At 44.3% G+C, this 125,321-nt stretch overlaps 1 protein-coding gene across 1 annotated transcript; it reads left to right on the top strand.

Annotated features, from left to right (window-relative positions):
- The first annotated feature begins 682 nt into the window (after positions 1–682).
- On the top strand, positions 683–121,425 carry HPSE2 (heparanase 2 (inactive)). Its single transcript, XM_082224989.1, has 12 exons — positions 683–1,537; positions 2,439–2,596; positions 18,212–18,373; positions 79,968–80,141; positions 80,968–81,139; positions 97,308–97,355; positions 103,458–103,551; positions 105,709–105,815; positions 110,123–110,237; positions 116,708–116,853; positions 119,060–119,206; positions 120,270–121,425. The coding sequence occupies exons 1-12, from the start codon at positions 933–935 to the stop codon at positions 120,433–120,435; spliced, it is 2,094 nt and encodes a 697-aa protein (XP_082081115.1). The 5' UTR covers positions 683–932; the 3' UTR covers positions 120,436–121,425.
- Positions 121,426–125,321: the final 3,896 nt, after the last annotated feature.

Consider the following 125,321-nt stretch of genomic DNA (forward strand, 5'->3'; position numbering starts at 1 on the left):
TAGTTTGAGAGAGAGAGGGGAGAGAAAGACCCTTCAGTCAAAGAGGGGTTTCAGATGGATTAATAAATGGCCCCGTGACACCCCTTCTCTCTTAGCCCCCCACCCCGCAAATGCAAAAAACTCGGATTCAAAGGGAAGCGCCTCCCGCCTGCCCTCTGGCTCATCCCTAAGCACACGGTTTGAGAACCTGTCTCTCTCCCTCCCACAGTCCCTCGCCCATTAGCCCCGGCCAGCATGTCTAGCGGTAAGGAGCAGATGGAGTTGGAGTCCTACAACATGTGGAGGGTCACAGGATCCCCGGTCCGTTGCGGGGTGGGTGGGGGAGATTCCCTTGGCCGGGATAAGGCCCCTCCACCGAAAACGTAGCAGAAGGGAGCGAGATCTCTTCTCCCGTCGGGGAGATGCCGCGTTACCCATAGAGGAAAACCAGCCTCCCGGGAACGACTCACCCGCGCTGCGTCCGGACTCGGATTCTTTCCCCTTTTCCCCTCCCGGGAGCGCCGGGACTTCCTCCTTTCGTTCTCTCCAGTCTCAGCACCGAAGGCAGAGGCTGACAGTGGGGTGGAGATGGGCACCCATGCTCCCCTCCAGCCCCCAGATTTTTGACTGTCCAGAGCCAAAGGCCGGCGGAAAAGATTGTGTGAACGGAGAGACAGACTCCTGCTCACCTACCCATCTCTCGGGCTACTCTTGCGCGAGGTTTCCGCGTCGGGGCTGGGGAGAGACGAGGCAACGACGGTCAGGGGGTTCCCGTTATTCGCCTCCGGTTGGGGCTGCTCTTGCCAAGCCACCTTTTTGTAGCGAGACTGTTAGCAACGGCGGCGGCGACGGGAGGCCTCCTACCCGGCAGTTGGAGAGAAGGAAGCCCGGTGCGCGCGCGGAGGGGGGGGAGGCCAATCCCCTCCCCATCTCCCCCTTCCCCCTCCCTCCGGATGCGCGCAGGCCCCCTCCGGGAGCCGGCCTGGCCCCTCGGGGAACCCGTGCCGAGAGGGTTAACCCCGGAGCGACTCCCCTTTACCTTTGCGAGAGCGAAAATGTCCGCAGGCGGCGGCTCTTCCAGGGGCGGCGCTGGCGAACAAGGCGTCTTGGCACCGGCCCCGGGGAAGGCTGGTCAGGGGCGTGAGCTCCCCTCTCCCACCAGCACCAAAACATTGGGGGGCAGGGGGAAAAAGGCAGCTTCGCCCCCACGCTTTGCACTCCGGACAATTAGCCGCCCGCGACTGGCTGTGCCCGGCGCGGGACTTAATTCGGGGAGCCCCCCTCGGCCTCGGCCCAGCATGCCCTGCCCCAGCGCTGGCCCTCCCGGCTTCCTGGCCCTCTTGGCCCCTGGACTAGCGCTGCTGGCTCACCTCTCGCTCCCCTCGCAGGCCGGGGTGAGGCGCCTTCCCGCCGGGACTGGCCCGCAGGGCGCCCCGGGCCGGACGCTCATCCTCCTGGACGTGAGCGCCAGGAGCCCCCTCCGCGTCACCAGCCAGAACTTCCTCTCGCTGCAGCTGGATCCCTCCATCCTCCACGACGGCTGGCTGGACTTCCTCAGGTAAGGAGGGGCGGCAGCGGCTCCCCAGCCTTCCCCACCCCACGGGCTCGCTCCCCTCCTGCCAGCCCGCCTCGGCGCCCCCTCCGCCCTGCCGCGCGCTACCCCAGCGCGCCCTTTGCGCTCCGCGCGTCCCCCCTCCACGGCCTCGCCGAGCCGCGGCTGGGACGCGAGGAGGAGGCCGGGCCATGGTTCCTATTAAGATGCACATGTTTGCAATGGAGAAAGCATCTCGGAAAGGCTGGCTGGAGGGGGGGGAGAGAAATGCTGCCGCTTGCCTTAGCCCCACCGCCCGCGCCCGGTTCTGGAGCGGGTTTCAGCCCCGAGAGGGCGAATCTGAAGCTGATGACCGTCGATGTCCCAGGGGGCGGTCACTCCAGGGCTTCTTGGGTCAGGAGAACCGCTCCCCTACGCGATTAAGGGGGCCCTGATGGGAGAGAGTCCGAGGGAATCCCCCCAGAGCCCGCGGCGATGCCCAAGACGGGGCAGGCTTGCCCTCCAGCCGGTCCGCGAGGAAAGAGAGAGGGGCGTCCCAGGGTCGCGTCGCTGCCCGTCGGGAGAGCGCAAGCTCCAGGTCTCCTTTCTCAGCCGCATCTCTCCCGGCTGCCTCCGGAGGGCTGGAGAAGATGCCCCCGTCGTCCCTCTGGTCGGTCTTCCGTGGGGCGAAGGGTGGCTTTCCGGGCCCTTGGCGACGGCAGCCGGTGCGGGAGCGCAGCCCTCTTTTGCTTCTCCGGGCAGCCTCCTCTTTCTCTTCCGGGCCTTTGACGGCCTGACGGGCTAGCGGCGCCCTCGGTGTGCACCGGGGGAGGCGCGATGGCGGTGCTCCGAGCGCGGCTTGCCTCTCTGGTCGGGCCCTGGGCTGCGCAGGATCCGTCCTCTCTCACGCAGTTCCTTGTCCGCGCAGCTCCCGGCGTCTGGTGACCCTGGCCCGTGGTCTGGCGCCCGCCTTCCTCCGCTTCGCCGGCAAGAGGACCGACTTCTTGCAGTTCCAGAACGTGAAGAACCCGGCCAAGAGCCGAGGCGGACCCGGACCCGACTACTACCTCAAGAACTACGAGGACGGTGAGGCTGCGGAAGCGCAGGCAGGGGCCAAGCAGGGGAGAGGGCTGCGGCGGGGAAAGAGGGGCGAGGCGGCGATCCCGCTATTCCCTGGACGGGACGGACATGGGGGGGGGTGCGATCCTAGAAACGGAGGAAGGATACTCACTCTGCAGACCCCGGCAAACCCTTCCATTATCAGTGATTGGGCGATGGGGAGGAGAGGCAGGCTCTTAGTATGGGGCAAATGAGGCTTATCACTTCGAGCTAGTGATAAGGATAAGGAGATGGCCCTTAGTGAACTGGGGCCAAAGTAAGTTCTCTGCTTATTTGGGTCTTTTTGCTGCCAGCAATGGCTGAGCCCATGCAGGTGACTTTAAAACAACTCACACATTTACACCTGACTTGTGATTAAAAGCCCTCCTGTGCTGCTTGGCAGGATGGTAAAGATGCCTAAGGCTCCCAAGCAGGGTGGCAGCAAGGGTCAGATAATTTCGTCCCTGGTATCTTGTGCAAGAAGCAGTTGAGGTGGTGATGGGCTGCTACCCCAGACCCAAGCAATACCTTCCTTGCAGATGTGCACCTGCTTCTGTGCCAGCATGTTTGGAGTGTGGCTCCAGAGAGTGTTGAGGACCTCAAGGCATATATGCTGGGATGGTTGCATGACACAGCCTGGCGTTTGTGATGGTGCATTGGGAAGGCTTGTGCCAGACAGACATCATTAACCCTTTTGCTCTGTGTGTATTTTGCAAGAGAGCTAAAAGTGGTTGCTAAACTGTGTCCACAGGTTGTATTTAACTAAGCTTTACTCATAATAGACTCCTTGAAATTGATGGACATCAATTAACACATGACTAACGTAGGTGTGTTAATTTTAATGGGTCTACTCTGTGTAAAGGTTAGTTGAATGTCACCCTATAGGTCCATGTGTGAGAAGAGCAATTTGGTATTCAACTGGTGGTTCAGGACCCACATTAGGTTGCATCCTGATTTATGGTAAATACATAGTTTTTTTGGGTGTGTGTTTTTTAAGGGTCACCAAATTCATGTTTGGGTAAAAGATGGGCTGAGGGTCTGAAAAATTTGAAGACTAGGGGGAAAGGCAGAGGAGAAGATTCCACCTGTAGCTTTGCTGAATCAGACCAGACACCCATCTAATCCCCACACTCTCCACAGCAGTAGTTGCAAGGCAGGGAGGAGAAAACCACCCCCTCTTGTTTACCTGGTAATTGGAGATACATTGCCTATAAAGAGGAACGTTTGGTTTTTAATCTAGCATGGCCAATGAAATAATCTTTACCCATGAACTGGCTTAATTCACTTTTAACAGTGGGCTCCTACCTATATTTACCCAGAAGTTCCACTTGGTTCCGTGGTGCTTACTCTCAGATAAGCGGGTCTAGGACTGCAGCCTAAAGTGGTTGCTATCAATTATGCTATCAATTATGCCATTTGCCTGTCCTCTGCTTACTGCCAGTTGTTACACCAGGCACAACTGGTGGGCAAAACTAAAAGCAAAATACATGGAAGTACAAATTACACTTTGTGAGTGTGTGATTTAGGCAGAAATCCAGAATATGCAAATATCAAGATAAAAAATGGAAAGTAATAATCTAAACAAAAACCTCATGGTTACCGCGCAACAAAGGTTGGTCATACAAAGTGAAGACATGGTGTCTCAAAATCTACCAGAATCCACAACCCTCCAAAATTTACCCCTCGGACATGGTGGGGCAAACTCTCCACAGGGATTTCTTTATATTTAGACCATTTCAAAATTAATTGTATATTTAACTTTTCTTCTACTGTGGGATTGTGGCTGGATCAATCTTTGACAAAACACTTTGGGTTTAAGAGATTTAACATACAAAGAAGTAAACAGTGCATCTTTCCCCAGGAACACAGGCAATTTCAATGGATTAGTCAGCTTGTTGAGAGAGACATAGAATAGTGTAGGACACAGTAACCCAAGGAAACAAGGGTAGATGGAGATGCTTCCTTGCCTGATCCTTCCCTGCCATCCATGGTATAGTTGGTGCTGTGATTTGTGCACTGATCTCTCCCACCTTTATCCTCTGGCTGAGATTACGATATTCCCTCATCCTTCATTTTTATCTTGGAGATTGCAGGGTACTTTACTTTGGAGGCACCCGCGCAAAGGGGTAGAGGGCACAAAAATATTGGGGAGAGTGTGGAAGGGGCAAAGTGCATTTTGGGATGGGGAGAGCTTTGTCCCACATGCTATATTTCTTAAAGAAAAAATATGGTATATTTCATATACATTCAGGTTGTCATCAACGTCTTTTCTCTGACGTGAGTCCGTTGATTTTGATGGAGTTTAGTTTTCCTGTAAGCGTGCTTGGGGACTGCAGCCTTATTTTAATTTCTAGTGTATGATCCAGTTACAATTTGTATGTAAAAAGTGCATTTTCTTCAAGCAGCTGTTGGACTCTACCAATGAGGTGGTGCGAGGCTAAGTTGCTTGTTTCCCCTCCCTGGTGATACCTATAGTACTTAAAGGCAGAAAATCTGAACTGCGCACGTATCCCACCTTTAAAGGACATTATTTCCCCCTCCCCCAAAGAGTCCTGGGAACTTTAGTTTATCCTACACAGAACAACACTTCCCAGCATCTTTAACAAACTACAGTTCCCAGGATTCTTTGTGGGAGATAATGTGCTTTAAATGTATGATGAATATGCACCCTTTGGTTTTTAACGCCTGGTGGTTTTCAAGAACCTGCAACCAGTCTGGGCAAATGGAATGCATGCCAGCATTTCTGGTGAAGCTGAGTATTTCCGGTGAAGATGAGCAACACAGTAAGGGGCAGGCTTGGGCCGGTCTGATGCTAGAAAGGCCTGGCTCCATGTTACAAGACTCTGCTCTTTCTCTTAGCAGGAGCCTGCCCATACCACTCCTTTGACACTTCTTGCCACTTCTTGAACTCAATAATTCAAGATGTGTGTGTGTGTGTGTGTGTGTGTGTGTGTGTGAGAGAGAGAGAGAGAGAGAGAGATCCTCTGCCACCACTACCAACTTAGAAGTGGTATATGAATACCAAGGGCTATGCATTAGATCAGTAATTCTTACAGAAACCATATACAGCAGACACACAACTACAGCAGGTCCTGCTCATTTTGTTAGCTGAACTGAATTTATAACTGGATCAGAAATGAAGGAGAACATTCACACAACACCTCTAGACACCTCCTTTTACAGCACACATTTTCTCTCCTTTACTTACTCAGCTCAGGGTGCTTCTGCTCCACTTCCTGACAATTTGGGAAAAATATCAGTTTCTACTTCTTTCTCCCTGTTTCAGGGGTGAACCTTGGGAGTGAGGAAAGACACAGGGCATTTTCTTAACAGTAGTAAACTTCTTGCTCAATACTTTAGTATCTACTTAGAGTCAAGACTTCATGTCTGTAGCTGAAATAAATGCTGGTAAACACATAGGGCTGAAAAGGTTTTCCATGAATGCCCAGTTTTCTCAGTTAACCTTTGGCTTGTTAGAAGCAGCTTTTCTAGCAAAGTATATTTGCTTATTATCATTTAACCATTGATCTTACTCTCAAATTTTCCACCCCATTTGTAAACTGAGCTAAAGTCCCATAATGTTTGTAAAGTTTGACTTGCTGCCACAAAAAAGACTACACTGGAGTAGTGCCACAATGGTAACATAAGGTCTGTCCTCACACATTTTTCTAGTGCTGCAATCCTGTAAATACTTAATTTAGGAACAAGCCCCAAGAAGAACACAGTTGTACAGGATTGGACTGCAAAGTCCAAGTGGTTGAGTTTATTATTTCACAAGCCTAAATCGTAATATGAACATTATGTCCCTTTTCTAAATACTGATTTCAACTTAACTTCTTCCTTCTAAGCAATATATGTAGAATGGCCATTTTTCTTGGGATTTATTATTTTCAGCAGGGCTGAAAGCTGCAATGACTAATTGCTAATTAAGCAATTAAATCAGAACACTCCCCATCAAAGGGAATTCCTGGCAGCTGAAGACTTTGATGTAAACCATCCATGTGCCCTTCTTGACTTAGGAATGTCGCAATGATCACCCTAACAATAAATTAATAGTGTGTAATATTTGGATAGGAGTATTATCTTGAAATACACTCAAAAGTCCATCTGCCTGTAATATTTATTTACATACATTGCTCTGGGAATTAACTTTCTTATTTTTGAAAAACAGTAATTTGTTTTAATATTTCTATTCATCAAAGTTTTTAAGCCTTTCTTCTTGCCTAGGCAGATGACCTGGTTGAAGCCTCTGCAACTTCCCATATGTTTTGGGCTCCATTTTCCTCACCGCTAGCCAGAAGATCCAGTGATAAGGGATTATGCCAGCTGCAATTCAGAATATCTGAAAGGCACCAGGCTGAGGAAGGCTGGTCTAGACTTCTGTTGCATAAGTACTGAGATTTGGTGTGTGGACATTTTGGCTCACACTCTTCATTGCTGTGATACACTGGCTTGCACTGTACAAGATGACATGCTAACTCTGGATTAATTAGTGAAGGGTAAATATAGTCTCTGGGTGTGCACTCACAGTTTATTTAAAATTGGAGGTATCTAGGGGATGTATTGACATATTCAGGTTATAACTACTCAGTTTAAAGCCACAATCCTGTGCAAACTTAGGAAATGTAAGAAGCTACCTTAGTTTACACCAGACCATTAGTCCACCTAGCTGGTAATTTCTGGTCCCCAACCTTTTTTGAGCTCTGGGGCACATTTGCAAAATCTAAGCAACTATTGCAGACACTGCAAAATGACTTTCACAGAAGAACTGCAGATGCTTAGAACACACCCAACCCTGACCAAAAACCCGGCATAACACCTACATGCTCCAAAACAAAGAAGACCAAAAAAAAGCAGCAAAGCCCCACAAACACTGACAACAAAAAGGCAAAAAACCAACCAACCCAACTCTCAATTAAAAAACTACACAAATTAGAACCTTGGAGAGGCAGGGAAACCTTAGTGCATGCCCAAGTGAGTGTCTGAGGATGCCACAGTGCCCACAAGCACTGTATAGGGGACCCCAGACCCACAACGATTAGCAGTGGCTCTGCATCATTTCAGGCAGGAATCTGTCCCAGCCCTATTTGGAGATGCTGGGGAATTTAACTCTTTTCCTTTCCCACTGAGCTATAGCCTCTTCCTTACATGGGAATAAGCTTCATTCAGTAACAGTGGTATTTACTTACAAGTAAACATCTACAGAAGGGATGAGACCCCTGTTTTAGCCCCACATTGGGCAAAAAGATTCCTGTATTTCAGGAAGTTAGACAAGGTGACCCTTGTGGTCTCTTTCAACTCTGTGATTCTACTTTATAATGTGACCATGAGACATCCAGAAAGTATAAAACAATGCAGCTACATAAGAACATGAATCATTCCCAAAATATAATACTGATTGTCCCTGAATCTTCCTGCCACATTTGCCATTCTCCCCTGCAACTCCAGTGTGGCCTGTCACACCCTTTGAGAACCACTGCCTTAAAGAAACAACATAATCCACACTTGTCGATTCTCAGTATAAACCAAAAAATGCATCACTAGAACTTAATTTAGAGATGCAACTGTATATCATTTTAAGTTCATAGACTTTTAGGATGAGTTTCCTTTTAACAGAGACTATGCAAGAGTTGGTTTGTGAACTGCACCTTCTGTATTAAGGTGATAACCTCTGGTCTGGAGAAAAACAAATGAGGAATCAGACTTTAAATTCCAAAGGAAAGTAACAAGATCCACGTGCGTGCACACACACCCCTTTCAGCCTTTCTTTGGCTGCATGACCCAGGAGGCTGTTAGCTGAAGATTTTCCATAAGTCATTACTGAGGAAGCCAATTAATCCCAGACAGACCTCAGCGGGTAGGTCGGCAACAGAGAGGATGTCTCATAGAGATCTTGTCTGCCTGGACAAGAGGCTTCCAGCCCCAGTTCCTTTCTTTCCTCCTATGGCTTCTTTTTGATGGAGATACCTCGGTCAGAAGGGGTGATACAAACCTGAGATTCTCTTTGCAGGCACGGAAAAAGTGCCCCCCCCCCGCATCCTGCTTCACCTATACGTACTTCTGCCTGCTCCCTCTTTCCTTCCCACCCAAACTTGCTTTGTTGAGGCCACTGCAGTTTAAAAGCTAAAGGAGAAACTGCTCATTGGTAGCATAAAACCTCTCTGACCAAGAGCTGTGGTTGGTTCACACTAAACATTTGCAGAAATAAGTGTTCGCTCAGCCCAAAGGTCAATATTTCAACAAGTTGTGGTAGGGAACTTACACTTATTAAATGTCTTCGCCCAGGTTTCTTTGCTGTTGAGTGACTGCGGCCTTTTGTTTCTTCCATTTTTCCCTCCTGGCAATAAAGTTGAAATGTAGCAGCCCTTCAAAATGAAGTTTCTCATAGAAGTTGTAACCACAGGTCTTAACTTTTCATCACTTAAATGTGGAACAGAACCATTGCAAATGGGGGAAGGAGGGAGGGGACACATGTGGTGTGTATCAGAGATCAGTGTAAATCAGAAAGGTGTGGTGAGGGGGATTTCCTGCCCACAGGCCCAGTGTTCTTACTGGCTCCCCTGCACAGGCTCTTGGAATTGCAGACAGGACCTTCTTCCCACAGAGTGTTACAGAGAACCATTCTTTTTTGTGGGCGAGGGGAGGCAAAGATCCTTGCAACACCCTCAAGACAAATTGGCTGGCCATGGCATGGATGCATGTGACGAGGAGATCCGTATTTGCAACAACATCTGACCTGACGTACAGACTGTGTTCTGCAAACATGGGTCTGTTGCTGGCTGCTCTGGAAATGCCTTCTGCTTCCCTTCAGATAATAGTGGAAATGTATGAAGGGGAAATGCACACCTTCCCTTCTGTACAATGCTTTGCATTGTCCTGGCCACTATTGCAATTACTTCTGCACCTTCAGATCAATCATTGTTAAACCATGTCAAGTACCACATTTTTCTTGAGTAGGAATAGTTTTGTTGGCTTGCTTTCTTGGAGCACTGCCTGCCATTATGGAACTACGGTAACTTTTGTTTCCCAATTTTCAGACAACAGGTGTAAAAATAACAAAAAGCCTCGTGGCTCAATGTAGATGAACAAATGTCACGTTTAAGGTGCCAGAAGGCTCTTAGGGCTCTTCTAGATGAACTGTTTATTGAGCATTCATTCCAATCTGCTTGTGTGGAGGTTATATGATGCTGTGCCAAGGGATTGCACATGACGTGTGATGCTAATTATTTCCCCCCAAGAGTTAAATGATAACTAATCAGAGGCAGCTACAGGAGAGCTATGAGATTCAGGTGAGGGTCAGATGCCTTGTCAATCCCAGCAGGTATATAAGAGGAGACTGCCCAAGCCACAGAATGCATGTGCAGAGTGCTGGAGATCCAGAATGCATGTGCAGACTGCTGGAGATCCAGACACAGGAAAAGGAATGTCCAGCTTTTGTGGCAATTTATAATCTTGTCTTTTCCCCCAAACAACCATCTCTTGCCCATTCTGCTAGTTCCTGAGGCTTGTTTGGTGGCAACATGGAGGAGAGACTTCTCAGTGGTGGTGCCCTGGTTTGGAACATCCTCCCTGCAGAGATATGACTGCCACTGATGCTGATCTTTTGGCGCCAGCTAAAGACTTGGCTGTTTGCCCAGGCCTTCATTGGAGTTAAATGTCAGACTGATGGTTGTGATTATTCTGATTATGATTTATTGGCCTGGGCAGGCCGTGTCGGTCTTTAATATACCTGCTGGGATTGACAAGGCATCTGACCCTCACCTGAATCTCATAGCTCTCCTGTAGCTGCCTCTGATTAGTTATCATTTAACTCTTGGGGGCAAATAATTAGCATCACACCTCACGTGCATGGAAGTTGCCGAACCTGTTAACCAACTAGAAGGATTACTGTTAATAGCATCAGTGATATCGCTAGATAGTTTTAATGAACTGCAAAAGCATTTTTAGTTTGCTTTCTGTTGCCTAATAACTTTTCTTTATTAGTGCCACTTGGTTTTGTACGATTCCTTGCAAATGAAGGAAAACAACTTTTCTGCTTGTATATGTTTATAATATAATTTTGGTTACTGAGGACAAACAAGAATGTACAAAAACAAGATTGGGTGCAGGCCTGGCCAGGACAAAGGTGTCCTGACTGTGACAAAGGTGACCTGTGTGCTAGCTTGCTTGATTAACAGCTGTTGGGAACTTCAAGGTCCCTTCTCTCCCTTCTTATAGTCTTTGTACTGGACCTGGAGACTCCAATAGAGAGCATTCCATGTCAAGAAGGAGGGCAAGTGGGCACTCTATCAAATGACAGGACAGGAGTTACACGGAGCAGGGTCTTTTCACTGGTGGTGCCCATTGTATGCCTCGCTCTTCCCAGACCTGCTCTCTTTTGGCCTGTATTTTGGAGCTTTATAATTTAGGAAGCCTTTGGAAGAAGTGGTTGACAAGTCTTATCAGTTGCTGACGTATGAGCGGATTTTATTTGCTGCTATTCTGTGCTTCTGGTGCACCAGGGTTTACACCAGTGTAATAGAGTTGGCCAGGATGCCAGAAGGGATACAATTTATGAGCTTTCTCCATTATCTGCACAGCAGGGGTTGTTCAGTCAATAGTGCAAAGGCTGAGCTGAAGCATTCCCTGTTTGGGGTCGCTGTTTGGTAGTACCCAATTGGTTAGCTGTCAGATTCTAGAGCTCCCTATTGGTGGCTCTTAAGTAATTCACAAAATACAGAGTCCATTCATAAAACACAGTGTTCATTCATAAAGCAATAACTTAAATCTCCATTGCTACATATTGGGTGTATATTTCAGCAGTTGAACGTACAAGTTTATGGCCATGCTGTAGTGTAGTGCTTATGCGACTGTGAATAAAAGGTGGCTGGGGTCATTTTCTCGGGGTTTGGGGGGGGAAGAGGTGACAAAACTGATTTCCAATAAGTGCCCCCCATTTATTTCCATTACAAGTCCTTGAGTCTGTACTCTGAATGGTGACACCAGGGACCTAGAAGGTGCTGGGCTTGTCAGTCCAACCCCTGCACAGCCTCATCAGTGCTGACAATTAGAGCAATTGAGCCAAATTGGGCCCCGCGGGCCACTCCTAAGGGGGCCCCTGCAACTGGGCAATCTAGATGGATTTTATTTATATCTATAATATTTTGCAGACTTTGGCTGTGAACTGGGGCCCTACAAAAAAAAAAGATTCAAGTTGTGCCCCACTGCTTCAAATTGGGCCCCACTGGCTAGCCCTGAGTCTAATAGTTGCTGGGCATGTGTTGCCCTGCCCTTGTATGAAGTCTTGGGTTTACAATTTTGGGGGAGGGGAGACTGCACTGGGGAGCAGGAGGGCTGGTGAGGCCCCCTTGATTTAGAGACCCCAGGCTTCAGCCTACTTAGCCTATACATAAATCCGGCACGGATAGGTACCTAGTTTGTCTAGCTTTTGCTGGACAGTTCTTACATTAGTGAACTTGTGCTACCTTCAGAAATTGAATAGTGCAACTAACTAGGCAAAAAAGAACGGAGCAAAGACACAATAAATTGTAGTGTAAAAGGAAGGTCAAGTGCTGCCTTTCCCATCAACTGCTTGTGACAATTCTTGGTTTTGCAATAAGCAAACCGTGTCTACTTTGGTTTCTGATATGTTGGTTATTTTTAGTTTAGCTTAAGTTGCCCTATTATAATATCAGAAGAAATGGCTGAACTAAGAAATCATTAAAGAATGAAGAAGCCCAACATTGTATGTGCTTTAAAGGCAGTTTAGTGGTGAGTATAGTAGAGAGATTATAGTTTTAGGACCAAGATAAATTTGACTTAGTCTGGTCCAAAAAAACTTCTTGTCATTGCATGATTAATTCAACTTTCTGAGCCTTTGAGTCTGCTCAGGAACAGACACATTTACCAGAACAAATACATCCTCCCTGCCCCCATGGCTCCACCCAATTAACAGCTTTTCATTATGGTAGTTAGCATAAATCCCCTTGGGGTAAAATACTCACCTTATCTGATTTTATGCCAAGGCCCAGACACCCTAGTCACCGAATACTTCTAAAAACTTGGCCAGAGAGCTGAGAGAAATCACAGAAGCCATTTTAATGACCATGACCTTTTTAACTAGCTATTTTCAAAGCTTTACAGCTTTCCATTTACTGGCTCTCTTGTCTGATGACCAAGAGACAGTGGGTTTGATCCCTACAGGATGTCTCACTCTCCAGTGTCGCCCTGCCTCACTTATTTCCATACGTGTTGGGGTTGGTTTGTTTTTTGTCAAACAGAAGGTACAATTAAAGTTTCTTTTAAAATTCATTTGGGATTAGTCTGAAAAGTTTAAACAAAGCCCCCCTCAATGTAATTTTTGGGTAATGGCTATGTGGTGGGCATTCTAGCTCTTGGGAAATATTCACTCAGGTCTTTAGGCATCCCAAAGGAATGCAGGGCTCCACCCACAGAAGAAAGCCCTTTCTGTGGACTCACACGCTCTCTCTGCCTCATACATACCAGTTTACCATACATACCATACATACTCTGTCCCTTGATACCAGTTTAGAGAAGGCTGATGGATGGGGTGTGAGATGTACTAATCTCTGCTGGAATTTCTCCTCCCACTGCAGAGGGGATCTCCCTCTGGGAAATTATTTGGGATGCTTTGAACCCAGAGTGCAGAGGGCACTCTTCTGCCATGGCTGGAATGGGACAGAATTTCCAAACTCCCCTGGTCTGTGCCTTATTGTGAAGGCGGGAGCTTTCTAACCTACCCTGGGCTGATATGCCGAGGTAACATAGAGTGGCTGGAGCATGCTGCCTACAGAAGGCCTCCTTGTGCCTCTGCACTATGGTGTGAGGAGTCCTTTACTTTGCTTTTCGAGTCCTCTGGATTTTGTGTCCTGCAGTCAGCCGCAGCTCACCCACCTGCCACACGGGTGTGCTCCCTTCATACTGCATCCATCTGTGAGTCTGCTGTATCAAGGACTGCACACAGGATGGTTGCACATAGTCATGATTCAACATTCACAGCAAGGACCTGGTGATCCATAGCTGTATTGCAACCAAGACCAAGAGTTCTAGGCAGAGCTCAACCCACCAACCCAACCCCCATCTTTCATATGATATCTTGGGCTAATTCTTTGTCAGTATTTGCACACTTAGGTAGGAGCAAGTCCCACTGACAATAGTGAGACTTATTCCCAAGTAAACATGCACACATTTGGGCTAAAGGGCAAACCAGCCAAGAGTCTGGTTTCCTGGAAGAACAGTTAGGTAGTTTTAACTCGTTAAAATGATGGGATGAGAGTAGACAAAGTGGGTGGGATTTTTGTGTCCTTTTCCTTATCCAGCTTCATATTCTGTTCCCCCCTATATTTCTTGTTCCTAATTCCTTCCTTCTACCATCTCAGCTGGCTTTTAACCTCCTTGGGAGGAATTGTGATCTATAAATCCAATAAATAAAAATAATATTTTTCCCCCTCTTTTGGCAGTCATAATTATAATTGCTCAGAATGGGGGGTGGGGTAAGGGGGGTGGAGAAGCCCCAACAATAATGAACTGGGATATCAAATGTTGGGAAATCAGGAAAGTTAACTTATTGGATTAAAGACAGGAAAAAACCTAGGAGGAGTTGGCAGGATGGATAATTTTGATAATAAAAAAACTATTGTAGGAACAATACAGTTTTACAGCATATTGGTGTTTATTTATGGATATGGAAAATTTCAGTAACATAAGCAGATTGTTGTATTCAGGCTATTGATTAACTATTAAGTTAAATAATTAAGAAATTTATATTATTTGGAATTTGTGAACGTTGTATTTATATGGTTGAATAATTGAATTTTAAGTAAGTACTGTAAGTGAAATTGCTCCTGAAGGGGTGTGGTGACAGCATCAGCATTGCTTGATTTGCTTGATGCCACCACAATATATTGGGTAGTGGCACCTACAGAGGTCTCTGTAGGCTGGTTCCAGCCCATGGGCCACTGGTTCCTATCCCTGGCTTAAACAAACCACAGATCCTTGAATTCAAACATCATGGAAGATTGGGGTCAGTTTAAAACCAGAAGTGGATGTTTCCTGTTTCCTTCTCTGATGCATGAAAAGGTAAGGGGCACCAGCCTGAGACTTGTTGCAGCTCATTCACATAACAGGAAACTCTGGCTTCCCATAGTGTCTGAGCCAGCATGGTGTAGTGGTTAAGAGCGGTGGACTCGTAATCTGGTGAACCAGGATCGCCTCCCCCCTCCTCCACATGCAGCTGTTGGGTGACCTTGGGCTAGTCACACTTTTCTGAAGTCTCTCAGCCTCACTCACCTCACAGAGTGTTTGTTGTGGGGGAGGAAGGGAAAGCAGAAGAGTTTAGATTCGATATCCTGCTTTATCACTACCCGAAGGAGTCTCAAAGTGGCTAACATTCTCCAAAGGAGATTGTTGGCCACTTTGAGATTCCTTAAGGGGAGTGAAAGGCAGGATATCAAGTCCAAACTCTTCTTCTGAACTTGGCTACCAAATGAGCTGAGTTGAGATTTGAACCAAGGATTTCCTGGCTCCCTGGTTATATGCTTAGTTACTGCAGCATTCCAACTGTCTTCCCTGAAATGGGTCCACCATTAGAATTGAATATAACTTTTATTTTAAAAGAAAGCATAGACTGGACTCAATTAAGTTAGGCACACCTTTCCCAACCTTGGGTCCCCAGATATTGTTGGACTACAACTCTCATCATTCTTAGCTAGCAGGGCAAGTGGTGAGGGATGGTGGAATTAGTAGTTCAACAACATCTGGGGACCCAAGGTTGAGAAAGACTGGGTTAGACAGTGCTCATGAGTCCTAATTTTGTGAAACGGGGATGATAATCAGCCTATCTTACAGATTTTCTACTGGGCATGCTGAAGGTAAATAAGGAACAGGCACAGCCTCTTGAAATGGAACAAGAAATGGTGCCCTCTATAAGTCAATGAGCAGAGTACCAAAAGCAAGACAAGTTATTTTGGCACCTGAGGCAGAAATTCTTATAGGTGTCTCTTCCCATCCCTGGTAGTAATGTGTTATCTGTCTATCTATCTATCTAATCTCTCTCTCATCTATCTCAATTTGGTGGCCTTTCATGACACCCATAATCAGATACTTGAAGTGGACACTTCAGACTGACTCAGCTACACGCTTATCTTGCATGATTTATAGATACAGCGGTATCTCCGGTTACGAACTTAATTCATTCTGGAGGTCCATTTGTAACCTGAAACCGTTCTTAACATGAGGTGTGCTTTCGCTAATGGCGTCTTCCACTGCCACTGTGCCACTGGTGTGTGACTTCCGCTCGCATCCCTGGGCAAAGTTTGCAACCAGGAGCATCTACTTCTGGGTTAGTGGAGCTCATAACCCGAAGCATTTGTAAGGAGGACTGTACGTAACATGAGGTTCCGTTGTACACTAGAATATGTGTGCTGTTCTATATGCCCATGTCATATCTGTTTATTTACATGAAACTTAAAGGATCAAATGATACTGGGTGAGGCAAGGAGGAAGGGAGAAAAATATCTCAGCTAGTTGCCTAGCAACTAGACCACATGATTTTTGTTCCCTCTCTTCTCTTAACTTCATGAGCAGATGAATAAGGAGTGTGTGTGTAAAAGTGGTGTCCTTCATGCATAATGGGAAGTGTGCTGGTTTTGGGTTCATGCACGCAGAATGAGGGCTGGCATAAAACATAATTTTAATCTGCAGAGTCAATCAACAAGTTTGTACAGCTGTTTCAGGGCCACCTCTATTTCAGCAGCCTGATGTCACCTTATGAAGGCATACCCAGAAATTATCAATTTTTAAGAAAGGGCTGACCATGGTGCACCAAATAAGGGAATGTTTTTAAATCGCCATCTATCACTGCAGGGAGGAGGTCCTCTCACTCACTTACTGGTGGTGGGTAGCCCCCTGCCTGCCATTGAATTCTCTTCCTGAGCAGGCTATCTAGTAGCATTGAGAGAGGTTCATCAGCAATTATTCCGGGAAGAATGTAAAAATATGGCTGTTGGCGAAACCTTAGCTGCTCATAGAAACCTTGCCTTCAGATAGCCTCCAGTCTGTGACTTTTGTTCTGAGCATGGGACTGAGACAGCACTGATTGGCATTTGGTCATAAATTCTTGCAGCTTGACAGGCACTCTTTTATTCCATTAATTTGTGGTCTTTTACAAGCATTGATCATGAAGTGCTGGTGACATGATGACTATAGAACCTAATGGGAAGTTGTGAGACCACTCTTGAGTGATTCCACTTAGTCCTGCAAGGTCTCTGAAATGCTGATAGGAAGCTGCTCATCTATTCACTGATACCTTTCCTGTGATGTCCTGCAGGGGTCATCCTGTTCTATTTCCCAGTTATAAGTCAAGACAGGTAGCCATATTTACCGTATTTTTCACTCTATAACATGCACCCGACCATAACACGCACATAGTTTTTAGAGGAGGAAAATCCGTAGGCATGTCACCCGTAGGCATTCCCTCCATAACACGCACAGACATTTCCCCTTACTTTTTAGGAGGAAAAAAGTGAGTGTTATGGTGCAAAAAATACGGTATCTGCTGCAACAGAAGCAACAGAATCCTGTGGCACTCTGCAGCCTAAGAAATTATCATGGCCTAAGCTTTCAGGTAACTAGGGCCCACTTCCTCACTTGGTCGATACACACAGAGAGACACACACAGACCTGAACAGAGGGGGAAATATTTTAATACTAGAACCAAAATGCAAAAGGTATCAATAGGTCTTTTACATTTCTAGGCAGAATCAAATGTATACACGCTAACAACAAAGTGACCCATTTCATTTACAACAGTGCATCTCATGTTAACAGGCTTTTCATTATTATGCCGATGAAACACCTAAATGCCCCATCTCATCTGAGCCCAAATTCGCTAATAAACTCTAGTTCAGTAGTTTTATGCTGCAGGCAGCCTTATTCTTCAGTTGTATCTGAAGTGCCTTGGCAAATCTCTCTCTCTCTCTCTCTCTCTCTCTCTCTCTCTCTCTCACACACACACACACACACACTGCCCTTCATCAAAATATCTCAAGGCGATTGAAATACTCTCCCACCAGTTTCTGTATTTTAAAATGTCAGATTTCTAGCCATTTATACTCTTACATAACTCTTACATTACTCTGGTTTTTGTTTAGCAGCAGCAGCAGCAGCAGCAGCAGCAAGACTCTGTTGGTTGGCTATAGCATGAATCCCACTGGGAGATGTGTACATGACTAAGCCCCTGTTGGTATGACTGATGTTGTGAGATTCTGCCATGGTGCAAAAACATGAGGTTGTCAATGGCCATGTGCTGTTGTGTTTGGCTTGGTGACTCAGAACTTGTGCAGGCTTGGTCCAAGCAAAACTTCTCATTAAAAAGAAGGCATGAATGGTGAATGAAAATGCTGGCCGTCAGGGGTCTGAAGCTTATAGAGACATGAGATGCTGAGGAAGATTGACTGGAAGGAAGCACAGACCTGCAAGGGTCAGGTGGGAATGCATTGCCCATCAGGCAAGTTTGTCTGGTTTCAACTTAAAGAATAGAGACTTTTGCTAAGGACTGAAAGCTGTGAGTTTTTTTGTTGAGCCTTTTGTTCTTTTATACCACAGACATCATTCGCAGTGATATTGCCTTGGATAAACAGAAAGGCTGCAAGATTGCCCAGCACCCAGACATCATGTTGGAGCTACAGAGGGAAAAGGCAGCTCAGATGCACCTGGTTCTCCTCAAGGAGCAGTTTTCTAACACTTACACCAATCTCACGCTAACAGGTAAGGTTGCAAGGCCATCATGAGCCAAGGATCTGCCCTCATTGCTGAGACTCTGGTAGGACAAATTGCTGCTTGTTTCATGGTGAGAAGAGAAAGCAGGTGGCTCCTGAGCCATGGCAGCTCACAGTCGGCAGGAAATGTTACACAAATTAAAATGTAATCTAGAGTGTGTCTCCTCACTTTGCTGGCAACTTGGATGTTGCCAGTTTCATAATGCAAGAGAAAGCGACAATCTGACCGTGTTACACATAAACCAAAATCTGTGCCCAATAAGATAGAAGTCAGAGAAGGGGAATAAATACTAGGAAAACCCACATTGTGTTCATTCTTCTATTTGATGGTCTCACGTAACAGCAATAATGGGTTGGGTTGCTTAACAGCTTCTTGGGACACAGACAGACTCCTGGATTTGATTTAAGCAGCAAGAAGAGGTGATCTGTGGCTTTGAGCAGCGTTTTAATGCAGCCAGAACAACAAGAAAAATGATTAGCACATGCCCTTTAAAATGAAGTGAAAAATAGCTGTTCCATGAGTATTTATTTATTTAAAAATATGTGCATATAGCCTACCCTTTATCAGAACTGATACCAGGGCAGCAGGGTATGACATTAAACAACTGAATTTATACATAAACAATAGATAAGCCCATTAAAAATACATACACATGGGGCAACTATGAAAGGGCAGAATAGGCTAAAACAACCATTCCCTTACAAACATTTAAAATTCCTGTGTGAACAGGTAAGTTTTAATATGGTGGAAAAATGATATCAATGTCTGTGCCAGTTGGGTATGTAATGGGAGGACATTCCACAAATGGGGCACCACCAAGGAGAGGCTTGCCTTCAGGTATTTGGGTCCCAAACCATTTAGGGTTTTAAAGGTTGGCACCAACAAATTGAATTGGACTTGGTAGTGAGTAGAAAGATATATCATTGTTAATCTGGCAGCACCTCTTTATATGTCATATTCCTGACTCATCTTAGGTTTCTGCCTCAATTAAATATCTCTTATTACACATCCTAGGCATAAACCAGGGGCAGTCATCTTCTCTGGAAGGGCCACTCTATTCTTCAGATAGTGATCTGGGGACCACAAAGGTATTTGACTCAGATTTGACCTTTCCACATTCAACGCCAAAGCGAGACATATCATTCAGAGAACAAACTATCATATTCTCTGTATGAACAAAAAACTAAAGGCAAGCTTTTTACCGCACACACATTGATTAAAATATGATCGAGTTACCAGTAGGGATGGAAGAGAAATCTTAATGAGAAGCTACCTAATTTGTACTTCCCTAAATAATACTTGAACTTATGAACCAACTGTCCACTGGAATTTTTGCTTTGCCAAATTTTGCATTGAAATTCTCCATTTGCATAATGTGTATTAAAATATGCACATTAGGGGGAGGTATGTCTAAAAATGCATATGTCAGTGAAAATGTGAGCTTCTCATATGCACAGTTTTGTGTGTAATTTTGTGTAACAGACATAGTTTTGCAACCAGTTTTCTCTAATATGCTGCATTTTTATGTGTTAGAGAAAATTGGTTGCAAAACTATGTCTGCTATGCAAAATTACACACAAAACTGTGCATATGAGAAGCTCACATTAACATGTTGATATTTTTTTGTGAGAACATTTTTTTTAAAAAAACTGCAAGCTGATATGTAAATGCCAAGAGGTGAACTTGAGACTGGAAAAACGAGAGACCAAAATTGACAGTTTTGCCCATCTCTAGGTGCCAGTAGCTAGCTACGTTGTCGGGTGCAGCCAGCCTTCAGATGAGCATTTGGCCACCTGTTAAGTAAGCTCCCCTTTATTTAAAAAAATAAAAATCTGATGGGGGGGCTGCAGTTTTTTTGAGAGATGTAGCCCTGGGATGCTGTTCTTCAAGAGGCAACAGCTACTACTGCCTTCCTCTAAGATGCACTTGGTTGAGATGAGCGTTAGCAGGCCTAGCAGAAATTGTCTGACGACTTTCACCCTGGGCCTCTGCCCTAACAAGCAACACAAGTCTTTTTGTAGCTCTTTAGCACTCCTCAAAATAGCCGTGCAAGGATTTCAAGCTTCTTCCCCTCTCCCTGCCCTCACTTGCTTTAGTAGGAGGGATGCAGCAATTACTAAATTTGGTGTCCTTGAAACCAAAGCAGCACATGCACTTTGTGTGAACCCAGTAAATATTAAAGAGCAAATATAAAAGAGATAATGGTCCAGATGGAGCCGAGTGGCTGTTTCTATTACGGGTGTTGTTTGAATTATCCATGAAATGGGTCCTGGAATGACTGACAGGCTGTGAGGTAGTGGGGAGAGCTGCAGGGCACTCATAAATGTCTTGCCTGGCTAGTGGGAGGACAGGAGAGAAGGATCTAGTTCTCCCACCTCTGGCCAGTGGGTGGCAGCGGAAAGCCCCACCAAGAAGTGCCCAGGTTTTCACCAGAAACGAGGCCCAGGTTTAAAAAGAATCCCTAGTTCCCAAGGTTTTTGGATGGATGCTGAGTTTGTGTGACATGAACATCTATGTCAGCCTTTTGAACATGACAGCGCCACACGCTTTTGGGGGAGAAAACAGGAGGCATCCAGGGCTGGAGGCTTTCCCAGTCTCTTGAGAAGACACCTAGCTGTGACAGATCCCCAGACTTGTGCCTGCATGATGTTTGGGCAGGATCCCTTCAAGCCATTTATCATTTTGTGTAACATAAGCCCCTCAGCTGTTTATTCCCACTTGAGCTCTTGGAATCTCCCCTGACAACTTGCTTACTCTCCAGTAAACAAACTTCCCCCAGAAGGGAGGGTCTTCCCCTCCTGTGCTAGTCTGCACGGCAGTTTCAAAGAGGCCTAGGGCATTGCTTGCATTTTTGCCTGGGACCTAGCGCCCAAGGGGGCAGCCGGTTATTGCAGTCTCTTGGCCTTTTAAAGTGTGTTTATGTTGGGAGGGTAGAAGATTTCGGCTCCAGGTGCCTCTGTGAGGCAAAACGCCTTTCAAGTGGCAGGGCTGCGCGCAGCCTCCTTGGGTGAAATCGATGTAGCCTGATAATTGTTAGGAGGTTTAATCTCTCATTTCATAAATGTAACTTAGCTCTGTGTTCTTAGTAGGTAGAACATAATATTTACATATAACTAGACAGAGCCATGTAAATATTTCTCTTTCCTATGATGGATTCTATCATTTTGGTTGTGTGTATGGGATGGGATGAGATGACTGGCTGAGGGGGCAATTGCACCTGCTTCTTCATGATCAGAGGACAAATACTTGCAGGAGAAAAATGCATCAGGCAGGGGTTTTCTGGGGTGGAGTGAGGTGTAGGGAGTAAACTGTCCAAGTGTCAAGGGGCCCCTCCAGCATGGTGTGTTCTTCTTCACACAAAAATATTGCCTAATTGGTGGGTTTATTCTGCTTTAGTACCGTATGTTCTGTGATTTCCCCTCAATTATTATTGCTGTCCAGAGCGACTATAGTGCGACAAAAGTGGGACAAAAATAAACCAGAACACTTGTGGTATAAAAAGTTACTGGATTTCGACAGGAAATTACAGGATAGCCACTGACCAGGAGCGAACCGGTGTCACCTCTCCAAAACATTTGCAGGTGCAAACAGTATTGAAAGTGGGTCCACATGTGGCCACCCCAATAGCATCATGATCACAAATAATCATGAACGCACAATAAAAAGGATGCCTGGAGGAGCCCCAGGTCATTCACGGGATCACTACTTTCTTTATCAAGCCTTGTTTTGCCACCAGATGAACGTAGACTACACAGCTGCCTCTGAGCATGAAGCTCAACCTCTTGCACAAATGGCATCTTCCTGCTATTCCAGGGAAAATAACAAGCTATGGTAGTTAAAATGTGTTTTATTATCCTTTCCCACTACCCTGCCTTGCCATATGGCTAAACAGAAGAGCAAAGATAAGAGGTAAATATCTGTTAAATGGCTGTGTTCGTACCTATGCTAAAGGCTTTGGATCAGTTTCTGACAGAAAATCAGCCTTCAGTGTGCAGCCTTTATTTGACTGTTCCAGCCCTATGGCTTGATCACCTTTCAGCATACGACAGACTGCTTTTCCCACACTCCATTTTCCTTATCATACACCAACAGCGAGAATGATATGGCCATGAAATAGAGTAATTTAGATTCTCATCTTGCTGTGTGGCCCAGTGTAATGTGTTTTGAACCTGCCACAGGCCTAGGAATAATTGTGGGCCATGTGAATTGGCCCTCACTTCTCTCCCAAGTTAAGTGTCCCAGTGCTGGTCCTCTGCCAATTTCTGAAACCTGGCTGTTTGGACAGTGTCCTATTTGGAATGCAGCAGAGCCAGTTTTGCTTGTGAGTGAGTGTCTGAGAAAGTCATTCGGGGATGAAAACATCACCTCAGCTGGGACCTAGCAGAGGCCATTGGTCTCTTTGATTGGTGGAAGCTGTGGTGTTTTTTCCCCCATCTTCCTCCGCGTTCACACTTATATTTATTTTCAATGCTTATATCCCCCACTTCAAACAAATTTTCAAGTGCACTAGTAACATATTTCAAGTTTATCAAATACTGTAAATTGAGTATGAGACTTGCCGCCACCAATGGCAGAACCATGTGTGCTTACCCTACAGTTGTGGCCAAGGGTGAGGAAGTGCAGGTGGAACAATGAAATATAGAACAATGACTCAATGTAGCACCCCAGGGCAGGGAAATTTCCTTCTACTTCAAGGGTGTGGAAGCTTTTTCAGCCTGAGGGCCGCATTCCTTTCATAGATAAACTTCTGGGGGCCACCTGCCCTTGGTGTGTGAGGCAAAGGAGGCATGCAACAGTTAGAGGTTGTGCTAAAATGTACATCCTTTCTGTGGCTGGCTGTGGAAAGATTAGCATTGACCCTGCTTTTGCTTTCCATAGGGGGTGTTGCAATCACTTCCAGAACTATATTAATTGGGACTGCAAAGTTTCATCTGTAGATTAGTTACTGATTAATTGTGAATTAATTGGTGGTGGGGAATCTTGTGCCAGTTTTGGTTAAGTTTTGTTCATTTTTTAGGCTATTTTATTTCTGGTATGTTACCATAATAGGGAATGTACAAGAAAATATTAAAGGTGCCTGTTCTAACAAAGGATGGTAACATTTGCTTTTTATACTATGAGTTATGTCAACATACATCACTATGTCAGAGAATCAACAAATAAGTGACATGCCTATTTATTTAGATTTAATCAATTAATGGATTAGTCAGCAAAAGCATATGAATAAGCAGCTCAGAATTGTTTTGTGGCCCCAGCATTTATCATGCTTGAAGGGACAAATTACTTCTTGGGGCCTAGACTGTGGATATGAAACACTCCCCCAGCACGTGACTCTTGGCCCCATGTGTGCAGACATCCGGCTCTGTGCCTGGATTGGAAGCCTCATGCTGATTTAACTAATCACTTCCTTGAGAAGGGCAAAATGAGCATTTCTCTGCCCGTCTTGAAGGCAAGAGCCTAGGAGACCCTGCAGGGCTTCTGTTGGGGCTGCCCCGAGGAGGAATTTACTGCCAGAAAGGACATGACCTGACTGCAGGCTCATTAATGGCAGCCAGATGTGGTGCTGCTGCTGCTACCTAACCCAACATCCTGCAACTAGGAGTGCCTGCTGTGGTGAGTGCAAACACGGCTGACCTGTCAGGCCTCAGGCTGGCCATGTACTCTGCAAAGCCCTTGCCTAACACTAAGCATGGGAGAAGAATTCAATGTGCATTTAAAGCCAGATTTATCAAAACATAGCCATCCTTGAAAATCTGTGCTTGACTAAAAGTTGTGATGCAGTTCTCCAACTAACCAACTAAGTATTGCTTACAGAAATGCATATATTAGACAAAAATGTCCATGAAAATGAATATATAAGTGAAAATAATATACCAAAATGCATTGTACTGGGAGAAGTTGCTTGCATAAATTAGTCAAAATTGTGTACAAAAATGTGTTCGCTAGGAGAAATTTTGCACAAAAGTGCTGAAGAATTCTCATGTGGATTTTTTAAAAGGAAATTTTCAAATTGCTGCAGAAATGTGGAGAACTGAATTTAAGACTGAAAAAATGAGAAACTGAAGGAACCAACCGAGATCTTTCTATTACTACGTAACACTTGCTGTCACTGCAAATATCTCATAGTCTTACGGCTTTCCCTGTGAGAAAAAGCTTTTATATGGAATTATCCTCCATGCATGCAGTGTGGCCCAGCTCTTAAGTGCTGCTTTTCCATGGTTCATACTGGGAAGAGGATGGGTGGGGAGCCAACACAAAGGACGTTATTTCTGTTCTACAGTGGAACCTCGGGTTGCAGACGTAATCCGTGACGGAGGCACGTCTGAAACCCAAAGCGTTCGCATCCTGAAGCGCCAGTGTGATTTGGGGCTTCTGCGCATGTGTGAGCCGCGAAACCTGGAAGTAACCCGTTCCGGTACTTCCGGTTTTCCCACAGTCCGCAACCTGAAAACATGTAACCTGAAGCAGCTGTAACATGAGGTATGACTGTATCTTCATTTACTGCAGCAGACTCTAGTGCCACTGTCTGTAAACATAGTCACGTTGACTAACAGACAGAGAGCTTGCCCCTGCTTATGTAAGTATATTTTCACCAAATGTCTTGCAAACATCAGCATAGTTGCACATGCCAACCATGCCTAGCTCTGCTGAAGGGGAAAATAATATTGAAATGTCAAATGGAAATAAATCCAGTTTTGCCAAAGCTTCCATTCACGAGAGACCAGATTTTAATTAGTGCCTTCCAACTTCCTTTAGAAAGTTATTTGACTTCAATTAGCTGAACTGGCACATTGTTAGGGAGCAGGACAGACTGGATAGCTGAGCTTTGCGACAGGCATAGCAGTGGCCTAAATTTTTCCAGTGTTCAGTAAAGCACTGTGCAATCTCTGTAGAAGCACTTCAATTATTTTAAAAAGGCACCTTCAGCCATCTAACTTTAAAATGGGCCGAGATGAATAGAAATAATAGCCAGTGAGATATTCACATTCCTAATTTCTTATGTATCAGGGAACATCCCCTAGGTTAGAGGGTATACGGAGATTCTGTCCTGACATCAGATTGACTTATATGTATACAGTGGTACCTCGGGTTACATACGCTTCAGGTTACATACGCTTCAGGTTACAGACTCCGCTAATCCAGAAATAGTGCTTCAGGTTAAGAACTTTGCTTCAGGATGAGAACAGAAATCGTGCTCCAGCAGCGTGGCAGCAGCAGGAGGCCCGATTAACTAAAGTGGTGCTTCAGGTTAAGAACAGTTTCAGGTTAAGTACAGACCTCTGGAACGAATTAAGTACTTAACCCGAGGTACCACTGTACATCTTATACACTGTAAAATATTCTGTCTGCTCCACTTTGAAGAAGCTAATGATTGGCAGCATGAATCTAAAACCTGCCCTAGTATATCCCTTTCTCTAATCAATCTTTGATAGAGATACATCCACTTAGATGTGACTTACACATGTACATATATCACTTTATCATTAATGCTCAGTGACGCTGGGGGATGTGTGACCAGTCAGCATTGAAAAGTATTGTGTTTGAGTTGACAATCAGGCAATATTATCCTCTTTGCAACTATTAGTCTGGAATGGCTCATTCACTGATGCAAATCATTAGCTGTATGTGCAAAGTGATAGGAGTGATAGCTTTTGTTTATTACACTGTGCATAGTACTGGACATATCTAAACAAAAAATAAATCATTTTGTTCAGTTAAAAATGGCTAAACACTCCATCTATCAATTTCCCTCTTATATTGGAATGACGCAGAACCAACATGTTCACAGGTCATGGTTGTTGTCTTCATCAATTTCATGTGAACAAGTCACAGGTATAGTGCCTCACAGGAACAACACTGAAAAAAGAATGTTCAAGCATATTTTGAAACCTCCACGGGTTCTCCCTCCTTTTCCGCTGACTGGTGTGCGCATGTACTCTCTTCCTTCGTCTCTGGTCCCTTTGCTTCCCATCTCTTTACCTCTCTTATCATTGGCTTATATTTACTGATGTCATAGCAGGGCATTTCAGGAACAACTGCCAGAGCCCCTCTATCTGCTGTTGGATCCTGCAGAGTTCATAGTGGTGTGGGTGAATTGTATTTTATATTGTCATGATCTGCCTTGGACTTATTTAATGGAAGGTGGCATATAAAATGTTTTTTTTTTTTAATATGAAGAAGAACTCTATTGCAGGCAACTTTTATTAAACTATACAGGTAGGACATCCAGATTCCAATGGCCAAGAATTCTGGTGGAGAAAGATCTATTTTTGGTCTCAGATAAAAATTCTGGCCAACCTTACAGGGCCATTAAAAGTGTCATTGAGATTATGCATGGAACCTTATTTGAACCTTCTTTAAGCATTACATAACTGGTACCACTGTCACCTGTCCTTTTCCTTTGACATTTGTCTTTAAGACATTTATCATCATTTGCCTGTCTGAATAAAGTATTCCTTTCCAACAGAGCTGCTGGGTCCAGATTCCAAAAGAGTTTTCTTAGATGAAAACAAGTAGCCCAAATGTATAAGAGATTCTGGATTAGACTCCAGCTATGATAATTATCTCCTGCCAACCTAGCAGTTTGAAAGCACATCAGAGTGCAAGTAGATAAATAGGTACTGCTCTGGCGGGAAGGTAAACGGCGTTTCCGTGCACTGCTCTGGTTTGCCAGAAGCGGCTTAGTCATGCTGGCCACATGACCTGGAAGCTGTACGCCGGCTCCCTCGGCCAATAAAGAGAGATGAGCGCCGCAACCCCAGAGTCGGCCACGACTGGACCTAATGGTCAGGGGTCCCTTTACCTTTACCTTTATGATAATTATCTTACTATCTCAATTTAAACTGAATCAATTTACTGATATACAGTGGTACCTAGGGTTAAGTACTTAATTCATTCTGGAGGTCTGTTCTTAACCTGACATTGTTCTTAACCTGAAGCACCACTTTAGCTAATGGGGCCTCCCGCTGCTGCCACACCGCCAGAGCACAATTTCTGTTCTCATCCTGAAGCAAAGTTCTTAACCTGAGGTACTATTTCTGGGTTAGCGGAGTCTGTAACCTGAAGCGTATGTAACCTGAGGTACCACTGTACTTGGAATGTATTTTTCTTGAAGTTTTTTTTCTTTTCATGTAGGCTACTTATATTTGCATTTTAAAGTGTTTATTTTAGGCAGACAATGATTTAACCACCACTACCCTCATGTTCCTTGAGCTGAAAAACAAAGGGTATGATCACATGTTTTAATTATTGTCTGTAAGCAGTCCTGATTGACTCATGTTAGTAAAGTGGGTTGTACTCGTAAATAAACACACAAATAAAACAAAACTCTATGCTGGACGTGGGAGTCTGGATCTAGGCATATACCAGCTCTAATTTCTTCATGGTATTTGCAATGGCTGAAGGCATCTTTGCATACCCCATCCTGATTCTGCTCAACAACACAACACCCCCATATTAGTGCATATGAAATGGTTTTATTTTGCATTATGAAAATGCTCAAGATTTGCAGAACCTCCAGGAAATACAAGATGTGCCAGATCTGTTGGGCAGGTACTCCCCTTTTTGCTTAGCCCTAGTAGGAATGCTTACTCAGAATATACCCCACTGAGATCAGTAGACCATATTTCCTAGACAGCATGTCTGAAAAACCTTGTAGTTAAAACTTTACCCTCAAAGGGCTATCACCCACAGAGCTCTCTTAGCCAATTTTAAGGTAGGATTTTGTTCAAGGGGTGAGATAGTTAACTGCTATACAACAGCTCTGTGCAACGGTATATGTAAGCTGCTGGAGTTCCTGTGAGGAAGGAGAGTGGGAAGGAATGCTGTGGTCATGGTGCTGATGGGGTCATTGCTCATTCTTTCATCCGGGTCTTGAGGGACATGTTTCTGATGACAGATCAATTCTTCATTGTCGAGATTCCTGCACAGTTTAGAAGGAAAAGCAAAGGAAGAAGGAACAGTGGGTGAGTTTGCATCTGGATTATCATTCAAGTGGCCACAGGGGTTACTATAACTGGTGGGGGCGCTACCTGCTGCTAGGAATACAGTCTGACTCCAGTGCTTTGCTTGACTCCAAACCACTTCCCCATCTGTCTAGCCATTCCTTGTCTACAGCGCCTCTTGCTCTCCAGTTTTGGCCAGTTCCAAATGAGATCCTGACTTAGTGGCTGCTAAGGGCTACAGCCCATTTTATTTTATTTATGTTCCCCCACCCCTTTCTTCTCTGATGAACTCAAGATGGCATAGGATTTGCAGGCGGTTGTGATCCAGAAGCTCTGGTTGCACAGTGAATTTAAAAAAAATAGACAACCATATGTAATTATAGCCTTGACATTTTTTGGAAATTCATCTTTTAGCAAGGACAAGACTCATAGTCCTGATGGTCTAACCTCCTATTGCATGTGCACCTATTAGTGTGCATTATTGTTCCAGTAATGTGCTGAGGAGCACATGGGCTTTGCAATTATGGAAGCTTAAGTAGGTCACACTAATTGGGACAGATCAATGTGACTTTTTATAGACTAGAGCTGTGGTTGGTATTTGGCATACTCAACTTCTGATTGATCTCTATGGTAGGGACAAATTAATAATATATATTGTTGTGATCTTGTAAGTAACATTTGCATGAATTCTGGATGCTACTACCACTGCTTTCATGATAGCACTGCATGAAATGCTTTTTCCTACCAATGAACTACAGGCTGTGACTGGCAAATCACACTGGACAGAAGAGTAGTTGAGTAACATTTAGGGAGAAATGGGCTTGAGAGGTAGGTCACCTTTGCTCCTTCCAGCACAGCTGGGTCATCACGCCAGGAACTGCAGCTATTGAATTACCCAGAAGAAATAGAACGGGTGAGGAGACTCCTTTTCGGAGTGAAATGCAAACCCATTGGCAAGGAAGCAAAAGGAGCAGCTTTGAAGGGAGAAGTTAAAGCAGATTCCAACAATCCTCCATTAAGTAATTAGGGGGCACGGGGGATGGATCCGTCTGAGATGCTCAGTTACCCCTTTCCTTCCTTCTGCTGGGCACTCCCTAAACCGGATCACCTGGGGAAGCTCCTTTAAGGAGCTCCAGATGGGCTGTGTGTGTGTGTGTGTAAAACGCTGCCTCCAGCTGTGGCCAATCACTCCTAGCCAGCCAATCTGCCTTTCTGCTGAAGCCCGCGGCAGCCACACTGCCCATTCGTCACGCTTCTCCGATTGCAGCGCTCTGGATAGCTTCTCCGGGCCTTGTCTGGCTCTTCCTCTCTTGTTTTATCATCCACCCCCTCCATGAGCTAATGTAGTAACATCTCTTCATTGGCTATAAATTCAGGGAAGAGCCATAGATAAAATATGGCTCTGCACAGGAAGATGGGGAAACATCTGGTTTTTAGCCCTTAGATTCAGTCTTCACTTGTCTCCTATGACAATGTCACTGTTTGTGCACGTGTGAAAAAGAGAGCTGATACATCTGAGCCAGCCCAACTGGATAATTTGGAAGAAACAAATGGCGGGTGGGGGAGCAGAGTAAAATGTTTTCATTTGGATATGCAAAGAAGCACGTTGAATCCAAAACTTTTCCTAACAAGGGAACTGTACAAGCTGCCTCCATGGCTAGTTTGAGAGGCTGGGTGGTCCAGGCCTCTTCATTCTCCTTGAAGGGCTGCTGGATCTCTGAACATTCAGTGAGGAAACAGCTGATTAGATGCCTCAAAAGCAGCAATGACGCGAGAGCCCTGGGAGAATTCTAGAAGAACATCAATAGTTTATTTAATGGTGGACTCTTCAGGCAGTGTTCCACTGTGTTTCAGTGTGACAATGAGGCACTGGGTTTAAAAAGAATGAGGGTGTATGTGAGAGAGAGTGATTAGCTTAATGAGCAGAGAGTGGCCGAGTAGGTATCCAGAAAACTATTGAGCTTCCACAGTTTTTCCGATTGGAAGGAGGTGAATCCTTGTGGAAATTCTATGTTTTTTCAGATTCACCTCTTTCTGATTTGAGCCCTAATACCATGAATCCAAATTTGGCTGCATTTTGTGCTATATCTGCTTGCCTGATAATTTGGGGAGTGGAAGGAGGAAAAGAGTTTTTCCGCTGGGTGAACTGTTCTTATTGTGTCTAAAGGGCTAAGTAGTACAGATGCTCAGTCTGCATATTCTTTGTTATTCAAAACAAGTGTCAAAGTTCTTTGGCCTTAAATAGCAAAGGCAGAAGCAAGAGACCTTTCTAAGTCTGTTTTAAAACAAAATTCACATATGGGTTGGAACAAGAACTCACCCTTTCCAGATGTTTGGTAGTTGGTGTGCTTTTTTTTTTTTACTGACAAGGAAATCAACAAATTGCCTTCAGTCATTCTTTAGACTCCACCCAGGTCTAGATTCTGCCCAGGCCATATTTTAGCACCTCCTAGAAAGAATACTGCCTCCTCCCTCTATAAGCTATAGGTAATGAAAGAACCCTATCAGCGTTTTCCTGCAGGATCATAACCAGTTGCCAAGGGAAGGCAGCTTCCAATACCAGGCCTTACTCTGTTTTATGTATATGGAGATAAGTGGAAAATGAAAAGTTGGAGAGAAGCAAAAGCAATTGGGGTGATCAATGAAGCACAAAAGACCCATATCTGATCCACCTTTTATGGCAGTAACATGCCAGATCAGACTGGGTTTCTGCAACTCGCCTTGGAATGTATTGTTGGAATATACTACAAGGAAGTGTCTTCCCAAAAAAGGCAGCAAGTTGAAATTCACCAACCTGTCACCCTTGATTTGGCACCCCTGCAGCCTTGTGTTGCCTTCCCAAAGGCAGGTAGGGAGGCGGACAGCTTTGGGAAGGAGGCATGAAGGCTCTGGCAGAATCCTGGAGCCCTCCTACTTCCTTCTTAGATCTGGGAAAGCGTTAACTAGGTTTTGGAGAAGATGAAGGAGCACTCCAGGACCCTTGCTCGCACAGCCCTAAATCCACCCTTGCAGATTCATGCTGCCCAGGACTTAACAAATCTATCTGCTTTCCTCTTGACAGTCATAGAAACTGTAGGGACTTGAGTACACTTGCTCTTGAATCCTAGTGAACAGAATATCAATGTATATTCGGTGGCTTCTATTGTTATAGCTGTCTACCTGTTCCTATCAGAAATTATCAGTTGATGAGAGTTATCTGAATTATCCAAGGAGGCTCAACTCTTCATAGCAAAGCTCTTCTGGATTAAGAAATCTCTTCCTTTGCCAACTGAAGCACGATCTGCCTTTATCTGTTGTCTCCAGATACTCTGAGATATTCCAAATATTTAAATAGCCCAAGACCATCTGCTGAGTACAGCGGCCCATAAGGCTGTAGCACATGTCAAAATGCTCTTAAGAGCCACTGTGCTAATAAGAAGGCTGGATAATCTTGATCCCTAAGTATACATGCATGGCCGCTTGCCTCACTTTTTACCTCTGTTGGTCAATTTGCTTGCTCTGCTGGGGGGCAGGGTAGGAGAAAGAAAGGAAAGATTTGGCTGTGTAGGGGTTAGATTAAATATTGTGGCCTTCAGTGTTCTGACACCTTACCTAACAAAGATCGAGTTGTGGGATGAACCCCCCTCCAACCTAACTGCAACCTGGCTTGCATTCAAGGATTGCTGAGCAAAGACTGCAGCTGACATCATGAGCACATTTTACTTCCTTTTAAGAGCTTCTTTCTCCAATTGTCAGCCATTGTAGATGGAATTGCTCGATGATTTAATTGCATGATCACATCTAGGAGTGTTTGGTCTTGGTGTCCAACAGTTCATTTATGTTTGTCCCAACTCTGAATTCCCAGCCCTAGAAGTATTGCAGAGAAAAGAGTCTCCATTTGATGGAATGCCATGGACACAAACTTTAGAAAACGAGCCTCCTGAGCCATCTTGAAGGTGTCTGGCACCAGGACAAGTCATTAGTCAATCCTGAAATAATCATCAAGCAGAGGAACAGCTTATTTTATATACTGTTTCTTAGAGTTAAACACTTCCCCATATTCCAGCACTGATTGGAGCCTTGAATTCTTTCCAAGTGTTCAACCTGTAAAGATATTTGAGAACCCCGGGACCTAGTAGTAGCTTTCCAAAAAATGATAGATTTCACTTGAATTTTCACAAATGGAAAACCACAACTCCCCCATAGCTGCAAAGAAGCAGCTGTCACACCAGGTACACTGTATGAGAAAACACTTTTTGAAAGCTTCAGGGATTTCCTATTATCTGGAAGTCTGTAGTGCTCTTAAAAATTGTGAAGAAAATGTTCTCCCCCCCTCCTTTTACAGGCACATTTGCCTGGGATAATCAGCTGCACCTGTTTGGAAGCTGCTCTTCATGTTTCCCCCCTCATTTACAAGTTGCACGTGTTTTTGTTAATTTTTCCCAGTAACTCGAAAGTGTCAACAAGCTTACATTGCAATTCTGGAGCAAGCTGGACATTGTTTTGCTCATGCCATCGTGTTGTGAAACATTGTTGGATAAGGCTGAAGTCGTCTGCAGAGAATACAGATTTCTGGGAGGTTTTCTCCCAGCCCTACCCGAGTCCAGGGTCCAGGAGGCAATGGGGTTAAATTCTATTGCAGTGGAGTTAACTGCTCTGTATTTAAAATGATGGTAATAGGATAATCTTCATCTGCTTTTATTGGCCAATTCACTGCCAAAAAAAATGTGAGAGTTGCTCTCTACTGGAAAATGGTTCCTATTTATAGGAGAAGAAGCTTGTGATGTCCTAGGCTCAGTATGTTCCATTCTCCCAGATCCTGTTTCTGATCTGGGTTTAATAGTGTGTGACATGGCCAGATAGGAACCGTATGGTGCAAGGCCCTGGCTTGGCCTGGGGCCTGTGTGTTTAATTCACCCCTACTGCCTAGTGTGGGAGCAAGGGGAGTTTGGCTGTGCATCTTCTCAAATGTTTCTGTCATATCACCTCTGCTTTTCCAAGGCAGGCTTAATAGTGGGCCTTTTGCACATGTTGGGAGGTTTCTACCCCCTTCCTGTTGGTATAGGCCCCCACAGTCCTGGAAACACAGCTTCTAGGGAGTTTCTCTGATCCCATCTGTGGTTGGATTAAAAGATAATCTGTAAACTCAAACCTGTACCAAAGGTTCTCCAAGTTGACCTTGTATCCGGAACTGTTGCCATCCATGTAAGGAGTTTGCCTATTCTGCTGTGTCTTTGGCCTCAGGCAGTTCCCCAGCCTACATTCTTTTCCCTTCTCCTTGGCCTCTCAGAATTTTTTTCTTTTAATTTTATGGCTGTTGCCTATCTGGGGACCACACAGCCCGCATTGTCCAGCTTTGGTACACAGCCAAATAGTTGACTGGCAGCAAGTTCGCTACACTACATCTGGTGGTTTCCCAGCAATGGAATCTTCTCCCAGGGCTGCTTCATATATTACTTTTATCAACACAGATGCTATTCCCAGTCTAGGGCAGGTTTCAGGCAGCATGAATGCTCTGCCCACTAGCTGGCCCTTCCTAGTCTCAGAAAGGAAATGTACATTTCATTTCCCTTGTCAGTTTGCCCAAGCACACACTGTTCTTAGAGAAGGAGCAGGGCCTCTTACAGGCCCTTGGATGCAAGGCTGCAGAAAAGACAGTCCTTTCGGTGAACAGGGCCAGCCCTACCTTTAAGCAGAGTGAGGCAACTGCCTTGGGTGGCAGATGCTCAGGGGCAGCAATAGCAGCTCCTGGTTGTTCCAAGCCCCAGCCATTCCCCTCTGTGGTTACATGGCCTCTCCTGCCTCCCCAAATCTGTTCTAGTGCCTCAGGTGTGGTGGAGCATGCTATCCCATCACCAGGGTTGAAGTAAGATTCAACTGCCAGTCTAGTCATACTCTGTACGTGAAATTGGGAGGGGATCCAATCTTGTAATTTACCTCAGGCCACATAATATCTTGGGCCAGTCCTGACTGTGGGCTCACTATGGCTCTAACAGCCTCAGCACAGTTTCACCATTTTTTGAGGGGAGGCACTTACAAGAAAGCTAGTGACGATACCCACAAAGTGGCTTTGTCCAGAAATGTGAGATCCATCAGTAGTGAGGGCTGTGGGGTTCGTAATTTCTCTAGCTGTTAGGACTCTTCTCCACCCCTGCTTCATTTCCAAATCCTAGCAGTAGGAGTTGGAGTCAAATGCACAAGAGAACTGGGAAGGTGTATGTTGTGCCACTAAGTCCAAGTCCTGACCAAGGCAAGGCAAGGTGCCCTCAAACCAAAGCATCCCAAATACAGCCTGTGCTTTCCCCAAAAACATATATGCAGGGCCAGCAATTCTGCAACTTGTTCATCTGACAAATTGTTGTCAGGAATTATAAGTTTTTCGGAGGCTTATTCTCTATCTTTTATTGTTCAAACCTACAAAGCTCAGTCATTTTTTATGAGGACATAGAAAAGTTTGGAGTAAATGGAGTTGTCCCTAGTCTCCCTTTGATGAAATCCCAGTGTAGGAAACGCCCCCCCCTTAAGTATGGAGAGCAGTATATTTCCCTATACCAGTGTTTCCCAACCTTTTTTGGGCTAAGGCACACTTGTTTGATGAAAAAAATCTTGAGGCACACCACCATTACAGCCCCGTGACATCAGCGCGCAGCGTCACGCCGGGAGGGACGCACGAAAGTGTAAGTTTCAATTTTTTTCCCTCCCCCTTGCCGGGGAACCTCCAAGCTTTGGGGGTGGGGGGGGGAGGAGGCAGCAAAGCGAGGGACTGAGGGACTCCTCCAACGACAAGGGTTGGGGAAGAAGAGAAAGGGCTATTCCGCTCCAGTCACGGGAGGGGAATATGTACTGGCCCAACTGGTGTGCAGTCTTCGGAAAGCGGGGTGCGGGAAGGAAGCCTAGGCTCGGGGTCCACCGACCTCGGCGGAGAAAGGCAACAACCGGAGCCGATGACGAGCCGGCACGTGCGTGCAGCGGCTGGCCTCGAGCTCGGGAAGCTGCGCACGGCGATGTTGACACGGGGCGCGTGAGAGCTTGGGGGCGGGGGGGTGGGAGAGAGAGAGAAAGAGTTGGCAGCACCAGGCGCTGTTACTTATTGCGCTGCGGACGCTGCCAGCAACTGCAGTGGTTGTGCGGCGGCCGCCGCCGCAGAACGTCCTCGTCAGTCAGCTGAGCTGCCTGGCGGCGTAGGGAGCCGAGGGGCGGGGCTTCCTTTCTGAAGGAGCTGAGGGTGGGGGTCCTCCGGCGCCTTCGGTGAAACGGCGCCGGCCCAGAGCGCTTCTAGGAGGCTGCCTTTGTGCGCGACGTAAAGCCCTCTTTCCCTCCCTCCAGCCCCGTGTCACCTGTGGAAAAGGGGGCTGGATCCAGTGACGCAACTCGGAAAACTGTTAGCGAAGCCAGAGCAGGAAAGTGAGTGGGAGGCGGCGGCGCCGCTTTAACCCACGTTTCCTTTTTGAAAGAGAAACTTAAGTCAGTGTTTCCCAACCTTTTTTGGACTCGCCTGCCTCCCTCCAGGCAACATCTCGCGGCACACCAGGCAACATCTCGCGGCACACTAGTGTGCCGCGGAACACCGGTTGGGAAACACTGCCCTATACTATGAATACATGAATTGAACTGCCTCTATAAACATGAGCATCAATGTATTCTCAACACGAAAACCCCAGCACTTCATACATTACAACATATATACATGGTTTGCTACATGGAGATGAATCTCTGTGTAGGAAATTGTAACATATGAAGCAGCCTTCAGCATATGGCAAAAATGGCACAACTCCAAAGATATCCATTTCTGCTTCCATATTCCTTCCTCCAGAATAACCCTCTCTCCTTGTAGACTTAACCATTTACTTTCCATGTAAATTTTGGAAACAGTTTGAGGAGATTGGTGTTGATGCAAAGATGTTGAGCAGGAGAAATTTTGCCTGTTCAAGTGTTTCTTTATTTTCCCCACATCTTTCCTGCTAAGGCAAAGCTGCCTTCTCTACCCCACTGAAGAGTCAGCTCTACTCTGCAGGAAGTCCAGGGCACTCTTCTTGCCCCTGCTATTTGCTCAGATATGCAACTCTAATGCCCTTATCACCTATCTGAAAAGGATTAACTTCTTTCCTTGCACATTGAAAGCACATTTGTCTTTGTTCTTAGTGCAGGTCTCTGTGAAACTCTCGTGAAATTCAAGGTCAAAGAAAAGCACCTGCACTTTGCACTGCAACCTCTGCTCTCTTTGTTTAATTATTCTATGTCTGTCCCAGGATTGATGCCACTGTCCTGGGCAGATCATGAATGCCTTTATCATGTTTATCATGTTTTTCATCTAGCTCTCCTTACTGCATTAATGTTTTATAAATTCTTCTGCATTCCAAATGTCTCACATTCTCATGCCTCCCTATTCTATTCTTTTCTGATATCTCTCTCTCTCTCTCTCTCTCTCTCTCTCTCTCTCTCTCTCTCTCTCAATATAGACAGCAGCAGCACTAAGACCGTAGAATTTGAAGAAAGCATGATCTAGGATCTTAGACATTTTCCAAACATTACACTTCATGGAAATATTTTTTTCTGTGAGAAGCAGAAATGAAACAGCTGTCTCCTGCTCCTGCTGGGCTTGTTCCTGTGGAGGCTCCCTCTGAATTTATGCTGCAATCCTGTTGGGCAAGGGACCAGTGGCCACCTTCATGGTTGTAAGACTATGTGCCAAGCCCTGGTGTTTACATGCTTAAGTGAGATCTGGGTGGGCTTGATCAATACAGCCATTGAGCTAAAGAGGCAGCCACCACATTCAGACCCTTCATTCCAAAGCTCACAACTGACAGATCTCAGACTAAAATGCACTCTAAGTGTCATTTGTAAAACCAACAAATCTCAAACCCAGAAGCCTTAAGTCTGATTGTGGGGAGAAGTCTCTTCTTTTGACTTGGAAAATGCCTCCATGTTAACACCAGCTCTAACTTTGAAGCGTTCTTGCTTCTGCTTTATTGTACGCCAAGGGCCTTGACCCTTTCTTCATTGCTTCTCTGTAAGCCTTATAGGCTAGTGAGTACAAGATGAGATACTTAGGCAACAGCTAAAATTAATGAACAGGTCTATTTATATGAATGTCCATCAGAACCCTCTGTTTCCATTCTCTTACAAGTTCATTTCTAAACTTGCCCAGCAAATGTCATCCTGTAACTGTCCTCCTGCAACTGCTAACCTTTCATGAGTATTTTGTTTTTTATTTTATCACCCCAGTTATGGAAAATTGTGATTCCTTTTTTCTCCAGTGCAGAGTCTCAGGGCCCCTAGTATTGGTACTCCTGCTTCTATATTTTTTGCATGGTTTGGCCATTATTCTCAATGCCATAGTTCTTCATTAACCACCCAACATAAAGCTGGGACCAAATTACTCTGTAACTTTTTTATGAGGCATCCAAAAACTATATTTCTGAAGAAAGAAGACTGAACGCAATCTTACCAGCACATCTGGAAGCTTTGATCCTAGCTACAGCGTAAAGCTGGTTGCATCACAGATCTGAAAGCTTTGCTGCCTGTGCAGATACTTTCTGTAGTGACACAGTGTGATGATAACCTTAGTATATCCATGACATGACATAATATGTCATCAGAAACTGAGGAGCCAAAGAAACCCACCAGATTCTAATAAGTTTCTCTCTGGAACTGTGGCATTTGGAATTTCAAATGGATTCAGGAAGGATGGGTAAGAGAGCATTGAGGGCAAAATTTCAGAAGATACCTGGATAGAAAACCAGTGACTCCCATAATGTTTCCAGAGAAAACTGGGGGGATTCTATCGACTTCAAGACTGTCTCTTTTGGCATTGCCCCCAAATATACAAACCTATCTTTACATCAATAGGGACTAGAAAATTTCATTTAAAAAGCAATCAAAAGAAAGTGATTTCCAACACCAAATTCGGCATTCCTGTGGCACTGTAATTTGTTAATGAGTTCATGCTGAGCTAGTTGTGTAACCGCCAACTGCTGTTTCCTGTTCACATTTTGACCTGAGCAAACATGCCTACATGCTAAATTGAGCCAAATGGAATTTTGGTGATTTGTCACAACCATAATTTTGCAGGTGGGTTTCACTGCAAAAAAGGGGGGGGGCAATCTAACAGCTTAGCACATGTCGGGTAGCCACATTCATCTGGCAGATACATGCACCTATAGCATTCCCACTTCATTTCCCAAAATCTTATGGAAAATAGGTTTATCTGTATACATGTATTAGAACTTGTACCATGGGGAATAGTAAAGTAGGACATAAGACTAGATTATGTCCAAGGTCAAATGAAATCTACAACTATGCTAACTTTAGCTCCCATAGTTAGTAACTACAGCCCACTTTAAAGAGGTGCCTTGTGAATCATTTGCATTCTTAGGGCAGATGTGGCTGGTAAGTTGCATGTTAAATTGAACACCAGCTTAGCAGTAATCAACAGGGCAGTTCATAATTAATGTAGCACCTTGCAGTTCCCAGCAGGGCTTTTTTCAGGTAGGCGCCATTGCCATTCTAAGAGAACAAGGGAGAAGTTCATGGTGAGCTTTGGCACCTCTTTTTCTAGAAAAATAGCACTAGTTCCCAGCATCTTCCTTCTCAACAGATAGTTGTATAATGTTGTGTAGAAAACATAAGGCTACCATAATAGCAAAAAAATGTTATGCATAAATATCTGTCTGTTTGAAATCTTACTCTTGGTTAAAAAAACTATTTCAGACATCCAATTAATATCAAGAGCATGAATTTTGTTTTGGCTGTTTTTGCATAAAGAAAGAGGCATGTGCAAAATTGGACTGGGAGCAAAACTGCAGTATCTGTCTTTCCTGAAGGGTCTTGTTTGTCTTGGAGTCTACACAAAGTTGGAGTATGCTCTGTCATGGTGCCAAACAATTTGGCAAAGACTATTAACAGAGTTTCATTCAGTATGGATTCTTCCAATGTCCGGTGTTGTATGTCCTATCCCTGTATGCTCTCACAGACACGCACACACACATGTTGCATTCCTGATATATGCACCACTTATCTCTTGGACTTATGATAGTTTTGTGGCTTGTATAATTATATAGGGCCATGTGTATGTGGTTGGCTCACCTACTCCAAAGGCCCCGTGGTAACAATTAATAACGGAAGGGCGAACACAGTAAAACATAAATCTTCTCTTAACTACTAAGAACATTTAACCTTTTATTGAAAAAGAAGAAAAAAAACCAGAAAGCCAAACCTTGGCCTGTCATTTCCATAAGTGTGTGGCTAGGGAAGGATAATAATTCCCAATTCGATAGTTAGCAGTGATTTATTTAGGCCTAAAAAGAATACAAGAGCTGCTACACTGTGTTTAGGCTATATTTCCACACATCTCAATGGAGGGGGGGTAGAGAAAGAAAAGAAAAAAGAAAAGAAAAGAAAAGAAAAGAAAAGAAAAGAAAAGAAAGAAGAGGAGCTTGTAGGTTAAAAGCCAGAACTAGCTGGGACTCCACTTACAGATCTTGTATCTCTGTACAGACCAACTTACTGAATTTCATTTTCCTCTTTTCCTTCCCCCTTGTCTTTCTGGAAAAAAGATTGTGGCTCTGAGCACTGTAGTGTGGAGTGTTTCTTCTTCATGTAAGGAAATTCTGCAGGCTGTACCACACATTGTCAGCAATGGAAGAAGGGGAAGCCATGGGCCAAACAGTGCAGGAGATCTATGGTCAAATGTCTGATCTTCTTTTCCCCTTAAAAGCAACATCATAGATCTGAATCTGACTACTACCCCACTCCAGTGTAATAAGAAGCACTGGAGAAAAATGCAGCAATTAGCAGATGTGTGTATATGATGTGAGGTTTATGTCAGATAAGTAAATAGCACAGGTACTGGGACTATTTGGCAGCCTGGAATCTTACTCTTTTTTTGGATAAAGAGGGGCAGCTAGATCATCAGATCAATGGCACCAAATGCAGAGGTGCTGGAACTGACCTAGACCAGGCCCGAGACAGAGCCCAAGTCTGATGGATTGGGGCATTTGAGCCAGGAAATCCCTGACTTGGGCTCTTTGGATTCTGTCCTCTTAAAGCTTGTACCCTCTGACAAATTAACACATACACCAAGGACTCACAATGCCAGGTTATCCCCTCAGCATAGACTACAAGCCTGGAAGGAGTTGTCAGAGAGAAAGAGGAGGGCTAGGCTCCAAGCCAGATGTTTTAAAATATTCCAATCCTCAAGCAAGGTGCTGAGCCTAGGAAGGGTGATCTGGCTGTGGAGTCACAAAAAGCTTCAGTACAGTCCTTCCCCCCCAAACAATCCTCGGAACTGTAGCTTTCCTCTCACAGAGCTACCATTTTCAGCATCCTTAACAAATGACAGTCCCCAGGATTCTTTGCTTTAAAGTTTTTGCTTTAGAGTCATGTGCTTTAAATTTGTGCCGAATATGCTTTAAATGTAAAGTGTAGATCTTGGTCACTTGGAGCTTTCCATGGTGCTGCAGCCACTGACCCACCTTGCTGCCTTGCCCCATTGTATCCTGTAGGCCTCTTGTCCAGCTCTGGACAGCACAGTAGGGGTTAGGGCTGAATGTGTTGTCTGCCACAATCACTGCTCTGATCTAATTTGGACCCTCTGCCAGAGCCAACTTTCAAGTCGAAACCAGTATGTCATGAGATCCAGTCATGGATCTTCAATATAACATACAGATTGGCTTTCCTTGAGCAGGAAACATTTTCTTTCTCTAGTTTTCTCCATCTCTAACCCTATAACTGGTCAGCCGTTCTCCAGGAGCAGGAAAAAGCTTTCATGCCAATGGCCATAGGTATATACACCACACCTTGTTTTCCTCCAGCAGTTGCAGTAATTTGTCAGTCTTGTCTAGACTGCCACTGCCTTAGGCTATTTGTCAGGAAATTCCCACTTGTGGTGTATGTATGAATGAGGAGGGGTAATGCATTTAGCGCATAGAGGCCACAGAGGCCAGACTTCTGATGGTCACATAAGTAAGGTTTGTTGCAGGACATGGGAATTCTTTATCAGGAATGAGGAACCTGTGACCTTCCAGATGTTGCTAGACTGCAACTCCCACCATCCCACGCCACTGATTGAGCTGGCTGGGGCCGATGGGAATTGGATTACAACAACATCTCAGAGGGCCACAGGTTCCGTACCACTTTTTCTACATGTGTGATGTGGTGCAATGTATTAAATTTCCTTTCCAGCTTCCTTAAGAAAAGACAAAGTAGGAAAGGGAGAGCTGGCTGTACATTATGCTCAGAATGTGAAAAGTTACATAGGATACATAGGAGCAAGCATCTTCACCACACTGCCTGACAACAGCTCTCCAGGGTTTCAGGCAGGGGTCTCTCTGTACTTGGAGATGTACATCTCTGTACTTGGAGATGGCAGGGATTGAACCTGGGACCTTCTGAATGGGAGGCAGATGCTCTAACGCAAAGCCTTCCCTCACACTGCCACATCAAGTATGTTGCCTGTTGACAATTCTGCAGGTGGAAATAGGCAGAGAAAGCAAAATGTAATCATGCACAAACACACAAGGAACAAGGGATGGCTCTTCTTCCATTGTTCCTCTCCTAGCATCTAAATTTCTCTAGGAGTTGGGGGTAGGGAAATTAACAGCTGTGCGAAGATATAAAAGGGGAGAAAAAGGGCGGGGGGGGGGGAGAGAATGGCTGCCAGTGGCTCTTGTGTTAACCTACAATCTGCTCCCCACTCCCTCTGGGGAGCTTTCAGAACTCTCAACATACTCTTTGTGGTGAGTGTAATGTGTAGCCAGTCTCTGAGCTCAGTTTTGAACTGAAGTCTTTTCTTCAGACTTCAGTTCTGAATTCTAAAACTCCCAATAGGTGAAACAGTCTCCTTTCTGTGAATTACTTGAATGGCCCCAACTGCTGGTGGAGACACATCTTGAAGTAATATGCATCTCTTGATGACACCTCCTCAGCACTTAGTAAATCTGACCTCCCCTTTCATCTGTCATTACACCGGAGCACATGGCTCAGCAAGCGGTTAACACATTGCCTCCAAACTTTACATTTCTGAGAGAGGAACATGTGCTCCTTGAAAGTGACTGGTGGTATTAAGTGTTTAAACCCATTTCCTGTTACCTTAAGGTCAGGAGGTCAGACAACAGGAAGTCTTCTTCTACTTCCATCCTGCCAGGCTGCCATTCCACTGCCTTGCAGAAGTCTCTGTGCTACTGGCACTATCTTGTTTGGAAGTAAGCCTTCATTCATCTTTGCATATTACAATCACTGCATTAGAATGTGTTTTGGAAAGAAGTTCTCAGATTTCCTTCTACTTAATAGAACAGACATTTCCATTATGCATTTAATTATCCAAATGTTTTAATACATATTAGCCAAAAGAATAGATTTTCTGCATGTTTAGAGAAACAGTTTAATTAATTTCTGGATTCAAAGAACAGCTTTCAGAGGACTTGCTGAAGCTGGAAATTTAACGATGAAACGAATTTCCTACTATAGATTTTACTTAGAATCCTAGTGGAATTATTTGTCGACCATTTTCCCTGACCATTTTTAGCTTCTCCAGGTCCTCATTTAAACCAGACTAGTAATTTGGTCCTTAATTTGGCACCTGTAGCTCATTGAAAGTTGTGGGCTGCATTTGGAAGCTTTATTGCTGGGTAACACAATATGCTTTTAGGATCTAAATAGCACCATTAACAGAAAATTGGCTTCTGCTCAGAGTAAAAGTATTTATTAGATTTATTTGCTTAATGTTTATTGGAAAAACGGTTGCCCAACAGCCACAGGGAATGCATTTCCTCTGAGGTCCCAAGACAGGGTTTGGAAATTCTTCCTTACTATTTCCAGGAAGAGTTGAAGGGGTTGGTTAAGAGTAGTTCTCTTCAGGGTTTGAGTGGACATAGCCCAAGGAGATAGCTGTGGGGAGTATGAGTATATTTTGTGGAGGATTCTGCCTCTCTGGACCTCGTGAGACATTTGTGGTGTATATGTGTACCTGCTGCTGACCCAGATCATCCCATTCTTATGCCTCCTCAGTAATGCTTAGTAAAAGAGAGCTGACTACCAGTGTTCCAGCTGCGATGGTTTCTTCTTCCCCTAAGTGCCACCACAAAGCTACTCAGGAACTGTCTTGCTCTTTAGTTTTCAAAAAAATTCCCCTCCCCCTCATAGCTTGTCTTGACTGTTTTCTTATATTGCTTTCATGCTTATTGTTTTAATATTTTCATGCAATCTTTTTAAATATTTGTCTAGCAAGTGGTATGTAATTAACATGCGTACATTGTTGTTGTTTAGTCGTTTAGTCGTGTCCGACTCTTCGTGACCCCATGGACCAGAGCACGCCAGGCACTTCTGTCCTCCACTGCCTCCCGCAGTTTGATCAAACTCATGCTAGTAGCTTCAAGAACACCATCCAACCATCTCATTCTCTGTCGTCCTCTTCTCCTTGTGCCCTCCATCTTTCCCAACATCAGGGTCTTTTCCAGGGAGTCCTCTCTTCTCATGAGGTGGCCAAAGTATTGGAGCCTCAGCTTCACGATCTGTCCTTCCAGTGAGCACTCAGGGCTGATTTCCTTCAGAATGGATAGGTTTGATCTTCTTGCAGTCCATGGGACTCTCAAGAGTCTCCTCCAGCACCATAATTCAAAAGCATCAATTCTTCGGCGATCAGCCTTCTTTATGGTCCAGCTCTCACTTCCATACATCACTACTGGGAAAACCATGGCTTTTACTATACGGACCTTTGTTGGCAAGGTGATGTCTCTGCTTTTTAAGATGTTGTCTAGGTTTGCCATCGCCTTTCTCCCAAGGAGCAGGCGTCTTTTAATTTCGTAACTGCTGTCACCATCTGCAGTGATCATGGAGCCCAAGAAAGTAAAATCTCTCACTGCCTCCATTTCTTCCCCATCTATTTGCCAGGAGGTGATGGGCCCAGTGGCCATGATCTTCGTTTTTTTGATGTTGAGCTTCAGACCATATTTTGCGCTCTCCTCTTTCACCCTCATTAAAAGGTTCTTTAATTCCTCTTCACTTTCTGCCATCAAGGTTGTGTCATCTGCATATCTGAGGTTGTTGATATTTCTTCCGGCAATCTTAATTCCGGCTTGGGATTCATCCAGCCCAGCCTTTCGCATGATGAATTCTGCATATAAGTTAAATAAGCAGGGAGACAATATACAGCCTTGCTGTACTCCTTTCCCAATTTGGAACCAATCAGTTGTTCCATATCCAGTTCTAACTGTAGCTTCTTGTCCCACATAGAGATTTCTCAGGAGACAGATGAGGTGATCAGGCACTCCCATTTCTTTAAGAACTTGCCATAGTTTGCTGTGGTCAACACAGTCAAAGGCTTTTGCATAGTCAATGAAGCAGAAGTAGATGTCTTTCTGGAACTCTCTGGCTTTCTCCATAATCCAGCGCATGTTTGCAATTTGGTCTCTGGTTCCTCTGCCTCTTCTAAATCCAGCTTGCACTTCTGGGAGTTCTCGGTCCACATACTGCTTGAGCCTTCCTTGTAGAATTTTAAGCATAACCTTGCTAGCATGTGAAATGAGTGAAATTGTGCGGTAGTTGGAGCATTCTTTGGCACTGCCTTTCTTTGGGATTGGAATGTAGACTGATCTTCTCCAATCCTCTGGCCACTGCTGAGTTTTCCAAACTTGCTGGCATATTGAGTGTAGCACCTTAACAGCATCATCTTTTAAAATTTTAAACAGTTCAGCTGGAATACCATCACTTCCACTGGCCTTGTTATTTGCAGTGCTTTCTAAGGCCCATTTGACTTCACTCTCCAGGATGTCTGGCTCAAGGTCAGCAACCACACTACCTGGGGTGTACGAGACATCCATATCTTTCTGGTATAATTCCTCTGTGTATTCTTGCCACCTCTTCTTGATGTCTTCTGCTTCAGTTAGATCTTTACCACTTTTGTCCTTTATTATGGTAATCTTTGTACGAAATGTTCCTTTCATATTTCCGATTTTCTTGAACAGATCTCTGGTTCTTCCCATTCTGTTGCTTTCCTCTATTTCTTTGCATTGCTCGTTTAAGAAGGCCTTCTTGTCTCTCCTTGCTGTTCTTTGGAAATCTGCATTCAATTTCCTGTATCTTTCACTATCTCCCTCGCATTTTGCTTGCCTTCTCTCCTCCGCTATTTGTAAGGCCTCGTTGGACAGCCACTTTGCTTTCTTGCATTTCTTTTTCATTGGGATGGTTTTAGTTGCTGCCTCCTGTATAATGTTGCGAGCCTCCATCCATAGTTCTTCAGGCACTCTGTCCAGCAAATCTAAATCCTTAAACCTGTTCCTCACTTCCACTGTGTATTCATAAGGGATTTGGTTTAGATTGTATCTTACCTGTCCAGTGGTTTTTCCTACTTTCTTCAGTTTAAGCTTGAATTTTGCTATAAGGAGCTGATGATCTGAGCCACAGTCAGCTCCAGGTCTTGTTTTTGCTGACTGTATAGAGCTTCTCCATCTTTGGCTGCAGAGAATATAATCAATCTGATTTCGATGTTGCCCATCTGGGGATGTCCATGTGTAGAGTCGTCTCTTGTGTTGTTGGAAAAGCGTGTTTGTGATGACCAGCTTGTTCTCTTGACAGAACTCTATTAGCCTTTGCCCTGCTTCGTTTTGATCTCCAAGGCCAAACTTGCCAGTTGTTCCTTTTATCTCTTGATTCCCTACTTTAGCATTCCAATCCCCTATAATGAGCAGAACATCCTTCTTTGGTGTCACTTCGATAAGGTTTTGTAAGTCTTCATAGAACTGGTCAATTTCAGTTTCTTCAGCACCAGTAGTTGGTGCATAAACGTGGATTACTGTGATGTTAAAAGGTCTGCCTTGGATTCGTATCGAGATCATTCTATCATTTTTGAGACTGCATCCCAGTACAGCTTTCGCCACTCTTTTGTTGACTATGAGGGCCACTCCATTTCTCTTACGGGTTTCTTGCCCACAGTAGTAGATATGGTAGTCATCCGAACTGAATTCGCCCATTCCCGTCCATTTTAGCTCACTGATGCCCAGGATGTCAATATTTATTCTTGCCATCTCATTTTTGACCACATCCAACTTACCCAGGTTCATGGTTCTTACATTCCAGGTTCCTATGCAATATTTTTCTTTACAGCATTGGACTTTCCTTTCGCTAATGCGTACATTAATAAATAAATAAAAATTGTACCAGTCCTTGCTACAATTTATTGGCTAAGCTCTAGCTTGCAGGGGTTAGGAAGGCACTGCATGGGATGACATTCCAGCAACCCAGTTTATTGGGTTTTGGTCTGAGCAATCCCAGTTTTACTCTAAGCAGTAGCCAATTTGCTGCTAATGGTGGTATTCAGATCCTAAAAGCATATTGTGTTACAGAGCAATAAAGGCAGCCTACTACTGTCAGAGAGCTAGAGGTGCCAGAACTTATGCAGCCACACCTTCACATTTATGAAGACTATAGCACTAGTCTTCACCCCTACATATGTCCATTGTGCTCTGTCATATTGTGCAATCCCCTTATGTAGCCAAAATAGCACCATCAGTGCAGAAGATGCAGGCATCAGCAGGTTTGCGGAACCCTAAGGTTTGCAGAAAAATGTTTGTGTGTGCGTGCATGCACACCCACCCACACCCTTCTGAAATAACTCTTAAGGGGAAGGACCCCAAAACAGTCCAATGAGAACTGAGCATACTAAGTAGGTACAGAATATTGTTGTTCAGGGGAGGAATGGAATGGAATGGAGTGGCTGGAACTTTGAGCAGTCCACACTTCATTAGCTTCTTGCAGGTTCCAATATTTTGTCTTGGCAAAGTGAGAGTGCTTTCCAGTTAATTATTTTAGTGTTTTTTTGTGATAAGCAGTTGCATTAGAGTGTCACAGGCCTCTACAGGATTTTGTTTGTACTGTGATTACGTGAAGCAACACAAAGCTCCCAGCCTCCATGCCTACACTCTTTTTGCAAATCTTGGATATTAAAATAAATATTTGGAGTGAATGCACATGAGAGTGTAAAGCAGCTGCAAAGCTGTTCCTTTGTTCTTCCCTAATGTTAGCTTATCACTTTATGAACCTTCCTTCCTAATTTCATTTAATTTCTTCTAAAAATATATATTTAGGGGCTGTGATCTGAATCTTTCCTGCACTGAATGGAGGCAGGTTAATTTTTTTAAAAGGAGATAAAATGCAGGATGTCTATTTGTTACATTTATATACTGTGTGTCTGCCAAGACACCCAAAGTGGTTTACAATTTAAAATATATTTAGATTCAAGAAGTTCAATACATAGTGGAAAATGAAGGGGACCTCACTTCCAGATATATCTCTTCCACTGCACACTTAGGACTAGTTTGATAATAAGCAGTGAATTCAGGAGGACCACCCTTGATTTGACCAAAACCTTTTAGCAAATTTATCGAGTCCAAAATACAGCAAAAGTTGCCTTTGTCACCAGTATGATTCTGCATGACTTTACTGCAATTCCTTCTATGCTAGATGACTGTACATTCATAGAATTGTGCATGGAACCTCAAGAGAGATTGCTATATTTAGCCATTTATGGGAGTACTGTATACATGACACACACACAATTCTGGGGAAGATGGGCTTTCTGCCCAAGTGGCCAAATGTGATTGGGAAAGGCTCAAGTTCCCTACAAATGACAGTGGGTTGGAAAGAAGACAAAGAAAGACGCTCTATCTTTTATTGAGCTGGCAAAGTACTAGGGATGCTTTATCAAAGACTTAAGTGCTGTGATATCCCCTATCACTAATGCATGAAAAAAGGATTCACATGACAGGTTCTTTGGGGCTGAAAAGTGCCAGATGGGATTTGGAGCCATTAAGCAAATACTGTCCCAAGTTCAAGTGCTTGCAAACTCTGATTTTGATAAACCTCTTGTGGCGAGGACGTATAATTCAGATGCAAGCTTCGAACCTATTCTTCTGCCTCAAGTGGTAGTTGGCTGCAGACATCCTTATCTAAGCAATAACCAGCTGTCTTGAGAGTGTAGCCTTGCCTTGCAATTATACAAGAACGTACGTTTGGGCTGTTAAAGACCATGGAACTTTACTTGCCCAGTAAGAATCTGAGAGTTTGTTTGGACTGTTTCTCTGTTTGTTGTGACTAATCCTTCCGAAAAATGTGTGAATTTGCCCACCAGTAGAGATGGGATAAAAATTCGCTTTTAAAGGTGAACCTACCTAGCAGATTTGCACTTTCTGAAAAAAATACATGAACCAAAACAGCCATCCTTTGACATGTGCACTTCTCCAAATTTTGCAATGCAGTCAAATAATGTGTACAGAAATGTGTAAACTGGAGGGAAAGTGTGCATAAAGATAGATATATTTGTGAAAATAACATACAGGAGTGTATTGCATGGGAGTAGGCAGGATTTTTGTTGGGGGTTATGCCTTTTGATGGGGGGGCACAGAACCTCAGTTAGCTATGTATTTATATTTATTTTTGTTAATTTAGGAGAACAGCTGCCCCTCCCTGCCCCCCCATGGCTATGCCCATGGTGTATTATATTAGGGAAACCGCTCTGCAAAAAGGTGTATATTAGGGGAAACTGCATGCAAATATGTGTATATTAGGAGAAAAACATACTGAAATGCTGATGAATTTTCATGAGAACTTTAAAAAAAAAAACCCCAAAAAACCAAGCAAAGTGATGTGGAACTGTGCAGGCCTAAATTTAAGATTGGAAAAATGAGAAAATTACCGGTAAGAGAAAATCCTGCAGTGAAGGCGTGTGGTGAAGTAAGGGAGGATTCAATTCCCCTCACTTGAAATACTTTTTCTTTATATATATATATATAAAAACAGAATCTCTCATCCACATCCCCTGGTTTATAACTGTACAGGTGTCCTGGCCCTCCACAGCCAAGGAAGGCACACTTCTGATAGCTAACTCCTTATTGACAGGAGGAACACTTGCAGCAGCTTCCAGAGTGCTCCAGATACACATGCACACATTCTTCTGAGCCTCTAGGCAGCTGTACATAGGTCTAGGCTGTATGGAGCAGTTGGAGCAACAGGGAGACCCTGAACCTCTGCCAGCTTATATACTCTCCCATGACGGAGTGTGCACCTATAATCTGAGACTTCTCCTGCATGTTGTTTAATTATCATTTGGAAATTTTATGGTAGTCAACACCATACATGATTGGGGATGTGTTTAATAATGTTATTATTCATTTTTATTTGCTGCCCTTTATATCCCTGAAGCTCAGGTCTGGTAGCAGTTTTCTAGCAAGGCTTAAATATAAGATAGTTGCATAGATATAGCAACACTTTCAGTTGTAATGATTTGAAGACACCAGGATGGTGCAGATGGTCACTAATAGGCCTCTACTGTGCTCATAAATAATTGTCATCATCTTTCCATCATGTATAGAAGTGGAAGATTCAAGTATTAGAACAAGAATCACACGTCTTGTCTTGACACTTTTTCAGACATGCACACTATGACTTTAAAAAGTCATTGAAAAGAGCCAAGAAATATAGGACAGCAATCTGATAACGGAATGGTGAGCAGGATCTACCTTCTTTTAGAGAGGATGGTGGTAGCTCTGGCCTATAAATAAGCTTGCCCTCTGTATTGCACCAGATTGTTTAGGTGAAATGGAAGCAGATTTTAATGCATTTTTTGTCACCATACATATGTGGGTCACAGATTTGACAGACCTCTGTAGAACTGAGTGTATGCAAGAGAGAGGGCATGCCCATGTTTCCTGAGATGAGAAAGAAGCTCAGAAATCTCTGTTAAAATATATTTAGCCATGTTAAGTCTTGTAAGAGACACCCCTTTCACCCATCACATCTTCTTGCTACTAGTATGCAGTCCATCTGCCCTGAACATACTGCATGCTTGTTTAGCTCATTGACCTGTTGGTAGGCTTTCTGGCTCTGGTGACTGCATGCTGGGCACTGCGCCAAGAGGTAGGCAGCTTCATTTTGCAAGTGAAGTTACCTGCTTACACGAGGTCATTTGTGCTAGAGCAAATGTGACTAACCAGTCCGTTTGGCCATGTGGCACCTGAAAACAAAGGGACCAAAACAATGTGCCTGTCTGTGCTGCCTGCAACCATTAGATTGTTTCCCTGCAGAACCTTTAATTCCTGACCCTAAGCTGCCTGCACTTAATGCGATTTCTAACTATTAGTTCTCGAAAATGCAGCTTTCCCACACTGTTCCTTATAGCAGAAAGGAAGAAATTGCATTACCAGAAGGAGGAATGTAACTGATAGACCTTTGCAAGAGAGCTATCCATTTACCATCTGAGCGGATTCAACAAGGCAACTCTCAAATCCAAATATGATGCCAAGGCCTAGGAGAAGAATCTCATGTTCCTCACACTCACAGACTGTTCTGGCACTTCTAGTCTGTGCAGTATTACTTCTCTTGCTGTGTTCTTTTAAGTGCAGCATAAAAACACACCAATTTTTCTCATATGCACATGGGATGGAGGAGAGAAGAGGGTCTCCTCTTGGGCTTTTCTCAGATCTTTCCCCTCTGTAACTGTTTACAGGTCCATGCACAAGATTGTCTGTTTTAATGTTTTAACATTCTAGTTTTAAGGGCTCTCTGTGTCCAATTATACAGTAGCATATCTCTGGAATATTAACACATTAAAAGCAATATACTTCCAGCAAGGAAATCTGATCTTAATTGGCCCCGGAATATTGTATTTTCCAAACTGAACTGTGAACCGTTCAGTGTGGAGTTTCCCCCCCTCAAGACTAAGGAAAACATTAGATTCTCTGTGAATAAACTGCTCAGAGGAACAAGGATTTGACTCTTGGCATTTACCTGTCAATCTTCCATTTTCCAGCCTTTTACCCAGAAATGAGCACAGGAACTAATTGACTCCTGTCCCTTTCTGTCTCCTTTTCCCCTCCTATTTAACATGGTGACTCAAGTTAAAGCAAAGATAAAATTCCTGGGGAAGCTGGCATTAATCAAAGCTTGGGTTAAATTAAATTAAAGGCTTTTTATTGAACTCAGCAGTATTAGTTATTAAAACCAGAAGGCCCTTCCCAGCCAATGTAAAAAAAGCAAACAATGACTCACACTGTGGCACAGAGTTTATTGGGGAATTAAAAGGCTCGTTTTCTCTTATTCTGCTGAACGAGACTTCAGACAGTTCCATGTAAACAACAGCAGAGATGGAAAACCTGGCAGCCAATTTCCCTCCGGCGCCCTTTCACCATTCCTGGGCAGTGGGATTGGCACTGGTGGAGAGGGCAAGGTGGCGGAGATAAGCTAGTTTTGGTAGTCTTCTTTCTCTGCCTGAAGTTATTATTGCTATGGTAGTTCAGGAAACTATTTTGTTGAACAAGCAAAGTTTGAGGAGGGATTGTTTTTCTCTTGTGGTTTCAAAGCCATTAGGACTGCTCTCTCCCTCATGTTTTCCCAGGCCGCCTCTGCAGGCAGGTGAATGAAAAGCTTTAGTTTTGTTTCCAGTGAAAGACAGGGTTCTCACCATTTATCATGAACCTTATACATTAGACCAGAGTAAACCTGAGAGAATTAAAGTGTATTGGATAGCCCTGCTGGTGGTCCCAGAAGTTTGGGTAGCTTGACCCCAGGCTACAAACTCAGGGTGTAACTATAGCTAGCAAAAAAAGAAAGAAAATAACCAGCTCATTTCTGATTACAGGCAGAATTTAGAGCTGGTCTAACAGAAAAAGGTGGAAACCTGGTTGTACTTGAGTAAAACAATTAATTGGGCTGCCAAAGACCCCTGCAGAACACCAAGCATATGTCTCCTTATGAATTGGGGGTACAGTTTTGAGGATCAAATCAGCCACTCACCTGCTACTTCATAGCATTAATTTCCAGCACTGGCAGGTGTATTGCATTTTATTCCCAGGGCAGAACTTGTACGTAAAGAGGCAACTCAGGATTTTCAACTCTGAGTTTGTCTGAGAACACTTTAATTCTGGGTTTGGTGGAGTGCAGGCGAGAACATCAGCAGGTGAGAAATGCCTGTGAATTCTACCCTCTGGCTCACCCAAGACTTTTTAAACTGACTTTTCCTCAACTGAACTCAGACTGGAAGTTTCCAAGCACAATTCAAAGTGCTGTTTTGAACTAAACGGCTTGGTAGCTGGGGATCTAGAGGACTCTCTTCTCCCATATGAATCTGCTTCAACATTAAGATCCTTCTCAGAGGCCTTCTGTAGGTCCCCCTGCCCCTGGAATTAGGGCAGATGATGACTGGAGAAATAAGGCCTTTTCAGTTGTGGTGCCCCATCTCAGAACTTTCTACTGAGAGAGATTTGCCCGGTGCTATCTGATATTTTTCAACTGGGACACTTTTTTGTCTATACTTTTTGATTTCTCTGTTTTGTCATGATCTCCTATCCCCTCCCTTCATGTGGTGTTTTAGATCATTTTTGTTTTGTTTTAATGAAGCTTAAGTTGAGGACACTTTGAGGGTTAGCATTTCCCCCTGCTTTGACTTGTCCCTGAGATGCACTTCTTGCCTGGTCTCCTTTTGTATTCTTAATCCTTTTCCTTTCTCCCTCTTCCCTGCTGCTCCCACTCCACTTGGCCTGCTAGTCTTCTCCTGTACTTGAGCCTGGAAAAGGAAGAGCCATTGAAATAATAAGATATAGCACATGATTTATCTCTCTTTGCAATTCTTTCCAGACCATGTGCTGGATTTGCAAGCACTGATAGCCATTAATTGTTTTCCTGGGTTTTGCCAGATGGTGAAAGGGTGCAGAATGAACGGATGCCATTTTCACAATTCCTATCTGATGGGCTCTTCAAATTGGGAGAGCAGCATGTCTATTAGGACGGTGGATTGTCTGTACAGGAGAGTACAGCAGCTGTAGGAGTTGCTCCTCTGGCTACTGTTAGCACTTTCTGTTCTGCATGCGGTCTTTGGGCTCCCCTCAGGCTTGCAGCCTGTGCTGCTGGTTTTGTGATCAAACACTTTTGCCACACTGTATGGCCTTCCCTTTGATTTGCCTGTCAAACAACTGGAGTGCACTTTTGAACTAGCAATGGGGACCCATGCCTTTCTTGCAACAACAAGCAATCAATTTCCTGTGAGTTTTCAACCCTTGTGGCAGTTTCATTTCTCTCTTTCCCACCTGTTGACTTGTAAACACACCCATCACTCAGTCCTGAGTCGTTCTGGTGTTTCCAGGAAAGCAAACATTTAACGAAATGGCAAAGGCATGGAATATATCCAGTGCTCTGTTGCACCAAAGGCATTGAAGGCCTGGAACACAGTTTTAGTTTGAAGAGAAAGGCCGTCATAGTTCAGTTCTACACTGAACATTGCAGAGAACTGCCAAAATTGCCTACAACTTGCCAATCAACCAATAAAATAAAAATAAAATTTAAAAATGGAATGTTATTCTTAGTAGTAACATAACACTGCCCTGGATCCAAAGGTAAGTCTAACCTTTTAAAAATATTTGAGAGGATATTCAAGTAGATGTTGCATACAAGAAGTTTCAAAAAGCTTTTCATAAATCTCCTTGCTAAAAACTCCTGAGTTATCCATAGGATAAAAGGGAGACATCCTTTTATGGATTACTTTTATGGTAAATGGCTAAAGAACAGGGAAATAGAGTAGGAAGAAATGAACAGTACTCACAATGGCCAGATATAAACAGTGGGTTCTCCCAAGGATTGGCACTGAGACCAGTGCTTTTTAACTTAAGTTTAAGTTTTGGAGTGGTCATACTGCTTGATTTCTCAATGCTTATGTAACTTCCTTATGAAATCCTGTAACTTTTCATAACACAAATGTTCTGAGGGGTTCTGTTTTTGTTGCATTATAGCCCCTACAGACAGTAGCAGCAGTGGGCAAGCATTGCAGAACAACTCATAAAGCAGAATAAATATACAACTGATGTGTTGTATTGTGTCAAGAACATTGTGCAGAACATACCCACAATAAAACACTAGGCTGGAGGGGCTCATATGTGTTGAAGGAGTCTGACCTAGTGGTGACTGACCAAGAAAGAGTTATTGTGGTCATGGTGGACAGTTCAAAGAAAATGTCAGCCCAGTGTGAGGCAGCTGTGAAAAAGGCAAGATCTATGTTGGGGATCGTTGGGAAGGCAATAGAAAATAAAATTTTCAATATTGAAATGTCTTTATAGTTCCATATAGTTTTGGTCAATGCATCTCAAAAAGGATGCTGTAGAACCTGAAAAGTTTCAGAAAAGGCCAATCAAAATTATCAGGGGGGATGTGTAACTCTCCTATAAGAAAAAACACAGTTAGGGCATTTTAGTTCAGGAAAAGTAAGCAGGGGCATGAAAGAGTTGGCGTGGAGAAAGTGGATAGAGAGAAGTTTTTCCCCCTGTTCTCTCATAATGCTAGAACCCAGCATCATCCAATGAAGCTGAGTGGTGGAAGAATAAGGACATACAATAGGAAAGACATCTTCATAGAGTGCATAGTTAAACAATGGCAATCATTACCATAAAATGCAGCGATGGCCACCAACTTAGGCAAACTGGTGCAATTCACATCCCATGGAAGTCAATGACAAAGGTCCTATTCATTTTAGTGGACCTGGAATCTACTTACAAACCTGGTCAAAAATTGTATCATGCTGCAAGAAGCATCTGTAGAAAAAGAAGTAACTGTAGTCAAGCATGCACTGTTTTATCTGACATAGCGGGAGAAAAGAAAAATTTGTAGGGTCACTAGTCATTCTGACTGAGGGGATGGTAATCTATCCCTGAACTATGAAGATAAAATGTTTTTATTTTATTTATTTAAAATAAAATATTTGTATACAATCTCACATTTAAATGATACCAAGGTGGTATACAATAAGTAAGAAAACCACCACAATAAAAACAACAAAGTTATAAAATCGAGTAAAAGCAACATACAGAAATTAAAGTAGCCAGTAGAATAAGAAACAGGAAGATAAAATATACAAAGAGGATTGGAAAATATTTATAGATTATATAAGAAACCAGTATACATAGATGAAAAGTTTAGCAGGTTTTGTGTAAAGTTCATCTGCTTAAACTAAAACAAGAGGTTAAGAGAGGTAACAAGATGGGTTTGGAAATCTCAGAAGATCCAGATAGGAAGGCTAACAAAAAGAACCCTGAAAAGAGAGGAAAGGAAGTCCATTCACATTTTCTTCTTTGGTTTTTACACACACACACACACACACACACCAAAGTTTTTTTAAACGTTAAAATGTATACTTTTTTCTTTAGTCTTGTATATGTTTAAATATGTAATAAGTTCAAATAAATAACAGAATGCAATAAAAATGATTGTCAAACCAAAGTAATAACAATAACAATAATATGCAGTAGCCAGGAATTGTTGAATTGGTGTGTGAGGGCCCGGGAAGTGACTCTCTATATATAGTGGAACCTTGGTTGTCAGATGCATTGGAAGTCAAATGTTTCAACTTTTGAACACCGACAACCTGGAGTGAATGCTTCCGTTTTCGACTTTCGAGGCACATTTCTCCATTTTTTCAATGGATTTTGCCGACCAGCAGTTGCACCTCAGTTGTCGAAAGTTTCGGAAGTCAAATAGTTTTCCGGAACAGATTACATTCAACAACCGAGGTTCCACTGTATCAGTTTTTTAACCCTCTTTTCCACCATGGCCATCCTATCTGATGTCACAGTTCCATCTGAGACTATTTCTAATGCTTCAGAGTCATACTTTTATAGCACTCTTGCCACTTTGCACTTAAACATTTCAATTCACATTTCACAAGACCATTTTCACAAGACACTCTCTTCTATGGCTGTTGGTGCCATTTGTGAATGTAAGTACTAAATGTAACAGTGGATAAGAACTACAATCAAGCTTGAGCCCCAAAGTGAGCAAGGTAGCAATAAACCTGTAGATATATGTGGATCTGCTCCCTTAATATTGGAGTAGAAAACAGAATGTAGTGAGTCAACAGATAGAATGTGGTGCCTATATAACTTATTCTTACAGAATGAGGAGATAGTCATAATGTGTCAGAAGGATCAGAGCATTTTTTAATATCTAAATACAGCACCAGACATGAGTTGGTTAACCATCTGGGAAGCATTAAAAATGATACGGGTTTTTGTCAGATGTTTTTTGGTTGCACAGAGGTTCAAAACTAGGATGTCAACTTTCTCCATTTTTCCATTTTATCAACAGGAGCCTTTTAACCATTGCTATTGGAGACAACATTAATACTGAACAGACAAAAGTGGGCAGGGGTGACTTTAAAAAACTAAATCTGCTGATGATATTACTTTATTTGAGAAATAGAAATATTATATCCCATTAGACTTGCTAGTACAGGTCAATAGTATTAAAATGTATACTAAATTGAACAGCTTTTTAGGTTAGTATTTAACTAGTTAATGGAAACCACAGGAAAGGGCGAGTGCTTTTGTATTCAGGGTCTGCTTTCCTGAAGGCATCTTGTTTTGCCACTGGCCTTTAGCCTGATCCAATAGGCTCTTATTATATTTTAGTCATAATCAGAATATACTCATGGAAATTCATGGACAAGTTATTCATGACTAACCTCTATCCATTGATTTCAATGGTTCTAATCTATCATGAAGTTTGATAAAACCCATAGATTACTTATGTTTTTGTATATTATTAAGAAACATTCATTTCTAGTAGTAACTCAAAACGTATACAAAGTATAATTACTACAGATGACTCTTGGATCTGATTATGGCAACACACACCTTGATTAGTATTGTGTATGAACATGGGGGGAAGGTTTTAAATATAAAATCTAGTACTGATAACACTTTACTCTGTTCAGATTATGCAGATTATATACACTAAGGGTACCACATCTGATGGAGATGGAGATGACTGTGAGCTAATCTTGCTCATATTTTATGGAACTATCAAAAGATTTTTTTACCATATTGGAAACCAGGCTTAGAACATGTTATTTATTTTAAGCATTTCTTATCCTAGCCTTCAATCCAAGAATCCCCAGAGCATTTTGCAGTAAAAACCTGAAAACTATAACCAAAAAAGTTAACACGGCTTAGGAAAATTGAAAGAGTTTCATCAGGTGTGTCCAAAAGATAGCAGAATAGATGTCAGGTGAATTTCCATAAGGAGGGAATTCCAAAGCTGGGGTAGACCCTATCTCCCCACTCAGCAGTTATCAGAAGACCATTGAAACTAGTCTTAATACATGGGTAGACTTGTGGGAGAGAACACAATCTTCATGTTACCTGGTTTCTGCTCATTCAAGGTTACTAGAGTAACAATCAGATATTACATACTATTAAACTTGCTTCCAGTGTCATTTGGATATGTAAAACACATATTGTTTTGGATGATTGGAGAAAACTGTACAGTTTTTTACATTAGGCAGAATGTTAGTCATTTGGATATGAGGAGTAAGGGAACAACATAGTTCTACCATTTACAGTAGAGTGTGGGTGAGAGATCCATGATCAGAAGAAATATTCCTAATTTTTTTAACTGGCAACATATGAAATAATATGCAACCATAACTATAGTCATCTGATGATTATGGAGTTAAATATGTTATTATGGGGTTGAACAAGACTCCATCCTTAAACTTTTCTATGTGGTTCCTTTCCAATTCTGTCCTATGCTATTCCAGCAATAAACAACCTGTTTTGTTAGACTGTAAATAAAGTGAGTAGAAGTTTTATTTTTATACAGAAAAGGTGTTCCTATATAAAAGTAGTAGTAAGAAATCCAAGCAAGCTTATTGGGAAGTTGAAGAGTTTGATCCAGAGAATGAGAATTTGGCAGCAATATGTTGAAAGATTAGGCCACTGTTTTAATGATCAGGACAAACGGAAGCCAGTCTTCTTCTGTAAAACACGCTCCCTCTTGAGAAGTTTGTTGCAATCTCAGACGCCAGAAGACAAAATCTGGCAGATCTGCAGAAGATTGTAACAGAACATTATACCCCACAGTCTAACATTACTGCAGAATGTTTTAAATTCCATTATGGGATAAGAAGGGAAGGGAAGTATATATCTGAATATGTGGCGAATATGTGGCTGAACTCAAAAAGTTAGCTGCACGCTGCTCACTTGGCAATGTCCTGGAGGATATGTTGAGAGAGGGGTTTGTTTGTGGAGTGAACAACGATAAAATTCAAAGGCAGTTTGCTGGCAAAAGGAAACCTGACTTGGTCCAAATTGGCAACAGCGGTGAGGAACTTAAAGGATTTACACCTACATTCTAAAAAACCCCAGATGGAATACATGAACAGCGTACAAACCTCACAATAGCTGTAACCCCTTCTAGACAAAACAGCTTTGTCATGCTTATCCATGGTCTGGTAACCTCAAAATTAGACTACTGTAATGAGGTGTGCATGGGGCTGCCTTTGAAGATTATCCAAAATAGGAAGTTCATTCAGAATATAACTGCAAGATTGCTAATGGGGATTGGACACTGGGAATGTATCCCTTCAGTTTACTTTGATCATTGCCAGAAGCTCTTCTCAGGTTGCCCCACTGAATGAGGTTGTGGTAGATGGTGACTAGGTGACTAGGATGAGGGCCTTCTTGGTGGCAGGACCCCATCTATGGAATGGTCTCCTCAGAGAGGCTTGCCTGAAATCACGATATATACAATGTCCATAGCATTCCCCTGATCCACCAAGCTTTGTAACTCTATAAAAAAAGAAAGAAACCAGAAATGAGATTTGTCTGGCATGACTTGTTTTTGAGAAACCAATGCTAGCTCTTAGTAATCACATCACCCTTTTCTAAGTGCTCGCAGACCAACTGTGGAACTATCTTTTCTAAGACCTTTCCTGGTATCAATGTCCAGCTCACCAGTCAGTAGTTACCTGAGTCTTCTTTTTACTCCTTTTTGAGGATGGAGACAACATTTGCCCGCCTCCAGTCCACAGGGACTTCACCTATTCTCCAATAATTCTCAAAGATTATAGACAGCGATTAGATCTGCAAGATTAGTACCCTCTGATGCAGCTCACCAGGCCCTGGAGATTTGAATTCATTTAAAGTAGCTAGGTGTTTCCTTGCCACCTATTTTCCTATCTTGGGCTTCAGCTCCCTCCTTGTATCATTTTTTCTGTTATCACCAGTTTGGCATTGTTTTCCTTTTGGAAGAAAAACAGAGGCAAAGTAGGTGTTGAGTGGTTCCACTTTCTCTCTGCCACCCAATAGCATTTCTCCATCTTCTCCATGCATATGATTTATTACTTGCTTGTTTCTCTTCTTCCTTCAAACATAGCTGAAGAAACCTTTATTATTATAGTGCAGTAACACTAAAACATTGGCTGTCCCTGTTTTGGAAATGGTAACAAGAAGAGGCACTGGGACAAGTGAAAATAAGCAGCATTCCAAATATCAAAGTTGTTAACTCAGATCCTCAGAGCTCCTGGTGCGTCTTAATCCCATAAAGAAGCAATCATTTCCTATATGTTTTATCATGAGGTAGGATCAGTGTTGCTTATTGAACAATAAGGTGGAATGTCCCTTTGGATATGAGCCATTAAGTATAAATAAAAAGTGCCGTGATCTGTAGCTTGAAGAAGAGAGCCTCACATTAAAGAATTCCATCAATTTATGTATTGGAAACTTTTCACTATTGTAACAAACTGTGAAATGTGCTGGGCTATGGTAAGCACAAACGATATTAATAGATGTGAATTGGGAGAGCAGAGCCAGTTGTTTCTGATAATCATCACCTGATCCTGATCTCTGTGGTGGATGGGTAGAGGAAAGGGAGGGCTGCCTTTGTCACTAGATGGGTGATGCTATAAAGGCCAAATATACAGTATATAAATTTTCTTTCTTCACTTACGAAATATTGGTGTGTATTTGTGTGTATGTAAGTGTGTTTGGGATTATATTATGTTCAGACTTTCCAAAGCTGGAGCAGGACTTAAAGCCAATAGCACAACTGAAGCAGATGCTTTTCTTTCTGAGAATGGGGAAAAAATCCAGTCCATGGAAAAGTAGCATATTCCAGGAAAATAACCTCTTGCAGGGGATGGCACTGCAGGGAGCCTGGCTTCTGCCTTTCAAAGAAAATGCAAATAAAAAAAAGGAATCAGAAGTGGTCAGGCAGCTGGGGAAGGTGGCAACTGGCCAATGAGGTCTCAATATTTACTTCTTTCCTTAATGTTTTCCTTTCTGTTGTTCTGTTTTTAGCACCCCATCATGAATTCAAAATGTTAGCTCGGGTGCCTGTGTCGGGTGCCTAAGACTCTCTGCCACCTTTATTAGGCCAACTTCATCCACTCCAGTCCAGAAATAAACTGAGACTCCCTGATTATTTAGTCTGTAGACTGTTCACTGTTTTTACTACACCTCAGCAAAAGTCTTGATGAACCAATGCAGATTGATATACTTGACTTACATTTGCATTCCAAACCACTGCCCCCAGAGTTGAGGTTTGTGTTGCTTTCATGAGGGTGGCAGCAGCAACAGGGTGGTACTTATTTGCAGAATATTTCTGGATCCCAGATTGTTCCTCTTTAGAGTGCAGACTGTCAGTTGCCCTAACAGCTGTATAACAACATGAAATAATACATGTAGCCTTCTAGCCTACAAGTACAACAGCTTGTGGAGAAGAGGGCTGTTGATTTAGCAACTGGGCTGCCCACCCAGTACCTATTCAAAATGAAATACAGTATGTTGTGTTCCTTTCTAGGCTTTCCTGCTAAAAACAATTTTTTTAGACTCGTCTGGGTTCAGCAAAAACATGTTGTTTTTCTCTTCCTGAGATGTTACCATTGCCAATTCAACCTGCTCCACACTGGCTCTCCATTAGATAATAGCACTATTTAGCTTTGCCTTTGGATGTACATATAAATGATGCCATGGACATTTGAAATTTTTCTCCAGTGAAGGAGCTGAAGGCCTTTTCTCCCTCCCTTTTCTTAGTGATTATTGTTTTAGAAATTATGTTCTTAGTGCTTATGCTTTGAGAATGACCAAGGCCTGTGTGGAGAGCTTGAAGTTGAAATGGTGTTAGAAAAGGATAAAAGCATATTCCCCAACTTCCTGTTACATATGATCCCATCCACAAGGCCAGAATGATCAAAAATAAAAGTTGCCTAGAGAGCTTTTCTCCATTTGCACCAGGTGTGCTGAATCACTTCCTTTTGTACCCAGGAAGCCCAAGGGCAAAATGTGTACATTATCTCAGCAAGCACATGCTTTTAACCCCATGTCAACTAAGATAATGGTAATGCTGTAATTGGATCTATGGACAGATAGGTGTTCTTAATTCACCTTGTCCTGTGCCCACTGATTCTCCACTACATATCCCCCTAAACAATTCTACCCTAGTTGGCTTTCATCCAGTTTTGAAGCCTGGCTGTGGGAAAATGATTAAACTTTCCTGGAATGTCTTCTTTGCAGGAGGATAAGCACCCTATTTACTTCACCCAGTTTTGCCTGTAAATGCTCATGTTAGCACACTAGCCTTCTTAGAGCATACTTACCTTGGTTCCTTGCCCTAGTTCCTTACTGGCCTGTTAGCTGCTACTCTGTTTCTTTGCTTCATGAAGTACCCTTTTTGCAAACCATTAGCCTAAATTAGCCACCATGTTCTCTAACACAGTGTGGACACCTGCAGCCCACTGTATCTCTCTAACTTTATTCTCTCACATTGTATTCTTCCTAACTTTGGTTGTATCCTTTGCCTTGGTATTTTAAAACATCTGTCCTGGCCCAGATCTGCGTCTGGACCCTGCTTGGAATTGTTAGCCACAGGCTGGGAATCATCCTTTCAGTAATAGCATCATGAGAGGAAGAAGTATTTAAGCATTTCTATTAATTATGAGGCACAAATTGCTATGCCAATGTTTGCTGAACATTCCCTGATTATACAGGCAATTGGTTAATTGATATTAATAGTCACATGCTTGTGTTAATTACTGTAGTAATATTTAATGTCCATATTATCCAAACATTTCAAATCTCCAGACATTATGAGAGCACTTTTTTCTTGAATTGTGTGTGCTGGACTTGGCAGAAGATTAGCAACAAAGTAGGCCCATTGGCATGTGCTTCATCCTTGTGGTCTAGGAGAACTGATCGTACTCACATAAAATTCTCTCTCACACAACTGCTGTCTGTAACAATGCTGAGGCCTCCATCTTGAGTATTCATGGGACTGAAATCCAATACGCATCAGTGTTCTTTGTGCAAAAGCTTTTAAAAATGCTTTCCTAAATTAAACAAAAGCAGAAGGGAGAAGAGGCATACAAAGAACAGCAGAGAGCTCTTTCTGCTAAGATTGGCAGTGAAATGGTGTCCATGAAGCACAAACTCTTAATGGATGGAATCCTTGCTGCTTTGATAAGTTGAGGCGAGTGGAGGGACCAAGGCAAGGTTTTCATGCCAGCATAATTATATAAAGCGAACATAAGAGCCTGTGGTGAGTAAGATGGACTTTATGATGTCAGCTCTCCGCTAATGAGTTCCCTCCATTTTGTGGGACAGAGTGTCTTTTTGAAAACATTTGCTCTCTAACCAGCACAAAGATAATCCTGTGAAAATATGTTCTGAAGATCCCATTAAAAGGGAATGTGTGACCTGCCTTCCACAGTCAACTGCCCAGACTTATCCTGTGTTATTGTTTCCAAATGGGGACACTTAGTATTCTTATTTTTCTGAACCAGCCAGGCTAAGAGTGAATAATAGCCCCATGCAAGTAAAGAAAAACAACTTCAGTTGTTCAACAACATGGGTTCATCAAGGAGTATAAAATCTTTTTACAGCCTTGGCAAATAATGAAAAACCCCTGTGAGCTATTTTACCAGCCTCATGCCAAACACCCAGAACATCTTGAGCCGTTACAGATAGGCTTTCTGGAGGTTTTCTCTTGATCTTGGCTTTTTCTATAGGCGGGGGGAGGGGAATGAGCTGATCCCTCTGGCACCCGCAGAACAGCATTTCTACTGGGTCTCACCCTGTGTGAGGATATTGCATGCTGTGCTATGAGGGCCATAGAGTATTATTTTACACACACGCACTCCACCCTTTTAAGATGCCTCCAGAACCTGAGTAAGACAACAGTTCATGGTGCTGTTGATTTGGGTATTTCATGTCCAAATACTGGTCAAAGCCTTTCCAGACTATGATATTGCTGCTAATTTCACCATCTGCCAAATATTACTGCTTGAGGGCTTGGCACTTTCAAGAGTAGTGTTCTTTCTGATGATAAAACTAGCTTGGACAGCTCTGGTTGCTTTGTATAATATTTGTATAACACTGAGTCCTGACCTGCTGGCACAAACAGTCTCCTTCTGGCCCATTGTGTCAGTCACAAGCTGGATAATTTAGTCGTCATAGAGCGTATGTACCAATTTATTAAAATCTGTATATTTTGCCTTTTGGCTGCATTATGTATATGCTTGCAGCCCTATAAGCAGCACCTCTTCCAGCAGGGGGTAACAGAGCACTGACTGCAGAGGAGCAGCTGGAATACTAGCTATGGGCTGTGGGTAATCAGAAGAAAAGCTGCAACTATCTTCCAGAATGTAAACACCCTTATAGCTTAATGGACCTATTTACATTGAAGGAGACCAGGAAACGAAATTTGTTATGTTGTTCCAAATAAGCCTGTGCAGATGGTAAGCAGAACCAGACGAGCCAGTGATCTTGAGTGCAATGGATTTTCCTTTGGAAAGTGCTTGATTTTATCAGGTTGTTTACTAAACTGTCACAACAAGGCATGAAACCAAGGAACCCTTGTACATGCCGATACTGGCAATGTGTTCCTGAGAGTGGGCAGTGATGGAAACATGCCTTAGTTGGCTTCCCACTCTGAATTAAATGAGTTAAAGTGAGTCAGGTTTTTCTCATACCTCTTGAGAATGTCCTGGCACATTTGGGTAGGTGTGTGCATGGTGGGAATCAGTCTTGACCAAAACAAATGGCTTCGCTGGATACCTGCTGCATGTCTTCTACAGGCAAGTCAGGTGGGATTTTCCTATTGTCTCTAGGAAAAATAGTGCCTTATTTTATTTTATTTTGCCCAGGGCGTACTGTAAGGGAGCAACGTCTGTCCCAGGTTGGGAGGGGAGCTCTTGCTCAGGAAACTGGGAAGTTTACTACAGCAGAATTGAAAGCAGTTAAGTTGCACTCTTGTCTCCCAACTGGGAGCTAAGAACCATTGCAAAATATTCCATCCACCCCCAATCCCGTAGGCTCTGCGTGTAGATTTACAATTAAATTGGTTCTGGTTAGCAAACGAGAACAGGACAGTTAAATTGAATTTTCAGAAGAATGTTGTGAATCCTATGTGAAAAAAATAATCTCCCTCCTTGCTTTTCCTGCTCATCTTATTGCTGCAGTTCACTCTTATCCATCTCTCTCGCTAAGAATCCTTTCTACTGGTGAAGGCACTGGTTCACATGAATGAACCTTTCCTCTTCTGTCTTACTCTTCCCTCTTGCTCATTAAAACATTAGAAGAACAGTGCTGAATAAACCCTAGGACCCATCTAGTCTCACAGAGGCCAATGAGATAGATGCTCATAGGAAGCCCATACACAAGGCATATCACTCTCCCTCTTATGATTCTCAGCAACTGGTATTTATAGGCATACTCATATCCATGAGAATGATTACCAACCTTGCAATCCTAAGGTTCCCAGATGTTGCACTTTTGAGATCTTGCTCTGGAGACGAGTGTGGTCTGAATGTTAGATGCCTTGAGGATGCATCCTCTTTGAAGCATTCCAAGAAACCTCCCTAGTTCTGTTTTGTGTTGGAGGCTGGTTTAAAGCTTTTGGTGGCAGCAGGAGAAGAGAACTAGGACTTCTTGCTTGATGGCCTTTGGAATGGGTATCACTTAGTTGTTTATGGCTCTTGCTATGCAGTGAAATGCTGCAAGTTACAGGAACTGACCCCAAACCCTCCCATTGCTTAGCGCATGGGGAATGATCTGATGAAATATAAATTTTAAGCATGTCAACTACTAATCCCTTCTTCTCCAAAGTGTCAGGTTATAGAGCTGCAAGCATATACATAATGCAGCCAAAAGGGGGTTCTGGATCATGGGCTCTACTGGTCAAAACGGGAGCCTCAGTGATAGCCCTCTCCTGCCGGAAACAAAGCAGGACTGTTAGAAGAAAACACATGTGGCAAAAAGGAGAGTTAGACCCTGGTGAGCCACCCCCTTATCCGCTTGTGATTAGCCAAGCGGATAGTCAGTCAATCAGGATTTTTTTAGAATTAAAAAATGATATTTTATTCTTCACTTTTCACTTCCCTCTGTGGCCCCCTTGGAATATTTTATTTATGTTATTTTCACCTTTGGCCCCCTTGGAATATTTTGCTGCCGCCCCCCGAACCATATGGTTGGGAAACACGTATAAAAGTCTTTAAAAGGCTGTCAGCACTTGACTTCCAGTGGCTCTCCCTCTCCCGCAGGAGAGCTGTTGGCAACATTTAAAGGGCCTGTAGCCTATTCTGCAGTCACATGCTCCAGCATGGTGGTGGAGCAAAAGCAGCTGCAGCTGCTTTCTCAGAAAACACTTGCTGATTGGATCGGTCCAATATTTAGCATCAAATCTATGTAATTTATTTTCTTTAGAATTGCTGAGTGCCATGCATATATGCTTGTTGACCAGTGTTGATTGGTTGATGCTTTATTCATTTTATTTATTATTTTATTAAATTTTAAATCCCACTCTACCTCCCAGAGGACCCCCAAATTTGGTGATGCAGTTCTTCAACCAACCAACCAACCAACCAACCAACCAACCAACCAACCAACCAACACTTTACAAAATGCATATAATTTAGGGCAGGCTTCCTCAACCTCGGCCCTCCAAATGTTTTTGGCCTACAATTCCCATGATCCCTAGCTAGCAGGACCAGTGGTCAGGGATGATGGGAATTGTAGTCTCAAAACATCTGGAGGGCTGAGTTTGAGGAAGCCTGATTTAGGGGAAATGCATTACATGAATATTTTAGAGAGAGAGAGAGAGAGTACACACACATGCATATGCACTAGTTTGGAAGACAGCAACATAATTTCTACCAGTGCTCCTCTTTCTAACCTGAGATTTTCTTTTTTTTATATAAAATATTTATTAAAGTTTCACAAATTATACAGACAAACACAACAATACAAACAAACACAAACAAAAAAAGAACAAGTATAATTTCAAACCCTTATTTTCTTATAACTTACTTCTCCGACCTCCTCATACCTCCCCTTTCTGCATTCCAATTTCAAATTTTAATTCAGCAAATCCTCACCCTTAAATTTATCTAGTTTTTAACCTTTCTTTTCTTTTAACTTAATCCTTACAACTGTAATCCACTTAATTTCTAAACCAGCATCATTCTAACATTCATTAATTTTGCAGTGTTTCTTAAGATAGTTCTTAAATTTCTTCCAATCTTCTTCCGCCGTCTCTTTTCCCTGGTCTCGGATTCTGCCGGTCATTTCTACCAGTCCCATATAGTCGATCACCTTCATCTGCCATTCTTCCAAGGTGTGTAGATCTTGTGTCTTCCAATACTTTGCGATGAGTATTCTTGCAGCTGTTGTAGCATACATAAAGAATGTTCTGTCTTTCTTTGACACCAATTGGCCAGCCATGCCCAGGAGAAAGGCCTGTGGTTTCTTAAGAAAGGTATATTTAAATACCTTTTTCATTTCATTATATATCATTTCCCAGAAAGTCTTGATCTTTGGGCACGTCCACCAAAGGTGAAAGAAGGTACCTTCAATCTCTTTACATTTCCAACATTTATTATCAGGCAAGTGGTAGATTTTTGCAAGCTTGACTGGGGTCATGTACCACCTATAAATCATTTTCATAATATTTTCTTTTAAGGCATTACATGCCGTAAATTTCATACCGGTGGTCCACAACTGTTCCCAGTCAGCAAACATAATGTTATGACCAATATCTTGTGCCCACTTAATCATAGCTGATTTGACTGTTTCATCCTGCGTATTCCATTTTAACAGCAAGTTATACATCTTTGACAAATTCTTAGTTTTGGATTCCAGCAACTCTGTTTCTAGTTTTGACTTTTCCACCTGGAAGCCAATTTTCCTGTCCAATCTAACCAGAGATTTTCAGTGCAAATTAGATATTTTTTTAAAAAAAGAATTTTTATTATGTGCATTGCCTCTTTTTTCAGGTTGTAGAGTCTTTTCTACAGATCAATTAAATTTGCTGTGAGACATTAGTGTGTAGTAAAGAAAGGGGAAGAGGGGTGGGATAGTAAAATTTATATTCGTTTACTTAGTTTATGTGGAGGTTTTGTGTCTACGTCACTTGGGTAAGTCCTCTTTCTATTCATTTATTATTTTTCCTGGGCAGTGAGATAAATTAGATATCTCAACATTAATGATAAGACCTGATTTCCTACAGAATCACACCTACAACAGGATTACAATTCTATTGGGAAATTCATGGTAGCAGGTTTTGTTACACATCAAAGCAAGTTCTGTATCTTGTGGGCAATTAATTAAGCAAATAGGACTTTTCTGGCCAAGTACAGAACTATCAGAAAAAAACTTGATAGCTTCCATTAGAATGGGAAGATTCAAGGACAATAACTATACAGGGTTCTTTTGATATACAGGGGAGTCGAACCAGACACCTTAATGCTACTGTACACACCACAAGCTCTCACCTTTTTTCATGCCTGTCTCTTCAAACACTGCCCATGTGCTCTGCATTTAAGGAGCCTAGAAGTCCCTGCCCCCCTGCCTCTATTACATGCCATGTGTGGATTAGATGGATGGTTTGGGGAGTTATTTAGTTAGAAACTGCTGTTCAGTTTTGGAATATTTGTTTGACTAAGGCGATGTTCATATTTGTATTACTTGATTTTAAAATGTGGCTTTAAGGAATACTGTAGTAGATAAAGCTCAAGATGTGTTCAGTTAAACCTGAAAATGCTTTACTCCAGGATGTTGACCTTTTGCTCCCCTCTCCGCCAAGGGCTGTCTCTCCTTGCAAGTTGCTCTGGCAGGAATCAAATTCCTTTGGGGGCTTTAGTAGCAGCTCGTTCTTTCATCTAATCAGGTTTAAACTCTGACAAGATATTTGTACAATCCCTGTCTCAAAGGGCAGGCCAATGACACCATTAACCTAATCCTCCCCTCTTGTTTTCCACTTTAATGGTACTCATAAGCTCGAAACAGGGAAAATATTTGGGCAGTAATATTTGTACAAAAGACAACAGTAATAGGAATGGCATGTTGATAGAATCTGTGCTGCATTTCTGTTGGAGTTGGGGAAGCCATCTCATTCCTCTTCCTGTCTATTGAGAATTGCTTTGAATGTGTTTGCCACCTCTCTGGAGGACAGGCACCATGGCCCATCACTTATCATCCACTGTCTAACATAGAGGCTAAACTTTAGAAAGTGTTGCTGGGTCGTCCTGTTTGAAAATAGGCCAGGAAGGGGAAAAGACAAATGGAAAGGTATCCGAGTATAACGTATATTGTAGGAACTGGGTTAGGCAAGGATGCCCACTATTGCATTGACTATTGCTATAGCTTTTAGTATATTGGGTACCTCTTGACCATCTGTGGGCTGATGCCAACAATGTAGTACTTGAGAAATAAGGGTTTTCTGGGCACACTGTATGCACACAAAACACAAGGATTAGAGTGGGATGCTGAACCAACTCATCACTGTAATATTGTGGCTAGGGAACTGAATTGCAAAATCTGGAGAAGTGCAAATTTCAAAGGGTGTCTGTGTTTCAGTCCATACACTGTATAGGATAATGTGGATTAGGTAAATTCTCATTTAAATGTGAACTGAATACAAATTCACCACCACCACCAGTGCCTTGTTCTAGACTTCAGATACAGCCGATATCCTACTCTACTGCAGTTATACTAAATCATATGGCTGTTGGATAATGTCAACAGAGTTGCATTGAGCTGTAATATTATAGAATATAGTCCAATAATGTTTTGTTGATATTTGGGAATAACAGTCCAAAACAGGACAAAAACTGGAGGACGCATCTGACCCAGCCTCTGGGGTTTGCTTTTATGACCATTTAAGTTCAATCAGATCTGATAAGAATTATACAATCACTGGGTGGAATCGTTAGGGGGGTAGATAGTATAGATTTGTGTCATTTCCCAAGTTATAAGATCTTTGGTGCTGGTGATCAGGTGCATAACACAAGTCTTCAGGGGCTGCTTTCATGTAGCCAGAGGCTATGACTTCAGCTCTAGGTGGGCATTTTCCTGCCATGACTGGGTTTATTCAAATGCTGCCTTGGATGTATGTGCAAAGCAACATTTCTTCTTTAACTTCCTTCTTTAAAGGCTAAGTCAGCATTTGGAGCATGGTTTTAATTAGGGATTTCAGATCGAAACATTTCCGGTTTCATGTGTGTGTGTGTGTGTGTGTGTGTGTGTGTTTTCCTTAGGACAGTTTTCAGTTAAAATGTTTTAGAGTTTTGAAAAATACCAGATGCCCAACTCTCAGTGTGCAAAAGAAATGTAAAAAATCCACCAGTCCCTCTTGGTTCTTGGGCAGATCCACGTGTGTGATGTTGGCAGAACCACAAGAGTTGGGGGTGACAGAAAGGAGGACAACAGTTGGGATCAGGCAAGCCACAATAAGGTTTGTTTGTAATGGCATTCAGCTGCAGAGCAAGGCTACAGAGAAAAGAAAAGCACCCCAAACTATCCAGGTACAAGCTAGAATGTATTCTCATGTTGTTTTCTCAATATCAAGAATTTAAGGTGCAATTACTACGAATCCCAATAGGTACCGCTTACCAGCGGGAAGGTAAACGGCGTTCCGTGTGCGGCTCTGGCTCGCCAGAGCAGCGTTGTCACGCTGGCCACGTGACCCGGAAGTGTCTGCGGACAGCGCTGGCCCCCGGCCAATAGATGTGAGATGGGCGCACAAACCCCAGAGTCTGTCAAGACTGGCCCGTTCGGGCAGGGGTACCTTTACCTTTACCTTTACTACTAGACCACATCCAACAGGATCTCAAGCAAAGCTTCTTTGTGCAGTTCTACAGGGCTTCTCAATGCTGGAAGGATGCAGATAGCCATATTATCCAGAACACATAGATGGTACTTCAATTCAAATGTAATAAAATGTCCTGGAAACAGAGGTGGTTAAAAACTAAAAACTAACTCAGTTTGCAAATCACTTTCATACATTGTTGCAGCATGCAATAGTAAATGACCACAGACTTAACCTGCAGTGATCCTCTTTGCCAGTGATACCATTACCATCTGCCAAGCCTCCTCTAGCAGGAAGGGGAGAACACTTTCAGTGTCAGGATGGATGGAGTTAGGGCTGCTACCCAGCACCTGGGATCCTATCCAGTACTACTGCATGCCACTGCCACCATGCAGTAGCACCAGTCACCCATACAGGTGGCAATGGCGGCCTCTGCCAGCACTTTTGAATGGAACTGATTTGTCATATTGGTTTATATAGAGCCCAGATTGGGTCTACAGTTGGATCCCAAAGATGGAACCTAGCCATTGTGGGTAGGTATGAAAGCAGAGGCCAGCATAAAACCTGTGCACTCCCCTAGCAACTGATCCCAAACAAAACACCCAGCTAGACCAGTGCCTTTTTATTTATTGATTGATAATTTGGCAACTCTGCCTGCAGCTTAGAATAATCATTCTGAAGGTGGTGAGTGGCTAAAATGATGGTGGGTGTGTTGCTGTGACTGGTCTGTGTGGAGGGAAAGGTTTTCTCAAACAGTCTACATGTTCATGTGCGTGGACCAAGTGGAGGCCGAGTCCTGTGGAAATAATACATCCATTAGATTCTTGTGGTGTCTGGAAATGCAGCTGAAAGACTAGCAGCCTCTTGCCCCCACTTGAAAAAGTGCACTGCTATGCAAGGACCAAGGAGCAGCCTTTGTTCCAGGGATAATTTTGTGGGCTCTGCCCCTTTTGCGCCTGTGTGGGCTCTTCCTGAGAGAGCTCTGTCGGGCCTTTCAGTAGTGATCTGCTCATTCAGTAATTGTTTTCCCAGTGGGCTGCAGGACTGAAGGGGAAATGGCTGATTGGATGTGCTAATTTATTGTGGCTGGTAAGCATTTTATTATGATTAAGCAAACACGCTGAAAATGTGCTCAGCATTTGTATGATTGGTATCATTCCGAAGGCATTTCGTATTTTCGCCACAGGCTGCGAGTTACAGGTCCTTCTTCAGCCATGCTATTGAAGCAGCTGTCTTCCGCAGTGAATGAGCTAGGATGGGGGATCTGCAGCATTTCCACTCAATTCCGATTTCAGGGTTTGCATATGGGGGGTGCAAATTCCTCTCAACGGGTAGAATCATCATGTAAACCAGAGAGATCAAATGTTTCTGAGACAGGGAAACAGCTTTGCTCACCTTATCTAAATGGTATATTTGGGATTTTGATTCTTGTGCCTTCGGGTCATAAGGGAAGAGTTAATGCAAATAACTTTCGCTGCTACTGCACATCCCATTGTCAACATGTAGTTTTCTCAGTGATAGTGATTCTTTGGATTGTATGCTACATTAGTGCTAATCAGAGTAGAAATTAATGGGGTTTTCCCCCCAGTCGGTCTACTTTGTATGAGTAGCATGCAACCCTTAAAATTTAGACACAGGAATCTTTTTTATATAGTTTGACATTTAGCTCATTGAAGAAGGTATTTATCACCCACTGTTTCCAGACTTTACCAGTATCCCACATTTCCCAGGACATTTCCCCATCACCTTCATTGCCACAAAAGACAATGTTTTCTTTTAGGAGGGGAAGTTGGTCTATTGCCCAAGAGCACCAAATCCATTTTCATCACACAGCCGTATTTTTTGCTCTATAAGACTCACTTTTTCCCTCCTAAAAAGTAAGGGGAAATGTGTGTGCGTCTTATGGAGCGAATGCAGGCTGTGTGGCTATCCCAGAAGCCAGAACAGCAAGAGGGATTGCTGCTTTCGCTGCGCAGTGATCCCTCTTGCTGTTCTGGCTTCTGAGATTCAGAATATTTTTTTTCTTGTTTTCCTCCTCCAAAAACCAGGTGCGTCTTGTGGTCTGGTGCGTCTTATAGAGCGAAAAATACGGTAGATTTGTCATTATGTGATTGAATCATACCCACAAAATAGTCACATTTTGCTCAGGACCTAGTATACTTGGACAGTGCTGCCATGCTGCTTCCTTTTCTCCACAAGTGAGCTGCAACTACCTGCCAGATCTCATTTGAGAATGCTATGTGTGAGGAGTCTTCCTTCCTCTGGAGCCCAGCACAGCAGGACCATAATATTGAGTGCCTCTAGGAATGCCAAAATACATGTAAGCTAAATATAGCAGACTACTTACATTAGTGACATGCATTCTGCTTCTCCGCTTGCCCTTTCTTGCCTTTATTTGGCAGAGTACTGCTCACATGACACATGCAATATTGGGAACCTTGTCAGGATTTATTAATATTCTTGCTACAGCCAAGCAGAATTCTTCGTATTGTGTCTCAGTGACTTCCTTTGTGATGCTAGTTACCATCCAACAACTCAATAACTGTTCAGAGATAAGTCCCCATTTTTGTTCCTGGAATATCTAATAGCTTTTCTTGGAGGCTTGGAGTGGAGTGATCTAGCTTTAGCCTTTTAGTTTGGCACAGGGATTTAGGCTGAATGGTTGAACTGTGGCAAAGCACAGCTATTCATTTGTGTTCTCAGCACTGCATTTTGCTTCTCTGCCCCTGATCATATTTACTGTAGCAATAGCCTTCTGATGAGCATGAAACTAACAGTTTGACGACAGACCCTGACTAGATGTGGGCAATGGGGGTCACAGGCAAGAAAATTGCAAGAGTGAAACATTTTGATAAAAATTGCTATCCTATGTATCCACAGGAACATATCCACTTCTCCCATTGATGAACTGATATCAATGAAGCCTGCAGTTCCTTGTAAAAATACCGTAATTCACATAATGCCTGTCTGGAAGCAGGTATGCTTTTCCCACCCAGAACCTCTCATGACCACAGGAATCCAGCAAACATCGTGCTTGTTGAGTATCTCCTACCAATTGGCTGTGTACGTCACTAAAATTGTCCAGAGCAGAGTCCTGCTTTCTCTGTGGCATAATTAACAACTATGGATGAATGGTGCACAGGCTGGGAAGAAGGCTGCATAGACCCTGATCTCTCACTATTTGCAAACTCTATTCTGCAAACTTTATTCTGACTATCAGCCTCCAGTGTTCCAGTGTACCTTGGGGGTTCGCTTTTGTCTGTGAGGACTTCTCCTTTCAGGTGTCCCCTCTGCTTCTCTATCTCTGCATGCCTTGACTGATTATAAATCTGGAGCCTTTTCAGAAAGCAGCCACTTCTTGCCTACTTGGGAATGCTTTTAAACCATTCCAGAAACCATGTTTGTTGATAGATCAGGGTGCTCAGAGAAGAGCGGCTGATCTAAGCTGTATGAGAGCCGGCATAAACTCCAGCACGGCAGTACCAGCTGTCACTGCTTAGAAACACATAATAGATTCTGCTGCTTTTCAGACAGCAGATCTTACAGCCACATAAACCAGTCATTCTGTCATCAAAAGCCCTGGCAGCAGAGAAGTGTTCTCTCTGCAACTGCATTCCTGGGGCAGTTACAAGTGCGGAGCCAGAGGGAGGCAAGCTTTGCAATGTATTATTTCCTGAACTGGCCTCAGTAGCAGGAGGGAAAGAAAGGGGTAATTACAAGAGCTGTGGACTGCATCCCTCTGTCAGTTGTTTCATGGCCTGTCGTGGCTGGCATTCAGTTAAGATATTGGATGCCCAAAGCAGAATCAGAAGCTAAGTTGTCAAAGTTCAAATAGAGTTCTGGTTCATGGCAAGATCAGCATTGGGGTGCTGGCACAAAGTGAGTACCATGGTGTTATGGCAGATAGTCCATTTTTTCAGTAGGCCTTTCCTATTATACCCTTATATATAGGAGTAGTTAATAACATTGAGAGTTGAGATCAAGCAACTGGAATTGCAGGTGGTAGGATGTGAGCAGTTAGTATATTGCCTTGGAGCACTTCCAGCCACTATTTTCAGCTGGTTTGGAGCTCTTGTGCAACAAACCTGCTTCCTCCAAAGTCATCTTTATTGGACTTCCAAGCCACCTCCTGTTCCTGTAGCCCACTTCAGAGCTGATGTCACCCTCTTGGCTCCTTCCTGGTGATTCAGAGAATTGCCATTGTTAATGTTAAATTCTGTGGCAACGGCATAATTCTTAAAGCCGAGGAAAACAAATGGAAAAAGGGAAATTATCGTATTTAGTGTCTCAGTCAATAGCGTCAACAATGTGCTTCAGAACTGCTTTTTTAACATTTAATTTAATAACACCCCTGGAAAATGTTCTCTTTCCAGAAGTTCCCAGATGCAAGTTAACCCTGGCAGAGTCGCAAGGCAGGCAGGAGTGTGTCACTGCCATCTGTGTGGAGCATGCTGACTGCATCTTCAGGGCATATAGCTTTTGGGATGAAGCCCAACAGTATTAGCTGCATTGGCATGGATAGCAGTAGGTAGCTCACCACACTAAGAGTCAGAGAGTGTTAAAATTATGGCAATAGATTATTGCCCATCTTTGAAGAAAATGCATAAATAGGTTCTAGTCTCATGCACACAGACAGGCAGCTAGGACTATGTCACAATTCCATGCTTCCACTTGGCAGCAGTTCTCCAGGGTCTCAGACAGAGGACTTTTTCCCAGCTTTGCTGCAGGAAATGCTGAACATGGACCTTCTGCATGCACAGTCACAGTTCTTTGGCCTTTCATCCAAGATACTTGTTGCAACCCTGATTTAAAGCAATGTTTCTAGCCCTTGCGGTTTCAGAGAAAAACATGATCACATCATGTACTCTAAGCAACATTCGCCAAGGGTCAAGAATGAATGAATAGATGCAACATCTTGAGTAGCAGGTGGCTACTACTGGAGGTGATGCACATTTTGAAGAAAATGTCTAAGAATGACACAGATTCTGTTTGTGTTCTCTATTGAGAAAAGCTACATGCTTATTTATTTTGCAGTCCATTTATAGTGTAACACCAAGTTTCCTAGCAGCAACCCCTTCAAATAGTAGTGGGATGGTTGAGGAGGAAACAAAATGCCTGCTCCCCAACATAATGCACATTGCCTCCATCCCACCAGCCCACCACATTTCCTAACAGAAGGTTTGGAGAAAACCATTGGGCTGCTTAAAAGAACAGAACAAATATGTATGTAACAGGAGAAAAGAGGGTTGGGAGAGCAAACACAACAACCCCAAGTGGGCGTACAATTCAAGGTAAGTCTCTAAGTCACAACATAGGAGGGGATGGAGGCCTGTGGCTTGAGTGATCCCCAGGCTAGTGACAGGTTTCTTTGTCTAGCATCAGATTGTTGGTTGGTTCGGTAACATTGGGTTGTATTCAACATAGTGCTAAGCAAATTGTTCCATAAGTGCAAGGATTTCTACTTAAACAGCGGAATGCTCCTCCCATCTCTCCTGCATGCTTCCCCCAAATCTGTTCTGGGTTTCCCCACAACCCTCTGGTATGTGTGAGGGGAGGAAAGGGTGTGGGGAGTCCCATTGTGCTAGCACTAATCTTTATGCAAGTACAATTATTTTGTTGAATACTGCTCATTATGTCTAGCTCTTCTGGATTTGCACTTGAGGTTTCCAAGCCCCTCATGGCTTGACAAGCAAAGCTCTTCTGGAGCTGTTTTCTTACCAGGAGCAGGTGACTGTACAGGAGGGGCAGTTTTCCTTAGCATGCTAAAGCTTTAGCTGTTATTAAACATCAAAGGTACAAGAGGCTTTCAGGAAAAATCTCTTAAGTGAACACCATTATCTCTTTGCACTGGAGAGAAATATGTTTTTTGTCCCTGTTTTCAGCGCCTGGCATTTCTGTTATGGCTTTCATTAGATTGTTCTTGGGTTTTATTTTTGTTTGCATTCACTTTTATAGATCTGATGGCATACTGGCACGTGAACGCAATGTGTGGGCAGCTGGCTGGCTGGCTACATAAATTAAATTACAGTGTATTAAGTCTCGTTGTTCTTTTACAATGTGAATTATCTTCTGCACTCAAACCAAATGAATTGTTTCTGGCTTGGAAGAATAAATAGTATTTTTTTAGAGTTGACAATCTTCTTCTTCTTAACTGTCCCTTTCCCTGTGCACTTAAAAACAACCTGACAAGCAGGAATTATCACTATATTTTCATCCCACAAATGCTTCCTTTTGCATGGCAGACTGCTCTTAACAACATGCTGGAGTAGGACCAGATACAAAAGGGAAAGGGGCTTTTGCACATTTAATAGTTGTGTAGAAAGGGGAATTTGAGCAGATGCACCTAGCATTTGAAAATTTCCTCTGGAATTCCATCTTCTCCACAACTCTTAAAAGTACAGGAGCCCTGAGCAGTTTTGAATCAGGCTGCTCTATGCATGAGCTGTAAAAAGGTTGGTGGCTTTATGAGGATGAGTGGGAAACCCTAGAAATGGGCAGGTATCTTCGTCCAGGTCTTCCCATTCTATAAGTGTGTGAAATCTCATGACGCATCACTCATGTCTTTAACAAGTGGCAACAAGTGGCTTCTCTCTTAAATTTCCATGGACAACATGTTTCTTCAGTTGAAAGACTGGAAAAAAACAGTGTCTTGAACTTTTGCAAAATAGCCCCATCCTGAGCGAGATGGAAAAAAACAATTTAGCAGTTTAATTTAAGCCCTGGTAATTGAGAACATAGTGTTTCCTCTATTTCTGCTGGTACTTTGCCCGCTTTTCTGCATTCATTATGGTATATCAAAAATAGTAGTCATGAGTAAAATCCATATCCTGGAGCAAGATGCAAGCTCTAAGCAACCAACAACGGCCATTAGGGTTGCTGGGCCCAGGTCCTGGCATCCTGTTTCCTATCACTGCATGACATGGACAGGAGAAGCCCTCTGGCAGGTGCAATATTTTTTCTCTTTTATGCAGTGCTGCTTTTAATACTACTGGGCTGCAAGCTGTGCCTGAAACCTAACAAACAGAAACTGGGGTTTGATATTAACAGGGTTGCCAACTGTTGAACCAGCTTTTAAGAGCAGCTTGCTATGCAGGAACTGGCAGGAGAGAAACATTATCAGTGGCTCATTTCTGCAGGTCAAGTTGGTGTAAAGAGTGCCCAAACAAGCAATAATGTTTTCTTTTGATCAGTTGACAGCTCAAGGTATAAAGTTGCTGAGTATTCCCTGAAGACCGTAGCTGTACCTTCTAAATGTTTTGAAGCCCTAAGACAAGGTGCAGCTACTGAAGACCTGGCAAACATCCAGGCCCAAACCCCAGAGACAGAAGAAAAAAGAGGGGCAGCTCTGTCAGACTCTCTGTGAGCAACTGTTTTCTAGCAAGCGCTGGTCCCTGCCTTCAGGAAAGAAATTCATTACATTCAAGGGCAAAGAATGGCCCTGCAGCTTGCACTGAGCCAGATAAATTTGTTGTATTACATCAGCAGCAGCACAGGAAAGGAGGAGTGGGAGGAGGTGAGCAGCTCTCTGTGCTGGAAACTCGCGGCTTCTCTCTGCATCTCCCTCCTGCTTTCCTTCACTACTTCTTACTTAAGAAACACAATAGTGATCGCCATGGCAACACATGCTCCCCTGGCACCTGCACACTCACAGGTGGGATCCTCTGAGCCCTGAACGTGGTTCCTGGCCCCAAGCAGGTGGGGCTTGGCCCATCAGAGATGTAGTTGCTGCTAGGATGTTTAGCACTCTGGGTGACATCTGGGTCCCACCTTTCTTGTCTCAAAAACATTGCCTCATCCTTACGCCTGCTGCTGCCAGTGGGTGCCAGCTTCCCAGAACGCGGCTGGTCTATCTGACGTAGCTATGGACCTCCGTTCCAAGGACAAAGGGCAGGATGCAGGATTCCGAGAGGAAGGAGGCTGTTCTGTGTGGGAAGTGCTGGGCTCATCTGCCAGTACCTGTTACTCCAAGGACTCTGACATTTACCAGACTTCCCTGCAGGGAAACAACACCTGATTCCACTTAAAGCTTGCAGCATCTCTCCTCCCTACTCCCACACCTCACCACAGAAAACATGGAGCTCTCCGAGAACAATAATGTAATTGGCTGGGAAAAATCTCCTCAGGATTTTCCATCAAAACCTGGAGCTGGCTCAGACAGCGCTAACACACAAACACATGCACGCTGAAGGCCCCAAGATACTCGTGAAAGCACGGGTTCCCCTAGAAAATGCGTGACCCGGACAGAATGGAGCCCAATGTAACAGGGAGTGACTGAGACCTGAGAGACAGCAGATTCCCCCAGGGGAGTGACCCAGCCTTTGGCCCCATAAAGAACAAACAGCCAGCCGTATGGGCCTATTTAGCATCCCTGATCTTTCACCTCAGAGATTCCCACCTCCTTGCCTGCTGTGCGCAGGCCTCATTTACAGCATGCAAGGACATCTTGGAGCTGTTTCTAATGCTAATTCCCTCCTCCCCTCCCTCCAGAGGTGCACATTTAAGTTCTGTTCTTCAGCTATCTGCAAATGTCACCCAAGAATGGTTTATATGCACATCTACTTCCTTGCTCGAATAAATAGTTTGGAGGGGGAAGGAGAATTACTGGTGTAGATTGGCTGAATGAAGGCCTCTTCCATATTCGTTTATGTTCCAGTGGCTCTTGCACTGAAATTATGTCTAGTAGGCCCTTGTCTGCCATCACGAGACCATAGGCGAGTCACCGTCTTTTAGCCTGAGCTCTTCACCAGTAACATGGGAATGATAGTGACTTATCCCCTAGAATTGTTATGAGAAGAAACAAGTAAATGATTGTTAACATGCTTTGGAAGTTGAACCATAGAGCAAAGCTCCCAAGAGGTGCAACAGTGCCTTGCTTCCTGTAGGCCTGCCTGCAGCTTGGAGCCCATTCCTGATAGTAAAAGCCATCCAATTCCGAGGCCGAAAGCTATTTCTTTCCCCCAATTGCTTTTTAGTTTAATACAAAACTATTCCTTTTTAACTGTTCTCCTTCTTCAAGAAGATAGTCCAGGCTGTAAAAATGAATAATAAGGTATAACTGCTCTTCGGAGACCTGTCTGTAAAAAAACGATTCTCAGAAGCGGCTGCAGATGTATAACCTCATTAAACTGGGTCAGAGCTTCCAAGGAAAGCAGACTGCACAGAAAGGAGCCACTTGGAGATGTCTGGTGTCATTCTGTAAACCACAAGCCACCTTGGAGACAGCCTCCAGGAAGCCACAGAAAGCGATAAAGGGCTTTCTCACACAGCCAAATCCCCACACACGTCTAATATCCAGTATGATACTCCGTGTAACTAGACAAGTTTGGGCATGTTAGTGAGATGGGGGTAATCTGAATGCTGGGGGGGGGGAGGAGTGATATCCTCACAATAGGAGAACTAACCTGGGAAAGGATGGAGTGGATCCTCTTTTGCTACTGGGTAATAAAATAAAATTTAAAAATAAATATAAATAAATAACAGCTGCTGGCCATTGATAGCACACTGTAGCCTTCCCCAACCTGGGGTCTTCCAGATATTTTAGATGAGAGGTCTCATCATCCCTGACCATTGGCCAGTTAGGCTGGGACTGAAGGGAATGGGGTTTCCAAAACATCTGGAGGGAATCAGGTTGGGGAAGACTGGCATAATGAACCCATCATCTGGACCATTTTGTTACCACCCTTTTCTGAGTTCCCTAGGACAAAGAACTTCAGCAACTCTGGACCTTGGAGTTCTTTGCACTTGAGTTTCAGGCTGGTTTTGTTTCTTCCCAGCCAGGTCTCTAGACAAACTCTATAATTTTGCTGACTGTTCTGGCCTCCACCTCATCTTTGCATTGAACGCACTGCGCCGGAACCCCAACAATTCCTGGAACAGCTCCAATGCCCTCAGCTTGCTCAAGTACAGTGCCAGCAAGAAGTACAACATCTCCTGGGAGTTGGGCAATGGTGAGTGAGGTTTGGAGAGGGGGATTTGGAGAAGGAGGTGGATGGGGAGGAGGTTGGAGAGAAAATAAGCACTGGGGTTACCTTCTAGGTTAGGAAGAATTCTTAAGAACAGCCCAATGGATCAGCCCAATGGCCCATCTAGTCTAGCATCCTGCTCTCACAGTGGCCAACCAGATGCCTGTGGGAGGCCTGCAAGCTGGAAATGAAGGCAACAGCAGTGTGCCCACTTGCTATTCCCAGCAACAAGTATTCAGCGCCATAATGTCTCCAACAGTGGAGATAGAACATAGCCATCATAGCTAGTAGTTGTTGAATGGCAGAACACTGCTGCTGGGGGTGCTCACTGCAGTTGATAGCCATAGGAATCTGCGGGCAAAAAAGAGATTGATATCTTGATGGTACAGGGAAGGAAGGCGCTTGTGTGAGAAAGAAGATTTGAAAGTTCTCAGTAAAAACAGGGGACAAATAGTGCAATCCTATAAATGTCTCTCCAGGAGTCCAACTGTGTTGAATATCACTTATTCTGAGGTAAGTGTGCTTATGCTTGCAATGTAATGAGCTATATAGAGTCATCTTCACCAGTCCTTTCTGCATAGGGTCTCCATGCAGAGAGAGGGGAGAGGCGGCAGGGAGGTCAACACCATGTAGGTGCATCAGTGAGATCACTGGGTTTTCTCTGCCAATGTACCCACACAGTGCCAACCTCCCCTCCCTCTTTCCTGGTAAGTGGCAGTGACTCCACCTTCTCACTCATGGCTTCTACTGGGCACCATCTTCAGAGCAGTCGGGTCAGAGTTGATGAATGCTTGTTTCTGTTTGCTTCCAGAACCAAATAACTACCGCACCCTGACAGGGCGAGCAGTAAATGGTACTCAGTTGGGCAAAGACTACATGCAGCTGAAGGGCCTGTTGCAGCTGATCCGCACCTACTCCAGAGCCAGCCTGTATGGGCCCAACATTGGGAGGCCTAGGAAGAACGTTGTGGCCCTTCTGGATGGGTGAGTGATTTGATTCATGGGCAACAATGCAGGGACCTATGAAATCTTTCTCATACCAGAGACATCAAACCCATCTCTCGGGTTTAATCACTGCACAGCAATGAAAAGCTCTTCAGAGGTGGCTTCTTTGCCCATGATGGTGCAGTAATAGAAAAATCCATGCTTACCCCAGGCATACATCTATGGAAGGCACAGTAGCTGCTCTTGTCTCATATGAAGCAGTGTACTAGCTAAAGTGACTGTATGTGCCCTTGATTTCTAGCTGTATGGTGTCCAGAGTGCCAGGGTGCTAGGCAGACCAGGTTCTGGCATTTGAAGGTCCCTGGAGTATTCCATGATGTTTTAGACTTAAGTTGGTAAAATTGTCAGGACAATCAAAGCAAAGTGTCCATGCCTCATTGTTGACCCTCCTATAAGATCTCCTTTGCCACTTCCCTTCCCTATGTTCCAGTACTATTTCACCACTTTCCTGCCAAATTCTTAAGGCATTGGCAGAAGTTTTCATTGGCTGTCCCTTTCAAGCACCCAAACCTTTCCTTATTAACAGTTGCTATATAGACTCTTATTCCATCTAAAGAGGAAGAAGCCTTGAACAACCATGACTTGTAAGAGAAAGAGGACATTGCACAGATTGGCCATTGCTTCTGCACCAGCCTTTGATACAAAACTGGGACAACTGGCAAACACCCCAGAAACAATCTTAATAAACCTCAGAGCTTAGCACACAGCAACATGGTGAAAACTGACCAAGTAAAATGCAAACAAAGAAGACTCAGGTGTGCAAATATCATATCCCTGTCACTGGAGCCCCAGGTAACCTCAATGGCTAGAAGCACTTTTTATCAGCTGTGTCTGGTGACACAGCTACAATCATTTCTGGACCAGCAGAGCTTGATCACATTAGTTCAGCTTCAATATTGGATTACTGCAATGCACTCTTTGTGGGGCTTCCCTTTCTACAGAAGCTACAGTTAGTGCAGAATGCTGCAGCACAGTTGCTGAGAGGAGTGATACCCTGTCAATATATAACACCTCTGCTCAGATATCTGCACAGGTTGCCCATTTGCTATTGGTCCAAGTTCAAGACGTTACCATTAGTATATAATAGTATATCATTAGTATATTGTTAATATATAAAACCATTAGCAGCTCGGGACCAGTTTACTTAAGGGTCTGCCTTACCCCATATATGCCCTTTTGACCAGTTTGATCTGCAGAACTAGCACTGTTGCAGATGCCACATAAGACTCATTCCACACAAGTCAGCATACATTTTGGAACCCTAACCCTAACCCTGTCTATTGACACCAGGCAGACATCTTTGCTGTACTATTTTCTGCTTTTGTTTTAAACATTTTTGTTTAGGCAGGCCTAAAGTGACACGTGCTTGATTTCATTTTAGCTACTGTTGATTTAAATCATTTTTAAAATATTATTAAATACCTGGCTTAAATTGTTTTTATTGATAATATATATAATGCTATATTTTCTGCCTCTGCTAAGAGGTTTTTTTAAAAAATAATAATAATCAAGCAGTATATAAATTTTGTTAAATACGTAAAAATAGAAAGGGGGCATATGTGGAGTTACAGCAAAATAATGTAACATTGGCAGCATTAGCTGTAACGCTGAGGAAGAAAGCATGCTGCCACATCTTCTAGGTAGTAAAGCTGATGAACAAATTGGAAACATTTCTGGGCAACCTACAAAGATGGCAAATAGGCTAGAAGGCAAATCCCACGAGGAAAGGCCAAAAGAACTAGGTTTATTTAGCTTTAAAGACATGTATGTGGTGAGAGTATGGTGAAAATTTTAAAATTGGTTAATGTGTGATCCTATCCACGCTTACTCTGAGGCAGGGGTAAAGGAGAAATTTGTTGCAGTTTTCATTTAAGAGTGAATTTGTCAAATTTGCACTTTCTGAAACAACATGCAAACAGAAACATAACACTCATCTGAATTTTTTGATGCAAGTTCTCCAACTAAATAATGCATATATTAGGGTAAAGAGTGCATAAACATGAAATTATTAGCAAAAACAATGTACAGAAATGCATTACAGTGGGGAAGATTGCAAAATGTGTGCATTAGTCAAAACTGAATATCAAAATGTATTTATTAGGAGAAATTTGCACTAAGATGCTGATGAATTTTCATGAGAAGTTTTTTAAAAAAATAATTCACAATTTCCTGCAAGATGTGGAGAACTGAATTTAAGGTTGAAAAAATGAAAATTGATTATATGGACACTCTCCATATAAGGCACATGTTCTGCCACTGAGCTATGGCCATTCTACACAGTGGCTGTTTTCTCTGGATCTGGCATAATTTATGCATTCACTCATTTATTATAGAAAATATGGGTGATGCCACTGCTGAATTGTGGCACTCTAGTATTTTCCCTGTTGCCCTTTCATCACTTTTAAGACTTGGTGTTGATTTCTCTAACTTTGTGGGGAATTGTGCCACTGTCCTCTCTACTGTGGAGCAGGAAAGTACTATTTAGTCATATGGCTTGCCCTTTCCCTCAGAGTGTTATCACATCTAATTGCTCTTTCCAGGGAACTATAGGCAATTATAGCTCTGTGAGAGGATTAGTGGTCTCCTAATGGTTCTCAGCTTATATGCAGAATTCATCATGCGAAAGGCTGGGCTGGATGAATCCCAAGCCGGAATTAAGATTGCCGGAAGAAATATCAACAACCTCAGATATGCAGATGACACAACCTTGATGGCAGAAAGTGAAGAGGAATTAAAGAACCTTTTAATGAGGGTGAAAGAGGAGAGCGCAAAATATGGTCTGAAGCTCAACATCAAAAAAACGAAGATCATGGCCACTGGGCCCATCAACTCCTGGCAAATAGATGGGGAAGAAATGGAGGCAGTGAGAGATTTTACTTTCTTGGGCTCCATGATCAGTGCAGATGGTGACAGCAGTCACGAAATTAAAAGACGCCTGCTCCTTGGGAGAAAGGCGATGGCAAACCTAGACAACATCTTAAAAAGCAGAGACATCACCTTGCCAACAAAGGTCCGTATAGTAAAAGCCATGGTTTTCCCAGTAGTGATGTATGGAAGTGAGAGCTGGACCATAAAGAAGGCTGATCGCCGAAGAATTGATGCTTTTGAATTATGGTGCTGGAGGAGACTCTTGAGAGTCCCATGGACTGCAAGAAGATCAAACCTCTCCATTCTGAAGGAAATCAGCCCTGAGTGCTCACTGGAAGTACAGATCGTGAAGCTGAGGCTCCAATACTTTGGCCACCTCATGAGAAGAGAGGACTCCCTGGAAAAGACCCTGATGTTGGGAAAGATGGAGGGCACAAGGAGAAGGGGACGACAGAGAATGAGATGGTTGGATGGTGTTCTTGAAGCTACTAGCATGAGTTTGATCAAACTGCGGGAGGCAGTGGAGGACAGAAGTGCCTGGCGTGCTCTGGTCCATGGGGTCACGAAGAGTCGGACACGACTAAACGACTAAACAACAACAACAATGGTTCTCAGCACCTATCGGGGGATGATTAGCTGCTTGTGCTTAAAATAGTGCCCCTTCAGAGTTTGTGCGACCCCACAAACCTCTGTGTGTGACAGAGCTCCTCAGACATGTCTGCTCTAGTCACTTGTAGAGTCCGACAGTGGCTGTCTGCGGAAGCGCTTCCAGCAAAGAAGTTCCTTAACGGAAACGCGTCTCCTGGACTCACGACGTGACAGCTTCCGGCGAAGCATAGGTCTCCCTGCAGTTGCTTCTGACACCTCCCCGCTATTTTCGCTCAAAGTGTCTCTCACCCCTTTCTCTCCCCTGCTGCTTCCTGCCTGGGCTGCTGCGTCTCTCTCAGCATTACTGAGATCCTCCTCCAGAGACCCCGCGCTCCCCCTGCTGGTCCCTGCTTTGGCTGTTGACTTTCTCCCAGTCTCTGGGAGCCCTACCACTTCCCTTTCCTCCGATGTCAGTTCCCTGACATCCACCTCCCCTCCAGGGCCCCCCTCTCCCCCGCCCCTACTCTCTCCTCTGGGCGGTGAGGAGCTGAAACCCCTAAAAGAATCCTCTTCATCTTCCGACGTCTCGAACATTTCCCTCCATCGGTCTTCGTTCCGACTCGCTGAATCCTCCTCCACCTCGGAATCGGCGAACCCCTCCAACTCTTCTTCTTCGTCGGTGGTGGCGAAGTATTCCCTCCGGAACCTCGCCACTGGCTGGGGTTTCCGAGGGAATCTCTGATGAAAAGTTTCAATCAAAACCTCGTCATCTACATCCTCTGCCCTGACCCAGGTGTTTTCCGACTCCGGCTCCCCTTCCCACATTACCAAATACTCTACTTGCTCTCCCCTCCACCTGGAATCGAGAATCTCCGCTACATGGTAGCTGTGTTCTTTTTCCTCCATAGCTGGTCCCCTATTGACCCTCCCCTCTCTGTCCCCTATATACGGTGACAGCAATGATCTGTGGAACACTGGGTGCAACTTCATGTGGTTAGGTAACCGGAGTCTGAAAGCCACTGGGTTGACCTGTTGCGTGACTTCAAATGGGCCCAGCCTTTTGGGTCTTAACTTCTTACAACCTCCTTTAAATGGTAACCCTTGGGTGGACAACCACACCTGGTCCCCCACCCTAATGCTTTCTCCTTCCCTTCTGGTTTTGTCTGCCTGCCTCTTATATTCCTCCTTCGCCCTGTTTAAATTAAGTTGGAGCTGGCGATGGATCGCTTCCATTTCTTCAACGAACTGTTCTGCGGCTGGAACGCTCCAGTTCTTCCCCTCCCCCCCTGGGAAGGCTCGGGGATGACACCCGTGATTGGCCAAAAAAGGGCTCATTCCCGTGGACACGTTCTCCGCATTGTTATAGGCAAATTCTGCCAACGCCAGCTTCTCCACCCAATCATTCTCTCTGTCATTCACATAACACCTCAAATATTGCTGGAGGACACCATTAGCTCTTTCCGCCTGCCCGTTGGTTTCTGGATGGCGGGCAGTGGAAAAATTCACCTCTACATGCAATAAGCTCATGAGCTTCCTCCAGAACCTGGAAGTAAATTGTTTCCCTCGGTCCGAAACCACCCTCAAGGGGGCACCATGCAATCTAAACACATTTTCCACAAACAATTTAGCGGTTTCTTCTGCTGTGACCGCATGTGAGCAGGCTATAAAGTGGGCCATCTTGGTTAACAGGTCTACCACAACCATAATGGCTGTCTTCCCTTTGGACCTGGGCAGATCAGTCATAAAATCTATTGCCACTGCCTCCCATGGTCTTTCCGGCGTGGGTAGTGGTTCTAATAAACCTGCCGGTGCCCGCCTCTCCCCCTTGGCTCGTTGACATCGGTCACACCCTCTCACATACTCCCGCACATCTTCCCTGACCTTGGGCCACCAGAATTCCCTGGTAACCAGCCACATGGTTTTGTGTTGCCCAAAACGCCCTGCTGTGGGGCTATCGTGCAGTTGCTTGAGTACCTTTTCCCTCAATTCTCCTTCAGGTACGTATAACGCTCCCTTGTAGTACAACGCCCCGTTTCTCTCCTCAAAACCCCCGGGTTTGTCTCCCTCCCTCCTGAGACCCCTGAGTTTGTCCTGGGCATATTCATCCTGCACCGTTCCCTCTATCAGTTCCCTTAGCCCCACCAATGCCGCCCCACACACCCAGCGATCCTCGGGAATGACATGGGTCTCTTCGGGTGCACCCTCTCCCTCCAAATATTCAGGTTTGCGTGAGAGAGCGTCCGCCCTAACGTTCTCCGGGCCTGGTACGTAACAAATCTCAAAGTTAAATTTGGAGAACTCCTGGGCCCATCTCAACTGCCGTTGGTTGAGCACTCGCGCAGTTCTCCAATACTCTAGATTCTTATGGTCCGTGCGCACTTGCACCTTCTGTTGTGCACCAATTAGTAGGTGCCTCCATCTCCGGAAGGCCTCATAAATCGCAAGAAGTTCCCGGTCGTACACCGTGTAGTTTCTCTCAGATTTGTTCAGCTTTCGCGAAAAGAAGGCACACGGTCGCCACTCGGACCCCTCCTTCCCCGGCTGCAGAAGAAGCACCGCCCCTATGGCTCTGTCAGAAGCGTCTGTTTCGACCCTCAGCTTTTTTTGTAAATCCACATGTAGAAGTTGTTCGTCAGAGGCGAAGGCCTTTTTCAGTTCCTCAAACGCTCGCTCCGCCTCCCCCGTCCAAACAAACTTCTTTTTGCTGCTGAGACAGTCCGTGATGGGCGCCGTCAGGTGAGCGAAGTTTCGGATGAACTTACGATAAAAGTTTCCAAACCCTAGGAACCTCTGCACATCCTTCTTAGTCTTGGGTGTTTTCCATTCCAGCACCGCTTGAACCTTGCCGGGGTCCATGGCCAACCCCTTGTCTGACAAGCGGTACCCCAGGAATTCCACCTCCTTGGTATGAAACTGACACTTCTCCAGTTTCACCCACAGTCTGTTGGCTTGCAGCCTGCTCAACACTTCTCTGACGTCTCTCACATGTTGCTCCTCATTCTCCGAATACACCAACACGTCATCTAAGAAGGCCACGCAATTCTTGTAGAGCAAAGGCCCCAGTACATGGTTCATAAAGGCTTGAAAACACGCGGAGCCTGCTTGTAATCCAAAAGGCATAACGAGATATTCAAATGCCCCCAAAGGGGTGAACATGGTGGTCTTCCATTCATCCCCTTTCCTTATACGTATCAGGTTGTACGCCCCCCTTAGGTCCAGCTTTGTAAAAATCTTTCCTTTTCGCACCCTGGTCAAAATATCATCAATCCTGGGCATAGGAAAAGCCACCGGCTCTGTCACTGCATTTAGGGCCCGAAAGTCACATACCAGCCTCGGCTTGTCCGTGTTCTTTTTATCCACAAAAACACTGGGCTACCCCCCGCTGCCTTGGACTCTCTGATGAAGCCTCTCTTCAGGTTCTTGTCAATGAACGCTCGCAACTCCTGCATCTCCCTGTCTGACATGGCATACAACCTGCCTACAGGAAGCTGTGCTCCAGGGAGTAAATTGATCTGGCAATCAAAGGGCCTATGCGGGGGTAGTTGGTCAGCTTCCTTCTCGCTGAACACGTCGCTGAGATCAGCATACTGTGATGGCACCTTCCCCTTCTCCATCACTTCCGTCCCTGCTAGGGTGGCTTGGGCCCCTGCTGACCCCTTTTCCCCCCTGCAGTGTTCTAAGCAATGTGCGGAACCGAAGGAAACCACTCTTTGATGCCAGCCCACCAGCGGATCATGTAGGGCTAGCCAGCTCATTCCCAAAATAATGGGAGCGCCTCCCAAGGTGGCCACATTAAACGCTATCAGTTCTGTGTGCCTTGCCACCCTCATTATCATTGGGATGGTCTGCAAGCTGACGCCTCCTCCCAACAGTTCTCTGCCATCGATCGTGGTCACCTGCAGGGGGTTGCTTAAGGGGATAGTCTGTATCTGGTGTTCAGCAGCAAACTCCTTGCTCATGAAATTGCAGGAGCTGCCTGAGTCCAACAGCGCCTTTATTTTTAGGGGGTGTCCATTTTGCAACTCTAGCGACACTTCAATCACTAGAGCAGGTCGAGGAGCTTCTGGCACTGGCACTTGGGGAAGGGGCACTTTCACTGCTCTTTGGCCTGGCTGCAGTGCCCTGCTGGCAACCAGGCGTTGGCTTTTACCTGCTCCGTTTCTCCCTGCTCTTCCCCCTCAACAGTTCCCACCATCCCTTGCCATTCCTTCCTCTGGGGGCAGACTCTGGCAAAGTGGCCTGGCTGTTGGCAGAGATAGCATTTCCGGGGTCCCTTCCCCTCCTTCTTCGCCCCCTCACTGGGCTTTGAAACTGCGCGCGCGCGGGCTGTTCCGATTTCCATCGGCTCTGCCGGCGGGAAAGCTGGCTCAGGAATGTCTGGAATGCGTAACTCCTTCCAACGTTCCCCTCTCCCTTCCCGCCTCTCCAAGGCTCTTGCCTCCTGGCGCGCTCCAATGGTCAGCGCAGATTTGGTCAGCTGATCCATAGACACCGCCCTGGGGCTCCTGGCCAGCTCGTCTTTCACAGCTGAAGAAAGACCTTCTTCAAATAGCATCTGAATGGGTGCTGCCGATAAATCCCACCCCAATCTGTGAATCAGCATGGTAAATTCAGTCCAGTACTCACGGACAGATCTGCTTCCCTGCTTGCAAGCCATTAGCTGTCTGCGCACTACCCCCTCCTCAATATCGCTGGAGAACATGATATCCATTGCACGAAAGAATTTCATAGTGTCCTTCAGGATATCGTTGTGCGTTGCCATCAGGGGTCGAACCCAATCTCGCGCCCCCTTCTCAAGATGCCCAATTACGAAAGCAACTCGGGATTCCTCATCAGGGAACTCATCAAACTGCACATTCAGGGCATATTGCATTTCAGTCCTAAAGGCATGGTAATCCTTGGGGTCCCCCCCAAACTTCTGCACTAATCCTGGTACCTTTCTGGGGAACTGAGTGGTTCTCCCCTTCTTGTCTGCATCTTGAGCCCTCCTCTCCTCGAGCCTCGCCGTCTGCAGCGCAAGTTGGACCTCCAATGCTCGGTATCTGTCTTCCAAGCTTGGACCAGCTCCACCCCCTGCGGCTCCGGCTCCTGCTGGGTCGCTCATGATGCCTTCTCCTGCACAGGCAGCGTACAGAGACTGTCGGACTGCTATCGGGGGATGATTAGCTGCTTGTGCTTAAAATAGTGCCCCTTCAGAGTTTGTGCGACCCCACAAACCTCTGTGTGTGACAGAGCTCCTCAGACATGTCTGCTCTAGTCACTTGTAGAGTCCGACAGTGGCTGTCTGCGGAAGCGCTTCCAGCAAAGAAGTTCCTTAACGGAAACGCGTCTCCTGGACTCACGACGTGACAGCTTCCGGCGAAGCATAGGTCTCCCTGCAGTTGCTTCTGACACCTCCCCGCTATTTTCGCTCGAAGTGTCTCTCACCCCTTTCTCTCCCCTGCTGCTTCCTGCCTGGGCTGCTGCGTCTCTCTCAGCATTACTGAGATCCTCCTCCAGAGACCCCGCGCTCCCCCTGCTGGTCCCTGCTTTGGCTGTTGACTTTCTCCCAGTCTCTGGGAGCCCTACCACTTCCCTTTCCTCCGATGTCAGTTCCCTGACAGCACCCTAAACCAACTGCAGCTCCCAGAATTCTCTGGCGGAAGCCATGTCTGTTTCAAGTGATATCATAGTGCTTTAAACGTCCAGTGTGAATGTGGTCTTGGACTGTCAACCCTTGAGTTTTTTCTTTTTCTTTAAAAGACCGACTATCTACATGTTAAAAGCAAACTGATTCCCTGTGTCTGCCCAGACAGAATTGTGAATCAGGTTTCCCTGAAATGAATACTAACACAATATTGTACCTGAAATCTTGCTGTGTTTGGGGAAGGAGAGATGCTTTGGGAACTCGGTGTATTTTGTTCCTTTAGTACTACTGAGCTGGTTGGCTGCCTGCAGGGCAGAGAGAAGAATCGGAGACGGACATGTGGTCAGGTGCAAGGGAATTTCCACAGATGGGACAGCCAGCCCCACTTGATGAAGTGTTAATTAGGCTATTCAGGGAACCAGAGCTGCTCAGAACAGTCTGTATCTGTTCCCTACTTTGTGGGGTGGAGGGTCAGGAGTCGTAGCATTTCTCAGAGTTCCCAAAGAATCAGCAGAGTTGTTAGCAGGGAGACTGAGATGACCTCAGCCTAGGTTCAGTCCCTGTGTGGAACTTGGTTCCTAAACGATGGAGGATATTTGGTGAGTAGAATGTGATGTTATATTTTCCTCTCCAGAAATATCAGATAAAAAAATTATTTCCCTTCTTAGAAGTGCAATGGTGCCTTCTGGCATCCTTGTATATAGGAAACTGGTGTCCCTCTTTCACTGTGTGCAGCCTTCCTAGGTGTGAATCCAAGATAGAGGATACTAGTTTTCTCTGAAACTATTGCTTTTAAGCTTTGTTGTTTAGTCATTTAGTCGTGTCCGACTCTTCATGACCCCATGGACCAGAGCATGCCAGGCACTCCTGTCTTCCACTGCCTCCCACAGTTTGGTCAGACTCATGCTGGTGGCTTCGAGAACACTGTCCAACCATCTCATCCTCCGTCGTCCCCTTCTCCCTGTGCCCTCCATCTTTCCCAACATCAGGGTCTTTTCTAGGGAGTCTTCTCTTCTCATGAGGTGGCCAAAGTGTAGGAGTCTCAGCTTCAGGATCTGCCCTTCCAGTGAGCACTTGGGGCAGAATTCCTTAAGAATGGATAGGTTTGATCTTCTTGCAGTCCATGGACTCTTGCAGTCCAAGAGTCTCCTCCAGCACCATAATTCATAATTAAACTAAAACCTCATAATTATATTTCCTTCTCTTACACTGAAGGCCATGTGGCCCTTTCTCTCCAGCTTTCTGGTCTCTAAATTATACTGCTGCTACTATTACTACTACTACTATTAGTAGTAATAGTAGTTGTTGCAGTATTTACATTTATATCCCACCTTTTGAGATGGCAGTATGCATATAAACTTAGCTGGGCAGAGGGAAAGAGAGAAGGGAAGCAGTGGAAGCAGAGCTGAAGGATGGCTTAATAAAGTACATGCTTTCCTCACTCAAAGTGAGCCTGGATTCTAGCCTGCATTTGCAGTGCTTTTGACAGAAGGCTTTATCAGTGAATCAAATATGGACTGAATCCAATATGGACTGAGTCATCTGTCATGCCCTTTCCCCCAACTTCTGGCAATGACCAGTGTGTGTGTGTGGGGGGGGGGAGTTTGCATGTTTAAACCATAAAAAGTTCATGTATGCCACCCCCCTTTTTTGGGGGGTGTTTGTGAAGGGGTGGGAAATCTGCTAAAATGCTCCAAGGAGGGAGGGAGGGTGGGGGATCTGTGATGTCAGGAGATAGCAGCCAATCTGTGTTGTGAAAAGCTGGCAATTGCTGCAAACTAGCAAAACTGGTTTTCGTGGACCACAGCCCTAGAGAGGGTTCGGTACGTGTGACGAGAACTTGATGAGTGTGTTTCCAGAGTGCAGCAGTTCCTCTTTTTATGTAAATCCATACACATTCTTTAAAGGGGAGTTATGCCTCAGTTGTCTCACTGAGGCCAAGTGTTCATTGTATATGTATTTTGGCATTTTTGTACTCTTTAGTATTCTCCATTTTGACTGGAATACTTAGCACCTGAATAAAAATTTAAACCAGGCTTTGTGAATGAGATTCTTTAAAAATTCACAGACCCCATATCTTAAGGGAGGAGGCATAGAAAGACATTACACCATATCCCCCCCTTTTGTAAAATAAGATGTGTTCCAGATTTTTCTGCTTTCTTTGTGTGAGAGGGTTGTGTTTTTTCTGGTAAGGTGAACATAATTTTTTTTCTCCAATGGTTAAAAGATACGTGGAAGAATTATGTAAATGATTATTTTGTTTTTATTTAAGTATTCAATAATTCTTCTGCCTCTGCTTAGCAAAATATATAAATTTATGAGGCAAAATATTGAGTTTGTTGTCGCATAATCTGCTGACTTCCTAGCTGTGAGTCTGACCATATGACCAAAATACCCTTTGAAGTACCTGGACCAAACACTGGGCCTCCCCAGCAACGGAAACCAGAGTAGTAAAAACACTTTCAAAGTGTGAAACTGTGTGGAAATGTATTATGAGGCTCTCTTATGCCATAGATATTTGGTCATGTAGTACAGATGTACATGTAGAAAAACTGGATTTAATATGGGGAAAAATATTGGGTAGTCTTCAACTAACTGTTACTCAGAGTAGACCCATTGAAATTAATGAACCTTAGTCACATTCATTAATTTCAATTAATTTCTACTGAGCAAAAGTTAAAAGTTAAGCAAAAGTTACTACCCACTATGTAGCTCTGAAATAAATGAGTCATCTGTGGAGTGGTAGCAGAACATCATCTATGTATGCTTTCACCATATTACAGTGAATGCCATTGTTACACATGGTATAACATATGAAGCAGCCCTTAGATTCCCATCCAGTGACTGACTGTCACTGTAGATATACAAGTAGGGAAATGGTCTAGGACTTGAGGACCATTCCTTCCCAACTTGCTTGTTCATAACCCACTTACCTGATGCCTAAACTGCACACTCTGTAAACTGATGTGCTCTTCAAAGTAGATATATGACACACAGGGAGAGAAAACAGATGTGGGTCAGGGGAGAAAGTCACACATCAAAGAAAAACCATCACGTGCCAAAGAAATCTCATGAGGATGTACCAATTATCTCGAGTCTTCATGGAAGAAAGAAGATGTCTCAGAAGAATGGAGAAGGACAGATATATAATGGCTATATTTAAGAAGCAAGAAAGGAGAAATTGAGGAGTTATAGGCCCATTAGTCTGACTTTTATACCCTGGAAGTTATTAGAATGGGTTATAAATCAATCTGTTTTAAGCACCTATGGGAAAACAGGGTAATTGCTAGTAGCTGGCATAGATTTATGAAGACGACAACAGGGAAAGCCAACCTAGCAGACTTTTGGCAGGGATCTGCTCTATTAGATCAGGCTAGAACAGTAGGCATTGTATTTTAGCAAGGCTTTTGATGTCATTTCACATATGCAAAATGGAAATACAAGTAGAAGGAAATATCATCAGGTGGGAATACAAGTTGTTAAACAGTTGAACATTCAGAGGAGATTAATTATTTCAACTAGGGATAGGACAGGTGTTCCAAGGGAACCTTGTGTATATCCAGCAATCCCATTTTTTACAGATACTCAGCTGTTAGGGTTGTTGCCATGTGGATACCAGAAAGGGAGGTATGGAAAATGTAGATATGCTTTTTGGATCAGCAGATGACATCTTGCCTATGAACTTGTGTTATCAAGATCTGGCTGGATGAATCATCTGGTCCAGTGTTTGACCAATTGGTTCCAGCTGGATACTTGATATGGCACCAGCTTCACCTTCTGAACATTGTTCCTGCCACTTCTGTTTTTCAAAGACTCTTCTAGTCTTTGTAAATGAATTATCACCTAGGAGGCTCCCTGTGGGGGTAAGAAATATCACCAGGTGGGGTAGAGATGAAGGGATCAGGGAGGGGTTGCACATAACGTGATCCCGTCAACATAGGGAAATCATAAATTGAGAAGTGGTCCTCTAAATATTTCAAAAGCTTGTCTGCTCATGCTGACAAAGACTCATCCACTAAGAAGTAGATCGCCTTTCCTATTTTGCCACACCCCCTACTTCCATTTTGTTTCCATCAGCCCAAAGGAAACAATGCAGCCTGCCCTTTTCCTGTTGCTGTGGGCATGTTCGTGGAATTTTTATTTTTAAAAAAAGCTCTTTTGCACAGAACTGCTCAAAAGAGCTGTACTGAAAGTAAAACTAACATTTGCCCTTGTGGGTACAGGAAGTGTGAAAAGAAAAGAGGAAGAAAGGAAGTGGTAACCTTTTATACCAGCAACTCCAAATCCTTGCCTCGCTTGGAGTGACACATTTTTTTAATTATTATTATTATTATTATTCTTGGCTGCTCCTTTGTGCAGATCTCATTTTCTGGTAAGCTTGATATTTCAAAAACGAAATAAAAAAGTGTGCCTGGACAGGTAAACACGTGCCTGTGTGCATACCCAAAATGGACCTTAGGTCCACAGCATTCATATATCCAATCAAGCACAATCCACTAGTGTGGACTGGAAACATGGAGATAGATTTTAAAGTTGAAAGTGCTCTGGTTTGGATATGAGGGTGCATAAATGTGCACATAGAATGTCTTAGGGTGGACACGATGCTTACCAAATTTGTAAAGTACTCAGAAGCTTTGCAGGACAGAGATAGCATGCAAAGCAATCATGATAACTTGGACAGCTGGATGGGCAACAAATGAAATTCAGCAAAAGGGAATGGAAACTATTGCCAATCAGAAAAGATGAAAGAAGTGCTGAATATGCACATATTGAGCAGAGGTATTGCTCTTTTAACAAGGTTAGCAGTGCAATGGTACTCCAAATTAGGAGAAAGCCAGCCTTGGTTTCATTAGCACAGACAAACCTATCTAAAACACTGGGAGCAACAGGACCATGGTACTTGGCTCTGCTTTGGCCTCAGTAAAGAACACTGTATATTGTTTGGGGCATCAAATATAGAGGGACATAATAGAATTCATAGGAGAGCTAAATATGATTGTCTGTATGGAAGAGATAAGAAACCCCCCACAATCCTGACTTCATTAACCTTAAGAAAAAGGACATTCCTATTGAACTATACACATATTGATGGAAATGAATGAAGTCAACCACAAGATGTGGATGATAAATACAGTAGCCTTACCTACCAGATTATAGATTTTTTTATAATGTATCATGAAATTATTTGTAGCATATGTACACAATGGTACAGATGTTGTGCACTCTGTTTAAAAGCACCGCAACCAAAGAAATACGAATAGAAAAGAAAACACGCTCCTCCCCTGGCTGTGAAAGAAAGAGGAAAGAACCACAGAGAGATGAGCTACATATAAATGTTATTAGTTGGGGCTGAACTTCTCCATGTCTTTAATTTAGTAGCACATATCATTTCACAGGACTGCAAATTAACATTTCATTCCATGTGGATGGGCATGGGGAGAACAGAATGTATAAATCACCACTGGAGCACATTGACTGCCCAACATATCATGTTCATTACTCTGCCCATCTTTGCTATTTATGTACACAGCGAGGAACTGAGAATTACATTAAATGTGCATATTTTTCTAGATAATGTTGAGACTGCTCAAACAAATAACTATTCTGGCTGCCTTCCTGACAGCAATAAAGGGGATGAATCAAATATCAGTTCTATGGGGCTCTAGATCATGGTGAGCCAATGTGGTGCCTTCCAGATGTCATTCAGCTCTCATAACCCCAGCCAGAGTTGGAGGGCACCATGTTGGCTATCCCTACTCTTGATGGTAGAAGAGATGGAGACGCCTGTATTCCAGTTCTCCTATGCTAGTTGAAAAATTCATAGCATCCAAACTATCTGTGTTGTGAGCATCTTGCACACACCATGAACCTAAGTGGAGCCCTAGAACCTTAGAGACTTTTTTTTTTCATATTCCCAATCAAACTGACACACATACTAACAAACAAACAAACAAACAGGCTGCTGTCTGCCGTGTGTGTGTCTATGTGCATAGCATGTTTCAAGTCACAGAGCCACAACATATGATACGAGACATGGTATTAAGCCCACCCACCCAACGTGTTGCATCTTGCCCTTGTTCTTTTTACATGGCTGCCATGGCTATGGAGAAGATTTGAAAATGTACACACAGAAAAACCAAAAGGAGCTTTTGGGGGAAGGGAACGTCCTATTGTCTTCCCATATCTTATTGCCCCTGCTCCAAACTTCTCCTGATTTTTGGGGGCTTCTGTTGCCCCTGTTTTTGCTAAACCAAAACACTGCAGTCAAAATAATCATGCAAATTTGAATAAGTCAGTCTCAGCAAAGTGTGGTGGTTTCTGCCATGCAAAACTGGCAAAGTTGCAAGAGGCCTACCAAATTCTGACTTTCCTTATTGTCATGTACAGCTCTCTGATGTGCTGTTTGCTGCAAACCATACTGCATGCATCATAAAGCCTTGGAAATTTGCTATCTAAGATAACGTAGCATGGTTTTTGATATGCATGCTGGGTGCGCAACACCAAACTACAAGGAAAGAAATGTTTTTTGGTTCTTGGAGATGCTGGGAGCACACTTTAAGCTTCCTTTCCTTTCAGAGTTTTTGGGGTGCAGACACTCTAGGAGATTCATTCTTGGATCCTTCTGATTCTCCCTGTTCCCTAGGGAGTCAGTTCTTGGAGCAACTGCGGTACCAAAGGGCTAATCTGAAGCTATTGCAGTAGTATCATAGCACCCTGAGAACCTTCACCAACCCCTTCGGAGAGTTTCATTAATGGGTCCAGTTTAGCTTAGGTTCTCCTTTCCAAAAAGAATCTTCTTTCCAATCAGAACTGGAGTAAATAAGAGTATGGGTTTTGCTATATCCAACTATTACTTTTAATTGACAAAAGCCTACTGATTCAATGTTGATGTGATATTGCATAGCAGAAGAACAGTATGTCATACTTGGACTTCTTGGGAATGTTAGTGGCCTGTACTGATGTGAGCTGTGAGTGCAAGTATGTATGTATGTATGTATGTATGTATGTATGTATGTGTGGACCACTCTCATTTCCAGAAGCTCACATATTTTCTGTATCTCACAGGTTCATGAAGGTGGCAGGGAACACAGTGGATGCTGTTACCTGGCAACAGTAGGTATTTCCCCCCTTTCCAATATTTCTAAACATGCATCAGTTTGGGCAGAAGTCAAGAACTGAGCCAGACATCGATAGAACACTGTCTTCAGACAAAGAACACAGAGAGAGACTTCTAAGACTACCTTTCCCATTCTATTTTCTTGAGTTCACTCTGTTGGCTAAGGAGAAACTTTTCTAGTTATATGGACGGGCTAAACTCTTGCAGACAGCAGAACTTACGCTGTGAGAAGAATACAAGCTATGTAGCAAGGAATTCTACCACTCATGTTGGTTTTGGTGTCAGAGGCTTCCCTAGTGTGAAGCTCAGGGTAGGCTAAGAATAAATCCTATAAGATAAGCCTTGCACATTTCAGGATCAATGCAAGAAGATATTCAGAGAAAAGATTGCCGCACACCAGTGCCCTATGTGTGGCAGAGGGATGATGTCCTCACAGAAACCTACTGTGTGATGAATATTTCAAACGGCAGAACTTGTCTGCTAGCACTGTTCTTCCCTCACTAGTGTGAGAAACTGGAAGTCACAGGACAAGCTGACTGTGAATATACAGGGATGTTTTCAACTAATTTTTACTCATAGTAGACCCATTGAAATAAACAGACCTAGTCATAGTCATTAAATCCAACAAGTCTACTCTGAGTAAAATGTGGGTTGAGTCACAGAGAGGTACTTTTATTGACATTTCTGCCTTTTTTGCCATTTACCTTAGCAACCAGGTCTGTCTACTCTCTGGGGTCATGTGATAGCTTTAGAAAGACACATGTGCAGCATTTACCTAGCCTGAATGGGATATTGTCCTGGTTTAACCATGTTGCTGAAGGTGACCTGATCAGGAGCAAGGGCCACTTTTAGAAATGGTGGGCATAGAATTCTTGCTGCGGCAAAAAATGGGCTGTGATCCACAGGCAGTTCTCTTAATGAAGAGTTTGCTCAGGTTAGTGTGACTGGTGTTCCTGCTGCCTAACAACATAGCCTGAGAGCAAGCATGGACTGAATGCCAAGTAATGACAGTCCCTTGTCCTTAGAAAGTTGTTGATTCTCTGTTGTATTTGTTGGCATCTTCAGAATGATGCTGCGCCAAATTGGTATTAGCTTGTACAGACATTTTTGCCAAAATAAATTTCTGGCTTTCCAGGATTCCATGGGGTTGATCCACTAGTGGTGCTGAAACTATCCCTTGTTCCAGAGATTGACTGTCAGTAATCTCTAGGCTAGGGGTGTCTAACCTGTGGCTTTCTGGATATTGTTGGACTCCAGCTCCCATCAGTCTCAGTCAGCATGGTCAATAGGCCCCACATGAGGAAGAGAGCTCTCTCACTCAAACATTATGATTTTGACTGAACAAAGGCAGGATGTGTGTTAGCCTTTCTCTAGTGATTGACAGAAAGTGAAGCTTTATAGAATAAAATAGAAAGAAGGGCCCTCAAAACCTGTCAAGATTTACACTTAGGCAAGATATTATATTATGCAAGACCCCTTTATGGTGCTTTAATGCCTTCAGCTACACGGAAGGAAGTTCTGTGGTGCACGCAAAAGTGTTTCCCAGGTTATAGCCACAGAATTGCACTTACAGAGAACTCAGTGTTATTTGGAATAACATGGGTTCATGATTCCAGACTATACCTACTTCATTTGTGTGTGAAACTCCATGATAATCGTGTTGGAAACAATTATGCATACCATATAGCACTCCATTCATTCTGGGACTCCAGACTCCAGTGAAGCTTCCTTTCTAAATTTACAGAGATTCAGGAGTGCTGCGCTGATCACTCTCCCAGGCACAGTGGCTACACAATGACTATGTTACCTGTGCATGAGATCTGTTGCTATCACTCATTGAGTGCCGTGGGGTTGATGACAGAACTTTTGCAGTGTATTTGTTCATGAATCAGAGCCTTGGTTCATATACACTAGTAAGCACATATGGTATTGTAGCATACCAGTGGAACAAATGAAACATTTGTTGTAAGAATGCATTGAGTATTTTGCTGCAGAAGGATTCGCTCTACAGGAGATGCCCTTAAGACTGAAATGGAGGAAAGGAATTCAGAGTGGAAAATGTGCAATATCCTGTGGTGTGTGTCTACTCATCTGGGTGGTTAGTGTCCATCTCTCTATCACGAAGGACAAAGCCCATCCATGTGGGTCACACATCCCCCCCCCAATCTAACATGAACTGTTTGAGAAAATCAGCACTTTTAGATAGCAGCAATGGCATGAGTTTAATTACAGAATGTTGTACTAATGCTGGGCCTGATTCTTTGATACTTGTTCCGTACCTTGATTCCATGAAATAGATAGCCGTTGCAGGGGGAAGTTCTGGGAAAACTTCACCCACACACCCTTTCCCCATCAAATAAGCTCCTGCTTTTTCTGGGGAAACTTCATCTGCCCTCCCCTTTCCCTGTAAAGAGCGCCTACTGCCATCCTTGCTGTAGTTGCTTTGTAGGGGAAAGGTTAGTTGCTAAAAAAGTAGTGTGTGTGCCCCAGCACTGGAGCAAAACAGCAGGCACAATGAATTTTCACTGAAACTGGACAGCATCAGAGGTGAGGGATATGTTGTAGGAAATCATGTGAATTTGTTTTAGAAGTGATCAAAGCAGATTGGTAGACAGGCAATTCAAAGGGGTGGGGCTCACAAACACCACCATCCACATCACAGACCAATTGCCCCAGAGTCAGACTTCAAACACTTGCAGAGTACAGTTGAAAGAGAATGTCCAGAAGTGGCTAAAATCAAAACTGTAAGAGTCTGGTATCACACATGAAAAAAGGAAATAGCTTATGAGGAACAAGCAGAGGGCTTTCTCGGTAGTGGCACCTGCCCTGTGGAATGCCCTCCCATCAGATGTCAAAGAAATAAACAACTATCTGATTTTTAGAAGACATCTGAAAGCAACCCTGTTTAGGGTAGTTTTTAATGATTGATGTTTATTGTGTGTTTAATATTCTGTTGGGAGCTGCACAGAGTGACTGGGAAAACCCAGGCAGATGGGCGGGTTATATACATAATATATCATCATCAGCAGCAGCTAGATTTTCAGGAGTGAGCAAATGGTGACAATACCAGAGATGGAGGAAGTATTTTGTGCAGGAAACCTGTGCCTTGCTGAATAGCTGCAGGGGGAAGGTGCCAGCTTCCCCTTCCCCAGCTAGTGAGAAAAAACTGGGAGGTGGGACGAAGAGAGGAGGTGGTGGGGCTCTAATTCCAAGCAGACCTTCCTGGAGCAGGAATGGATTTGGAAATTCCTGAGTGTTGGGAAATGGCTTTAATGCAATTAACTGAAATAAAAGGAGGGGGTCAGATAATGGGGCAAAGGTTCCTCTACCATAAAGAGGAGTAAAACAAAAACAGCTGTTCTGAAGCCCTCAAACTTTGCTCATTAAATCCCATCTGAGGCTAATGGTTTGGGCCGTTAATTGTGGGTGGTGTCTTAAAAAGATACTGATGCTTTCATAGTTTTGCTTAGTGTAAGAGGCAGCTGGCATCCCAACTCCCCAGAAATGGCTTGCATGGGCTTTTAAGCATGCAGGTAGGCAGCAAGCACAGTGCAGACAGTGATGTGGTGCTGAATTGCATGATTAGATATGTAATAGACATTTCTTGTCCATGATTCAGCTTGGGCTTTTGCTGCTGAAGTTAACATGTTGATGGGGAGAGGAAAAGAACCCTTCCAGTCTTCTTTAAGTTCCTGAACTGGAGAGCTGCCAGCAGAGCAAATATATTGTTACACACCACTCAAATCTCCATGAATGGTGCGAGATTCTAAGGGATGCAGATGCACTAACCAGGGTCTATGTTTCCTTTTGGGACAATGTGCCACAACAGAGACTGTGGTCTCTTTATGATATATGAAAATAATGTTTTTTCTGCTACCACTGAAGCTGATATTATTTTGCTCAGAAGCCTGATTGAGCTTCAGACTACTGCTCTTGGGAAGGAGTGCGGTCTGTTGGGCCTATGCCAAACTTTAAACAACTTCTTCATTAATTTCCTAACCCCAAACCTCACAGTAACTATACCATTCAGTTGTAGGGCTCAACTCCTGCCATATTTGTCCAAACAGCATTCCCCACTATGCTTCCAGATGTGCTAGCAAACATTTTAAGTCAAACATGCTGTGCAGTCCCTTTGTTTTAATCCAAGGGATGTGCTGACATGTAACACTAAGGTAAGGTGTGCGACTTGTTTATCCACAATGTGCACTAGCATTCCTGTTTTGCTCTTCCCAGCTGGGGAAAGCAAACCACAACCCTTGACTTTAGCATTATGTCCAAACCAGTGTGCATTATTTGCTCCTCTCCAAACTAACCATGCTGCGAAGCCAAGGTTTATTATTCTTGTCTTGCCGACTGTGGTTTGTTTGGGAGCAGTGTACTGGGAGGAGCACTTGCTAGGATGACATCATGCTAAGCCAGAACTTGTGGATTGTTGCTCCCAGCTGGATGAAGGGAGGAGCAAAGCAGGAATGCTTGAACTGTATGCATTAGCATACAACTTGTGCATATTATGGTTCAAAAAACCAACACACATCTTGGCTTAGCATTACATGTGAACGTGCTCAGTGGTTCAAACTTTTCACAACAGACTTCCGCCCCTCGAAACACATGCAGAGGAGCCACACAGTTTCAGCATGACAGCAGGTGCTAATCTTGTAGCCTTTAGGAGGGTCTAGGACCCACCCACCCCCTTCTCAGCAGGAAAGGTCTGCTTTGCCTGTCTCAAAAGCCCAAGGACGTTTTTATGCATCATGCAGAAAAGGGAATGCTCCAGTAAAAGTAAATGGGAGTGTTGGAAACAACTGATTGCCATTGGGCAGCTATCTACCAGACCTAGTGGAGCAGCCAAGAGAATCACCAGATGTGGGGTTAGTTTGCTCTGGTGTTCTCCCTATCCTTGCAAAGATGCTGGAGACACGTAAGCAATGCAATAGTAAAAACACTGGTAAAGTTCTGTGCCATCTTGCCAGTCTCTCACGTTTGGAAAGAAAACTCCCAGGGGTGTCTTAGAACCAGCACATCCTTGCCTGTCATTTTCCGGCCCAAGTCTAAATCCATCCAGTACTTTTTCAGAAAATATCCTCTGCTGGCATTATCCTTCTGCTTACAATGTTGCCTCCGCAATAAATCTAGTCTCATTTACCCTCTCTTTTCATTCAGGCACTGATTTGTTATACCTATATATTGCACTCTTTCATGGGGAAACTCTGCGTGGCTAATGGAGGGTGGTAATGGCCCGGTCAGTGTATGGTTTCTGAAACATTGGTCCAGATATCTCTTTACAGGATCTGGTGTTGGTAAGAGCATAAAAGGAACTCCACTGGATCAAATCAACTATCCATCTAGTTGAGCACCCTTTTCCCCACAGTGACCAACCACATGCCTTTGGGACACCCACAAGTGCATGAACACAATAACCCTTCCCTGTTACTGCACCCCAGAAACTGGTGCTGAGGGACACACAGCCTCTCAAATCTGGTGAAGAATTGTGCATTTCCTGTTCTTTCACGTGTCAGAAAGAACAGGGTGGTGAGGTTAGTTGTAGCAGTGTATTCATACTTGGTCAATCAATTAATATGCACAATGTGAGCAGAAGGGCCTGACTGGATGGGCAAGCTCACAGTTGGGAACCTTAATAATATTTTCCTCTTTATTTTGCACCAGATGTGGTGCTAGGCACTGTGCGGAACATAGAAACGTGTTTCTGCCCAGAGGGCTTGCTGTCTTCATTAGATGGACAAGTTGGTAGGAAGTAGAGATCAGGGACTAATTGCACAATTACTTGTGCAAATGGAAGTGCAGGTGAAGGTGCAGGCAAAGACTTTGCTGAAGAGATGGATTATGGAAGGGCTTTTAGAAGAGAGGGAAATTGTGGGGAGGGTCCTCTGGGCACAGGGAGCATCCTGTGGCAGAAGGCACAGAGAAGAGAGTGGTAGAAGAAACAAAGGTCAGTAAGAGCAACTCATCTTATGCAGAACAGAGAGCAACCTTTGGGGAACCCCAAATGTGGGCATCAGAGGCGCGGTCCTTAGCCAGGGTGAGGGAGAGCACATAACTGCAGCCCCTCTCTGACTGTTGCCTTCTCATTTTCATTCCAGTTACTACCTTGATGGCCGAGTGGCCAAGGTGACGGACTTCCTGAAAACGCGCCTGTTAGACACACTCTCTGACCAGATCAGGAAAATCCAGAAAGTGCGTGAGTGAGAGGGATGGCTGGGGCAAGAGGGCAGCATGTCTCCACGGGTGGGGAGCTTTCTCCTGGGCTCACTCTGCCCAGTGCTAGACACACCTAGCAGGGGTTTCAGTTGGGACCAACCTTGCTACTTATGGGCCCCGCAGGATCCCGGCTTTCAGGTCAGGCTAAGCAAAGCTGGGAAAGTAGGTATGAAGATATCCAAGATATGCCCCATAGACAGGCTCTGTCCCTATGGGAGCATTGGGAATGGCTACTTTGGAGTCAGTCAAGCTGTAGTAGTATCAGAACTTCTGGTAGATTATGGCAGTAAATGAACTATAGTCTCAACAAGATAGGAATTGAGGGTGAGGCAATAGACCTTTGGAAATTAAAATGAAAAGTAAGATGGAAATATGGTTCTTCTTTATGGAATGCACCTTGCTTAGCTATGAGGCTTCCTGGCAGGAATGTTTGATCCATTGTTGACTAGAATGGTCGACTCATCAAAACAAACATGATTTATCAGAAAGGACTTTTTAAATCTTAATTTGGGGTTGGATTTTCATCTGGGCTACCAGGCTGATCCTAATAGGGGACCAATCATTCTGTTAGAGAACCCAACACAAATATTAGGTGAAGTGCCACTAATTGAAGTTATGAGCCCCTTTCTATGCTCTTGCCTTGTTTTATTGCTACAAGATGCTGCCTTCAGGTAATGAAGCCAGGTCTGGCAAGTGGCCAGATCTCCTAGGCACTCTGACAGGTCTCCTGTGCAGAGGCAGAAGGAGCCGCAAGCTGGCATCCTCAGTCCTTGTTGTCACTGATGTGCTTTTGTTTGCTGGCGCCGTCTTGTCCTGGGCATGTCTGTGCTGCCAAGGTTTGTCTTGTGTTACGATGGCATTTCCCAGGCCGGTATCTCTGATGCCATGCTCATATCTCCATTTCACCACTTCAGATGCTCAGCAAAGCACCACTGTCCAATTTGGTCTTAGAATCAAGGCCTTGTGAGAAAGTTTTGGCTGCTCCAAAACTAGCAGGTTTGTTGCCACCCTGTGCCCAGGACTATTATTACTCTCATTATGCAATCTGGCATGGTTGTGACGTGAGATTGCTTCATAGTTGCTACCACCATAGTTCCTATTCCCAGTTTCTCAGGAACAGTTTAGAGTCTGAAATCCTGTCCTGACTTATGGAGAAGTTAGACCCTGTGCACCCATGTAGATTGACCATCTGAGCACTAACCAGATTCCCCCCCTTTCATTTGGCTGCTATTCCTTTATTTAGTTCTTTGGCAAATTTACACATTATACTTGTACATACAGTAAGGAGCTATGTCTGATCCCAGCTCCATGGTGCATTGTATTTATATCATAAAAACAGTGAAAAATGTGTTAGCTGTGCACATGACAAATACAGTGTGTGAAAGTGGCCCTTTTATGCAGTGCTGGTTGAAGGGCAGCTTTCAATGAACATATATGCAAAGGAGTCACCATGTGAGGATCAGAGATGATCAACTTTTTAAAACTGAGAATGAGGGCAACCTTTGCTGCATAACTGCTATGTGGGGATGGATGGTGGTCCAGTCAGGAAGATGGTAGGGTTGCCCCATAGTTAGATGGCATGCCAGCCTAATGTGATGTAACTTGGAAGGGAAGTTTATCTATGTATATGGGATATATCCTACACAAGTTAGTGTGTGCGTGTAATTTCTATTTCTGTAAGGAGATGGGACTTTGAAGAAATAACAACCCCGTCTTGCAACAGTGGGGTGCTTTCTTCGCCAGCATGTTATGTGGTGCTTCAGATGGGACACATAAGCCTAGGGAAGGGAACCAGTGCTGGATTAGAGGCTCCTGGGGCACTTAAGAAATGGTCAAAGTGAAAGCCTGCAAAGACCTGTATGTTAAGGGGTTGGAGTAAGATCAGTGCAGGAACTGGAAGTGGGGGAGAGGTAAGGAAGATTATTGCCAGGCAATGGGGTGGTGTTGGTAAGATATTTTCTTTAGCTCATTGTGTTTCCCACCTATTACTCACCTCTACTCTGTGACCTCATTAAGCCATGCAAAGCCAAGCAATCCTATTTGTGCTAACCTGTTCACATCCATAGCATTTTATGAGTACTAGCTGCCTCCTGAAGATTACTGACCATCCTTGCCCTTTTATTTTGGCAATAGGTTGTCAATGCACATGTGCCTGGAAAAAGGATTTGGCTCGAGGGCATCGGAGCCACCTCTGAAGGAGGCATCACCAACCTCTCAGATTCCTATGCTGCCAGCTTCCTGTGAGTCAACCTGAGTGTGTTTTTGTTGGTGATGGTAGTGGTGGTGTGTGTGATGTGGAGACAGGGAATTAATCAATGGATAATTAATCAAAAGGTATGTCAGCTGGTTGTCCCCTGGCTGTTTGTCCTTGAGTACAAGGATCCTTCACCAGTTCCCCAGTCCAGCACCCCAAATCCAGTTTGGAACCCTAGCAAGGAGGTTGGGGAGAGGTAAACTCTTTGCATCTTGCTGCAGTCCCAGTCTGGATTGGAGAGGGAAGCATACACTGAAAATAGCAAAAACAAAAAAAGGTTCCGACATGGGTTTTTGTTTTGTTTTGTTTTGTTTTGTTTGCAATGAAAATTTCAGGCCCAGGAAACACAATCCAGATTGAGACAACAGCAGAAGGGCAAAGGATTAAAGCCCCACAAATTTAGGTCCTGATAAGGGTCATGTCCCCCATGGAAGCAGTGTGTGTGCGCGTGTGCGTGTGCGTATGCACAGAAGGTCACATGTAGTGTCTCCCCCCCCCGCCCAGTGAACTGATTCTCTGCCTCATTTCCAGAATAAAAGTTTCAGAACACTTTGCGCATTGATCTAGACCTACTTAACTGGGAGTAAGTCCCATTTAATTTAATGAGTAGTCCCATTTTACTTCTGAGTAGACATGTATAGAATTGCACTGAAAAGCAACAGCCCTATGCATACTGTCATGGGAATGAAATACTTTGAATACAGTTGGACTTTCTTCTGAGTAAACATATATAGGATTTCACTGTGAATGCATTATTGTAAATTCTTCGTAAGAAATTTCCCACCAAAAGCATCTGTTTACCAGAAAGAGACAGAAAAACTTTATGACTGTAGGACCACTTGGACAATGGAACAAACTGCCCCAAAGTTATGGAATTTCCTTCCATGGAGAAACCTTTTAAGGATAAACTGGATGGCTAGTTTTCAAGTTCTAAGGAAATCCTGCCAGTGAAAGAAGCTGTTTTCAATGAGGTCCCATTCCATCCCATTCACTTATCCAAAGTGTGTATCTTGCCTGTTCTTCAGGACGGTTTTTCACAGCTTGGCTTTGCCATTGACAAGGGTGATTCAAGGCTATGTGTCTTTTCTCCCTTCTCTACAAGTATAGAAAATTGGTCTAGTGAAGCACAAAACTCAATTTCATGAGAATTTTAGCTTTCTTTACCACCCAAGTAAGAAGGCTTTGGGCCCTTATGTGGTAGGTTTGGAACATTTTCTGGAGACATCTCTGACGTCAGAGAATTGAGTAATTTAATATTTTCTGTGGTCAGAGAGAAGGAAGGACATCAGTGCCTTGCAGAGCTCCTTGTCCCTCCCAGCTACTTACAGAAATGGAATACATTTTTCTTAAAAAAATAGGCACCAATTTGTTTTATCTGTATGCTTTATATCAGCCTTCCCAACCAGGTGCCTTCCAGATGTTTTGGACTACAAATCCCATCATCCCTGGCCCATTCTGGCTGGGGCTGGTGGGAGTCACAGTACAAAACATCTGGAGAAGCCTGTTTTATATAGAGTCCAGCTTTTTGAGCCATAGAGTTTGGGATATCTCAGCATGATGTTTGTTTGTTTGCTGGCTTGCTTGCTTGCTTGCTTGTTTATTAAGCACAGAGTACACATACCTCTGGCTTCCTTTCCCAGCAGCTTGGTCAGAGTGCTGATTGGCTGAAAGTTCCCATGCCCTTTTTCTCTTCCCTATCAGCACCCGGCCCGTTTGTCTTTGCTCATTAGAATGCCAGATGTACAGTGAAGATGGTGTAGCTGTACATTAGCAGACAGGATTAACTTGAAAATTGCTGCCTGCTCTGTGCTATTTTACACGTGTAACCCAATTCTGTGCATGCCTCCTCCCAAGTCAGTCAGTCAGTCATGCTTACTCCCAAATTCACTGGGGTTTACTAAGCGTATAAGTAAGATTGCAGCCTTGCAGCTAAAATGAGTAAATAAAAATGACTTCTAAAATTGCATCTTTTCTTTCTATTTTATTTCTGTGCAATCGCTTTGCTTCTCCCTAACCTCAGGGACCATCACTGATAGTCATGGAATTGTTTCTTTGGCTATCACTGAATATCTCAGCTGGGATCTATATAACTGTGTACAGTAATTCCAGCACAGCCTTTAATGGAAACGGGGAAAATGTGTAGCATTAACCGTGTTCCCAAAAGTGGTTTTCACCAGATAACTTCACAACATTTTATCACATTAGCATCTATCTCTTGAAAAACACTTGAATTTCTGTTGCCAAAAGAGCAGAGGACTTTTATCAGAGTGCAAGCTGGATAAGAAAGTAGTGCTGTGTGCTGGATAGGGTGTGGTAGGGATACTTGAAGAATTTGTTTTTTGCAAATTCCAGTTCAAACTGGTCTGATCTGGATTAATGTAATTATTCACAAACTTTCACACTTTTCTGAATGTTGCAACTCAATTTTCAGCAGTTTCAACAAAGGATTGATTGGGTGTGTATTTTAATGTGAATCTGTGTGTTTTCATGCTGACTTAAAATCACATATAAACTGATGCAGAAATGAACTAAATTTTAAGATTGGCAAAATGAGAAACTGAAAGAAACTAAATTGTCATGTCTGTTCATTCCTGGTTAATCGTGGCAAAATGCATTTAAAATGAATATTTTGAGAAAGAGTATATTAGAAAAAGTATTTTAAGAGAAAAAGCTTTTAAAGTAAATATTTTAAAATTGGTTTTTATCTAACTAGCCCATCATTGCATACATGGAATGACTTTTGTAAGTACAGTGGAGTTTCCCCTACACTCCAGTCTGCTCCCCCAACCCTCTGGGGCAGATTTGGGGGTGACATGGGGGAAGGAGAGAGGGAGGTATTCCATTGCACTTGCAGAAGTCATTCTGCACATTCACTATACTGTATAGCTGGATTCAATCCATATCTTTAAAATGTGCTTTTTTGTGCATGTTTTAAAAAATATTTGTTGATCAATGCAGGAAAAAAATGAATCCATGCAAAAGTGACACAGGTGAACACATGCAAAAGCAACATGGACTTCAATTGATTGGTCCATCGCTAGAGTATTGCACTTGAAAAAGAGACATTGCACTTCAAAATTTCATCCAAACTAGAACCCTTTTGAATTAAGGCATTATTTTTCCACAGCAAGTTCCACATGGCGCTTATTATAGCACTATATTATCTGAAGATGCTGGTCCCTATGGCCAAGATTCTTCTATAATGTTTACTATGAAGTAGTAAGTCTCTTTCAGGGAAGGTTGCCTGTAACTTTATGAAGAAGCTTCCTCATTGTGTCTTCTGCCTCTAATTGCTTCCTATTCATGAAGGCAGCAGCAGTGTTGAAGATCTTCTTAATTAGTCTCTGTTATTGTGTGTGGAGTGCTTTCTTTTCATTTTTGAATTTTCTTTTAATTGTAAATTAATGCTATTTCAGAAAATAAAAAACAAGAAGAAATCCATAGTTAAAACTCACCAGGGTACAAATAATTGACTAATTAAGGGGTAATGAAAAGACAGATTGTTGGTAGCACTGAACAATAACAAAGCTTATACAGTGGTACCTCGTAAGCCGAATGCCTCGGAAGACGAAAAACTCGCAAGACGAAAGAGTTTTTCGTTTTTTGAGTTGCTTCGCAAGACGAATTTCCCTATGGGTTTGCTTTGCAAGACGAAAACGTCTTGCAAGTTTGTTTCCTTTTTCTTAAAACCGCTTGAAGAGGTGCAGTTGCGACTTGACCGTGCTTCGCAAGACGAAAAATTCGCAAGGTGAAAAAACTCGCAGAACAAATTAATTTCGTCTTGCAAGGCACCACTGTAATTAAAAACACAGTAGCCGTAGTGCTTTGCTAGTCCACATTGAATATTGCAATTGCATTTTACCTCTTAAAAAACAAACAAATCGGCTCTGCAAAAAGGCAACACAGACAACACAATCATTCCAACTGGTTGACTATGAGCTCATTTGAATTCTCCATAAAAATGACTGAATAAAGAATATCAATTCCACACTATAAACAGTCCAATCTCTGCTCAGCAGTGAACCTCAATGGGTGACTTCAGGCCGGTCACTATTGCTCAGTTTAAACTACCTCACAGGGATGCTGTGAGGAAAAAAATGGAGATGAAGACGTTTGTACTGTACTTCCTTGATAGAAGGAACTAAATCTATTGTTAATACTTCAGTTGCTCTTAAGTATGGGAGCCAAGAATCTGTGGGGCTGAGGCAGAATGTAGAAGAATGTTCTGGGGATCCATCGCCTGCTACTCTCTGAAATACTGATTAAGTCCTCTGGTGTTTTTTTTTTTGCCAGGTGGCTGAACTCTCTTGGGATGTTGTCCAGTCAAGGCATTGATGTAGTAATGCGACACTCATTTTTTGACCATGGGCACAACCATCTTGTGGACCAGAACTTCAACCCTTTGCCGGTAGGTGTGCAACACCATGTTCCATTCTGCAACTTTTGAATTTGCCCCATCACCAGTCTGTTCTTATTGGGTCTCTGCCACACCAGACTGCTTGGTTTCCTTATCTATTTACTATAGGTATGCAGTGTGAGCATGATCTCTTGTTTTGCCCTATTCTCCACACCTCTTTTTACACACACACACACACACACACACACACACACACCATCCTTTTTGCAGTTGCTGTTTCAGAACAGCAGTTATTTTCTTAACCAATAAAGATATATGACATGTTGACCCACACACAGTACGTCTTGTATTCACATATTTATTTATTACTACTTTATTATATCCCATTTTTCCTCCAGAGAGCTCAAGGTAGCATAGGTAATTCTCCCTCTCCACATTTTATCCTCACAAAACCCCTGTGAGGTAAATTAGGCCGAGAGACAGACCCAAGTGAGTTTCATGGCTGGGTGAGGTTTTGAACTCTGGTCTCCCAGGTCTGAGGCTGTATTCACACCATACATTTAAAGCACTATGATGCCACTATGATACAGTCAAGGCTTCCATGCCAAGAATTCTAGGAGCTGTGGTTTGTTAAGGGTGCTGAGAGTTGGTACGAGGTCCCTATTCCCCTCACAGCAGTACAATTCTCACAGAGGTTTTACAGGGAACTCTGGGAATTGTAGGTCTGTGAGGGAAACAGAAGCCTCACAACAACGCTCAGCTCCCAGAATTATTTGGGGGAAGCTATACCTGTTTAAAGTGGTATCACAGTGCTTTGAATATATGGTGTGAATGTGGCCTTAGTCCAACTTTCTAACCACTAAACTACACTGCTTCTCCACTGTACTCTGATCTCCACTGTACTAGCTCTGTCCCCATCTACATTTCTGTGTCCCCATTTCAGGCCAGGGCTGGCTATCCCTTTCCCTGTTGTCAGATGTGCAACACAGCACCCACCCCTTTCTCTTATCTCTCTCCGCCCGTCCACTTGCAGTGTCTCTGCCATATCAGTCTCAGTTTTTCCTCCCTGCCTTTCCTGTTCCCAGTCAGTAAATCAGGGGATTTGTGCTTGACTTCTGTGCCCTTGACCTGTTCCTCAGACTCTTGGCTGCATCACAAAAAAAGAAAGAAAGGAAGAAAAAGCTACGAGCAGCTGAAAATCCACTGCTCCTTGTGGCCTGTTTGAACTCGGCTTGAAAATACATTTTTCCAGATTGGTTTCTTTCAGTGCTAATAGGAGACATTAGTTAATGTCAAGCACAACATGTTGAAAGCAGATGGGGGCAGGATTACCTCTGGAGCTGGAACTTGGTCCACTGTGAAAGTCTCTGTGGGACCCTTGTGGGGTACACAAGAGCAAGAGAGTCAGGGGTTTCTTGGGGGGGGGGGCACAAGCAGGAGGAGGGCAGGAGAGGAGTCTTAAGAGTCCTGAAAACATGCTGTAGTAACAACCAAAGACAGGGCAGCCGGCTCCTTAGGGAAAGACTAAAGAGTCAGGAAAACGGAGCTGAACACAGTTTAGATTTATAGGAACGAAGGTGAAAGGAGTTCACAACTTCACACAGCAGGGCAGTTCCCTCCAGTTTAATGCAAACCCGCTCATTTGTAGCTCTTCAAAAATGCTGAGGCCGTTGCTGTTCCAAGCGCTCAGGACTCTAATAAGGAAACCGTATGTAAAAGGTCTTTAAAAGTAGCAGGTTTTCTTTTCATCTTTTTTCAGTCTAATAAATTCTACACCTTGCAAGTGGAACTCTTGGCAGCGCTGAGAAGCTCTGGATCTCCTCGGCCAGGAATTTACAAGCCTGGTCCAGGGTACCAATCTGAGAGACACTGCCAGCAGGCCCCTGGAATGCAGCGGTGGGGATCTGGGAAGCAGAAGGGCTGCCGCAAATGCGGAGTCCTGCCTGTAATGAGCTGTAGATTTTGCATTCTTCTGCAGCTGAGTCCCTGGGAGACTCTGGACTTCTTACAGTTGTCTCTCAGATAATCAGCTGTTGGTTCTGGCTCCTTCAGCCTCACATCTTTGGGCATCAGGAAAATGGATTAGAGAAGTCAAAACCCCCTCCCCATTAAAAAAAAGAAAAGAATTGTAGAGTTGGAGGTGACTGTGAGGGTCATCTAATACCAGACCCTGCAATGCAGGAATCTTTTCCCCAATGTGGGGCTCAGATCCTTAGCCCTGTGTTTAAGAGTTCCATGTTCTACCAACTGAGCTATCCCAGGTTCTTTGGATGGATCCACAGTATGAAAGGACATCATGTTTTTTCCAGTGATCAAGGTACGTTGGAAAAAGCAGCTTATCCTTAACCCCCAATTCGTATTCTTCCCTAGAAAGACTGAGAGGGGGAGCATTTTTTGGAGGCTTTTTTATTCATGATGCCTTGGTCCAGAAGGGCAAAAAAAAGGGAGGGAGGTCGGATCTGATTTGATATTTTAATGCTTTGATGAATTTGTCTTGTTCCTCCCCTAGAGGACTAGGTCAACAAATGACTAATATATGAAATAAATAAATCTGTCTAATAACGAGGTAGAGGGGAAGAGGAAAGGATATATAGCTTACAGCTAATGATCAGCCTTCCAGGGGACACATACAGAAGAACAAGTGTTACATGGTCTCAAACCAAAATTACATATGCCATCAACTGAGCATGCAAATATAATATTTATTTGGGCTTTTATTTTGTATCTTTATCTTGTGAGCCATCCTGAGATCTTTGGGTGAAGAACAGTATATACATTTAATAAATAAAGTAACAATATAAGTCATTTTCTCTTACGTCACTGCTATACCAGGTGACTGAGAGTATGGGGGCCCCAGAAGGGTCCAAGTCTTGGGGGGGGGGTATGTGTGTGAGAGAGATGTAGGAGAGTTTCCTGTAGGATTTGCAAGTGCTTCAAGGTAGTCCTAATGTGGAACAGGACTCCCTATTCTGTGCTATTTATCTTCAGGTCACTGCACTTGGAATGGCCGTCCTTCCATTTCTTTTTCTAAAAGCATCTCTCATTACACTTTTAGCCAATATCTTTCCTTTTTGCCCTCAGCAGGTGAGTTGCTAGAGGGTTTTTGTTTTTTACAAAAACCAGCAACAATAACAGCAAGACCAGACTGAACCTGGGGTGAGGTGTGGCGGCCGCTCTTTTCCCGTGGGAGCTATCACTGAGATGAAAGCAGCCGTTTGGGCCTGTGTAGGGCTGCTGGGATGTGAAACCAAATCCTCTCTCTCGCTCGGTGACAAAGACTTTTCCACATGCTGCCTTTCCTTTGTGCAGACCCTTAGCTGCTGAGAGAAGCCGCGGCATCAATCACTGCCTTAGCCTGGCAGCCCATCAGCTGGCAACAAACTCAGGCCGGGCGCCCCTTGCAAGAGCTCCGTTCCTTGGCTTTCCATGCCATGGCCCATCCAGCTCAGTCAGAATGAAAGCTCCAGCCACAGAGATGCTCTGCCGAAGCAGATGCTCTGATAGCTGAGCTCAGAGATCCAGGGATAATTCAACCTGCCAACATGAGTGTCTTTCAACTCTGCTGCTGCTCTGAAGATCAAAGATAAAAGACAGGGTCTTCAAATACCACCCATATTCTACGAGCAGAAAATATATAGTGCAGTGGGACAAAGTTTTCTGGACCTGCTAGATAGAAAAGTCACAAATCTGCACTTGCTACTTATGAGGAATAAACAGCTTGAACTGGTGGCCTTTGGACTGCCAGGAGGCTGGCCACTTGGCTATCCTAGAAACAGAAGGGGCCATGGTAGTACATCTTGCAGTAGGTACTGACTCAGTTACACCTGCATCTTGGGTCACAAAGGCTTTAATTCTACACACACACATCCAGCTCTGTGGATGTAGAGAATGAAGTGGAAAGTGCCTTGTACAAAACAGCCATGGAGCCTTGATTGCCAATGGCACTGAACTCTGTTCCCATCCACCCCCATGCTCTGGACTCTGTCAGGAAGAGGTGATGACAAGGTACAGCTCAGCTATTCCTCCAGCTGCTGCAAGAGCCTGGGAGACTCTCCGCTCCTACCCAGCAGCCATCAGGGCAGGATCCAGTTCCCGTCATGTCACAGTAATGCTTAGCCTCCATCCAAGGCAGTTCTGGGCTGATCAGCACAGCTTCAGGTTCTGTGGCACATCACATGGCCACTCATCCCACTGAACAGATTTCAGCATCTACCCAGACCCAGGAGAACTTGAAGGGTCAAACTTGCTCTCTTGTCTTCCTTCTCCTGTCATGTCATGGTTTGAGGGAAGGACTGTGGCCCAGTTTGCAGGCAAAAGGTACTAGGTTCCACCTGTGCAACCTCAGATAAGGCTGGGAGAAACCCTTGCCTGAAATCCTGGAGAGCCACCGCTGGTCACTGTAGACAGCACTGAGCTAGATATACCAATGGTTTGACTTAGGATAAGGCAAGTTCCAATGTTCTCATAAGGGACGGGTTCATCAATTAGCTGAGCAGCAGTACTAGAATGGATTCTAATGGTCTACGCCAGAGGTTTTCAACCTCTTGACCATTTCAGCTCCCTTGACCAACTACCTTCTTTCTGCAGCACCCCTGTGGGGCTCAGGAGCCCAGTTATGTCACCCCTTGCCTGCCAAGCTGGTAGCACCTCACCCTTTTTCAAACACCCTCCCTTGTAGAGTGTTCCCTCCTCCTCTCCTCTCCCTTCTCCCTGGGAGTCCTCCAGGCAACTGCTGCAGCCACCCCTGATCTCTGAGCTGCCTCAGTTCCTGGAAACTAGCTCCTGGCCAGACCCTAAGGCACCATTGACCTGGGGAGCTTGTAGCCAGGGCTGCTGCAACTAACAGCTGTGCAAGCCTTTGGGAGGCAGAGATGTGAGAGGGCATCAGAGGAGTGAGGGAAGGAAAGATGGACAGAGGCCAGTGTTGCCCGTGGCACCCCTGACCATCATTCAAGGCATCCCAGGGCGCCCCGGCACACTAGTTGAAAACCACTGGTCTATGCAACACTCTGTCCTAGTCTAAGGGAAATGAAGGCCAACAGGTGCTTGAAAAGGAATGTGTTAAGTGAGCTTCCAGGAAGAACGTGACAATGGCAGCCCTCAGGAGATACTCCCAGACTACTCTCAGCTTACTCCCAGCTTTCTCCAGGCTGCAGGCCTAGTTAAGCCTGTCGGGCTTCCCAATTTGGTCCATGGGAGCATTTTGCCTAGGCCATGCCTTCCTGTAACTCACTGGGCATCATATCAAATGTAAATCTGTTGTAAAGTTGTGGGGCAGGTAAGGCTGCACTTGCAAAGGAGGAATTGGGAATGTGTCTGCATTCAGGCACCAAAGGCTGCCTTTGGTCAAGGTCTGGTGTACAGTGGTACCTCAGGTTACATACGCTTCAGGTTACAGACGCTTCAGGTTACAGACGCTTCAGGTTACAGACTCCGCTAACCCAGAAATATTACCTCGGCTTAAGAACTTTGCTTCAGGATGAGAACAGAAATCGTGCTCCGGTGGCGCGACAGCAGCAGGAGGCCCCATTAGCTAAAGTGGTGCTTCAGGTTAAGAACAGTTTCAGGTTAAGAACAGATCTCCATAACGAATTAAGTTCTTAACCCAAGGTACCACTGTACTTCAAAGTTCCCCTAAAGTTCCACTTGATCTGAAATTCTGTCTTCTCACACCCCTGGATGATACTGTTGACCACAAATACTCTTGGCCTTTTAACACTCATAGCTCAGAATTGTGCTGCAACTTTTGAAAATGAGTTCCAGGCAACTATTCTTTGTAAAGAAGAGAGTAATGCACCCAGTAGGCACTTTGGCTGGGAGAAAACATCACACTGTTTGCCTCACACTTGCGTGCTAAGTGTATGTTGTTCTCATACTTGTGGCTGATGGCACCCCTGTTGCTGCGCCTCAACTCATCTGCAGGCGTGAACATGCGTCTCTGGAAGGAACAGGACGTGAAGTGTGGAGAGCAGAACCACAAGTGACATTTAATGTTCTCCTCTGTTTGCCAATAATAGCTCTCAGAGGACCGCGAGTGAAGGGACTATTATGCTGCTGCTACATGCCAGATTACAGCAACATTTATTCACCATGTGGTTAGTGCACAATTTCACAGCCCTGCTGGCCTGGTTGTAAAGCTATACTGGGCCCCTGGGAATGTATCCTGTAATGGCTCTGCCAGGAGACAGGCAGGTCTGCTGAATAGGACTGCATGGCAGGTCATCTTATTCACACCGTTCCCAACACCTTCTGCCTCTGGACATGTACCTGTGCAAGGAATCTCCAGGGTCCTCTGGCAAAACTCCCTGCAGTAGTATAACTGAGACTAACGGTCACTCATTCTACAGCAGCGTAATCCAATATAGGGCAGAGCTTGTAGGTTTTTGGTAGTTAGAGTGAAAGGAAGAATTTGAGCAGACGATGCAACATGGGAGAACAATATTAAAAGTAGATCTCTGACCTGTATTGAATTTGGTGTAATGACTCACCTGCTTTTATGTTTTTCTTTTTCTGTGGGGCAGGATTACTGGCTCTCCCTGCTCTACAAGCGACTTGTCGGGCCCAGGGTGCTCTCTGTGCATGTGGCTGGGCTGCAGAGGAAACCTCGCCTTGGCAGGGTGATCCGTGATAAACTGCGCATCTACGCTCATTGCACCAGCTACCACAAGTGAGTTGCCACATGCCGCAAGCACAGCTTCTTGGAACAGAGGTAGGGGCTGGGGCACTGGTGACTGGAAGACCCAAGAGGGTTAACTCAGCATGGGCCACCCCCTCGGACGAAAATGTCACTTGGCATGGAGGAGGAGGATTTGCTACTGTCATCCCTTTCGCCTAAGGGATCCCTTTCGCAGGGCAGGTTACAACAGTAAAAACACAACATTAAAAACAATTCAAAGCAACTTGCAATCTCGGAAACAAAAGTGGGTCCCAAAACATATAGATCTCGTGTCAAAACCCAGGTAAAGAGGTGTGTTCGCAGCCAAAAGCTATTTAATGATAGCAATACCTTCCTGCTCCATCCTTCTGAGCAGCTATGGCCCTGGCCCTGCCAAAGAGCAGGTCTCTTACTGACACTTGGTGTCCCAGGGACAATTAATACAGCAAGGGAGTAGATCTTGTCTATAACCCACCCTTTCTCCACCCCCTCCCCCAAACAAGGTTTAAGTTCTCCTGCTGCTGCAAGGAGGTTATAACGATTGTTTGGGGGCCAGGATTTAAGGACCTGCTTTCTTCCCCCTGCTGCCCTCGCAATCCCTGTGCGCATATCTGCATCCTTACTTGCTCTGGTTGTGGCCGGGGTGGGTGGGGAATGCCTCTGGTGATGATAGGGAAGAGCAGCTATCTCTGGGACTAGGGTGAGTGTCTTTGCAGCCCAACTTTTATCAGGATGAGATCAAGAGAGTGTATTTTCCTCCAGAGGCCCCGGGGGTCTGGTTTCAGTTCCTCCCCCCCCTCCACTCCCCTCACTTGGGGCACCCAGCCTAGCTAGGGTTTCTGTGATAAGCCTTTTCAAAGCATCCTCCTCCGAGCGCAGGGCCTGGGAGTCCCCTGTGTGCACACAGGCCCCCATTGTTGCTTCCTCATTTCGGGCAGATGCTTTCAACAAGCTTCCCCCTCCAGGAGGGAGTCTTGGCCAGTGACTGACAGGTAACTGGCAACTGGGATAGGGACAGGTGGGAAAGGAAAGGCAGCAGGAGCGGGCACAGGTGGGCAGGTCATCCCATGCCCTGGGCATTTGGAAGAGAGACTGCTATTCACTCTCTCTGTCTTCTGTTTGGGGCATTTCTGGCTAAGCTCTCTAGAAATATGGTCTGAGAAAATAATATTTGTAAAGCTCTGAGTGCCTCATGTTATCTTTACAAAGATCCTGCAACAGAATTGTATTATTGTCCCCATATTACAGATGGGGTCCAAGGCTGAGAAGATAAGTGATTTGCCTAAGGCCACATAGTAAATTCATGCAGTTGAGGGGAGGTTTCAGCTGGGGATTCCCATCTCATGCTCTTAACCTTTCCACCATTTTTCAAACATTCCAAAAGGTGGGAGCTTCATTTAGCAATGTAGCTTCCTTCTGCCCTATAAATTGACCTGCTTTGACAGTCTTAATGCTGGTGGCACTTCTCAGGGCCAGCTGCAAATTGTGGCTGATTCAGAGGGATTCGCTTAAAACTGCAAGTGCCTGTTGTCATGCATGTTGGCTGCAAAACACACATTAATGACTCTAGAGCCCACTTGACCATCCCATTGGTTAGAAATGCAAGAGCAGCCAGTTTGTTACACACCCACCCTTTCACAAGTTGAAGTGGCCGCCCCCATGGCTATATCAAAGAGCAGTGGACTTGAAAGGCTGTCTAGTCCATCTCCCTGCTGCAAAGCAGACTCCTCCTTCCATCACCCAATCAGCCTATGCACTCTGGACCAGAAAATGCCATGTACATAGCACTGCCCTCGATCCACCTTACAATAGCTCCACCTTACTGGAGAAATAGGGCTCTGTGTGTGCTGAGGAGTTCAGAGGAGCTGTGCGTTGCAGCCACATCATCACACTGGCCAGCTATTGCAGGATATGTCGGGGCCATTCTCTTGCCAAACTTTTCTTGCAAAGGAGAGAGAAAGGGAAAGTGACATGACAGGGCAACTTCCTGAATTGGAAGGGCAGGAAATATTTCATACTGTCATGAATTTCAGCTAGACAAAAAGGTCAACAGCTTCTGCATAATATGGCCCCATCATCCAGTTCCTTTGACTGGAGTGATTTTATCTTGGGATCTGTGGAGCAATAAGGGAAGTCCTCAACCTTGATACTAACAGAAGGTATCTAGGGAAGTGTGCACACGACTGACCCTTAGCCACCTTGTCTGTCTCTCACACAGCCACAACTACGTCCGCGGCTCTATCACACTTTACATCATCAACCTGCACCGGTCCCGGAAGAAAATCAAGCTGGTGGGAACCCTTCGGGACAAGCTTGTCCATCAGTATGTGCTGCAGCCCTATGGGCAGGAAGGGCTACACTCTAGGTGAGCACTATGATCCTGGTAGGCATTGAAAAGTGGTATTAGAATCCAGCCTCTCCCGATTGGTAAGAAAGACCACTGCTGATAGAGTTCAGTGCCCTTGGGGGGAGGGGAGAAGGGAAGCTAGTGATGCAGATATCAGGCTTGTGATGCTCCCCATCAAGTCCCCATTCAGTACATGCACCACCTTTAAAAGATGCTGAGTCTGCCTAAATTCGATGTAAATTGTACTCCCATCTTTCAGCTGACCAACAGTTGATCCCACAATAAATCTGTTAGCCTGTAAGGTAATGAAGGGTTCCCCCTTTCACGGTCTTTTCCTGCAACAGGCTAATTTAACTACCCCTCTGGAAGTTGCTTCTCTAATGTCATTCAACTTTATATTACCACTGTAGTACCAAGTAGTTCCTTTCCCCCAACAATCCTCCCGTGCCTGACCAGGCTTCTTACGCCCTGTAACAGGACTAATTTGTAAATTGCTACACACACTCCATTTGTTTACTATATTTGCCTTATAATCAAACAGGTCAGTGAAGCAACAGGCACCTAAAATGAAACGACATATACAGTAGGGTGTGCTGGTGCACATATCTTTAAGCGTCTGCCTGTATTAATTGGGGGAGATGTGGGCAGGGTACACTGCAAAGCAGCAAAGAGAGCACAATGTAATTGTCACCCCCAGGAAGATTCTCAGCTCTGATGGTCTAGAACTTCATCTGACTTGCCCACTAGCATATTTACTACTATTATAGCTGCATAGTTCGTGCACTGATGTCCAGTGGGAAAGTGTTGCCTGCTAGTATGGAATGAGTCTTACCACTCCCATGAGCCCCAGCCAGCCTTCACATGACATTGTCCTCAGAATCCAGACCCCTTCAACTCCTAGAGGTACAAAGCTGGTGTGGCCACCCTCTTGAATATTAGTTCTCCTGCGTCTTTCCTCCTAGCCACAAAAGACACCTGTGGCCATCTCAAAGCTGTGCCACCATTCCTTTGTGTCTAGGACCAGCCTTTCCCTTGTGCTTCCCTGAGGTAGTTTTCTCATGCATTTGCTCTGTGTGTGCAGGTCAGTGCAGCTTAATGGGCAGCCGCTCACCATGGTGGACGACGGGACTCTGCCCACGCTGAAGCCTCGCCCCCTCCGCCCTGGCCGGACCCTGGTCATCCCACCACTCACGATGAGCTTCTATGTGGTGAAGAACGTTAATGCCCTGGCCTGCCGATACCGGTAGCTCCACCCACCCCACTGCCAAGGACAGACCTGCTAGGCCTCGGGGTGGGGGCATCTGCTGCCAAGGGCTTCCTTCTTGGGTAGACTAGGCAGGTAGCACAGGGAAAGGAGACTGAAGAATCACTATGGGTGCCCACAAGCACTGGGCATCCTTGGATGGCGTGTGGTTATGATGTCAACAACACCATATGCAGTGGCTCCTCCATGATGAATTGGGAGAGAAAGAGGGGGGTTTCAAAGTCAGATCCCCCACCCACCCTCTTATGGAAAAAGCATTAAGCCAGAGTCAAGAGGAATTGCCCAGCGAGCTGTCCCACTGAAGGATGGAGCACTGAGTTGCTGCTTCAGAAACTTGGAAGAGCACAGAAACTTGAACCTTCTGCAAAATGACAGATCCGGGGAAGCTGCCCAGAGCATCCTGCCCTTGACAGCCTGGGAAACGTCTTAAACCCTGTGCAGAGATGATGATCATATAGTGGAGACATTGTGCCACCTTGTGGGCAGGCGGAAAGGCTCTGATTGAGATAGGAGCCCCGGCTTTATTTGCTGAACATACGCAAGGGCAGGATGCAGAACTGATCAACAAGAAAAGCCTCAGAATCATCCTGGGCCCCTTCAGCTTTATTCCTTTGGGAGCTGCTCCCTCTGCTGGCAACTGGCAGTAGAACAAGCTATGCAGCTGTCGGCCGTGGGATGGAGCACACTGGCTATGCAAACAGGCAGTTGCACATGGCGCTACGAGGCATGTGCGCATGCAGGAGCCAGAAGAGCCTCTTACAGAAATAAGCAGCCAATTGGGCTGCCGGGGAAAGATGTGCAGCATATGTCCATGCGGATAAGACGAGCCACTGGGGTGTCTGCAACTGTTTTGCGTCCTGTGGCATTGTGGGGTGGGGGAAGAAGAGGTTTGGTCTTGGCTACTGTCAAATTATGCTGCCTTCTGGGAGCATTTGCTGTAAATGTTAATTATTAAATTATATTTTCTGAAGAACTCTAAAAGATCATTGGAACAGAGCTGGGGACAAGGGTCTCTATTGGACCTCCTGGGGGATTTTCAGATATTTGAATACTGGGGCGCAAGGTAGAGGGAAATCACCATTCATAAGGACAGCCACTTGAAAGTTGGTATAATATCCATATCTGAGCATGCTTGAGCCTGGATAAGGGTCCTTCTACTCTCTGCAGTTGGTATTTGCATGCAGCCAGGTGTCAAACTTAGGACCAGATGGCAACCAGATTCTCTTATCAGCACCCCTGCCTCTGTTTTCTTGGGACCAGCACCATCCACACCCCTGGATCCAACCTAGGGATCAAGCCTGTTACACTCACAGAACCTTTGCCAACCTGGTGCCTTTCAGTTGTTCTGGACTACAACTCCCATCAGTCCCAGTTAGCCAGCCATGCTGGCTGGTAGGAGTTGCAGGGAATGAACACATTGTATGATAATATGCATTCAGTGATGGATGCAGGCACCGTTTTGGGAGTGCTGTACACACAGCAGCATCCTCATGCTGCCCCAGAGTCACACAATTTGTCCATCTAAAGCGAGTTCTGCTGGAATGGTTATAATCCATTTGGTGCCAAGAACGCACTTCTCAAGCGCTTGCTGCACATATGTGGATACAGAGAGCGCTTTATCTGATCACGTCCTATTGAGGCAGACCTACTGACATTGCAGGGCTGTGCCACTCCCCCTCACCGTGTTTAACTTGCCTGTGGATGACTTAGGCAAAATAGGAAGTAGCACAATAACTTAGCTGCCTTCATATATCAATATATATCCTCTGTATAACAACACAGTTTGCAGCCCCTCCCCTTCATATGACTATGATTTGTTTTTTCTTTAAAAAACTTCTGTAGAAGCACTACTTGAGGAAAGGGAAACAGAGAACATTGTTGCACACTAGTTTGAAAATGTGCCTACTTGTGTGTACAGACAGCATGGGTAGTAGTTGCCATTTCAGATGACATTAGCAACTTGTGTTTAGCAACTCAGAGTATTTAAAGGTGTAGGCGCTGCCTCCTAGATCATAGAGGTTTAGAGTTGGAAAGAACCACAAGATCATATCTTGGCAACCCAAGAAGGCGGCATTTTGAGATTTGGGCAGAATGTCCACATTTGCTCACAGGTGTCAGTCCTCACATTATATTATGTTCCATTTTATGCTGAGAGTCACTAAGAATGAGCTTCAGCTTGTCCTCTCATGAGCAAGCATGCCAATCTCTGCCTGTACAAGAAGAATTAGGGAAATGCTCATGCCTAGCGTCACTCCATGTCCAGTTAAACAATCCCGCAACACCTTTTAATTGAGCAGAAGGTACCCAACTGATTTAAAACAAGTGGGATGGGGTAGAAATGGAACTGTTGCGCTGCAAAATGAAACAGCCCCCTGTTCTAGCTTGTACAGTCGTACTTTGGTTTTCGAACAGCTTAGTTCTTGAATGTTTTGGGTCCCCAACGCCACAAACCTGGAAGTGACTGTTCCAGTGTGCGAACTATTTTTGGAAGCCAAACGTTCCTGCAGCCAATCAGAAGTTGCACTTGGGTTTCCAAACATTTTGGAAGTTGAACAGACTTCCAGAACAGATTCCGTTCGACTACCAAGGTATGACTGTACAGTACTTGATTCCTAGAATGCAGGCATAGTAATCTGAGCAAGCTGTAGGATTTTTCCTGTGATTCACATCATGGTGTCCAGTAAGCAGCCTTTGGGCAGATTACCTTGGTATCCACACATCTCAGCCCTTTATTTAGAGAGGCTCATGCAGCTCTCTGCCGTGACCGGCTCCAACCCTCAAAATGAGCTCTTCCTCAGGTCTTTACTTGCTTGGCTTCTACTGCAGAATTTGAGAAATGGCAGCAATGTCTGCCCTTGACCCAGAGCCCTTTGAAACCATAAACAGGGTTACTGCCTCCCTGGAGCTCTGTGCCCACTTGATAGCCATACAACACTTTGTGTTCAATTATTGTAAAAACAGCAACTGAGAAATTTATTACTAGTTGGAACAGCTCTTTTGGAAAATCCATTATCAGCCCCCTTCTGCAATTCTGCTGTTGCTTTGTGCAAGACCCATATCTTAGCACAGTGTGTGGACCCTTATGGGAATCACTTGGTTTATCTCAATATAGAACTGAATAAGCAAGAGAGCAATGCCAGGAAAAAACAGCCTTTATGTCTTTGTTTAGACAAGTATTGGATGTCATAGCAATGCCCTTGCATAGTCCACAGATGGAACCCAAGGGAAATCTCTAATTTGTTTCCCCAAAGACACAGAGTGCCCATCTCAGGCCACCTTTGATTGCTCCCATTGCCAAAAACATTCTTTCCACTTGCGCTCAACTTTTGTCAGATGAAAATATTCCAATCGATTGATTCAAATTATTTTTAAAACAATAGGAGGTCATCACCATCTAGGATAAAACAAGGGGAAATAAATACAACAAATGTCATAAGCCATCACAGTGTAAAACAATAACCTGAGAGAGGGGATGTCAATATAATACAACCAATGTGATAAACAATTTTTAAAAATCATAATTAGTACAAAGCAACTCAGTTAAAATTAGTGGTAAGAGTGCCATTTGAAGTGCTGGCTTAACTCCACCTCAGCCGATTATTTGCCCAGATTTAAGTTTCATCACATTAGTTTCAAATTTTGATTTGTAGTTAACTATTGGCCGTAATGAAACATATAAAAATAAAATAGAACTAATGATGACAACCAAGCTGTTTCAAACATAGCTGGTAAAAAATAGCTTGTGTCTTGGCTAATGCTACTAAAGAGATGGCTACTCTTCTCAGTACTGTAATAGTCTTGTAATGGTAAAAAGGTAAAGGACCCCTGACAGTTAAGTCCAGTCACGAACGACTCTGGGGTTGCAGCGCTCATCTTGCTTTACTGGCCAAGGGAGCCAAAGTTTGTCTGCAGACAGTTTTTCTGGGTCATGTGGCCAGCATGACTAAACTGCTACCTGCGCACGGAAACACTGTTTACCTTCCTACTTGCACTTTGACATGCTTTCAAACTGCTAGGTTGGCAGAAGCTGGGGCCGAGCAATGGGAGCTCACCCCGTCACGGGGATTCAAACCGCCAGCCTTCCAATTGGCGAGCCCTAGGCTCAGTGGTTTAGACCAGTGTTTCCCAAACTTTTTTGGGCAACGGCACACCTGTTTACTGAAAAAAAATCTCGCGGCACACCACCATTAAAGCCCCGCCCCGTGACGTCAGCGCGCAGCGTCACGCCAGGAGGGACGCACGAAAGTGAAAGTTTTTTCCCTCCCCTCTCAGTCCCTCGCTCGGAATTCAGCTCGTTTGGGGCATCGCTCCGGCTGCTCCCTCTCCCGCCGCGCAGGAGCGATGCCTCTCTCTGGCTCTCCCTCCGCGCAGGCTGAGGGAGGGAGGGAGGGAGGGGCGCGTGTGACCCGTCTCTGCTGGGAGACCAAACCCAGCAAGGCAGAGTCGCGCGGAGGCGCCCAGGCAGCGCTGCCGGCTGCGAGGAGGAGCGCCAGGCAGCAGCAGGAGGCGCGGCCTCTCCTCGCCGCCGCCGCCCCGCCTCTCGCCGCCCGACTCGCCCGCCTCCCTCCAGGCATCTCGCGGCACACCAGCCGATGTCTCACGGCACACTCGTGTGCCGCGGAACACCGGTTGGGAAACACTGGTTTAGACCACAGCGCCACCCACGTCCCAGTCTTGTAATAAGTACCCAGCTATTTCTGTCTGATGCCTTATATCTGATGGTGCAGAGAGTAAATGGGAACCATATTGTTGTAAGCCACCCCAATCTCTGAGCAGTGTGAGATTCCAGGGGTTTCAGGCGCCTACCCAGGGTTAGTGTTTCCTTTTGGAATGAGGCACAGCAGAGACTATGGTGTCTTTAGGATATCT

Source organism: Podarcis vaucheri (assembly GCF_965113315.1).
Source record: "Podarcis vaucheri genome assembly, chromosome: 5".
Classification (NCBI taxonomy): Eukaryota; Metazoa; Chordata; class Lepidosauria; order Squamata; family Lacertidae; genus Podarcis; species Podarcis vaucheri.

Coding starts and splice junctions, on each gene's coding strand:
- HPSE2 (XM_082224989.1), top strand. CDS start 933: ATGCGCGCAGGCCCCCTCCGGGAGCCGGCCTGGCCCCTCGGGGAACCC. Junction 18,374..79,967: donor CACCAATCTCACGCTAACAG/GTAAGGTTGCAA, acceptor GTTTCTTCCCAG/CCAGGTCTCTAGACAAACTC. Junction 103,552..105,708: donor AGATCAGGAAAATCCAGAAA/GTGCGTGAGTGA, acceptor TTTTGGCAATAG/GTTGTCAATGCACATGTGCC.